A 144,179-nucleotide genomic window follows, 5' to 3' on the forward strand; every position below is an offset into this window, starting at 1 on the left:
GATCAGTTCTGGACCAAATTTCTCAACCAATTCTCCTCCATGCCTAAGCCTGTAGATTCAGTAACCAACTGGCACAACTGGATTACCCTCTCTGAGTCCACCTACCACTCTCTCGCCCCACTTTCCACTAAAACCATCTCCTATTCCTGCAAGGCACCCTGGTATCTTCCATTTCACAGAGAACTGAAACAGAAATGTCGATCTCTGGAACGCATCTGGAAAAAATCTAAATCTCCTACAGATAAACAGACCTGGAGGGTCAACATTAAGCTCTACAATACTATACTCAAAAAAGCAAGGAAGAACTTCTACGGTGACAAGATCACCAGATCAAACAACCAGAATAGTACGCTGTACAACATCTGGCGCTCCTTAACATTTAAAAACGACTCCTCCATGCTCCCCTCCTCCCCGTCAGCCGATGTCCTAGCAAACTTCTTCAACAGTAAGGTCACCACCTTAAGAAGCTCCTTCCCGCCTGCAGTCTCCTTCAACTCTCTGGTGTCCGCCATTCCCAACCCTACCCCAAATGTCTCCTACCCTATCCCAGTAAACAGATCCTGGACTGCCTTTGAGCAAGTTTCCGAACTGCAGGTCCTTAAACTCTGCCTGAAACTGAAATCCTGCAAAGGTACCTTGGACCCATTTCCATCCTACCTATTTGAGAAAATTCCCGCACAGGCCATCTCATCTCTTACCAAACTTATAAACTCTGCCCTATCATCGGGCCTTTTCTCCCCAGAAATGGGACATATTGCGTTGACCCCCCTACTGAAAAAAGCTGACCTGGATCCCTCCACACCATCCAACTATCGCCCAATAGCAAATATTCCTCTCCTAACCAAATTGCTAGAGTCTATCATATCCTCCCAACTCTCATCCTACCTGGAAAGATTCTCTATTCTCCTACCCTATCAATACGGCTTCAGACCCAACTTCAGCACTGAATCCCTTTTGGCCTCACTAATCTCTAAGGTTCAACAACTTCATTCTCATAATAAATGTGCTGTTCTCCTTCAATTCGACCTTTCTGCAGCCTTCGATGTTGTCCATCATGACATTCTAATCTTCCAACTTTCCGAGATAGGCATTAGCTCTACAGTCCTTGATTGGTTCTCGAACTTCTTACGTTCCCGTTCTTACACCGTCACCAAGAATGGCACCTCATCCTCCCCATGGAAACCGACATGTGGAGTCCCGCAAGGTTCCCCCCTATCTCCTATTCTTTTCAACATTTATATGTCTTCCCTGAAACTCCTCCATCTATCCCCCCTAGAAACACTTTACACTTATGCCGATGACATCCTGGTCCTCCTCGAGACCAACTCGAACCTCACTAATCTCGCAGCGAACATCTCCTCATGCATAATGAACCTCCAATCTTGGGCCCTCACTGTTCAAATGAAACTGAATGAGTCCAAAATGAAACTACTTTAGCTCGGCCCTAAATTAGACCAACTACCCACCTCCATCCCATTGTCCTCAGGCTCCTCACTACAGTTGGAGTTCTGTAGCAAAGTTTTGGGCATCACCATTGATTCTTCACTATCCTCCAACGACTACCTCAACTCCTTGATAAAAAAATGCTTTTTCAGCCTTCATATGCTGAGGAAAGTAAGGTCCTGCTTCCATCAAAAACACTTCGTCCTCGTCCAATCTACCATCCTTTCCAGATTGGACTATTGCAATTCTATCTACTTAAGCCTAACAAAGAAAAGCCTCCATAGACTCCAAATACCGCTGCTAAGCTTATCTTCTCAAAAGTAAATTTGACCATGTCTCACCACTCCTGTCCAAGCTCCACTGGCTTCCTGTAATCTCCAGGGTCCACTTTAAATGTGCCTGCTTAACCTTCAAGATCCTACACGGCATCCTCCCTCCTTTTATTCCATTATCCTGGAATTCCTCAAATCCAAATTCCACTAGATCCGCCCAAAAACTAAAATTATCCTTCCCCTCTTTAAAAGGCATATCCCATGTTGGTAAACTAGGGTCTTCCCTCCCCTTCAGAATCACGGAGCTCTGGAATAATCTTACCTCCCCACTTCATAACTTGAGCTTCCTTCAACTATTCCGTAAGCATCTGAAAACTTGGCTATTCTCTAAAATGTAACTTTTCTTTCATTCTCTGGTACACTAAGCCCTCTAACCTCTCTTCATACTTATTTCTATAATTCCATTGGAGTTCCATTCTTTCCCAATTCCTGTAAACTGTGCCGAGCTCCACGTTGTGGAGAAGATGCGGTATATAAACCCAAGGTTTAGTTTAGAGATTATGGGATGTGGCAGAGAGACTTGAACAGCTGACTAGCAGTTGGTGCCTGAATGACCGACAGTGCTGCCAATGTATCCGAGGACTGGAGGTGCCATGTGCAGGGTGGGGTGAGAGGAATGGCAAGGCCAGCATAGGGCCTTCCTCTCTGCTGGTCCTGCTTCCTATTTCTGTAAACCACCATCCCGCATAGACTCTTAAGATCTTGTATCCTATTTCTGTAAAGGCAGGACCCGCTACACTCTAGAGCAGACATGGACAAACTATAGCCCACAGGCCATATCCGGTCCTTTTAGTTTTTTAATCTGGCCTGCCGACCATCTGAACCCCACCAACTATGAGCCCTACATACCTCCCTCCAGAGCAGCGTTGGGCTGGCAGCACTCTAAACGGGCTGCTTCGCAGCCTTCTCTCGTCGGGGAATTCCCTTTGCTGCATCACTGTTGATGTAATCAGTAACGCAGCACACGGAAGGCCCCGAGAGGCTGCGAAGCAGCCTGTTTAGTGTACTACCAGCCTGATACTGCTCTGGAGGAAGGTATGTAGGGATCGCGGTCGGTGGGGTTCGGATGGGAAGGAAGGATGGAGGGTCAGCGGGGGTTCAGCTGCGCACGAGGGATGGGAGGGAGAGAAGCTGGGCAAGGGTTCTGCTGCACAGGGGGATGGGAGGTATAGAAAGATGCTCTTGGTCCACCCACTGTGGGCTTTCAGGCTAGGCGGTCCAAGATGGCGGCGTGAGCTGGTGAGTCTCTGTCTTTTTCCTCTAAACATGCCACGCACTAAAAGAAAAGGACAGGTCCGGTCCGTTCCCCCACTGGCTGGAACCTGAATGCCACTAAGACAGACCTTGCTGGATTTCACCCCAAGGACTCCTCTTCAATTTGGAGGGCGAGGCTCGTTGGAATTGGTGTCCTGGGACTTGGGCGCTTCTCCTGAGCCGGAAGTCTCTCTCTCGCCTCCTGACCCAGTAGCACCTCCGTGGCCAGCAGCTAACCCGCCCATGTTAGAGGGAGCGCCCGATGCCGAAGTGGCTGTGGGAATGACCTCTTCTGAGGGGAGCAGGACGGAAGAAGAAGTAGCCGTGGGGAATACAAAACAAGTAAGGGAAGAAGTTAGCCTTTTGACTTTCTTGACTCCCCTGGAGGTGACCTTGCTCGACGTCTGGAAAGCGATCCAGAGAATGGATGGAACAGTGCGGAGAACAGCGGATGAAATGGTTTCTTTGGTGAAAAAGGTAGACTCTTTGACTAAAACAGTAGGAGACTTAAAAAATGAAAATGAATTCAAAATTTGACTTGTAAATGAAGAAATTACGGCTTTAAAAAATGTAAATGCTGGGTTAATAAAAGACAAATTATTGGTGCATAGGAAGATAGAACAATTGGAGAATTATAATAGACGCTTAAACCTGAGATTATTGAACTTTCCAAAAACGCCTGGAATTTAATCTGTTGAATTATTTAAGACTTATTTGGTACAAATCCTGGGATTCGCCCCTGATCTCATTCCTCCTTTGAATAAAATTTATTACATACCTACAGCTATAAAGAATCAAGGGAGCGAAATACCAGGAGTAAATCGGAGTTTTACCCCAATGACCTGATGTGGGGAACAAATCAGAGATTTAGGAATCTTCTGTAACAAAAATTGAGAAAAGAGCTCCCTCACTCACTTCATTTGTATTCCAACCAGATCTTAATGCGGAATTGAAGCTTTATTTTCTGAAAACTCCGGCTCCGTTTATGGGACAACGAATTTGGATTTATCCTGATGAGAGGAGAAAGCAGACAAGAAGCGAAAGATCCCTGTAAAGGGCTCATAAAATCTACCTTTTTTGTTCCAGAACATCTCAGGAACGTTCTAGACTTGAAGAAGATTGTCAGGGAATATTATGAGTTAATTATGGAAGCCACTCACTGCCTATTTGATTTTGGGGTCTAAGAAGAAGATGTCTCTTTATGAAATGACATTATTATTGTATACTTTTCTTCATGTTTCCTAAAATGAAATAAAAACTTAAAGAATAAAAAAAAAGAACCCATGAGTCAAAAGGTTTGAAGATTGCTGCCAGCAGCAGGGGGAAGAAGTTTGGACACTGAAGCTGACCCTTTATGCTCCGGATCGGTGAGTGATTTTTTGGACAGCCGAAGATCAAGTGAGGATGTTGGGGCTGGTGGAGATCCCGAAGGATGAGGGAGATGGACGTGGCCGCAGGGGCTGCTGACGACATGGCGCTCTACGGAGGAGGCGGAGGCGGAGGCCTATTGGAGCATGAGAACGAGGCTTGAGACGCACAGTAGTCACTCGCAAGCGCGTGCCCGCCCCCTGGTAGCGGAAGTGTGGAGGGACGCGCTCTGGGCGGCTCCGCTCTGCCGTCGCCATTCCTGACTCCTGAGAGAGGCGCTGCGAGGTGAGAAAGGGGGGGGGGGGGGGCTGCCGGGGAGGCTCTTAGCGAGACCCCCTCCCGGGGGCCCGCGTAGCCTCGGAATAGCCGCTGCACAGGTGAGGTGGGCTGACAGGCGAAGCTCCTCGTGCAGCCGCTACAATGGCGCATGTGCCTGAGGGCGGGGCTACTTGCAGCGGAGAAATGCCCGGGAGCAGCTCGGCAATGTGGCCGCCATTGCGGAAGTAGCTCTGGAGAAGGCGATGAAATGGCCATTTAGGCTCCTTGGAAACGTCTCTGGCGATGGGAGCGATTCGCAGCTGAAACCGACTGTGTGGAGATAACGCAAAGTGAGGCCTATAAGAGGGGGAAATGCTGGATTTTCAAAATGGGGAAGGAATGGGAGCAAAGCTGAGAATATTACAGGCCGGACTCAATTCCCACTAGATGATGACGAGATATAGCAAAAGCTTATCAAGTCTAATGACAAGCAGACGGGTCAAGGTGTGAGAAATAGATCTCTGGGCTGGCCACTGTCAGCTTTTGCATGCAGACTATAGAGAACTTGCTTACAGGTTAGAAATTTGCAACTATCATCATGGCTCTAAAAAAGAGGTTTGATGTGTGGGGAAATAGTCTACCTTCTCTTGGATAAGAAAGTTCTGCTAGTGAGGAATAGGGTCAGGGGTTTCAATGTTGACCCTGCTGTAGATAAAAGAATTCTCTGGCTGTTCTAGATCTCTCAACATTGGCCCCTTTTTCTTTCTAGAACACCAGTTTATAGCAATGGCTTGAATGTTTTTGCTAATTGGTGGTTTGCTCTTAGAGGTTTGGAATAAGAAACTTCCTTCAGTTAAACATTTGCTCTGTTTAACTGACCCCCCGATTTTGTTTAATATTAATCTGGCCTCACTGGCTACTTTTTAATCCAGCAGTTTAATATTCAACTGTGAGAGTGTTTGCATTGATACTTTCAGGCAGTTGGGAATCCTTAATGCTTGTTTCACAACTCTTAGGATTTGACTTGCAGTTCATACACTTTAAGATCAAGACCTTTAAAACGTTGAATTAGTAAATCTAAGTCTTATTAATTACATACCATGTGTCGATGGTATTGCGCTCCTTGAGTAGGAAGTGGTGAAATTGGGTGAGCAGCTGGATTTGGACCATTTTGCTCTGGTGGTTCACTTTAGTGTCTTTGTATTCCCACACATTAGGAGGGTCTTTCCTTTTTGATTAGGGGATCTGGTCACTGTGGGTCATGTGATGACCTTATGACTACAGTACTGTTTTTATTTGAAGGACTTCTGCTGACATGTTCAGAAAGATGGCTGCTTCAACAAAATACACTGAGAAGCTCCATTGACTGCCACTTCAAGACAGGTAGAATTTAAGATGTTGCTGTTGATCTATAAGTCTTTGGACTGAACGGGTTTTACATGTTGAGAGAAACTTCTTCAGGTGTGTAATCATTCCTGTGGGGTTAGGAAATTTTTGAACGCTTCTCTCACAGAGCATACACCGCTATCCACTTCGGAGGGACACATTGTGGTGCTACTGTGTCATTCCTGTTTTACTGTTACAGCCATTTGTGATGACAAGAGACTGCCATCTGTCGGATATCGATTGTACCCCTGAGGCAGGCTTCTAAGCCAAAACACAGATCATGTCTGATCCATAACACACAGTGAATATATCAATGGTTCCCAACCCTGTCCTGGAGGAACACCAGGCCAATTGGGTTTTCAAGCTAGCCCTAATGAATATGCATGAAGCAAATTTGCATGCCTATCACTTCCATCATATGCAAATCTCTCTCATGCATATTCATTAGGGCTAGCCTGAAAACCCGATTGGCCTGGTGTTCCTCCAGGACAGAGTTGGGAATCACTGAATATATGACAGACTGTTTTATTGTTTTTAAATAAATATTGCTCCATTTTACTTATCCTGGATCGATGTGTACATTTCCTAACCCCACTTGATCTGGATTGTGTTCTCGTGGGGCTCATTTCCTTTTTTTCTGGATTACAATCATTTTTCCTGCCAGGAGGGCTTCTTTGCTCAGTCTTGCTGATGTAAGGATAGTCTCTACAGAAGCACAACATTTAGAATTTTTGCTCAAATTATGGAATGTTGTTTCACAGGAGATTAGATCAGGTTCTAAGTACAGTATCTACATTTTTGGAAAATTCTTAAAGCATGGCAGTTTACTTGTGCTTTCATTTTTGTTTTGTTGGGCGACTTCTAACTTTTACATATTTATATTAATATGTGTTGCCTTGGGCTTTCTATTGATAGAATTAAGTGTACAACAAAATACTTATTTTAAAACTTAATATACCGTTCTACTATATGTGAAATCTGCCATTGCACTTCACAAAATGAGGAAGAAAAGAACAGCATTTCAGTAAAGGGAAACAGGGCAAGGTCAAGTGGAGCAGGAGGAAGATGAGTTCTCTTCTATATCTGCATCCCTTCTCGGACTCATCTTTCCCAGCCCCACTTCTTTTTCTGATATTTCTCCTGTTTTATTTTCTGATGTTCGTAATTGTTTTGTTAACTGCTTTGGTAGATTTCATGTAAGCCTCTATTTTAAATGCTAAAAAAAATCATAAACATATTTTGTTTTAAATTTCATCAACTACTTACTGTATTTGGATTGTGGGATTTTGTGTTTGCGCGCGCATGTGTTATGGAGTTCAAGTATTGATGGCCAGTACAGATGCTACTGGTATCTGGTAATTATAATTACTTCTACTGGTATTTATAATAATTATGAGATGAGACTATACTGGCATCCCACCAAGATGTCTCTATGGCAGGGGTGCACAACTCTGGCCCTCGAGGGCTGAATCCAATCGGGTTTTCAGGATTTCCCCAGTGAATTTGCATGAGATCTATTTGCCTGCACTGCTTCCATTGTATGCATATTGATCTCATGCATATTCATTTGGGGAAACCTGGCCTGGTGAGGGCTGAAGTTATGCACCCCTGCTCTATGGACATATTCTGAGATGGGCTAAAATTCTGCCAATAACCAGAAAGGAGATAATCACCTCTGCACAGCTAAACACAAGATCCAATGGAAGAGAGCACGCTCATTAGCATGGTGTTTTCAACACTGTATCTTCACAGATTTTGGTTTGTTATTTACCTGTCTGGGACTCCTGATGCAGGCTATGTAGCCGAAACATGGTCCGTGTCGAGTCCATGTTTTACCACATATTCTGTTACATGTTTTTGTGATTGGCAAGACTACTGCATACATGGATTTTATGTTTGGTTGCTAATAAAGTATGTTTGAAGACCAGGCGTGCTCTGCTCTCTTCCTCTAAAATTCTGCCAACCACCTGGTGCCAAAGCAATGTGAAGACTTAGGGAGAGTCTTCAGAATAAGCAAGATCCTTCCCCAGTATCGGTGCAGTCCTGGCTGGAGAGAGCTTACAACTCTTATGGCACATGTTGTACCAAAATTGGGTCTATTGCACTTGGTGCAATCAGTCCCGAGGTCTGCATCACTGTTCCTTTCAGCATCATCAGCTTTGGTACAGTTAGCACAGTTGTCATCAGTATCAAAGGAGCCTCTATTCTTGGACCTAGTGAGTCATCCACCTTCAATAAATCAACAGATGTCTGCCTGCTGCTCATCACTGATCAGATGTGATATTGGAATATATTGAAAAAAAATTATTTGTGATGTGCCCGGTGTCTGTCTCAAGCCTTTCTGATACTGGAGAAGTTCCAAAAAATAGTTTCTGTTATTGCAGTCTTCTCTGCACCCAGTTGACATTGAGAGATTCAAATGATTGATGGCTGGCAATTGGATATTACATAAGAACATAAGCGTTGATGTACTGGGGCAGTCCGAAGGTCCATCAAGCCCAGTATCTTGTTTCCAACAGTGGCCATTCCTGGTTACCAGTTTTTGACCAGTATGTCTTTCATAATTAGATTTTAAGCTCTTTCAAGCAGAGGTCATCTCTTGTGTATTTAATTTACAGCACTGCGTGCATCTGGTAGTGCTATAGAAATAATAAATAGTAGTACCGTAGTTGCAAGTACTCGGCAAGTTCCCAAAAGTGTAAAATGGATGTTCTTCATTGTCCCTCCAGACCAGCATAGCACTGATGGGTTATAACGCACCTATACCAGCAGGTGGAGACTGAGACACAAACTTTTGGCTGTAGTGTAAGTGGGCTGTGCAGTTCCAAGTACGATCAGTCTGCTCTGTCTCCAGCAAGTGGAGGTGGTAAGCCTGTGCAGTCTTCCCTTGGTGTAGGGCTGTTGGATTTTGTTTTGAGACCTTTTGATCCCCGTCTGTAGTTCCGAATTGAGCTTGGGGGGCACTTTTGGGGGTCTGTCTGACCTCAGGGGTGCCACATTCAATGGGTAGAGGCCCTCCCTCCATTTCTCCCACCTCCCCAAATGTTTACTGTAGAGGTGCCTCAGCTGTAAGCCTTGTCACCAAATACAGGCAAGGCATATAGCTTTGAGAGCCAGTGGGGTCTGTTCAAGGTAAATTAAGTTGTATTGAATTAAAAGAAAATGTCCTGAGGCAGTGCCGGTCTGAAGGGAAGCCTTCAATTAAATTTTATTGCTAACTGGCACACTTTTTCCCTGTAGTGTTTTTCGCATTGAGCACTTTTGAGCTGAAAAAGTGCTCACTGTGCTCCAGGCGCATGGTTGCTTTCTGCTTTGGGGGGGGGGGGTCATGACTCCTCCGGAGGCCTCTCCACCGCCCGCCTTGCCCAGTGACTCCTTGTGGGTCCTTCCCCTTGTGCCCGGTTGTGGGAGTTTTACCAGGGATGGGCCGACATCATAACGGATCAGTGGGTCCTAAGTGATTTGAGACAGCTATGTTCTGCAGTTATCCCAGCCCTTGCCAGATCATTTCCTCTCTTCTCCTTGTCAGGCGAAAGAAGCGGATTTTTCATAAGATGGTGCAAAGGTTGCTCGACCTAAAAGTGATGGTTCCAGTCCCACCTTGGCCATTTTGCACCTGCAGGTATTCCATTTATTTTGTGGTGCCCAAGAAAGAGGTGTCTTTTCAGCCCATTTGGATCTGAAAGGGGTCAACAGGGTGCTCCGAATTCTGTCTTTTCGTATGGAGACCCTGAGATACGTAATTCTTGCCATTCAGCTAGGGGAATTTCTGACTTCTCTCGATATGACAGAGGCCTACCTGTATGTTCCAATTTTGGCCTACCATCAGCGCGTTTCCTTCGCTTTGTGATTTTGGGAAAACACTATCAGTTTTGTGTGCTTCTGTTTGGTCTGGCTACAGCTCTGCAGATTTTCACCAAGATTATGGTGATGGTGACGGTGGCCTTACGCAAGGAAGGCAGTCTGGTTCATCCCTGTCATGAGTAGTTGATTCGAGCAAAGAACTTTCACAAGAGCTCTCGGGTTATGACTCTGGGTGGTCAGTTTGACCAAAAGCTGGTTGACTCCTTCTCAGCATCTGGAGTTACCTCGGAGTTCTCTTCAACACCAGCTTGAGGAGAGTTTTCCTTCCAGAGATGTGAGTGCACAAGTTGCAGTCACAGATTTGCTTTCTGATAGATTGTCGGTGTCCTCAGGCACAGGATTTTCTATAGGGCTTGGGGTCGATGGCAGCCTCCCTGGACATGGTTTGGTGGGCTTGGGCTCACATGCGTCCACTACAGTATGCTCTTCTTCAGTGGTGGTCACCTCAGCCACGCAATCTAGACTCTCCCATTCCTCTTAGAGGGTTAGTTTGTTGCAACCTCTGCTGGTGGCTATGCTCTTCCAACCTGGTGCAGGGAGTGAATGTGGATCAGCCTCAGTGGACAGTGCTTCTCACGGACGCCGGTCTCCTCGGTTGAGGAGCTCAATGTCTCGGTAGCTCGGCTCTGGGCAGCTGGTCTCCAGAGGAGGCGTCCTGGTCAATCGGTGTTCTGGAGCCATCTGGTTGGCGTTGCTAGCATTCCAGACATTGCTGAAGGGTAAATCGGTTTGGGTTCTCTTGGACAATGCCACGGTGGTGGCGAACATCAATCGTCATGCGGTAACCAAGAGTCGTCTGATGGCGCTGGAGGCTTCTCTGCTCATGGCTTTGGCATGACCTTTCATTTTCTGGACATCTCGGCTTCCCACTTAGTGGGAGTGGAGAATGTCCAGATGGACTTCCTCAGTCATGACATGCTGGATCCAACAAGTGGTGTCTTGGTCCCGTGGCCTTCAAGTTGATTTGTGCAGGTCTGGGGGGTCGGCTGGTCATGGACCTGATGGCCACGAGTGTCAACATCGAGCACAATGATTCTTCAGTCGGTGCAGAGATTACCAAGCTGAGGGGCTGGATGTCCTGGTGCAACCTTGGCCAATGGACGGCCTCCTGTCTGTTTTTTCCCCTGTGGCCAATGGTGGGCAGAGTCCTTCACAATGCTCAGCACACCGGTCGTGTGATCTGATTGCTTCGGATTGGCCCAGCCCTTAGTATGGACATCTGGTTCATCTTATGTCAGATCCTCTTCCGCTGCCCTTCTTGCCCAACCTTCTGACTCAAGGTCCCATTCCAATATTTGATCTGGATTCCCTTTTGTCTTAAGGCTTGGCTCTTGAAAGGGAGCTCTAAGTAAGAAAGGTTATTCAGATAAGGTGATCTCCACCCTCTTGGGTTCTCTGAGATTTTCTACCTCTTGGGCTTAAGTGTGAGTTTGGTCTCTTTGAGGAGTGGTGTTCCACGCGTGGGTAGTTCATCTTCGTGCTTCATTGCCTCACATCTTGGAGTTTTTGCAGGATGGCCTGGCCCAAGCACCGAACCCTGCGGCACTCCACTTGTGACTCTTTTCTAGTCTGAGTGATGTCCATTTCCCCCACTCTCTGTTTCCTATCTGCCAACCAGTTTTTAATCCATGTGAGTATTTCACCCTCGATTCCATGGCTTGCAATTTTTCGAAGTAGTCGTTCATGCGGGACCTTGTCGAATGCCTTCTGAAAATCCAGATATACAATGTCGACCGGCTCGCCCTCAAAGAAGTGCAGAAGTTCGTCAAGCAAGATCTTCCTTTGCTGAAGCCATGCTGTCTGGTCCTCATCGGATTGTGTCCATCAAGGTGATCAATGATGCGGTCCTTTATCAGCGCCTGTACCATCTTTCCCGGTACCGACGTCAGACTCACCAGTCTTGTAGTATCCCGGATCTCCCCTCGAAACTTTCTTGAAGATCGGCGTAACATTTGCCATTTTCCAGTCTTCCAGAATCCTTCCCGAATTCATTGACAGATTGGTTATTAGTTAAAGCAATTCAGCTATAGCCCCTTTCAGTTCCTTGATTACCCTCGGATGGATGCCATCCGGTCCCAAGGATTTATAATTTTTAAGCCTATCAATCTGCCTGCATACCTCTTCTAGACTGACCGTCAACCCTGTCAGTTTCCCGTCTTCATTCCTGCGTATAACCTGTTGGCTTCTGGTATGTTGAGTATATCCTCTTCGGTAAATACAGACGCAAAAAATGTGTTCAGTTTGTCGGCGATGGCTTTATCCTCCTTTAGCACTCCCTTTACTCCATGGTCATCCAACGGCCCCACCGCTTCCTTTGTGGGTCGTTTTCCCTTAATATACTGAAAGAACGGCTTGATGTTTACCTCCTTGTCTATTTTTTCCTTGTAGTATCTTTTGACCCCTCTTACCGCCTAATGGCACCTGCTTTGATGTTTGTGCTTTTTCCAGTTTTTTTTCCTCTTGGATCCCTTGTTGATACACGGTGTATATATAGATTTTCGCGGTATATATAGATTTTGCACCTCGGTGACCGTGCCCTTAAAAAGGGACCATGCTTGCTCTAGCATTTTTACAGTGCTTATCCTCTTCTTAATATTTTTCTCCACCATGACTCATTCCTTCGAAATTTCCTTTTCAGAAGTTCAGCGCCGTGGCCGACGTTCTGGATCGCTGTTTTGCCCCTGTGTCCAGGTTGAAGCGGATCATATTGTGATCACTGCCTCCCAGCGTCCCTTCTACTTCTACAGCTTATGCCGGTCTTCGTAGTCCATTTAGAATTAAGTCCAGAATTGCATTTCTTCTCATATTTTCCTTGACAAGTTGTTCCAGGAAGCAATCGCCTTCAGCATCCATGAACTTGGTCTCCCTTCTGCAGCCGGAGGTTTTAGGTTCCAGTCTATCCCCAGATAATTGAAGTCACCCATGATAACTGCGTTGCCTTCCTTGCAGCTGCATTTAATCTCGTCTGTCATCTCTCCATCAATTTCATCAGACTGCCCTGGGGGTCGGTAGTAGATGCCGATCTTCGTTTCCCTTGCTTTTGTTCCCGGAATTTTGGCCCATAGAGACTCTATCTTATTTTTTGTTTCTGGTGTGTTCTCTCCGGTAGACTCAATTTCCTCTTTGATGTATAGGGCAATACCCCCACCTGTTTGACCTACTCTGTCTCTGCGGTATAGCTTGTATCCTGGTAGCACAGTGTCCCAGGCGTTTTTCTCGTACCACCATGGTTCCGTGACGCCAGTGATGTCAAGGTTATGTTTTTGTGCCATAGCTTCCAATTTCCCTCCCCCCCCCCACACACACATCTTATTTCTTAGGCTTCTTGTGTTCATGTACATACACTTTAGTTTGCGACCTGTTACCTTCTTGCAATTACTTCCCTCTTGTGTCCCATTCAATCCGTCAGAATTTCTGTCTTGCTTATGATCCGGTGAGTCTTTCCCGTTATCTTCCTGCACGGTATCCTCTGAGTATACCAGTTCCTGAACCATCGACTCTTGGTCGACTGTCAGCTTTCCCTTCTTCCTAGTTTAAAAACTTCTCAACATAAGAATTGCCTCTGCTGGGTCAGACCAGAGATCCATCGTGCCCAGCAGTACGCCCGCGCGGCGGCCCATCAGATCTAGGACCTGTGTAGTAGTTCTCTATCTGTACCCCTCTATCCCCTTTTCCTTCAGAAAATTGTCCAATCCCTTCTTGAAATCTAGTACTCTGTCCTATCACGCCCTCTGGGAGTGCGTTCCAGGTGTCCACCACCCGTTGGGTGAAGAAAAACTTCCTAGCTATTTCTTTCTTGATGTTGCTTGCAAGTAGCCTCATTCCGTCTCCACTGAGGTGGAGTCCATCCTTCCTGAATAGCTTGCTCTTTCCCCAGAATGTTGTCCAGTTGCGCATGAAATGGAATCCTTCTATTTCACACCAGCGCCTCATCCATGCGTTGATTGCTTGCAGCTCTGTCTGTCTCTTCTCGTTGGCCCTGGGTACCAGCAGGATCTCCGAGAATGCTACCCTCTGCGTTCTGGTCTTCAGCTTCCTTCCTAGCATCCGGAACTGGTCCTTTAGTACTTCCCTGCTGCAGTGCCTGTTGTTCACGTTGTTTGTCCCCACATGGATCATCACCGCCGTATCTTCCTCTTCCATGCTGTCGATGATCCTGTCGATGCGGCGCACTATGTCTTCTACCTTGGCTCCCGGTAGGCAGGTCACTAGCCGATCCTGTCTTCCTCCCGCTATGTGGCTGTTGACTAGTCTGATGATAGAATCTCCCACGACGATTGCTGTCCTCTGTATCTTCTCTTGTCTCTCTAGCTGCAGGTCCGTGTCCCTGGTGTATGACCATCTCTCCTTCCGTAGGTCCGTATCCTCTGTGCACTTCCATCTTCTCTCATCCTGGCGTTGACTTGCACCGGACTCGTCTTCATGTGGGATCCTTCCGCTATCTCTAGATCTCACTGCTGTGTCACCCATTTCTTACTTGTGGTTGTCCAGGTGGTTCTCACTCCCTGTAGGTCTATCTCGGCAGTTCCACTGTTGATGGTGATTTTCCACGGCCTCCCTGTATGCCTCCTGAATGAACTTCTCTAACTCCTGGATTTCTTCCTCAATGGTTTCCTCTGTCTTGACGCTCTCTGTTCTCCTCCACTGCTTAAAGTGCTTCCAGTTCCAGTATTCTGCCCTCCAGGAGTCTGACTTGTTTCTTCAGGCTCTCCTGTTCCTCACATCGAGTGCATACATAAGACCGTCTCCCAGAGGGACCTATGGCAGATGGTGCAGAAAACTGGGTAGCTCATCTTCCTGTTTCTGTCTCTGCTTCCATTGCTGTCCGCTTGCCAGTCTGCTGTGGTTTGTCCTTCTGCTCTTTGTGTGGTAACTTAGCCCTTCTTACGGCGCTCTCGCTAAGGCAAGCGCCTTTAACGCTCGCCAAACAGCAGAGTGCCGTTGGCTCTTCCCCTTCCTTCTGTTCTTACTCCCCCTCTTCTCTCTCTCGTATGCTGAAATAAGTGGTAATTTTGGAAAGTTGGTAATTCGAAGATTACTTCTTCTAATCATGTTTTCCAACATTTCCACCTTAAAGTTAAGGTTTCCACTATCTCTTACCCAGACCGAAGCCTGGGACTCCACTGTTTTTATTCTAATTTCATGTCCATCCACTTTAGTTTCCACGCTGGACTGACTCAACTCGAAGTACATCTTTACGGTAATGTGGCCTCCAGAATTGCACACAGTACTCCAGATGAGGTCTCACCATGGTTCTGTACAGTGGCATTATGACTTCAGGTTTACGGCTGACGAAGCTTCTATTGATACATCCCATCATCCGCCTTGCCTTGGATGAGGCCTTCTCTACTTGTTTGGCAGCCTTCATGTCTGCACTGATGATTACTCCCAAGTCCTGTTCTTCTGAGGTCGTAGCTAGTGTTTCTCCATTCAAGGTGTATGTTCTGCATGGATTTCTGCTGCCAAGATGCATCACCTTACACTTCTTTGCGTTGAAGCCCAGCTGCCATGTTGAGGACCAGTTTTCCAACTTGATCAGATCCTGCGCCATACCATCCGTGAGATTGCTTTCACCTACTATATTACACAGTTTGGCGTCGTCGGCAAACAGCGCTACTTTTCTCTGAAGCCCTCGGGTCAAGTCCCTTATGAATATGTTAAAAAGGGATGGTCCCAGGACTGAGCCCTGCGGCACTCCGCTAGTCATCTCCGATGTCTTAGAGAGGGTGCCATTGACCACCACCCTCTGAAGTCTTCCACTCAGCCAATCATTGACCCATGCCGTTAGTTTCTCACCTAACCCCATCGATTTCATCTTGTTTAATAGTCTACGGTGTGGGACACTGTCAAACGCTTTACTGAAATCCAAGTACACTATGTCCAGAGACTCTCCTGAGTTCAGCTTTCCTGTCACCCAGTCAAAGAAGCTGATAAGATTGGATTGGCATGACCTGCCCCTAGTAAATCCATGTTGACAGGGATCCCTCAAATTCCCCTCATCCAATATCGTTTCTAATTTCCCTTTAAGTAGAGTTTCCATGAGTTTACACACTATTGATGTGAGACTTACTGGTCTGTAATTCGCAGCCTCCGCTCTGCAACCCTTTTTGTGCAGAGGAACAACATTGGCAGTTTCCAGTCCAGGGGGACTCTCCCCGTACTTAGGGAGAGATTGAAGAGCATGGCCAACGGTTCCGCCAAAACATCGCATAGCTCTCTGAGCACTCTTGGGTGCAGATAGTCCGGTCCCATGGCTTTGTTCACCTTGAGTCTTGACAGTTCTTTGTAAACATCAGCTGGTGTGAACTCAAACCTCTGAAATGGGTCATCCATGCTTTGCTTTGCATCCAGCCGAGGCCTGTGCCCTGGTGCCTCGCAGGTAAAGACTGAACAGAAGTAATCATTCAGTAGTTTGGCTTTATCGGAGTCAGTTTCCACATAATTCCCGTCTGGCGTTCTAAGGCTTACTATCCCGTTTAGAAACATAGAAAAAAGCAGCAGAAAAGGGCTATAGCCCACCAAGTCTGCCCATTCCAAGTATCCCCTCCCTGAATTTACTCCCTTAAAGATCCCACGTGAGTATCCCATTTTCTCTTAAAATCCGTCACGCTGCTGGCCTTTATCACCTGGAGTCGCCATGAAACTTCCCTCCCCTGATTTTCAGCGGATGCCCTCTGGTGGTCGAGGGTCCCATGAGCCAGAAGATATCATCTTCTGACTCGATGCGTCCCGTGATGTACTTATATGTTTCAATCATATTTCCTGTCGCTAATGTATCTGAAGAAGGATTTGTCCCCTTTCTTGATGTAGTTTGGCCTCCCTGACTGCTGTTTTGACCGCTGCAGACTTTGTCCTGTATTCAATGTTTGCTTCTTTTTCCCCCATGCGTTTGTATGATAGAAATGCTCTTTTCTTCTCATTGATGAGGTATGATACCTCATCTGTGAACCATTGGGGTTTCCTTTTTCTTTGTTTGGTTACCGATTTTATGTAGCGGATAGTTGCCTCATGAAGGATCGATTTCAAGGTTGTCCACATAGCTTCCACATTATCAGTTACTTCTTGAACCTGCAGCGTCTGGTAGAAATTGACGAAATGGGTTGGGAACTGGCTTGGAGGTAAGCTTCAGAGGGTAGTGGTGAACGGCACCCCCTCAGAAAAGACGATGGTAATTAGTGGATTGCCGCAGGGCTCGGTCCTGGGCCCGATCCTATTCAACATCTTTATAAGAGACTTGCAGAAGGGCTGCGAGGTAAAATAACATTATTCGCCGATGACGCCAAACTAAGCAATGTAGTGGGCAAAAGCACAACAGACATGAATTCAATGTCCGACAACATGATGCACGACCTACTCCTACTGGAGCGCTGGACTAGGTCCTGGCAACTTAGCTTCAATGCCAAAAAATGCAAAGTCATGCACCTGGGCAGCCAAAATCCATGCAAGACTTACACCCTTAATGGCGAGATCCTAACAAGAACTGAAGCAGAACGAGACTTAGGGGTGATCGTCAGTGAGAACATGAAGACTGCCAATCAAGTGGAGCAAGCTTCATCCAAGGCAAGGCAAATTATAGGTTGCATACGCAGGAGTTTCGTCAGCCGTAAACCTGAAGTCATTATGCCATTGTATAGATCCATGGTGAGGCCCCACCTGGAATACTGTGTGCAATTCTGGAGGCCACATTACCGTAAGGATGTGCTGAGACTGGAGTCGGTCCAAAGAATGGCCACCCGGATGGTCTCGGGACTCAAGGATCTCCCGTACGAAGAATGGCCGGATAAGTTGCAGCTGTACTCACTCGAGGAACGCAGAGAGAGGGGTGACATGATCGAGACATTCAAGTATCTCACGGGCCGCATCGAGGTGGAAGAAGATATCTTCTTTTACAAGGGTCCCGCGGCAACAAGGGGGCATCCGTGGAAAATCAGGGGCGGGAAACTGCACGGGGACACCAGGAAATTCTTTTTCACTAAAAGGGTGGTTGATCGCTGGAATAGTCTTCCACTTCAGGTTATTGAGGCCAGCAGCGTGCCTGATTTTAAGGCCAAATGGGATAGACACGTGGGATCTATTCACAGAGAAAGGTAGGGGAGGGTCATTGGGGTGGGCAGACTAGATGGGCCGTGGCCTTTATCTGCCCTCTATTTCTATGTTTCTAATATAGGATGTCCGTGGCGGTACTTGGAGAGACCTCCCAGGAAAGAGACTTAGGAGTTCTGATTGACAAGTCGATGAAGCCGTCCGCGCAATGTGCGGCCAAGGCGAAAAGGGTGAACACAATGCTAGGAATGATTAAAGAAGGGGATCATAAACAGATCGGAGAAGGTTATCATGCCGCTGTACCTGGCCATGGTGCGCCCTTACCTGGAGTACTGCATCCAGCACTGGTTGCCGTACATGAAGAAGGACACGGTACTACTCGAAAGGGTCCAGAGAAGAGCGACTAAGATGGTTAAGGGGCAAAAGATTAGAGAAACTGGGCCTCTTCTCCCTCAAACAGAGGCGATTGAGAGGGGACATGATCGAAACATTCAAGGTACTGAAGGGAATAGACTTAGTAGATAAGAACAGGTTGTTCACCCTCTCCAAGGTAGGGAGAGCGAGAGGGCACTCTCTAAAATTGAAAGGGGATAGATTCCGTACGAACGTAAGGAAGTTCTTCTTCACCCAGAGAGTGGTAGAAAACTGGAACGCTATTCCAGAGTTTGTCATAGGGGAACACACCCTCCAGGGATTCAAGACAAAGTTAGGCAAGCTCCTGCTGAACCGGAACGTACGCAGGTAGGGCTAGTCTCAGTTAGTGTGCTGGTCTTTGATCAGAGGGCCGCTGCGTGAGCGGACTGCTGGGCATGATGGACTACTGGTCTGACCCAGCAGCAGCAATTCTTATGTTCTTATTCATGGAATGCAGATTGGTTCCCATTGCTTCTAGCCTGCCACGTTTGAGGATGACATTTTGGTGCATATTACGAAGCCCTGTCAATCTTGGGCTGCAATGACGGAGCCACGTTTATACCCTTCTCTACTGCTAACTCCAGACTCCATCCTTGTATCTTGCTTCACCATATGCTTGGAACAGACTGCCTGAGTCAGTACGTATAGCTCCGTCTCTGGCAATGTTCAAATCTAAGCTAAAAGCCCACTTTTTTAAAGCTGCTTTTAATTATCATCTCTTACCAATATCTGTTTTATTATTCCCTCTGTGAGAAATTCCCTAACCCATATGTGTCCTGCTTGTCTGTTTTTATTAGATTGTAAAGTCTATCAAGTAGGGGTTCTCATACATGTTTAATGTACAGCGCTACCTACATCTGGCAGTGCTATAGAAAAGCCATATTACATTATGTTACATTGCTGGTATTTGTATGGAACAGACACTTAAGCAGATGTCTGTTGATTAACTTTTTCATTCGGATGTTCACAAAGTTTCAGTAGCTGAGACTTGTGCACATGCAGCTGTTCTCCCGGTTAAAGCACAAGTTCTGTGGCCATCATATGACGTACGAGTTAGAGAATGACACGGGAACAAATTTTTCCCTGTCCCGCTTCCACAAGTTTTGTCGCTGTCCCTGCCCCATTCCTGTAAGCTCTGCCTTAACTGCAAAAGCCTCAGACACTTATGATTTAAAAATGTTTGAGGCTTGTGCAGATGATGCAGGAGCTTGCAGGAATGGGGCAGGGACAGGAAAAGAACTCGTGGGGATGTGATGGGAAAATTGAGTTCCTGCAGGGACAGGGAAAAATTTGGCCCTGTGTCATCCTCTAGTACGAGTAGTTTACTACATCAACAAGCAAAACTTTGGCATTACGGGTCTAATGCAAGTTTTTCTGTGTCTCATGCAATGGCCTCAGGGGGTACTCAAGACTTACACACATTGTTCCATCCTCATAGCCCTTCACAAAATAAAGGGCTACAGTGAGTTTTCATAGCCCTTTTCTGGCTGCGTCAAACCTTGTTTATTACGCTTCATCTGTTGACGGAAGAAGTGATTTGCCTAGTCAAACTTTTGGCTCTGGCTGTTTGGGATCAGGGTCAGATATTTCACATGAGCATATAGTCCCTAGCACTGATGGCATGGAGGTAGAGCAAAACTTGGCGGCTTTTCTCCAAAGCGGAGAAAGTGTTTGCAGGAGAAATAGAAGACAGCCTCACCACAGTTGAAGTGGACTTAGACCAGATATACTATCAGATCGACAAACTTAAAAGTGACAAATCCCCTGGACCGGATGGGATTCATCCGAAAGTCTTAAAGGAATTGAAGGTTGAAATCGGAGAGTTATTGCAAAAACTTGCAAACCTGACAATCAGAACTGGACAGATACCGGACGACTGGAGGATAGCGAACGTCACCCCAATTTTCAAAAAAGGATCGAGAGGGGAACCGGGCAACTATAGACCTGTGAGTCTTACGTCTGTCCCTGGCAAGATGGTTGAAGCACTGATCAAGGATAGCATAGTCCGGCACTTGGACGCACATGACTTGATGAAACCCAGTCAACATGGATTCAGGAAAGGGAAATCATGTTTGACGAATTTACTCCAATTTTTTGAGACCGTGAACGAGCAAATTGATAGTGGGAAGCCGGTGGACATAATTTACTTGGACTTCCAGAAAGCGTTCGACAAAGTTCCACACGAAAGACTTCTCAGGAAACTACAAAGCCATGGCATAGAGGGGGATATACAAAGGTGGATAGGCAAATGGCTGGAAAACCGAAAGCAGAGAGTGGGCATAAATGGGAAGTTCTCCGACTGGGAGAAAGTGACTAGTGGTGTACCCCAGGGCTCGGTACTTGGGCCGATCCTTTTTAATATTTATATCAATGACCTGGAGGAAGGAACATCCAGTGAGATCATCAAGTTTGCAGACGATACAAAACTATGCCGGGCGATCAGATCGCAGGATGATAGAGAGAAACTCCAGAGCGACTTGTGTCGGTTAGAAACATGGGCGGAGAAATGGCAGATGAAGTTCAATGTGGAGAAATGCAAGGTAATGCATTTAGGCAATAAAAATAAGGAATACGAGTATACAATGTCAGGTGCAACTCTGGGGAAGAGTGAACAAGAAAAGGACCTGGGTGTACTGATAGATAGGACCCTGAAGCCATCGGCACAATGCGCGGCAGCGGCAAAGAAGGCAAATAGAATGTTGGGCATGATAAAGAAAGGAATCTCGAGTAGATCGGAGAAAGTTATAATGCCGCTTTATAGGGCAATGGTCAGACCACACTTGGAATACTGCGTCCAACATTGGTCTCCCTACCTAAAGAAGGATATAAAACTGCTGGAGAGGGTGCAGAGACGAGCAACAAAACTGGTGAAGGGTATGGAGAAATTGGAATACGAGGACAGACTTATAACACTAGGATTGTTCTCCCTTGAGAAAAGGAGACTGCGTGGGGATATGATCGAGACCTTCAAAATACTGAAAGGAATCGACAAAATAGAGCAGAGAAGATTATTTACATTGTCCAATTTGACACGGACTAGAGGACATGTAATGAAGCTAAGGGGGGACAGGTTCAGGACTAATGTCAGGAAGTTCTGCTTCACTCAGAGAGTGGTTGACACCTGGAATGCCCTCCCAGAGGAGATTATGACGGAATCGACCGTCCTAGGCTTCAAGAGCAAACTAGATGCATATCTCCTTAAGAGAGGCATATAAGGATATGGTGGACTATAAATTAAGCCAGGTGTACACCTGGCAGGGCCTCCGCGTGTGCGGATTGCCGGACTTGATGGACCGAAGGTCTGATCCGGAGAAGGCAGTTCTTATGTAAAAAAAAAAAAAAAAAAAGAGATTACTGAAACCTGGTGGCACCCATGAAGCCATTTTTTCCTTCTTCCACGTAGGCTAATATATATCACCACATAATGTTTCCCCCAAAATTTTACACACAGGACAAGCAGGCTCTACACATGGACTGCAAAAGGTTATGAACTTGCTACTTAGAGGACAGCCTCATCATTGGTCATCTCAACTCTCATGACATTTGATTCCCAACAAAAAAACTGTTGTAGAAAAATTCAGTGGCAAACTTGTTAGCGAAATGCATTTTTTGTTGCTAAAGATTGCCAAGCAGCATTGATGACCATGTGGCATGCATTTATGGCTGCACGGTCATACTTTTTGAGGCACATTACTGGTTAACAAATGGTGCTTTGTGGACACGATTGTTCAACAAGGGCTGCACAATTAGTAGTTAACATCCTGCATGAGAGACATTTGCATAAAAAGGAGGTGGTAGACGTACAGATTAGAGAGTGACAAATTTGTCTCCGTCCCCGAAGGAACTCAGATTTCCCTGTCCCATCCCTGCCCCATTCCTGTAAGTTCTGACTTAACTGCACAAGCCTTGGACACTTATGATTTTGAAGTGTTTGAGGGTTGTGCAGATCTATGAGGACAGAGCTTGCAGGAATGGGACAGGGAAGAACTCATGGGGACGGGATGGAAAAATTGAGTTCCCGTGGGGATGGAGAAAAATTTGTCCCCATGTCGTTCTCTAGTACAACAAAAAGTTGTTTTCAACCATGTAAGCAACTTCATTGAAAAAACTAATACATTACATCCCAATCAGACTGGCTTTAGAGCCAATTACTCAACAGAATACTCAATGATAAGTCTTACAACCAACATTCAGTACTTCCTTGATCATCATCAAATCGGTTCTTTTGATTTCACTTGATCTATCGGCAGCATTTGATACCATTGATCATCATTTACTCCTTAAGAGACTATCTGCCATTGGCATTTCAGAACAAGTTTTAAATTGGTTCTACTCATATTTTCAGGACAGGTCATCTAAAGTAATTTTCAATGATATGTCATCAAGTAACTATACAAACTCATATGGAATTAATTCCCCAAGGTTCAATTCTGTCTCACCTTCTGTTCAATATTTTCCTAGCTCCACTTCTCACATTAAGCCAATCCATAGGTTTTTCCGTTTATGCTTACACAGATGACATCCAGCTTTTACATCCATTAAATACTGTTGACTCTAATGAGATAACAAACATAAATAATAAGTTAAAACAAATTAGTCAATGGTTAAAAGACAATATGTTCGCCTTGAATCCTTCTAAATCTTCAATAATGTTCTTGCCATGGAAAAAAGATATTACATTTACATCACTTTTGTTTTTGGCAATTTTCCATTACAACAAGTAACAATGACTAAAATATTGGGAATATTATTGGACCACGAGCTATCATACCATGAACAGATCAGTTCCGTAGTTAAAAATTGTTTTTATAAACTACGTCTCATCAGATCTTTAGCTAAAGTTTTAGAACCTAAAGCTCTTAATATCTTAATACACTCTTTGATAATCTGCAGGCTGGATTACTGCAATACATTATATCAAAGCATAACTCAGAAATAAATATGAAGGTTACAAATCATACAAAACACAGCAATAAAAATTATTACCAACTCCAAAAAATATGATCATGTCACACCACTTTTAAAAGAAGCACATTGGTTGCTGATCTCACACAGAATAACATTTAAAATTCAGAAAACTAATATTCCGATATTCTTATATCGATATTTAATACCATATTCCCCAGCTAGATCCTTTAGATCAGCAGATCAGTACATCATTGAAAATAATTGGCACTAGAAGAACTACAACTTTTTCTATCTTGGGACCCCAGCTTTGGAATAAACTTCCAATTTTTCTGTGCGCTGAAACCTCCTTAGAAAAATTTAAAAGCAAACTAAAAGGCTATATTTATAAAGACGCATATGAATCTTAGATCAGATAATCTTCTTTGATTTTTCCTATTAAGCCTTTTTTTTTTAAACATTTTTTCCAAACCAAGTTTCATTAAAAAAATTTTTAATACCCTTCCTGATGTTGCTCTTTTCCCAAATGTTTTTATTTTTGGTTTTTTTTTTTCTTTTAAAACAAATATAGTTTATCCTTATATTCCTTATGTGTCTTTATTAACTATGGATAGGTTTGTATGTTGTTGTTTTTTTGTCTCAAATGATTTTATTTCTTCCCCCAAAGTTTTAATATTGTTATACGCATTGAAAATACTTGATATTGCGTTTAAACTTGATTTCATGCATATTCATTAGGGATGTCCTGAAAAGCCACAAGCCCCTTAACAGGCAAGTCTGCTTTCTGAAACCATTTGCCTCTTGTCTGTTGGTACTGGCTAGAAACACGAGCAGATATTCATGGCAGGACAGGCTTGCTGCGTTCTGTATCACATGGTTTATTGTGCTTAATACATATCTCAACGCAAGAACACAACAGAGTGGTGATTTAGGATGCGTTCTGCTTCATGGGTATGTAGCATGTATTGACGCATCCTCCTTTTTTCTCTGCAGATACTGAGAGTAACGATGGCTGAACATGAACCAACTCCTGAGCAGCTTGCACAGATTGCAGCTGAGAATGAAGACGATGAACATTCCGTGAATTATAAGCCTCCGGCTCAGAAAAGCATCCAGGAGATCCAGAGCCTGGACCAGGATGACGAGAGTTTGCGCAAGTACAAGGAGGTGCTGCTGGGCCCCTTACCATCTGCTGTTGGTGAGTTCAAAATACACACTGGCCATTTCTTAAACCACAGACTCATTTTAGCCCTGATTTTAATGTTTCTGAGGTCTTTTAAATTTAGAAATGTGTTGCATATACTGCTCTGGAAGCTGAAAGCTACTATCCACAGAACACTGCTACTGCCTCTGCTGGAGACCAGACATTGCATATGTGCTGCTCAACCACAGAATGGCTATGCAGCAAATGCCGCTAAAGACCATTTGACCCATTTACTTTGCACATCCATATCAGCTGCCCAACAGAGCTTGTCCTAGGCTTTCTTGGAGTTCAGAGTCTGTCCCCAGTTCTTTAAGCCAGTGGTTCCTAGACTTACCATTTATGACCAGTGGAAACCTGGTACTTGTGCACTCTGAGTCTGGCCTATCTGTGTTGAGCAGTATCTTGGATTTATCAACAACCTAGAAACAGGAACGAAGTGTGAAGTTATAAAATTTGCGGATGACACTAAACTCTGTAGCAGGGTTAGAACTGTGGAAGAATGTGAGGACCTACAAAGGGACCTGAACAAATTGGAGGAGTGGGCGATTAAATGGCAAATGAACTTCAATGTAGGGAAATGCAAGGTCATGCATATAGGGAAAAAGAACCCAATGTTCAGCTACCAAATGGGGGGATTAGTACTAGAGGCAAGTAACCTTGAAAAGGACTTGGGTGTGCTGGTGGACACAACAATGAAGTCAACAGCACAATGCGCAGCAGCCTCAAAGAAAGCAAACAGAATGTTGGGTATAATTAAGAAGGGTATTACAACCAGAACGAAGGAAGTCATCATGCCGCTGTATCGCGCATCTGGAATACTGTGTCCAATATTGGTCGCCGTACCTAAAGAAGGACATGGAGATACTTGAGAGGGTTCAGAGAAGAGTGACAAAAATGATAAAAGGTATGGAAAACCTTTCATACGCAAACAGGCTAGAAAGGCTGGGGCTCTTCACCCTGGAGAAGCGGAGACTCAGAGGAGACATGATAGAGACTTACAAGATCATGAAGGGCATAGAGAAGGTGGAAAGGGACAGGTTCTTCAGCCTATTGGGAACTACAAGAACAAGGGGGCACTCAGAAAAATTGAAAGGGGAAGGTTTAGAACCAATGCTAAGAAATTTTTTTTCACTCAGAGGGTGGTAGACACCTGGAATGCGCTTCCGTAGATGTGATAGGTCAGAGTACATTAAGGGGATTCAAAGAGGGATTGGACAAGTTCCTGAAGGATACGGGGATTGAGGTATATAGATAGAGGTAGAGATAGGATTATGGAAGGGTATAGATAGAAGAATAATGGGGATTGAAAGGTTTTAGAAAAAGGATCACTTACAGGTCATGGACCTGATGGGCCGCCACGGGAGCGGACTGCTGGGCGCGATGGACCCCTGGTCTGACCCAGCGGAGGCAACTTCTTATGTTCTTATGTTATCTGCTTCCAGAGCCTGTGTATGCTGCCGTCCAAGCATTTCAGGTCTTTACAAGCAAGGCATGGCATGGCTGAGCAACCATAGCTGGCACAAGTGCTCTAATTCAAAACTGTTAAATTTTAGCTATGAGGAAAGGGAGTCATCTCTTTTCTGGGTCTGAGGCCTACTTTTCATATTGCCATCAGAGTGTCATCATAGATTCCTGCTTCTCCATTGTGGGCAAGGGTTTTCAATTTGGAGCTCGCCCTTTTCAGACATTCTTCAGTTCAAAGGACTGTTTATTTTGATTGTAAACAATTTTTATTGACATGAAAAACCCGCAGAAGTGAGAACAACAACAAATGCCTGCACAGAAGGAATAGAGGCATCCGCATAAGCAAATGCAACATGGCAAAAACATGGGTCAAGTATACCCACCCAAAAATCCCCAACCACCCCAAGTTCCCTCCACCCCCCAAACCCACCCCACCATCTCCCCCCTACCTCCCCTTTTTCCCCACAAGTGGAGAGGGATGCCAGGGCAGAAAGTAGACAGTCGCAAATCAAGTTCCCCCCAGGGTCTGGACTCTGATGACCCCAGGGCACCGAAACAAGTGAAGCACCCCCTCCAAAAACAGAACCCCCCCAATCCCCTCCCCCCCTTTTTCCTCAGAGCAGAGAAATGCCGAGGTCCAGAACTAGCCAGGAGAGAGCACCATCAAGCCAGGGTATTAAGAAGAAGGCCACGCCCCCTAGGAGACAAAGAACGCAAATAGGGGTCCCAAATCAGCAAAAAGCTCCTACGCCGTTTAAAGGAGCCCCCCCAGAGAACTAACGCATGAAGCTGAACTCTCCAATGCCAAAAAGATGGAGGAGTCGCTGAGGTCCAATACTGCATAATACATCGTCGAGCCAGGAGACACACCTTACGACACAGCCAACAAGCATCCTGAGGCAAAGATCCAAAAGCTCCCGGTAAATCCAGTACCACCTGAGCAACAGTGCCCGCCACAGATGTCCCCAACAGGGAGCTCAAATAGTTGACCACCTCAGCCCAAAAAGCCCGAATACACCAACAATCCCACAAGGCATGTGAAAACGTGTTCGGGTCTCGACCACATTTGAGACACAAAGGCGAGGTAACTCCACCAAATTTGAATAGCTGAGCTTGGGTAATATACCCTCTATACAATATACGAGCATAACATTCCCGCAACACGGCTCCCCGGATTAAACGCGGCAAGCCCACCAGATTCCGGGAGACATTCCAAGAAGCCAGATCCAGATGGAGTTCCGAGGCCCAGCCGTCCCGAACCCTCAGACAGTCTCTAGGGACCTCAAAGGGAAGCAGGGCCTTGTATAAGGCAGACACCGAAGTCTGAAAGGGCTCAACCTGGGCATAAAAGTCCTGAATACGAGCACCCAACGGGTGCTGAAGGGCCAGCCGGGGAAGCGTGAGAATATAGTGTTTGACTTGACAATAAGCGTAAGTGTCCCCCCAGCACCGCCCCAACCGATCCCGAAGATCTGCTAAAGAGCGCAGTTCTCCTGCGACGGACAAAAGATGTTCCACCAAAAAAATGCCCAACGTTTTCCAACGACGAAAGCTCGAATTATCCGTGCCAGGCACAAAATACGGATTGCCTGTCAGGGGCAACAAAGAAGACATCCGCGGATCCCCCCCCCCCAGGAGCCGAACTAAACCCTCCCACGCCCCATGCATAGAAGCCAAAAGGACAGTGCCCCGAACCTCCCGAGGCAAAGCCCCACAGGGCATATGAAATAAGGCAAGAAGAGAATACAGGGCATACAAAGCTGTCTCCAGAGAAGTGGGGGTATATTGAGAATCCCCGAACAACCAATCCTTAAGGTGCCGCAAAAGACAAGCTAAATTATACAAACCAAAATTCGGGATACCGAGACCCCCCTGCTGCCACCCCCCCACCAGAAGATCATAACGCAACCGAGGTTTCCTCCTATGCCAACAAAACCTGGACAAAACGCGATGTAAAGCCCTCAAGTTTTTCTTAAAGAGACGCAACGGGAGATTCCGGAGCACATAGAGCCACTGGGGAAATATGACCATGCGAATCACCACTATGCGACCCAACAAGGAAAAGGGGCAGGTCTCTCCAGCGATCCAACTGCTGCGACTTGCGATCCAAAAGCGCCCGGATATTAAGAGAATAAAGGCGACCAGGAGATGCCGGGAGCCGGATCCCAAGATAACAAAAGGAATCAGTCACCCAACGCAGCGGAAACGAAGCCCCCCAGTGACCCCTCAAGGCCGGCGAAGTGGACAAAGCCTCCGACTTACCCAAATTCAGGCGAAGACCCACAAAATCCCCGTATTACTGTATCGTTTCCAACAATGCCTCCAAAGAACTCTGTGGGTTCGTAAGATGAACAAAAAGATCATCCGTGAAAGCCGCTACCTTAAAACAAAGGGAACCGAGAGTAACCCCTGCACCTCAGGAGTCTGATGGATCGCACGCAACTGGGGGTCTAATGTGAGTATAAACAAAAGCGGGGACAAAGGACAACCTTGTCTCGTGCTGCGGGAAATCTCAAACGACGAAGACCGACAACCATTCACCATAAGAACTGCCGCCGGAGAAGCATATAAGGCCCTCAACGCCGAAACAAAATGGCCCGCAAACCCATACTTGGTCAGGGTGGCAAATAAAAAGTCCCAGCACACCCGGTCAAAGGCTTTTTCCGTGTCAAAACTGACCAAAAGCGAGGGCAGATGATTGCGTGTACAGATTTCCAAAGAAGCAAGAATGCGTCTCATATTCTTCTCAACCGAACTTCCCCGCACAAACCCAACCTGGGCCTCATGAAGGAGCTCAGGAAGAACACAAGCCAACCGATTAGCCAAACCCTTAGCCAAGATGTTCACCTCACAATTGAGCAAGGAAATGGGTCGATAGGATTCCACTCTAGCGGGGTCTCGCCCCGGCTTAGGCAGAACTATAATTTGGGTCAGATTGAGATAAGCCGGCATAGCCTCCACATCCACCATTACATTGAACATAGCCGTGAGCGGCGCGACAATTTCCAATCGCATCAACTTATAAAATTCCGCCCAAAAGCCGTCTGGGCCTACTGTCTTCAAAGTTGGGCATTGACGGATAACCAATCCACCTCCGCGTCCGACAACGGGGCATTCAGCATAGCCAAATGAGCCGGGTTCAGACCGGGTAAATCCAAAGAGTCCAAATACATCTCTCCCGGGAGACCCTGCGCAGAAGGCTCAGCATATAACGCAGCATAATATTTCCGAAAAGCCTGACAAATGGCCTCATCATCCGTAAGAGGCCTAGAGTCCGAAGATGTAAGGGCTACTATTTTCTGTCTACTCTCTCTGTGAGAAATCAAACGAGCTAAAAGACGACCACATTTGTTACCGTAAGCATAAAGACGATATTTATAATATGCCAAACTTTTAGACGACCGCTGGTGAAGCCGCTCATTCAAGGCGACCTGCACGTCTAACAAGGCCTGCCGGTTGACATCAGTGGGTTGACGGCCATACGCACGGCGGAGACAAATGCCGGGACAAACGGAAAATTTCCCGATCCCGATTCTTCCGAGCCTGGGAAACATAACTAATAATATGACCTCGGAGAACCGCCTTAGCGGCTTCCCAAAAATGGACTGAGTCCTCCCGGTGCTGGTCATTATGAAAGCAATAGTCTTTCCAACAAGCCACCAACGAATCATAGAATTTGGGATCCTAGCCAAGCCAAAGAGGATACATCCATTGACTGGTTTGCGAGGACTGCCCAGGGGGCACCCACTCCAACCACACCCAAGCATGATCTGAAATCGCATAGGGACCGATCTCCGCCCGCTCCACCTGGGAAAAAACAGCCCGAGAAAGAAGCAGGTAATCAATAGGGGACTGCGTAGAATGGGCCCAAGACATATGAGTAAAGTCTTTTTCAGTCGGGTGCAAAATCCTCCAACTCCAGGAACTGACAGAAGGAGGGGAGCCCCCCTTCCATCCTGAGCCCGACGATTAGAGACCGTGATAGACCGATCCAAAGATGGGTCCCAAACCGTATTAAAGTCCCCCCCCCCCCCCCAACAACAGCGGCTGACGCTGATGGGGTGAAAGAATCGCCTGTAAACACCTATAAAATTTACGATTGTAAGAGTTTGGAGCATAAACACTACCCAGAAGGACAATAGAACCCGCAATCTGGGCTCTACAAAAAATATAGCGGCCCTCAGAGTCAGCCGCCACAGTATCCAGGCGAGCTGCAATCCCTTTACGAACTAAAATAGCAACCCCACATTTCCTACCCGCACCAGCAGCCGCAACACAGTCGCTCACCCAACCCCTCTGGAGTTTAACATGCTCCGCCGCAGTAAGGTGCGTCTCCTGCAGCAAGGCAATATCTGCCTTAAGTCGTTGTAAAGCTTGAAGAATTTTAGTGCGCTTCACCGGGGATGTAACCCCTCCAACATTCCAAGTCACCACTCGAACCATGGAAAAAAAGAGAACAAAAACACCAAACAAAGGTGTAAAAAGTCCATGGTAATCCCAGAGCACCGTCCCAGCAAGAGGGTTCCGGAACACAGTGGTGCCCCAGCTAACCTACCACCTCCCAGCCACTCCGGATCATAAGAGAAATGGTAATGGTAAAGGTAATGGTGGCAGTTGCAACCTTCTTCCACAAGGAAGATTAATGATTCATGTTTATCTGGATGATTCGTTGATAAGAGCCAGGTTGGAGCAGAAAAGTCAGCTACAGCCAGAGTAATTGAGGTGTTAATGTAGGCTGAGTGGAGAATTAAAAAAAAAAAATTTATCCAAATTTTGCAAAAGAAACATTACATTCAGAATACAACAATCCAAACCATAAAATAGCAAAATACAAATAAAAAAGCCCCCCATCTCCTATCCCTCCCAATTCCCATTCCAGAGATCTCCCCCCAAACCTCTCGTCAGAAATCACAGAACTGGTAACCGCAAAAAGAAAGTGAAAAGAAAGAGAAAAAAGAAAAGAAAACCCTCAAACCCATGCTTCAGTCAGCCCTTTTGTCTCCATTCAGTGTATGCATGTAAACCGTTCTGAGCTCCCCTGGGAGAACGGTATAGAAAATTGAGTGAATATATATGTTATCATAAAGCTTCAGGGTATGGCGCTTATAGGCTGTTAATTTAGACATAGTTTTTAAATAATCCAATTTATTACAGAGAGAAACCAAATCAGGCAATGTAGTGCTCCTCTATCTAATAGCCAGGGTTATACGCGCTTCAGTAAATAATATAAGCAGCTCAAAGCCCTTATATCCTGGAAGAGGGACATTCAACAAAGGGCAATGCTTATGAAGAACACGCACTATTAATTGATCCACCATATGCCAAAATGACTTTACCAGTGGGCAAAGAGTGGAGAATTTTTTATGTTTAAAAGCAACTCCACCTGGTCCTTGGAGTATCTAAGCACTTGCTTCCACATAAGGATTTAGATTTTCCTTGCTTGTGCATTCTCCTAAGCTTCATGCACTAACAGGTCATTTGGGTCTTCATGCCACACAAAAGAGCAACTAAGTTGATATCACAAATTGTTACGTTATTGGTGGTCTTGTATCCTGCCAAATCCTCTGAGGTGGATTACGACAACATAAGAATAGCCTTACTGGATCAGACCAATGGTCCATCAAGCCTAGTAGCCAATCCAGGTCACTAGTACCTGGCCAAAACCCAAGGAGTAGCAATATTCCATGCTACCAGTTAATACATTGCAGACATAACAGTAATTATAACAACAAAAAACATCCTTACAACATCAATTCCTCAGCAACGGCAGCAGATGAATCCAGAGACAAGTGGGATAGCACACATCTACCAGCAGGTGGAGATAGAGAACTGATTAACAGGTGGTCCTATTGGTTGGTACTCTCCCTGTATCCTCAGTATTCTCTAACTCCCAGCAGGTGATGGTCGCTTTTCCACTAGCTCCTGAATTTTGGCTGAGATATTATTTCTTCTTCTGTTGAGATTATTCTCTTCAGGTAGATAGAGGTGTTTGGCTGAGTAGTGCCAACTTTGGGAGGTACACCTGGGCTCCCCCAGGACCCTACTGTAAGGATGGTTGCGGCCCCACAATGTTAGGTGGGGTTATGTTAGGCGCTTTTACAAACGTCAGGTCCCGAGTTCAATACCTTCACAGAAGATTCACCAGGAGTAGAATCAAATAAGAAACACAGCCAGAGGTGATGGCATAAAGAATATAATAATAATAATAACTTTATTCTTGTATACCGCATTACCATGGAAGTTCTATGCGATTAACAGAAGAAGAAGAGACTGTACAATTACAGCGAAGATACAATTTCGTTAAAGTTACATTAACATTTTAGACTATTCATTTTTCAATCAAATTTGATTTACTTTTACATTTATGGAGAGGTTAATTTTGCATGTAGGTAGTATATTCGGAGTAGTTATGTTTGCTATGAGTTAAATACAGCAAAGTTACAAATAGAAGTGTTACATACGGCGATAAAGAGTATGGGGAGGGTCGAGGTCAGAGGAGGGGGAGGAGGAGAGGGGAACGTTCAGAGGAATTTGTCAAAAAGGTAGGTTTTTGTTAATTTCCTGAAAGTTTGATAGGGGGGGGGGGAATTGGAGATGAGAGTGGAGAGGCATTTGTTCCATTTGCCCGCTTATTATTATTATAGAAATAGGCTTACAGAAAAGCAATATTCATAAGCATTACAATTAATGAGAGAGCAAAGCAGTTTCCCTGCTTTACAGAGTCCAGAAAGAAGCGTGAAGTTCCAGGGAGAGAGAGAGAAAAAATGGGGATGGGGGTGATGATTAGAGAATGACAAAATTCATCACCGTTCCCGTCCCCGCGGATAACCGCAGGAAACCATCTCCATGTCATTCTATAAGGAGAGAGAGAGAGAAGAATCAGAGTATGAATGGGCCCAGCCACTGACCCTCAAGCCTTGCATTGATGAATGCTGGCGTAGAAGGACTGAGGTTGAGACAGACACTAAAGAATGACATGAGATGGTTTCCTGCGGTTATCCACGGGGACGAGAACAGTGATGAATTTTGCCACCGTGTCATTCTCTAGTGATGATCTAAGCTTCAGGTTCCCGAGATAGAGAGAAGGGATAGAGAGATAGATAGAGAAAGAGATAGACCATGTGTGTTGCAGAGAGGAGGCATAGCTTGGAATCTTATTCTGAATATAGAAACTATTGTATTTCCCAGTATCTTTCTGTTTAGAATTTGTAAACTGTTTGAAACAATGGTTAGTTTAATTAATAAGGAGGGTGTGATACTTGCAGGCATGGTAGATGGGATTAGTCTCTGGCTTCTTTGTCCCATTCAAGCAGCCTATCTTCTTGATAAACAATCCAGTCTGGCTGGATGATTAATGTATGTGAATTCTGTGCAGAGTCAGATTGATATAATTTCCCCTAGGCCTTTGCTGACATTGGTTATGGCAACCAAAACTGCTGATTGCTAGCAGTGCTAGGGCTGACACCTACTCTACCCTCCTCTCCTTTGGGATTGAGGTTATTTCATGGTTCTTTATTTTTTTTCTTCTTTCCCTTTACAAAAAAAAAAAAAGTGGAAACCAGAGTGCTGGATGGTGCTTTTCTGTCTGTTCCAGTTTGCAACTACCAGCCTTAACAAAGGTGAACTGGGGTCAGAAAGTTTATTTTCTGGCTCTTTTTCTGCTTTCCTCGTTGGGTTGGCCGGTTTGGTTGCTTCAGTGTAGCTGAGAGGTTTTGTTTTGTTGGCTGCCGATTTCGCTTTGCTCGGCGGTTAATTTTAAGGGAAATGGCAGCAGAGGCAGTTAAAAGGTGTTCTCGCAGTGGGAAGCGGCGAACACCATTGGGCCTCTGTTCGGCGGGGTGTGCAGACGCCGTGGATGAAGCAATTCAGCTCGCGCCTGAGTGATCGGTTGTTTCCCGCTCGATTGAAGGCCGGCCTGCTTCTCCTGCACTTGCGTCTGCTTCTGTTCAGCTTCAGTTCACTTCGGTGGCTGGGCAGGCAGTCAGCTATTGTTCTTCTTCTGCTTCCGTTGCGGGGCAGGTTTCTGGACAGGAGCAGATTCTTTCGATGCAGGCTCCTGCAAATTCGATGGCCTTTTCCCCTGAATTTGTTATGTTGATGCATAAGGCATTTTTGATGCAGAGCTCTCTGTCTGCACAGCAACGGGCAGGTGATGTGGACCAGGTTCCTGTGCTTCATGCCACTAGACCTCCTCTGGAGTCTCAGGCAGCGAAAAGGCGCAGGGTAGCACCTATGGACGGGGGGACCCTCCGTCTGACTCCGCCTTATCTCTTGCTCTTCCAGACTCACTGGAGGACGGTGAGGTGGCGGATTTGGAGTTTGAGGATGCGCTTGCTAGGGAGATGGATGATCCTATGGCACTCCATCTTTTTCATAAGGAAGAATTGCCTTCTTTTATTTCCAAAGCACTTCAGGGCCTTAATATCTCTCAGCCTGATCCTCACGCGCAGGGGTCAGCTAATCCTCTTATGGCGGGCACGAGGAAACCGGCTAAAACATTTCCAGTTCATGAGGCGATGCAGTAGCTTATTTCAGCTCAATGGAACACGCTGGAGGCTGGTCTCTGTGTCGCTAAGGCTATGCGCCAGTTGTATCCGGTTTCACAAGACGAGTTGGACAAATTTAAGAACCCCGTGGTGGACGCTTACCAAAGCGGTTACCAAGAAGACTACCTTGCTGGTTGAGGGAGGTATAGCGTTCAAAGACATTCAGGATAGGAAGATCGAGTCTTCACTTAAGCTGTCCTTTGAAGTTGTGGTGGTTACCCTGCAAGCTGCAGTGTGTAGTTCATATGCGGCGCGGGCTTGTTTGCAGTGGGCTCAACGTATGGCAGATCAAATGATGGAGATGGGGGTTTCTGTTCCAACTGACTTCCCTGATTTGGAGATGGGTCTCGCCTATTTAGCGGATGCCCTCTGATATTATTCACGCTTCGGCAAAACAAATGTCTCTTTCTATTGTTTCTCGCACTGGGCAGCAGATGCGGCTTCCAAGCTTAGACTGGTGAGGCTTCCTTTCAAGGGTCGTTTGTTATTCGTAGATGATTTAGAAAAATTGGTTAAAGATTTTGGTGATAACAAAACGCAGAGGTTGCCGGAGGATAAACCTAGAGCCCCTTTGAAAGCTTTGTCTGCCAGATCTTGTTTCAGGGATGTTAAGAGATATTGGCCTGGAAAGCCATGTTTTCCGCCTTCTTACGGCTCTTCCTATAATTCTAGGCCTAGGTTTTCTCAAAAGAATTCCTTTCGTCCTACAAAACCCTAACCTGCTCAACCTGCCCGAACCCTGGTCTCACATAATTCACAATGACGGAATGTTGGCTCTCTCCGTCGTGTCCATAGGGAGTCGGCTGTCTTCCTTTCTGGCGGAGTGGGCCAAGATAACGTCCGATCAGTGGGTATTGGACATAATTCGAGAAGGTTACAAATTAGAATTTTCCTCTCCCTTCGCAGATTCTTTCTTGGTCTCCCCTTGTACAGGGGCGGCCAAACGGGAATCAGTACAGGTCACCCTTCAAGTTCTTTTGGAGATTGGGGCCGTGATTCCGGTTCCTCCGGAGGAAAGGGGACAGGGCAGATACTCCATTTATTTCATAGTGCCCAAAAAGGGGGGGTTCAATCAGACCGGTCTTAGATCTCAAGAAAGTCAATCGATTTCTGCGTGTCAGGCATTTCCGGATGGAAACAGTGAGGTCGGTCATTGCGGCTGTTCAGCCGGGGGAATTCCTTACGGTGCTCGACCTCAAGGAGGCTTATCTGCACATTCCTATCTGGCCACAACATCAGAAGTATCTTCACTTTGCAATCCTTGGCCAGCACTATCAGTTTCGAGCCTTGCTTTTCGGTCTAGCCACGGCTCCGCGTACGTTCTCGAAGGTCATGGTAGTAGTGACGGGAGGGAGAATTAGAAGTCCTTGAGCATGCCGCAGATGCATGCTCCAGGCAAGCGGAAGCCGGAAGATCTTCTAGGCACACGGGGGGGGGGGGGGGTTAAGTTTAAGTTGTTTGGGCGGGGGGGACGGTTCGCACGGGGGGGGTGCCGGATTGGAGCGAGGGGGGCCTTTGCGGGGGGGCGGGGGGCAATGCCGGTTATCGGGGGGGGGGGGTGCTCGCAAATCGAGTCAACACTTGGTTTGCGAGTCAAAAGTTTGCTGAGTTTTGCTCGTCTTGCAAAACACTCGCAAACGGGGTTACTCGCAAACCGAGGTTTGACTGTAGTTGGTAGTTGTTTATTGTTGCATTTACATTTTATTGTGGGAAAGAAGTTTTTTTTTCATGTTGGCCATTTTATGGTTCCGAATTCTTGGGCAAGGAGCACTACTGAGGATACAGGGAGAGTACCAACCAATAGGACCACCTGTTAATCAGTTCTCTATCTCCGCCTGCTGGTAGATGTGTGCTATCCCACTTGTCTCTGGATTCATCTGCTGCGTCTAGAGGAAAGAAAATTAACAGGTAAGAGCATAATTTTTCCTTAATGCATCAAGATAAGACAAAGTTAGACAAGGTTCTGCTGAACCGGAACGTATGCAGGTAGGGCTAGTCTCAGGGCACTGGTCTTTGACCAGAGGGCTGCCGTGTGAGGGGACTGCTGTGCTAGGCACGATGGACCACTGGTCTGACCCAGCAGTGGCAATTCTTATGTTCTTATGACAGTAATTGTAACATAGAAACACAGCATCCTTCGTGGTGGGGTTCAGGTAGGTTACAGCATCAATCATTACGATAGCAGTTATAGCAACAAACATTCATATGTAGTGCAAGAAAAGTTCAGTTGTGCTCCTAATTTAGGATTCTGGTTTCATGGATTTGGATTAGTGTTTCCTTAGCAACAGCAGCAGATGAATCCAGAGACCAATGGGGGATAGCACACATCTACCAGCAGGGTGGAGATAGAGAAACTGATTAACAAGTGGTCCTATTGGCTGACATGCCTCCTGTATCTTCATTTTCTCTATCTCCCAGCAGGTGATGGTCGCTATTCAACTAGCTCCTGAATTCTGGCTGTGACTGGAAATTATTTTCTGTTGAGGTGTCTCTTCAGTGAGACAGGGGTGTCCGGCTGAACGGTGCTGGCTTTAGGGGTTACACCTGGGGCCCCCCAGGTCCCTCCCTCCAATGATAGAGGGTCTGACTGTGTCTCGATTTTTCTTCTTTCCCTTCACTAAAAAAAAAAAAGACCACAGTGACTATTAAACAATTTTGCCCTCATAGTGCTGAGCAACTGGCATCTCCCAGCACTATCATAGTAACACAGTAGATGACGGCAGATAAAGACCCGAATGGTCTATCCAGTCTGCCCAACCTGATTCAATTTAAATTTTTTTTTTTTTTCTTCTTAGCTATTTCTGGGCAAGAATCCAAAGCTGTGCTTGGGTTCCTACTGCTGTTTTATTTGCACTTCTTTTCTGGTTTCTGGTTGTGGTGGAGCTGCAGGTTCGGTGTGAGTCTATGGAAGGAATATGTTTTTTTTCAAACGCTATCTTTTGTAGAGTTGTGGAAATGGTTTAGTGACTTACATTTGTATGAAGTTTATTCAGTAAAGGGCTTAGGGTGTATGGATAGAGCTCCATTGACGGAACTAGTGCCTTTCCACGTGTTGTAGACTTGCGCTTGTTTTCATACTCTGGCAGCAGTGCCACAGCAGTAGTGGGATTTGTCCCCGAGGTGGACTTTGCTTGGCAGTTCCCGCGGCCGGGTGGAGGTAAATATTTGGATGGCTCCAGGCGTGTTCTTCACATAGCCGGTTCCTGACTGATGTGCATAAGACGTGTGCTTATTTTCCTAAGTTGAGAATGAAGCAGCATTCCTTTATTTCTCTCCAATATTTATGTTAAGCATTTTCTACCATGACATGTGGGAAAAATATTTTAATGGTTGGCTCCGGGTAGGTTTTTTAATGTACTGTTGATAGAGCCAGCTCATTTCAGCATGAAACAGGCACGCGCTTGGGTCTCTGGCGCTAGCGGGAGCACCGCAAGTGTTCACAGAGTTTATTTTGCAGCTGACAGGTCATTATCCTGCGGCTTCCCTGTTTTCGGGGTTCTACGCGTCAGGAGTGTTTCAACAGCTTTTGCCACTGTTGCAGTGGTATACCTTGTGTGTGTGTTTCCCCACTCTCTCTGCTTGAAAAGACTTAACTACTTTAATTGCGATCTGTACTGTTGTGCCTCACAGTGCTTAAGAAAGAGATTTCTGCCCTGTGCTCAGCCGCCCAATCTCGTTTTTTTTGCCGTTATGGGTCAGCAGAGGGCAAATTCCTGCACAGTGATGTCAGCGGTATGAGAGTACTCTGTGTTTCATATGGGTATCTTTTTGTCTCTCTCGTTGCCCCTGAAGGCTGAGTCTATGTAGATTTAGAAGTTTCCTTATTCTTTGTGCCTCTGTGCAGCACTGTGTGTGTCTGGTAGCACTATAGAATTGATTCCTGAACTGTCTTTTCTATTTCTAGGTGTGCCAGGGACTGCAAGTTTCAAAGTTTCTCGCACAGATTTCTCAGGTCGCCATCTTCTCATGGCACCTGCTAGACAGTCCCTCAAACTGGCATGGAAAGAGCTGTGTGGCTCCTTCTAACCAGGGACAAGTTACCTATTCTCCCAACCCACAGAGTAGCAAATGCTATGTGGCTGTTGGAATCATCCCTGAAGCTCTCTTTAGGGATGTGAGCTTTATCTGATAACAATTAGGGTGCAGCTTTTAGATTACGTCTAGTACATATTCATTTTAAAGGCAGTAAGTTTTTGGCTAACATTACATGGAGTTAGTACTTTTTTTCAGAATTCCAACATACTCCATCTTGCATCCGCAAAGCTGGATTTTTTCTGGGAAAGTTTCCTTTCTTCTTCTTCCAGAATTTACAAGCTCTAGTCCAGCCGTTCCCAGACGTTCTGTCTAGCTCTTCATTCTGAAGGGGTCTTCACTTCCTCTCTTTATGCTTTCTCATGAGGGGGGAGACACTATGATGTCAGGTCAGGGGGCTTTGGGCATTTTTTCAGGATACTTGCAACTTTGAATACTCTTCCTATTTCAGATTCTTTCTTAGAGTGACCATGTATTGAGCTCCCTTTTAAGTGTTTACTGGTACTCGGGGCATAATAGTTTTAGTGTTCCAGAGCTAAGGGAAGTTATTCCATTTACTTCATAGTGCCTAAGATGGGGGAATTGGTCAGAAGGGGACTGGATCTCATTCTGGTAAATTCGTTTCTCAGAGTTAGACATCTCCAGAGAAAAACTGTGAGATATATTTACAATTTTCCTCATGGACACCAAATTTGCACTATCTTGGCTTGGCTCTCATTGAGCGCGCTATCAGTTTTGGCAGATGCATTTGGCCCTAGCCACGGCTCCATGAACATTTTAGAAATGAGGGCAGTAGTGGCATTTTGGCGCAAACAGGAGATTCAGGTATTTTTTTTTTCTTAGACGGCTGCTTGATTAAGATGTCTTCCAGTCAGGTCAATTTGTCAGACACAAACGGGTGGTTTCTTTATTTGAACTTCTTCTTTGGATGTGAATCATCAAATTTCCAAAGAGCTCTTTTCTCCTATACTAATTATTGGAATATCAGGGGATGTTGTTCACATAGGAGAGGAATATGTTTTTTCCCAGAGACTGGGGCAACAGGTTACAGTCTCAGGTTTGCCTTCTTCCATCACCAAGAGCAAGAGTATGGGATTCTATACAGGTTCTAGAATCTATGGTGGTGACTCCACTGGGAACTTAGGCTTGCTTTCACATGAGAACGCTACAGCAGTTGCTTTTGTTCCAGTGGTTCCTGGTATCTCAAGGCTCCAATTGTAGTATCTATTAGGCTCCTCAAGCATTGCTCAATATAATTTGGTGGCTCGGCGAGATTTATCTTTTCAAAGGCATGCCTCGGTCTTTGCTGGACTGGCTCAAAGTCGCCAAACATCCCAGGTTGTCGGGTTGGGGGGCTCAGTGCCTTCAATCCTCAGCGCAAGGAGTCAGTACTCGTTCATTCTTCTGGACTGAAGTATGGTCAGGCCACCGTTTCAGGAGTTTCAGACCATTCTTCCAGAATGACGAAAAAGGTCTTTTAGGACAGTGTTATGACAGTGGTATTTCTCTACAGCCAGGACAATATCTGATGTAGTCAGTTGGCGAGTAAAGTAACGGTTCTACTTCAATGGGTGGAATCTCTTCTTCCTCTTCTGTCAGTGCATCATTTTTACAGTACAGGAAAAAGGGTTTAGATAGACTTTCTCACCACAAAATCTGAGCATGAACCGTCTATTGTATGTTAAAATGTACAGCGCTGTGTACACTAGTGCTGCCCGATTCAGGAAAAAAAATTTCGATTTGATTCGATTCAGCCTATTGAATTGGTTTTTCGATTCGATTTTCCTGCCCAATTGAGTGTTTTTTTCAAACATCCTGGTGGGTTTATTTTATAGCCTCTTCACCCCTTTGCCTTCTCCTAACCACACTGGCGCTGTCGTGTAAACAAACAAAAAAGACTTTTCCTCTCTCTCTTAAATCCTAGCTCCACGTTTGCGGCTCTAACACCAGCTCTGGCAGGATACACGTTTTCAAATCTGGCATATTGTAATCAGAAAATGGAAAATAAAATTAAAGTTTTTCTACCTTTTGTTGTCTGGTCATTATTCAAATCTTGTTGGTCCCAGGCTCTGGTTGTCTTCTGATAACTTGCTTACCAGGGTCTCCTTTCTCCATTCTAACCATCCATCTGTCATCTCTGTCTTCCCCTTGTTTCCCTTCTCTCCCCCGGAGGTCTGGCATCTTTCTTTTTTTTTTTCGTCTCCATCTACAGATCCATCTTTTCTTAAATACCCTTTCATCCAGCATCTCTCCCTCCTTCCCCACCATCCCAGGGTTCACCATCTCTCCCTTTCTTTTCCCAGCTACCCTCCTATCCAGCATCTCTATCCCTCCCTCCACAACCATCCCTTGTGTTCAACTTCTCTCCCTTTCTGTTCCTTCCCTCCCTAAATCCCATTGTCCATCATCTGTCTCCCTCTCCTCTTATTTTAGACCCATTATTTCTTCCCCCCCAAAGTCCGGGAAATGCATGTCTTTTGGAACCCCCCCCTTCCCTCCGTCCCTCTGTGTACTTCTACACCAAGGCCCCCCCCGAAGGCCTGTCCTCCCTGAAGGCGTGCACCCCACCCCTGAAGGCCTATGCCACCATCCCTGGACTGTCCCCACTTTGAAGGCCTGCACCCCTAAAAGGCCTGTCCCCCCCCCCCCCACGAAGGACTGCGCCCCCCCCCCCCACCGGGAAGCCCTCCATGTTTCCCCTGGCCTCCCTGCACCGTTTACCTCATAGCTGCAGTTTGCAGCGAAGATCGTGGTTACAGCATCTTTGTAAACTTGCTTTGAGCTGTTTCCTCTGCTGCGGTCCAGCCCCTCCTCTGACGTCAGAGGCAGAATCGTAGCGGAGGAAACAGCTCAAAGCAAGTTACAAAGACGCTGTAACCGCAACATGGATATTCGTCCTACTTTGATATTACGACCTAGCTTTTGTGAAAAGTCATGGCTGACGTGTAAGAGTTATGCAAAGCAGGTTATTTCTTCTCTTCTCCAGGCGTATACAGATGTCTTCACCTGTGGCTTATGCTTCCTTTTGGAGGCTTTTCCTTTCTTGGGTACTTCTCAACATTGGCACCCTTCCAGAGTTATATGTTTTATATTCTTTCTTTTTTGGCACAAGCATATTGCCAAGGGCTTAGCGTTCAATTCTTCGGGCAACAGCTGCTGCCTTCTTGCACTTTGCAACCTCATTTGCCCTTTGTTAGGGTAATCTCCTATACCACCACAGGTATAGGAGATTACAAAGGCTAGGTATCTCGTCTTTTCACTTACTTTTCAGCTTCATGTAGTTCAGTTCCTAAAAGGAGTACAGTATATTCATACACCTCTTAAGAAGCCCTTTCCGGGGTACAGTCTTAAGGTACTTCTTTGCAGTTTACAGAATGCTTCGTTTCAACCTTGTCTTTTGAGACTCTAAAAGGCTGTGACGTTGAACATGGTGTTTCTTGTGGCCATGGCTTCAGCTCGGCGGTTTTCTGAGTTGCAGGTCTTGTACGGCTGGGATTCTTATTTCTGATTTACAAATTCTGGGGTGTCAGTTCGGATAGTACCACAATTTCTTTCTAAGGTGGTGTCATCCTTTCATTTATGCCGCTCTCACTTTTCCTTCCTTCTTCCTGGGAGGAGGAATGGGAGGCAAGCTTTTCTTTTCTGCGTTTTTTAAAAGTGCATAGCATTTTTTCGCAATCTGTAGGTTTCTAATGACTTTTAGTTGTTTAGATCACCTCTTTGTATTCTTCAAGGGATGCGACAAACGTATGGCAGCGTCCAAAGCCTCCATTACTCGAAGGGTCCAGGAGGACATTCTTTATGCTTACTTGATGGCAGGGAAACGGTTGGCAGAAGAACTTCATGACCATTCAGCCAGAGCAATGGCGGCTACTTGGACTCAGTCCAGAGGTTTTTTCCTTGGAGTAGTTTTGTCACGCGGCTACTTGGTCTTCCAAGAATACGTTTTCTCAGCATTACTGGTTGGATGTGGGGGCGCATGCAGAGGCTGTGTTTAGTGCTTCAGTTGTTGTGGAGGCGGGGTTTGCATAGTAGATGACGGCAGATAAAGACCCGAATGGTCCATCCAGTCTGCTCAACCTGATTCAATTTAAATTATTATTATTTTTTATTTTTTTTCTTCTTAGCTATTTCTGGGCAAGAAACCAAAGCTTTACCCGGTACTGTGCTTGGGTTCCAACTGCCGAAATCTCTGTTAAAACTTACTCCAGCCCATCTACACCCTCCCAGCCATTGAAGCCCTCCCCAGCCCATCCTCCACCAAACGGCCATACAGAGACACAGACCAGGCAAGTCTGCCCAGTACTGGCCTAGTTCAATATTTTATATTATTTTCTGATTCTAAATCTTCTGTGTTCATCCCACGCTTCTTTGAACTCAGTCAGTTTTACTCTCCACCACCTCTCTCGGGAGCGCATTCCAGGCATCCACTACCCTCTCCGTAAAGTAGAATTTCCTAACATTGCCCCTGAATCTACCACCCCTCAACCTCAAATTATGTCCTCTGGTTTTACCATTTTCCTTTCTCTGGAAAAGATTTTGTTCTACGTTAATACCCTTCAAGTATTTGAACGTCTGAACCGTATCTCCCCTGTCTCTCCTTTCCTCTAGGATATACATATTCAGGGCTTCCAGTCTCTCCTCATACGTCTTCTGGCGCAAGTCTCCTATCATTTTCGTCGCCCTCCTCTGGACCGCCTCAAGTCTTCTTACGTCTTTCGCCAGATACGGTCTCCAAAACTGAACACAATACTCCAAGTGGGGCCTTACCAATGATCTGTACAGGGGCATCAACACCTTCTTCCTTCTACTGACTACGCCTCTCTTTATACAGCCCAGCATCCATCCTTTTTGCAGCCACTGCCTTGTCACACTGTTTTTTCGCCTTTAGCTCTTCGGACACTATAACCCCAAGGTCCTTCTCCCTGTCCGTGCATATCAGCTTCTCTCCTCCCAGCATATACGGTTCCTTCCTATTATTAATCCCCAAATGCATTACTCTGCATTTCTTTGCATTGAATTTTAGTTGCCAGGCATTAGACCATTCCTCTAACTTTTGCAGATCCTTTTTCATATTTTCCACTCCCTCTTCGGTGTCTACTCTGTTACAAATCTTGGTATCATCTGCAAAAAGGCACACTTTTCCTTCTAACCCTTCAGCAATGTCACTCACAAACATATTGAACAGGATTGGCCCCAGCACCGAACCCTTTGGGACTCCACTAGTCACCTTTCCTTCCTTCGAGCGACTTCCATTAACCACCACCCTCTGGCGTCTGTCCGACAGCCAGTTTCTGACCCAGTTCACCACTTTGGGTCCTAACTTCAGCCCTTCAAGTTTGTTCAAACAGCCTCCTATGAGGAACTGTATCAAAGGCTTTGCTGAAATCCAAGTAAATTACATCTAGCATATGTCCTCGATCCAGCTCTCTGGTCACCCAATCAAAAAATTCAATCAGGTTCGTTTGGCACGATTTACCTTTTGTAAAGCCATGTTGCCTCGGATCCTATAACCCATTAGATTCAAGGAAATACACTATCCTTTCTTTCAGCAACACTTCCATTATTTTTCCAACAACTGAAGTGAGGCTCACCGGCCTGTAGTTTCCTGCTTCATCCCTGTGACCACTTTTATGAATAGGGACCACATCCGCTCTCCTCCAATCCCCAGGAATCACTCCTGTCTCCAGAGATTTGTTGAACAAGTCTTTAATAGGACTCGCCAGAACCTCTCTGAGCTCCCTTAGTATCCTGGGATGGATCCCGTCTGGTCCCATCGCTTTGTCCACCTTCAGTTTTTCAAGTTGCTCATAAACACCCTCCTCCGTGAACGGCGCAGAATCTACTCCATTTTCTCGTGTAACTTTGCCAGACAATCTCGGTCCTTCTCCAGGATTTTCTTCTGTGAACACAGAACAGAAGTATTTGTTTAGCACATTTGCTTTCTCCTCATCACTCTCCACATATTTGTTCCCAGCATCTTTTAGCCTAGCAATTCCATTTTTTATCTTCCTCCTTTCACTAATACAGTGGTGCCTCGCATAACGGTCGCCTCGCACAGCGAACGCTGCGCACAACGAACGTTATGTCTTGATTCGTACAACGGACTTCGTTTCACACAACGAAGTCGCCCGAGCTGCATCCTTCCGGGGTTCCTGCGGGGTTGGATCGCAGCGGGGTTGGTCGAGCCGCGAGGGGTAGTCTCCTTCTCCTTACCTGCCCTGTCGCAGCACACAGCCGAACGGAAATCTTCCCGATGTCAGCGCTGACGTCGGAGGGAGGGCCTTAAGCAAAGCCCTCCCTTCCTCCGACGTCAGCGCTGACATCAGGAAGACTTCCGGTCGGCTGTGTGCGGCTGCGGCAGAGCAGGTAGGAAGAAGGCAATGGCGAACGAAAGAGGGGGGAGGGGGCGGTCCGCCCCGAAGAATGTGCACAGCTGGTCAGGTCCCCCGATCGACCGACAACAGGCCCGGCCGACAAACCTCCCTGCCCTGTAGCCGCGAATCTAAATTACCTCTTACAGCAGCTTCAATAATCCAGCTGCTGTAAGAAGGTAATTTAGATTCGCGGCTACAGGACAGGGAGATTTGTCCGACCGGGCCTGTTCTGTTGTCGGTCGGGGTGCAAAAGCGCCACAAAGGTGGAGGCAGGGAGGGGGGAAAGGTGGAGGGGAGAAGAAAAGACGCTTAAGGGGGGGAGAAGGCCGCTGAAAGCACATGTTGGAGCAGGGGATGAGAGGGAGGGAGAGAAGGGGAAATATTGGACAAGGGCAGAAGGGATGCTAAATCATAGGGTGACAGGCAGAGAGAACAACAGGAAAAAGAGTGGAAGGCAATCTTGAACCCTGAGGGTGAGGGCAGAGAGAGGTGGTGAGATGATTGATCATGGGGAGAGGGACAAAAGGGAATAGAGATGGGATAGGAAGATAGTGGAAGTAAAAGGACAGGGAGATGTATGTTTTTAGATGTATCTAAATAAAAATAATAACAAAAAAATTTATCTTTTTTATGTCATCTTAGCATATTTTATGCTGCAGAACGAATTATTTTTTTTTACATGTATTCCTATGGGAAAACGCGTTTCACATAACAAACTTGCTCCTGGAACCAATTAAGTTCGTTGTGTGAGGCACCACTGTATATCTGAAAAAATTTTTATCTCCCTTTTTTACATTTTTAGCCATTTGTTCTTCCGCCTGTGCCTTCGCCAAACGTATCTCTCTCTTGGCTCTTTCAGTTTCACCCTGTAGTCCTTTCTGCTCTCCTCTTCTTGGGTTTTTTTATATTTCATGAACGCCAACTCTTTCGCCTTTATTTTCTCAGCCACTAGGTTGGAGAACCATATCGGCTTCCTTTTTCTCTTGTTTTTATTGATTTTCTTCACATAAAGGTCTGTAGCCATTTTTATCGCTCCTTTCAGCTTAGACCACTGTCTTTCCACTTCTCTTATGTCCTCCCATCCTAACAGCTCTTTCTTCGGGTACTTTCCCATTGCATTAAAGTCCGTACATTTGAAATCTAGGACTTTAAGTATCGTGCGGCCGCTCTCCACTTTAGCCGTTATATCAAACCAAACCGTTTGATGATCGCTATTTCCCAGGTGAGCACCCACTCGAACATTAGAGATACTCTCCATTTGTGAGGACCAGATCCAATATCGCTTTTTCCCTTGTGGGTTCAGTCACCATTTGTCTGAGCAGAGCCTCTTGAAAGGCATCCACTATCTCCCTACTTCTTTCCGATTCCGCAGACGGAACATTCCAGTCAGCATCCGGCAGGTTGAAATCTCCCAACAGCAAAACCTCCTCTTTCCTTCCAAACTTTTGGATATCCACAATCAGATCCTTATCAATTTGCTGCGATTGAGTTGGAGGTCTGTAGACTGCACCCACGTAGATAAAATTTACATCTTCTCTTTTCAGAGCAATCCATATCGCTTCTTCCTCTCCCCAGGTCCTTTGCATTTCGGTCGCTTGGATATTGATCTTTACATAGAGAGCTACTCCTCCAGCTTTATGACCATCGCTGTCCTTCCTAAAAAGATTATATCCCGGTATGTTTGCATCCCATCCATGTGATTCACTGAACCATGTCTCTGTGATAGCAAGAATATCTAGATCTGCCTCTAACATCAGGGCTTGCAGATCATGAACTTTGTTGCTTAGACTATATTGAACAGCAGCGGTCCCAGCACTGACCCCTGTGGTACACCACTCGTGACCCCTTTCCAGTCACTGTAGTGTCCCTTTACTCCTACCCTCTGCTTCCTGTCCGCCAGCCAATTTTTGATCCATCTGTGCACATCCCCTTCCACCCCGTGGCTCCACAGCTTCTTTAGTAGGCGCTCATGGGGTACCTTGTCGAAGGCTTTTTGGAAATCTAGATATACGATGTCTATGGGGTCACCCTTGTCCAGTTGTTCGCTTATCCCCTCAAAGAAATGCAGTAGGTTTGTTTGGCATGATCTTCTTTTACAGAAACCATGCTGGCTTGTTCTCATCAGATTATTTTTTTCTATATGCTCATTGATACTTTCCTTGATCAATGATTCTGCCATCTTCCCTGTAACTGAGGTTAAGCTCACCGGTCTGTAGTTTCCTGGGTCGCCTCTCGTTCCTTTTTTGAAGATAGGTGTAACATTTGCTATCCTCCAGTCCTCTGGGATTACCCCTGTTCTCAAGGATAGATTACAAATCTGCCGCAGTAACTCTGCTTTTTCGTCTCTGAGCTCTTTCAGTATTCTCGGATGGATTCTGTCTGGGCCCGGAGATTTGTCAGTTTTTAATCTATCTGCTTGAGTACGTCTTCGAGGCTTACCTCCATGTATGATAATTTTCCCTCTTGATTCCCCTTGAAGATTTTTTCCAGTTCCGGCACATTGGATGTGTCTTCTCTTGTAAAGACTGACGAGAAGAACATGTTTAGTCTGTCAGCCTCCTCTTTTTCCTCCTTCACCACTCCCTTCCTGTCTCCCTCATCCAGAGGTCCCTCGCCAGCTGTTTTCCTTTCACATATCGGTAGAATGGTTTAAAATTTTGTTTTTCCTTGGCTAGTCTCTCTTCGTATTCAGGACACCCAGTGTGGCAGGTTCAGCAGGAGAGACTTTTTGGCACCAGAAGCGTTGACCTCGATGGCTACTTAGGCTTTGGAAATCACTGGGAGTGTGGTAGCATTGAGGAGATCTCCACCTTTCTTGACAGGCGCTGTTAGTATGCACCAAGACCGGTCAGCATCGGACCCGACATCAAGGATGTATACTGGTTCGATGTCATCCTCGTCAGCACTGAAGGACTGCGATGCTGAGCACTGGGGGAAGCCCAAGAAGCACAAGCATCAGTCCTCTTTAATGCACAGTGCTAGGAGTGGTGGGGTATTGACATTGTAGGTACCTGAGAAGTGACAGCATCACGAGGGCAGTTCCTCCTCTTTGGTTGAGGTGCATCGGTCTCTGGGCAGTCAGGTTTCCACTTCAAATTCAACACTGACTACTTCTCAGGCTATTTATTTTATTTTAAAAATGTATATATCACAGTATAAGTTCTTGACAGGTTCACAAGAGCAGTCTCCAGGAGACAGTCATTTATAAAGGTTTTAATGTGCCTCTTTCAGTACCTTGGACATAAGTGGCTAATGCTGCATATTGACCCTTGTATAGCCCTGGTTTGCAATGAGCATGAAGTATAAATTGAGCTTGCTGCTCTTAGGAGCCATATTAACACAGATTCTGTTTTAAATTTCTTTTTTGTAGATCTCAGCTGTCCAAATGTGGTAGTGACCAAACTTACATTGGTTTGTGACAGTGCACCACTGCCCCTGGAACTTGACCTGACAGGTAACATGGAGAAACCAGGGCTGCGCTGTTTTGGGTTTGGATTCTGGCTGAGTGGAGCTGGAGCTTTAGGACCACTTTGGTGGAAGATGACATAAGTAGCCTAGTATGACATCAAGATGGTCTCCTGTTATTCTGTGATGTGAAAATGTAATACTGGTACAGAGAAGTAGGAGCAAGGCTGGGAAATTTCCCAGGTGCTCAGAGCCCAAAATGAACCAGTTCCGTGAGGAAGAGAAGCAAATGCAACCAATGAACTGTAGAAAAGCCCCATAGCTACTGTGGAGCCCATCTCAGGAGCTGACTTGTGGGTTGGTACTATGGAAGACAATGCTAGTCCCTCCTCCCCCCCCCCAAAATGAACATTTCTACATTATGAGAGTGAATGTAATGTAATGTAATTTATTTCTTATATACCGCTACATCCGTTAGGTTCTAAGCGGTTTGAAGAAAATATACATTAAGATTATAAATGAGAAGTAAGAAGGTACTTAAATAATTCCCTTACTGTCCCGAAGGCTCACAATCTAACTAAAGTACCTGGAAATTAATAAAGAAGAGAAAATAAAGATGGTTGAAAAAAGAAAAATTCTATGTGAACTTATAGGATGGAATTTAAACTGACAGTGAAGAACTGTATGAAAAATACATAAGGAATGCAGTTAGAGAGGGTAGGTTACAATCTATTTATGGTATTTGTTTAATTGGAAGGTGTTAAGGTGGGTAATTTGGGAAGAGCCCGCGTCTACAGCCTTGCATTGGTCCTAGGCTGCTGCTTTCTGATTTCTCCTTCTTAGTAGAGTCTTTTTCCTTGTTCCCAGCTTTCTGTTTGTTTCCTCTCTTTAAATTTTCTAATGCTATTGTATTCCCCCTCCACCTCTCTCTCCCTCTTGTCTTATCTGTCATGCAGCATTACCACCCATCCCTTCTACCCCTCTCCTTCCAATTCCCATCCTCTAGAAAGCAGGAGGGAAAACAGGACTTGAGGTCGCTTGTAATTCTGAGAGACTAAGCTGGGGAGAAGCTGTGTTCATGCAATTGCTGACTGCTCTGCCCCTAAAACTTGGCGTGCTGCTTCTCAACTGGTTGGTGTCTCAGATCCATAGGATTACCATCTCCTGCAGCACTAAATAGATAGAAACAAGAAGAGGGGACATATGAGACGCATTCAAATGCCTCAAAAGCTTTTTTGTTTTGTGGAAGCAAGTTCTAGAAGTCACAAGTTGAAGGTCAAAAGGTATTTATAGACATAACCTTAAAGAGTGTTTTTAGCTAAGAGTGTGAAGGTGAGACCTGGGCACACTGGTCTGTGTAGTCTATATGTTTTCCTTCACCACAATCTCCAAATAACGTATCCTGCTTTTTGGTTTTATGCTTACCTGCTATTTGTCTGAACTGGTTTGGTTATACCTAGGGACCACCCAGTGCTTCTTCAGGCAACCTTCTTGGGGGTCTTATTTTGTCAGTGTGGGGAGAAGTCCTTCCATCTCCTAATTGCTATTGACGGTCTTTGGATGAAACATTTGTGTTCAGTCAACACAGGGGATAGAGGGCTCGGTAGATTCATAGGTTATCTTTCTGCATTTCTAGATGGGATTAGGGTCCTGGGACATGGTTTTGACATTCTTTCTCCATAGGAGACCTGGAGAGTTTGAAGAAACGGCCATTTGTGCTGAAAGAAGGTGCGCAGTACAGGATACAAATCAGCTTCAAGGTGAGCAAGAGACTGCTGTGCTTGACATCTTGTATCTTTTTGTTACTGACCATCTTAAACTTGCCTAGCACAGATATTGTAAATGAACGTTGTATGGCTGCTCAAATGAAAATCACCAGCAGTAAAACCTATGCAGAGGATAGGTTGCAACCATTAAGCACTTTTTTCTAACATTTTCATTACAGAGCATAAAATAACACCAGGCAAATAGAGAGAGAGAGAGATTGTAAAGTGAGATGGCCAGATAGTGTGATTGAGTGGTTAGGTAGCATCAAACTGGAGGGATCTCAATGCTTAAATCTTTATTTAGTTGTGTAAACAAACTTTCACAGTCCGAATCCAGCAAAGGAGATGCTTTGAATAGGCTGGAGTGAGCTTCAGCAGCAACACCAGTAGTTGGAACCTAAGGACAGTACCAGGGTAGACTTCTAAGGTCTACGACTCAGAAATAACAAAGGAAAAGGACATCTCTGTTGAAACAATTCTTTATTAGAAAAGTTTACAAACAGCAAACACCCCGCTAGCTAATACAACAACCAAATCCCTAAAAGAACAATACAAGCAGAATGACACCGCTACCCCCACCCCTCTTGTATCTCGCAATAACAAAACCATCAGATCGAATATAATGTATCAAGTCAGTGGACTTGGACTCTTTTATAGCCCACTGACAATAAAACCATTTATCCAAGGACAAGCAGGCAGCATATTCTCTACATGTGGGTGACGTCATCTACAGAGCCCCAAGCAGATAGTCTCGCAAGAAAACTTGCTTGAAGATCTTCAAACTTGCGAGTACACCGCGCATGCGCCATCCCGCCCGAGTCAGGGTGCGCGTCTCCTCAGCGTGGCCTCAGTTAAGAACATAAGAAGTTGCCTTATGGGTCAGACCAGAGGTCCATCGCGCCCAGCAGTCCGCTCCCGCGGCGGCCCATCAGGTCCATGACCTGTAAGGTGATCCTTTTTCTAAAACCCTTCAAACCCCTTTATCCTTCTATCTATACCCTTTCATAATTCTATCTCTAACTCTATCTGTATTCCTCAATCCCCGTATCTTTCAGGAATTTATCCAATCCTTCTTTGAAACCCCATAATGTACTCTGTCCTATCACAACCTCCAGAAGTGCATTCCAGGTGCCCACCACCCTCTGAGTGAAAAAGAATTTCCTAGCATTGGTTCTAAATCTGTCCCCTTTCAATTTCTCCGAGTGCCCTCTTGTTCTTGTGGTTCCCAATAGGATGAAGAATCTATCCCTCTCCACCTTCTCTATGCCCTTCATGATCTTGTAAGTCTCTATCATGTCTCCTCTGAGTCTCCGCTTCTCCAGGGAGAAGAGCCCCAGCCTTTCTAACCTGTCTGCGTATGAAAGGTTTTCCATACCTTTTATCATTTTTGTCGCTCTTCTCTGAATCCTCTCAAGTATCGCCATGTCCTTCTTAAGGTACGGTTTCAAGTTTATTAGATGACTTGATTAACCGCTTAAACAAATTTCTAAGCGGTGTACACTTCAAATTTACATATGTTAGGGAACAAAACAGTCCATACAATTAATAAATAAAATTATTATGATAAAAATTAACATTACTAAACAATAGGTAAGGAGGGATGAAATACAATTCGTAAAGAAAAGAAGAGACATCAAGGGAAAATACAAGAGGGAAATAAGACATACAGGGGGAATAAAATAAACCAAAATAATAAGATAAAAGATTAACTTGCGAATGCATCTTTAAAAAGAAAAGTTTTCAACTCATTTTTAAATTTCGCGAACTCCTTCTCCTCCCGTAAAAACATAGGGAGGGCGTTCCAAGTTTGCGGTGCTGTACAAGAAAAAATAAATTGTCTCCTTGTATTAATAATTTTTAGTGAGGGAATGGATAAAAGATTTTGTTCGCTAGATCGTAATATTCTCTTTGCAGAATAAGGGATAAGTAATCTAAATAGAAATGCTGGGGTCTTATTATATAAAGTTTTAAAAATAACTGTACATAATTTATGAGTAATTCTATATATGACTGGAAGCCAATGAGCCTTTTTGAGGAGTGGTGTTACATGATCAAACTTTTTGGATTTAGTTATCAATTTAATTGATGCATTTTGAATAATTTGTAATCGTTTTATCTCTTGTAAAGCAATTCCTTTAAAAAGGGAATTGCAATAGTCGATTTTAGACATCACCAGAGAATGAATCAGTATATTAAGTGCTTTAGGACAGAGAAACTTAGAAATGGAACAAATTTTATGCAGTCTGTAAAAGGTAGTTTTCACAATACTACTGATATGATCATGATAATTAAGTTTATTATCAAAGATTACTCCTAAAATTTTTATATTTTTAACTAATTGAAGGGGAACATTTAGAATTGTAATAGGAGTAACAAGAGAAAAACTATCCTTCCAGGGAAAAAGCATAACATTTGTTTTTTTGATATTGAGAGCCAGTCTGTTTTTGTCCAGCCAATGATGAACTTGATCTAGTTTCTCATTTATTGCTGAAATTTCATTTATGTTGTTATCATTTAATGTGTGCAATAATTGTATATCATCGGCATAGGCAAAAACATGAAATCCAATGGATTGGCATAATGTCAACAGCGGAGCCAAAAAAATATTAAAAAGCAAAGGTGAAAGAATAGATCCTTGTGGAACCCCATGTGAAATATGTGAAGGTAAAGATGAAGATTCATTGAAGATAACTGTGGATGTGCGATCACTAAAGTAAGATGTAAACCAAGCTAGGACCTCATCTGTAACCCCTATTGAATGAAGTCTAGCAAGGAGTAATTGGTGATCGATCGTATCAAATGCTGCTGAAAGATCTAGTGAGGTTAACAGCACCGATTGATGATGATCTAAGAAGTATTGAATAGATGTTGTCATACCGATAAGAGAATGTTCCGTACTATGGTGCTGTCTAAAACCTGTTTGATTTGGATGTAACACATTGGTTTGTTCTACGAACTCTGAAATTTGGTTAAAAACAATTTTTTCAGTTAACTTTGCCAAAAATGGAATGTTAGAAATTGGTCTATAATTAGACAGGTCAGTTTGACTAATATTTTTCTCTTTTATAAGTGGTTTGATATATGATTTTTTCCAGTCTAAGGGCACTGTGTGTTGATTTAAACTTTCTGTAACTAATACGTGAATCAAAGGTCCAAATATGTCAAAATATTGTTTGAGAATTAGTGGTGGTATTTGATCAACTTTCGAACCTTTCATATTCAGAGTTTTTAGAGTAACTTCAATCTCCTTTATGCTTGGTATTTTGAATTTGGAACATTTTGAGGATAATAAATCTTGATTAATCTGATCTAAGTCAGTTGGAAGGAGTGGGTTTTTAAATGATTTATTAATGTTGGTAATTTTTTTCGATAAAATAATCAGCAATTTCTTGGGCTGAGGGAATTATGTTAATTGAGTCACATTGTTTTTTTTTGTTTGAAGATATATTGTTAAGGATGTTATAGAGAATAGAAGGGTTTTTGGCCTTAAATATTTTCTCGGAATAATATTTCATTTTAGTTTGATTTATTTTTGCTTTATAAAGTTACGGTGACCAATATTGGACACAGTATTCCAGATGCGGGCGCACCATCGCACGGTACAGCGGCATGATGACTTCCTTCGTTCTGGTTGTAATACCCTTCTTAATAATACCCAACATTCTGTTTGCTTTCTTTGAGGCTGCTGCACATTGTGCCATTGATTTCATTGTTGTATCCACCAGCACACCCAAGTCTTTTCAAGGTTACTTTCCCCTAGTATTAATCCCCCCATTTTGTAGCTGAACATCGGGTTCTTTTTCCCTAAATGCATGACCTTGCATTTCTCTACATTGAAGTTCATCTGCCAGTTCTTCGTTTTCTGCGGATCCAGAAGCCCTGTTCCTCTGCTCTGCGCGATCGGAGTGCCTCTTGCACCGCGGCTTGCTTCTTTTTTGTTTTGAATCGAGTGAGTCACTGTGCGGTGAGTTTCCTAACTAAAAAATTTTTATAATTCTCTTTCTTCTTTTCATTTGTTGTTGACCCGGGTCCGGCTAGGCCAACTGACCTCGCACAATTGCAATGGTGGTTTGGACTTATGTCCTGGCCTGTTACTGGATTTAAAAAGTGCACTCAATGCGGTCGGGTTATCTCTATTACTGACCCCCACCGTTGGTGCATTGAGTGCCTCGGGGCCGATCACCGGGTTGAGTCCTGCCCGCGCTGTGTTACCCTTCAACCGCGGGGCTTTGTCGAAGGCAGGCGAAGATCCTCGCACTTTTTGGGGCCATGGATCCCTCAGGCAGTGCAGCCTCGATCTCGGCTCCAGCCTCGACTTCGTTGAAGTCTCCCTCCTCCGCTAGGACTTCGGGGGATGCCCCGTCGAGACCTGTGGCTTCGGGTAAGTCTCCTTTTCCATCCTCAGGTTCCCTAGCGAAGAAGCCTTCCTCGGGACCTCAAGGGGTGTTGTGCTCCATGCCCCCTCGATACCTCCCACCAAGCGTGCCTCCACACAACGGGAATACTCTTCTTCAAGGTTGCCCTCGGAGCGCACTGCTGCACCCGTATGACCTGCTCCCATGGTCTCGGTGCCGATGTTCGAGGACATGCTGAAGGCCATCCTGAAGACTCAGCTTTCCTCTGCTTGAGCCAGCTTGTCCCTGCCTCAACCCTGCTCTCGGCAGGCCAGCCTGAGTGTCTGCCCACGGTCTCTCGGGATCGGTCTCGTTGGATGTCTTCTAGTGATTCTTCCCCCCTGCTTCAAGGCTTGGGTCTCTGACCCGTGGGCCTTGTTTGAAGCACCCGACAAAGTCAGATTCGTCCTCGAGGCTTCTGCCCTCGAAGCGGCCGAGGGACTCACCTCGGCGGGGTAGATCTCCTACCCAGCGGTTCTCGAGGCCCTTCAAGGCCTCGGTGCGGTCGAGACGCCCCTCTCATTCTCAAGGGTGACCCTCCATTTCTGTCTCTCCGGGACACAGCAAAGCCGTTGGGGAGGTTGGTCTCTTCTCTGGTTCCTCGCACCCCAGGCTCTTCCCCCCGGTAGGATGCAGCACCAATGCTCTTCGACCTCCCCGAGGCCTCAGAGCAGTTCTTTATCATTGTCCTTTTCTCAGGACTCTGATTTGCCAGCTATGTATTCTAGGGAAGTGTCCCCTTCCTTTTCGGCGGCTCGACACTCTGGGACTTCCTCGCCACACGAGGTCCTTTCTTCTACTGGGACCTTTGTGAGGTTTGTCTCTGACATGGGTAAGGCTCTTCAGCTGGCTCCAGTCTGAATCCTGGTACACCCAGGAATATTTGGATGAGTTGGAGCTCCCTCATCCCCCTAGGGAGTCTTTGCGTCCTCCTCTGAATCAGGTTCTGAAACAGACATTCTTTTGGAATCTGGAGACCCCTTATGCCATTCCTGCCATCCCTTCCAAACTGGAATCTCGCTACCGCACGGTTCTGTGTAAGGACTTTGAAAAGGTGCAGCTTTCCCATCAGTCCTTGGTGGTAGAATCCTCACTGAAAAAATCTAACCCCTCAAGGGTCTACGTTGCCGTCTCCCAGGCAGGGAGGGGCAGACGATGGACAAGTTTGGTCGCGGGCTCTACCAGAACTCAATGATGGCGAACCGTGTCCTTAATTATAACTTTACTTTCACCTCCTATCTCAAGCACTTCCTGAAGGTCCAGCAGTATTTCCTTGCTAACTTGCCCACGCGTCGTCAGGTGGAGTTCCATCACCTTCTGGAGACATTGTCTTTATATGCTCCAGGCCGCGTACAACGCCTTTGAGCTGTCGTCTCGGGTCACGGCTTTTGTGGTGGCAATGCGTCGCTTGGCCTAGCTGCGCATCGTGGACATGGACCCCAATTTACAGGACCGCTTGGCAAATATCCCTTGTGTGGGGAATGAACTCTTTGATGACTCAATCGAGGTGGCTACGAAACGCCTTTCGGAGCACAAGCGGTCCTTTGCCTCTCTGGTGCAGCCTAAGGCGCGAGTCCTCCCTGCTAAGCAGTATAAGCTTCCTCCGTGTCACTATCCGCAGAAGTCCACCCTGGCTCTCTCCTCTCTGCCTCCTTGGCGGCCTCAGCAGCAGCAGTGCCCCTCTAAACCTCCGGCGCCTATGACGGCGAAGCTGACACCGTCTTTTTGACAGTTCCAGTCAGAGCAAGTCCGTGCCCTTCGTCCATAAGCCTTCCCCCCCTGCCCATCGGGAGTCGGCTCAGTCATTTTTATCATCAGTGGGAGTTAATAACAACCGACTCCTTGGTTCTCACCATAATTCGGAGGGGATACTCTCTTCACTTTCGACATGTGCCTCCAGACCAGCCCCTAAGAGAGTTTCCTTCCGACAGGTCACAACTTCCCCTTCTGCTTCAGGAGGCTCAGGTTCTCCTCCGTCTCCGGGCTGTAAAGAGGTCCCTGTGTGTCAGCACAACTCGGTGTTTTATTCCCGGTTTTTTTCTGGCTCCCAAAAAGACCGGGGACTTGCGTCCCATCCTAGACCTGAGGGCTTTCAACAAATGTCTGGTCAAAGAAAAGTTTTGCATGCTCTCTCTGCCGACTTTGTACACCCTGATGGATGAGGGAGACTGGTTATGCTCCCTGGATCTCAAGGAGTCCCACACACACATCCCGATTTATCCGGCCTCTCGCCAGTTCTTGAAATTTCTGGTGGGGAATCTCCATCTGCAGTATCGTGTTCTCCCCTTCGGATTCGCTTCTTCACCGAGGGTGTTCACAAAGTGTCTTGTAGTGGTTGCCGCAGCCCTGCGGATGCAGGGTTTTCAGGTATTCTCTTACCTCAACGACTGGCTCATAAAGGCACCGTCTCGACCGGAGGTTATTTCAGCGACCCGACAAACTATTCTGTTGCTTCAATGACTGGGGTTCGAGATCAACTTCCCCAAATCCCAGTTGTGTCCATCCCAATCTCTCCAGTTTATTGGTGCAATGTTGGACACGCTTTGTCTCCGCTCGTTTCTGCCTCGACCTGGGTGAGAGGCTCTCGTCTGCCTTTGCCAGACGGTGTCTCTTCGTCCGACCATCTTGGCAAGAAGCATGATGATTCTGCTGGGGCACATGGCCTCCACCGTTCATGTGATGCCTTTTACCAGATTTCACTTTCGCATTCCTCAATGGGCCCTGGCCTTGCAGTGGCATCAGGATCACGATCCGGACTCTTGCCGGATTGCAGTGACTCCCTTAATTGAAACAATCTCTCAGCTGGTGGATGCTCTCTTCCAATCTTTCCAGAGGTTTTCTGTTTCACGCACCTCCGCAGAAGATCCTGACGACGAACTCATCCACCTATGCTTGGGGGGCTCACCTGGATGGCCTCGACTCAAGGGCTGTGGTCCAGCAAGGAGAGGTGCTGTCACATCAATCTGTTGAAGGGTCAAGCCATTTTCAACGCTCTCAAGGCTTTTCTTCATCTGCTTCATGACCACGTGGTTCTTGTTCGGATGGACAACCAAGTGGCCAAGTATTATGTCAACAAACAGGGGGGTACGGGTTCCCTGTCTCTTTGCCAAGAAGCTCTGAGGTTTTGGGAATGGGTGATCAGTCACAACATCTTTCTCAGAGCGGTCTACATTCAGGGCCAGCAAAACTGCTTGGCCGACAAGCTAAGTCACCTTTTACAACCTCACGAATGGTCCCTCCATTCATCGTCTCTGCGTCAGGTATTTGCTCAGTGTGGGACTCTGCAAGTGGATCTATTTATATCCCCCCTCAACCACAAATTGCCTGGGATTTGTTTTAGATTCCACTCTTTCTATGACAAACCAAATTAATAGCATATGTAAAAAATGTTTTTTTAGTTTATGGATGCTAAGGAAAGTTCGCTGTCTTTTCCATCAACATCATTTTACTATATTGGTTCAGGCTATAATATTGGCTTATCTGGACTATGCCAATTCCCTTTACATTGGTTTAAGTAAATGTAACTTGAAGAGATTACAATTTATTCAGAGCATGGCTGCCAAAATAATCTATGGTAAAAATAAATATGATCATGTTACTCCACTGTTGATGGCATTGCACTGGCTTCCGATATATTAGAGCAGGGGTGTTCAATGTCGGTCCTCGAGGGCCGCAGTCCAGTCGGGTTTTCAGGATTTCCCAAATGAATATGCATTGAAAGCAGTGCATGCAAATAGATCTCATGCATATTCATTGAAGAAATCCTGAAAACCCGACTGGACTGCAGCCCTCGAGACCGACATTGGACACCCCTGCATTAGAGGGTTCAGTTTAAGTGTGTGAATGTGATTTTTAAGAGTTTATTTTAGATTTTTTTCTCCATTATTTCCTCTTTCTTTTAATTCCTATCGTCGTCAGCCTACAAGGAATATACATAAATTTAAATTAATATTCCCCTCCATTAAAGGGATTCAAACTTTAGGTAGGCAGTTACTATAGTGAAAATCTGGAATGATCTTCCTCCAGTTATTAGAACTCTTTCTTTGCTGACTTGCTTTAGAAAAACCTTGAAAATGTATCTGTTTACAAAATATCTTACTGATAACTGATAGAACTCCTTAGTCGACAACTGTATGTTGACATTCACTGATTCTCTTCTATTATTGTTTATCAATGTTCTAAGATTACATTTTGTTAACCAGTTCGAGTCCCTCTGGGAATGACCTGGTATATAAGACTAAAGATTAGATTAGATTCATAAAACTCTTTGGGACAATACACTCTGGTGACAATAGGGCTTCTGCCTCTTCTCATCTAACTCTCCTCCTGGTAAGGACACTTGAAGCAGTAGCAACATGGATGAAAAATCACAAACTGAAACTGAACCCAGACAAGACAAAATTCATTCTCCTCAAAAATAATAAAACCTCAACCATAACAAACCTAGTAATAGAGACTTACAAGATCATGAAGGGCATAGAGAAAGTGGAGAGAGACAGATTCTTCAAACTTTCAGAAACTACAAGAACGAGAGGGCATTCGGAAAAATTAAGAGGGGACAGATTCAGAAACAATGCTAGGAAGTTCTTCTTCACCCAAAGGGTGGTGGATGCCTGGAATGCGCTTCCAGGGGGTGTAATAGGACAGGGTACGGTATCGGGGGTTCAAGAAGGGATTGGATGAATTCCTGAAGAAAAAAGGAATAGAAGGGTATAGATAGAGATCATTATACAGGTCCTGGGCCGCCGCGTGAGAGGACTGCTGGGCAGGATGGACTCCTGGTCTGACCTAGCAGAGGCACTGCTTATGTTCTTAAACACAATCACATATCCCTTACAACCCACTCTAAAACTTCTAGGAATGACGATAGACAGAGGCTGTACTATACAACCACAATTCAACAAAACAATACAAAAATCATTCGCGGTCATGAGAAACTTGAGGGAAGTTTGAAAATTCTTCGACAGAATGCAATTCCAGCTCTTGGTCCAGTCCCTACTCCTAGGTCTTCTAGACTACTCCAACATATTTTATTTCCCTTCCCCGCAACCATGATAAAACAACTACAAACAGTTCAAAACACAGCGCTAAGACTTATCTATTCACTGAGGAAGCACGACCACATTACGGCGGCATACCTCGACTCACACTGGCTCCCGTGCTCCCAATGCAAGCAAGAATACAATTCAAATTCTACTGCCTACTATTTAAATCCACAAATGGAGACGCCCAGCCTACCTTAACAACCGCCTAATCCAAGCTACCTTAACCAGACATATGAGAACCCACAAACCGTTCACGCATCTCCCAATCAGAGATGTCAAATGAAAAAAACTATGTGATGGCCTTCTAGCCACACAAGCAGCAAAACTGGACCACCAACTCTCCAATTTACTCATAACGACCCCAGACTACAAATTGTTCAGAAAAGAAATAAAAACCATGGTATTCAAGAAATCCTTGAAGACAAAACTAACACTGCAAGACTCTTCCCAGTTCTCTGAAACAACTCGCTCTTCTCTTCAATTCTCTGGAAATGGCCAGATAACTTCTTTTGTAATCCGCCTTAATCCGCAAGGTATTGGCGGAATAGAAATCACTAATGTAATGTAATTCCCTCTTATGTTTCTAGAGTTGGATTTCCTTTGACTTGTACATCGCCTTGAACCTTTTCAGGTATAGAGCAACTCATAAATACTAGATTAGATTAGATTCTGAATCTGTTCATCTTCCGTTAGCAACTTACCACTTTGTTTAATTTTCAATCTATGTGCCAATAATTTGTCAGCCTCAAAAACTTTGTTTCAAGCACTGCAGTCTAAAGTGGATTTCCTCATTCCACATTGCCCCTAATTTTTGCCTTCCTTTAGTTTAGCTAGCTCCTTCAGAAAATCAACAGCATCTTACTTTAATACTATCCACATTTCGATTCGATTTTCCTGTACAATTGAGTGTTTTTTTTTTCCAAACATCCTGGTGAGTTTATTTTATATCCTCTTTGCCCTCTCCTACCCACACTGGTGCTGTGGTGTAAACAAAAAAGACTTTTCCTCTCTTTGTTAAATCCTAGCTCAGCTCTGGCAGGATACAAATTATCAAATCTGACACATTAGAATCACAAAACAGAAAATAGTTTTGTTTTTTTTTCTTTTGTTGTCTGGTCATTTTTCAATCATGTTGGTCCCAGGCTCTGCAACAAATGTCTTCTGATAACTTGCTTGCCAGGGTCTCTTGCCCAGATCCACCATCTCTCCTTTTCTCAACTACCCTGTCATCCAGCATCTCTCTCTCCTTCCCCATCAGCTCTCCCTTTCTCTTTCTAACTACCCTCCTATCCAGTATCTCTATCCCCCCCATACCATTTCTTGTGTCCAACTTCTCTTCCTTTCTGTTCCTTCCCTCCCTAAATCCCATGGTCCTCCATATCTCTCCCTCTCCTGTTTTTAGATCCTTATTTCTCCTATCCTTCCCCCATCTCCCCTCTCCATGATCTCCCCCAAGTCCATCTCCCCCCTTCACCATCCATCTTCCCCCCTCCACCTTCTCCCATCTATCTTTTCCCCATCTCTCCTCCAGTCCACCAACTCTCCATCTCCCCTCTCCCTCCATCTACCTTTTTTATTTTTTTATGGTACACAAAATATTTATTGTGGTGTAGCACAATTATTAAAGATTTTAGCAAGAAAAGAAAAAGGCTTTACACTATCTAAGGCACATAAATGTGAGATCCATCAGAGTGGCTGGGACAAGAACATTTCCTCGTTATATTCTGAGGATCATGAACACTTGACTCCAGATTACAAAAAAGCAAAGGGAAAAACAAAATTAGTACAAAGCAGTGAAAGTCAGTCTCAAGACTGTACTTCAGCGATGGCCATTACAATTCTTTGAAGCAATGTGGTCAACTACCTACCTCCTAACTTTTTAAATACCACAGATGTGTGAACAATTTTGCACACGCAACAGAGTATCTTCCTTCATAGACTACACAGGAAGATGGAGCAATTTATTTGCAAATAGTAATGCAAAAGGCATAATAAGAATTTGTTTTTGCTCAGGACAAGGACTCTTATGTGTTTGCATTTTTGTTATCAAAATGTTGAATTTTTTGGAACTAAAATCAGGATTTTTCCAGATGTATATAAAAAATTCAGTACTGCAGGGAAGTTTCTTGCTTTAAAACAAGATGTTGTGGCTCTGAGCTAAGCTTTTTTTTAGTTTCCTTGCAAATGCGCAATACAATTGTATTTTATGAAGCTGTTAAACTGCCGCCACCCCGCTGGAACTTCCCATTTCCCCCAACCTGTGACATCCCCTGTCCAGATCCCCCTACATCAGTAGACCTCCCCAAACCTGTAAGACCCCCTGACATTCCTAAGCCCCCACCTCCACACCCCTACACCTTTCCCAAAGAGAGTCCAGCAGGAGGGATGCATCTGGGAGAAGGTCTGCCGGTGGCGGTAGTGATCCACTCCTGCCACCACTCCTTGCGTCTTCTTTCCACTGCGGCCCACCCTCAGTGAAAACTTCCTGTTTCCGCTTGGGCGGCTGAATGGAGAGAAGACACCTGGAGTAGCGGCAGGGTAGTGAATTGCATTTGCTACCGCCGCTTTTACCTGGCCAGGGAGGAGAGGAGAAATACTTGCAGCCGGGAAGGAGAGCCTTGCTGCCACCGATCTGCACCAGAGACCCATTCGGGATTTCCTTCTGCCACTGGAGACTTTGCTTCGATGTAACTTCCGGTTTTGCAAAACCGGAAGTTACACCAGAAGCAAGGACTCCTGTGGCAGAGGGAAAACCCGAACAGGTCTCTAATAAGGGGGCTGACGAATCGGTAAGTCCGATTTTCTTTAAAAAAAAAAAAAAAACCCCCCGATTCGAATCGATTCACCCAAAGTGAATCGGAGAATCGATTCAAATCGGGCAACACTACTATCCACCCATCGGCCCTTATTATAAACTCACAGTATAACTTGCTGAACATGATGCATAACAACATAAAGGTGCCCCACCCCTCAGAGTAATTCTCTAGCTAACATGGATCCTCAGTGCCTTCCTTCCCACCCACCCCCTGAAATATTATACCTACAGCCTCCATGGCTTCATGCGCCGTCGTCAGGCCCTCAAGCATACACAATCTTATCTTCTCAGCCACAACAATCATTCTTCCGTTCTTATACCTCCACTTTGTTTCAAACACTACAAGCAGTCTTCACATTTCATGCCTTATGCTTCCCATCTGCATATCCGCAATACCCTCAGGACAAATAGGGGTTAAGGAATGATAGATAGCATTTGACATACTGACTCAGGCAGTCTGTTCCAGGCATATGGTGCAGTAAGATAGAAAGGCCGGAGTCTGGAGTTGGCAGCAGAGAGAGAAACACCTCCCATTCATAAGCACTAAGTCCAGTACGGTTCCATTATCCCAGGACAAGCAGGCAGGTATTCTCACTAGTGGGTGATGTCATCCGACAGAGCCCCGATGCGGACGTCTCACAAGCATACTTGCTTGTAGAAACTTTAGAAGTTTCGAGTCGCCCACACTACGCATGCGCGAGTGCCTTCCCGCCCGATGCACCGGGCGTGTCTCCTCAGTTCTTACTTTTCCGCGGAGCCGAGAAGTCCGTCTTCGATTCTGCGCGAAGTAACTTCACTTGTGCCTTCTAAGTCCGCGGTTTTGGGTTCTTTTCACTCATAATCGTTGATTTTTGTCGTGTTTTCTTGTTTTTCAAAAAAAAAAATTAAATTTTTTTTCCTTCCGAAATCGTGCCGGCCTTGCTCCACACTTACAGCACGTGCGTTCAAGCGTCGCTGTGTCTTGTGGGAGTCGCTTTTCAGCATGGAGGCTTCGTCGGAGCTGACCTCATCGAAGAGCGCCAAACCTTCGACTTCCGCCTCGACTCTTCCGTCTTCCACCTCTGCAGCCTCGAGTCTCCTCAAGCCTGCTTCGTTTGTGCCGGCTTCGACTCCGCCGCCTGCTGCAGTGCCTTTCTCTGCCTCCTCAGGTCAGGTAGCTCAGCAGCCCATTCCCCCTGTGGTGCTCAAGGTGCCCAAGGCCTCTAAGTCCAAGCACCTGGGCGCCAGGGATCCCGATATCCGTGCAGGAGGCCCCATTGCGGATGCGGATCCCTCCTTGCTGGCTTTGTTCCAGACCTTGCTGGAGAAGCAGTTCATCGAGCTCTTTACCACTATGGGGCCGAAGCTTCTCTCCCAAATCCAGCCTGGGCACGCGGGGGCCACCTCCGGTGCCTCCACATCGTACACTCTCGCTGCAGGGAGCCGAGTCTCTGCGAGTGTCTGGTCTGGCATCGATGCATGCATCGCAAGGAGCAGAGTCTTTGCCCATGCCTCCATTAGAACCAATTTCACTCGATGCAAAGAGCAGAGTCTTTGCGAGTGCCTCCGTTGGAACCGTTTCCCTCGATGCCGAGCCTCGAGGCTTGGCGGGTGCCTTGCGGTGCTTCTACCCAACCACCTCTGCTTCGATCCACCGCCTCCAGCCCCATCCACTCGCTGGACGCCTCGCTCGCCTCGATGGTCGAGGCCTACTTCCAGGCACAGTTCTGGCCATCGATCGAGGCATTCCTTGAGGCATGCCTCGCCTCGTCGGAAGCAACCTTTCCTCGACTATTCGCCTCCGGAGGCTTCACCTCCTCCTATGCCGGAGCTTGAGGACACCCTGGGATCTTTTTCTCCCTGCCGATCCCTGGCCTCGTTGGATCCGGAAGCTTCGTCGTCCTCGAGTTCTTCTCGAGGCCCTGCTGTGGCTGACCAGCTGTCTTTCTCCTCTTTCCTCCGACAGATGGCTGTGGATCTGGACATTACCCTGGATACGGGGTCCAAATTTTCCAAGGAATATCTGGAGACGATGCATCTCCCTCAACCACCTGCTGAGTCCCTCCGGCTTCCTCTGCATAAGCTGCTGGACCAGATCTTCATGCGCTGTTTTGAGACACCTTACTCCGTCCCAGCTGTTCCGGGGAAATTGGATGCCAGGTACTGCACAGTCCACCATAAGGGATTCTATGAGGCCCAGCTCTCTCATCAGTCTCTTCTGGTGGAATCTTCATTGAAGCGGTCTCACCCCTCCCAGGTCTATGCCATGTTCCACCTGGCCAGGAGGGCAAGACCATGGACAGATTTGGCAGGCGCATCTACCAGAACTCGATGATGGCCTCTCGAGTCCTGAATTACAGTTTTCATTTTGCCACCTATTTCGAGTTTTTCCTCTCAGTTCTGCAAAAGTTTCTGCCCTATTTGGACTCGCAAGCTCGCTTCGAGTACCAGGAGATTCTGGCTTTGTTGTCTCAGCTACGGCTCCAGATGATGCAGTCTTCTTACGACACTTTTGAGCTTTCGGCGAGGGCTGTTGCTTGTTTGGTGGCCATGTGACGCCTGGCGTGGCTTAAGACCATCGATATGGACCCGAATCTTCAGGACAGGCTAGCTAACGTCCCGTGTGCTGGAGCCGACCTCTTCGATGAGTCCATCGAGGCGGCGATCAAGAAGCTGTCGGATCATGAGAAGTCTTTTCAGTCAATCCTCCATCCGAAGCCCAAGCCTGCTCCTCCTCGTCCATCACGCCCGCCTTTACTCTACCAGCGGCGTTACCCACCAAAACAGGCACCTACCATCCGTTAGCCTGTTAAGCGACAGCACATGCCGAAGCAGCAGCAAAAACCTTCAACTTATGCTGTCCCCAAGGCTCCTCAGCCTTTTTGACTGTCTCGTAGAGAGCATAACTACCACCGTTCTGCCCTCCCCTGTTTTTCCCATCGGAGGTCGTCTCCATCATTTTTACTATCAATAGACGACTATCACCACCGACCTCTGGGTCCTTTCCATCGTAAGGGAGGGATACTCTCTTCAGTTCCATCAAGTTCCTCCGGAATATCCTCCAAGAGAGTATCCTTCCAACTTAACCCAGACCGCCCTTTTTCTTCAGGAAGCTCAGGCTTTGGGCTGTCGAGCCGGTCCCTTTGGACCAACGGAACAAGGGTTTTTACTCCCGGTACTTCCTTGTTCTGAAGAAGACGGGCGATCTGCGTCCTATTTTGGACCTCAGGTTGCTCAACAAGTTTCTGGTCAAAGAGAAGTTTTGCATGTTAACTTTGGCTTCTCTCTATCCCCTCCTTGAGCAGAACGACTGGTTATGCTCTCTGGATCTCAAGGAGGCCTACACTCATATTCCCATCCATCCGGCCTCCCGACAATACCTCAGATTTCGGGTGGGACATCTTCATCTTCAATATCGAGTGCTTCCCTTCGGCCTGGCATCGTCTCCCAGAGTCTTCACCAAGTGCCTGGTTGTAGTGGCCACAGCACTCAGGAATCATGGTCTTCAGGTGTTTCCCTACCTCGACGACTGGCTCATCAAGGATTCTACATCTCAGGGAGTCGTCCAGGCGACCCAGAGGACGATCTGGTTCCTGCAGAGTCTGGGGTTCGAGATCAACTTTCCAAAATCTCATCTGCAACCTTCCCAGACTCTTCCCTTCATAGGAACTGTTCTGGATACCATTCGACTCGGGGCATTCCTGCCTCCACAGCGTCTGGATGCTCTTCTTCGCCTTTGTCATTCAGTGTCCTCTCGCCCGTCCATCTCGGCAAGACACATGATGGTTCTTCTGGGTCACATGGCCTCTACAGTACAAGTGACTCCTTTTGCCAGACTTCACCTCAGAATTTCTCAGTGGACCCCGGTATCTCAATGGACGCAGGTATCAGACCCTCTGACTCGCCACATCCAGGTCACTCCTGCTCTGACAATCTCTTCGCTGGTGGATGCTCTCTTCCAATCTCTCCAGAGGTTTGCTGTTTCACATGCCTCCCCATCAGAAGGTTCTCACGACCGACTCCTCAACCTATGCTTGGGGGGCTCATCTGGATGGTCTGCACACTCAAGGCTATTGGACCAATGCGGACCGCCTGTGTCACATCAATCTGCTGAAACTCAAAGCGATTTTCAATGCTTTTCAGCATTTCCTTCACGACATGGTGGTTCTCATTCGCACGGACAACCAGGTCGCCATGTATTATGTCAACAAACAGGGAGGCACGGGATCGGCCTCCCTCTGTCAGGAAGCTCTGAAAGTCTGGGATTGGGCGATTCACCACAACACCTTCCTCAAAGCTGTCTACATTCAGGGAGCGGACAGTGCCTTGGCGGACAACTTGAGTCGTCTTCTACAGCCTCACGAATGGACTCTCCATTCCACGCCCCTTCATCACATCTTCTCTCTGTGGGGAACACCTCAGATAGACCTCTTTGCAGCCCCCCACAACTTCAAATTGCCTCAGTTCTGCTCCAGGATCTACACTCCTCACCGCCTCGAGGCAGATGCTTTTCTTCTGGACTGGAGGAATCTCTTTCTGTATGCCTTTCCTCCGTTTCCTCTCATTCAAAAGACTCTGGTCAAGCTCAGGTCCGACCGGACCACCATGATTCAGATTGCTCCTCGGTGGCCCAGACAACCCTGGTACTCCCTTCTACTTCAGCTGAGCAGCAGGGAGCCCTTCCTTCTTCCAGTGTTTCCATCTCTGCTTACGCAGCATCAGGGATCTCTGCTTCATCCCAACCTGCAGTCGCTACACCTGACAGCTTGGTTCCTCTCAACGTAACCTCCCTTCAGTTTTCCCAAGCCGTGAGGGATGTTTTGGAAGCTTCTCGGAAGCCTGCTACCAGACAATGCTATTCCCAAAAATGGATTAGATTTTCTGCATGGTGCTTTTCTCATCATAAGGAGCATCAACATGCCTCCTTATCCTCTGTGTTGGACTATCTTTTGCACTTACCTCATTCTGGCCTCAAGTCTGCATCGGTCCGAGTCCATTTGAGTGCGATTGCTGCTTTCCATCAGCCTCTTCAAGGGAAACCTCTCTCTGCTCATCCTGTGGTTTCCAGATTCATGAAAGAACTTTTTCATGTCAACCCTCCCCTCAAACCGCCTCCAGTGGTTTGTGATCTCAATGTTGTTCTTTCTCAGCTTATGAAGCCTCCATTTGAACCTCTTAACAAGGCTCCTCTGAAGTATCTCACATGGAATGTGGTGTTTCTTATTGGACTCACTTCTGCTCGTCGAGTCATTGAGCTTCAAGCTTTGGTTGCGGATCCCCCTTTTACAGTGTTTCATCATGAAAAGGTGGTCCTTCGCACCCATCCCAAATTCCTTCCCAAAGTGGTCTCGGAATTTCATCTGAATCAATCCATTGTTCTTTCAGTGTTTTTTCCAAAGCCTCATTCTCACCCTGGAGAATCAGCTCTTCATACTCTGGACTGTAAGCGTGCTTTGGCTTTCTACCTGGAACGCACCTAGCCACACAGAACTGCTCCTCAACTTTTCATCTCTTTTGATCCGAACAAGTTGGGACGCCCTATCTCTAAGCGCACCATCTCCAACTGGATGTCGGCTTGTATCTCTTTCTGCTATGCCCAGGCTGGATTACCCCTTCACAGTAAAGTCACAGCCCATAAGGTCAGAGCAATGGCAGCCTCTGTAGCCTTCCTCAGATCGACACCGATTGAGGAGATTTGTAAGGCTGCTACTTGGTCCTCGGTTCATACCTTCATTTCTCATTATTGTCTGGATACTTTTTTTCCAGACGGGATGGACAGTTTGGCCAAACAGTATTATAAAATTTATTCTCCTAAGTTGCCAACTCTCCCACCATCCCATTGTGGTTAGCTTGGAGGTCACCCACTAGTGAGAATACCTGCCTGCTTGTCCTGGGATAAAGCAATGTTACTTACCGTAACAGTTGTTATCCCAGGACAAGCAGGCAGCATATTCTTGACTGATGGGTGACGGCACCGACGGAGCCCCGGTACGGACAATTTTAGAGTGATTGCACTCTAAGAACTTAGAAAGTTCTAGCTAGGCCGCACCGCGCGTGCGCGAGTGCCTTCCCGCCCGACAAAGGCGCGTGGTCCCCAGTTTCTTAGTTTCCGCGGAGCTAAGAAGACGCGTGTTTCCAACGGCTGTTGGACTCTCTTTTTTCGCCTTCCCGCTCGCGTATTTTTTCTCTTGAATTTCTTCATGTTTTATTATTTTCTTTTTTTTTTTTTTTTTTTTTAAAAGTATTTTTTTTTTACTTTTTTTCGGTCGGTCCCGGCAGGACCTGTTGGCACCATCAAAGCCTCGGGCTTCGATTTTGCTACGGCCGTTTTTCCCTTCATGCCCCCTTCACTGGGTTTTAAAAAGTGTCAGCGGTGTGCACGCCCTATCTCTTTATCCGACCCGCACAAGTGGTGCCTTCAGTGTTTGGGCCCGGACCATAGGGCAGAAACGTGCACCCGCTGTAGTTCTCTTCAAAAGAGAACTTTGAAGAACTGACAAATTCAACAGCGGATTCTTTTCGGTGCCACTATGGAAGTCCCACCGGCATCGACTCCGGTAACTTCCTCTAAATCGACACCGGTGGTTTGGACACCGCAAGATTTATCGTCTGTGTCACACCCTGTAGGTAAGCCGGATAAGAAGCCATCCCCTACTGTTCTTGGGCCGCCAGTCGAACAAGCAGTGAGCCAAGTCCTGCAGACTGCGCGCCGGCCCCGCAAACGCTCCGCTCCCATAGAAGTCACTGCCTCTTCATCGGCATCAACTTCGCCTGAGCGTCGAGCTGCACCGCAGGTACCGAGCAAGAAAAAAGTGGTACCGGTGCCATCGGGACCGTCTCTGGATGAGCATATAGAATCCATCCTTCAGGTCCAGCTTAAGGAGCAATTACAACACCTGCTCCCGGCTCTGGTAACTCCGAACCTTCCGGTGTCGGTTCCCACTGAGCCTGCGGTACCGATCGTCGACCAGCCTATGTTGTCAGCATCGACATTATCGGCACCGCTTAAGTCTGCCTCTTCCATCTCTATGCCTATTTTATCGGCCGAGCCAAAGTCTCTTCGACGTACGGCTCACTCGGCCTCTGATCCTGTACCGCTCTCTGACACCCGTCCCGCTTTACAGTCACCGGGTACGGTGTCGATGCGTTCAGGCAAATCGGTACGCAAAACCAGGCATACCGAATCCTCTACTCCTCTGTCTCAGGGCCGTCTTCCATCTGTACATGACCCTGATCTATGGGACGACTCCGATGATCCCCTCGGTACCGAGGAGGATTTTTCATCAGATGAGGCTGACCCATCGGTGCAGGATCCTGCTAGTAAGCCAGAGCACTCTTCCTTCACTAAATTTCTGAGGGAAATGTCAGACACCCTTTCTCTCCCCTTGGAGTCAGATTCTAAAAAGTCAAAAGCATTCCTGGAAGCTTTGGACTTTGACCAACCTCCCAAAGAGTTTTTAAAGATACCCCTTCATGATATATTAAGGGAAACTTTTTACAAAAATCTGGAAACTCCTCTCACTATTCCAGGAGCTCCAAGAAAATTGGAATCACTTTATAAAGTTATTCCTATTCCAGGGTTTGACAAACCTCAACTTCCACATGAGTCTTTGCTGGTTGAGTCAACCCTGAAAAAATCTGCAGGCTCTAGTGTGTATGCCTCTGTCCCTCCTGGCAGAGAGGGCAAGGTCATGGACAAATTTGGTAAACGACTTTACCAAAATGCTATGTTGGCCAACCGTTCAGGTAACTATGCGTTTCACTTCTCCTTTTACCTGAAACATCTTATCCAGCAGATGGCCACTTTTCAGAAATATATTCCTGACCGCAAGCTCTTTGCTTTTCAACAATGCACTGCCAGTCTCTTGCAGCTCAGGAAGTTTATGGTCCGTTCCATATATGACACTTTTGAACTGACATCCCGAGCTACTGCTATGTCTGTAGCGATGAGACGATTGGCATGGCTTCGCGTCTCAGACCTTGATGTGAACCACCAGGACCGTCTTGCCAATGCTCCCTGCCTGGGTGATGAGCTGTTTGGAGAATCTCTGGATACCACCACTCAGAAGCTTTCTGCTCATGAGACGAGGTGGGATACTTTATTGAAAAACAAAAAGAAACCCCCTCCTCCTCGTCCTTTTAGGCAACAGATGTCGTATCAGAGGCGTTTTTCTGCTCGGCCAATTCAGCCTCATCCTCCTCAGCCTCGGAGGCAAAGGCAACAGCAACAACAGGCTCGCCATAAAACCTGTTGCTCAGCCTAAACCGAATCAGCCCTTTTGACTCGCTTCTCCAGGGCATTGCCAGTCTTCCTCCCTCATGTCCTCTTCCACAGCCTATAGGAGGTCGACTAAACATTTTTCTGACTCGATGGGAAGTAATCACCACCGATCAGTGGGTGCTCTCTATCATCGCCCACGGCTACTCCCTCAATTTTCAGACTCCTCCACCGTTAGGCCTGCCAAAAGAGTCTGCTTCCAACAAGTCTCAGTCCCTCCTTCTCACTCAAGAGGTTCAATCCCTCCTTCTTCTCAATGCCATCGAAGAAGTTCCTCAAGATCAGCGAGGTCAGGGATTTTACTCCAGGTACTTTCTAGTTCCCAAAAAGACCGGAGACCTCAGACCTATCTTAGATCTCAGAGATCTCAACAAATGTTTGGTCAAGGAGAAGTTCAAAATGCTCTCTCTTGCCACCCTCTACCCTCTTCTCACTCAGGGCGACTGGCTATGCTCCCTCGATCTAAAAGAGGCTTACACACATATTCCTATCCATCTGATGACCAGGCAATATCTACTCTTTCTCATCAATCAAAATCATTATCAATACAAGGTGCTACCCTTCGGTCTGGCCTCCTCTCCCAGGGTATTCACCAAGTGTCTGATTGTGGTAGCAGCCTATCTCCGCTCTCACAATTTTCAAGTCTTCCCTTACTTGGACGACTGACTGATCAAGGCTCATTCTCCTCAGGTGGTTCTGCTTGCCACCAACCAGACCATTCACTTCCTTCAACTGTTGGGTTTCGAAATCAATCTACCCAAGTCACACCTCATTCCGACCCAGCGACTTCAATTCATTGGAGCCATTCTGGACACTGTTCTGATGAGGGCGTTTCTTCCACCCGACCGCCTTCAGACCATCCTTCATCTCTGTCGGCAGGTGTTTCAACAGTTGACCATCTCTGCCAATCTCATGATGGTGCTCTTGGGGCACATGGCTTCCACAGTACATGTCACCCCCTTCACACGTCTCCACCTGCGTACTCCTCAATGGACTCTAGCGACCCAGTGGTCACAAGCGACGGATCCTTGCTCACAACACATATCTGTGACCTCGTCTCTTCGACAGTTGCTTCTTTGGTGGTTGAGGAGGGAAATTCGATAGTGACGTAAGGAAGTATTTCTTCACAGAAAGGGTTGTAGATCACTGGAACAAGCTTCCAGAGCAGGTGATCAAGGCCACCAGCGTGCTTGACTTTAAGAATAAATGGGATGCCCTAGTGGGATCCTTACGAGGGTCGAGTTTAGGAAATAGGTCATTAGTACTCAGACTTAATGGGGTGGGTCAGTAGAGTGGGCAGACTTGATGGGCTATAGCCCTTTTCTGCCGTCATCTTTCTATGTTTCTATGACATCTTCAAATCTATCCAGAGGTCTACTGTTCCATCTACCTCCTCATCATTTTGTGATCACCACAGACGCATCCCCTTATGCCTGGGGAGCTCACTTGAACGAATTCCAAACTCAGGGGTTTTGGACTGCCCAGGAAATGAAACACTACATCAATTTCCTGGAACTACGAGCAATGTTTTATGCCCTCAAGGCATTTGAACATCTTCTCTTTCCTCAAGTACTACTCATTTGCACAGACAATCAAGTTGCAATGTACTACATCAACAAACAGGGAGGGACGGGCTCTCGCCTGTTGTGTCAGGAAGCCCAACGGATTTGGTCTTGGGCGACAGCTCGTCATTTATTCCTGAAGGCTGTCTACATTCAAGGGGAACAGAATTCCTTAGCAGACAATCTCAGCAGAATTCTACAACCTCACGAATGGACTCTCGACCCCTTGACTCTCCAGTCCATTTTCGCTCAATGGGGCACTCCTCAAGTGGACCTTTTTGCAGCTCCTCACAATTATCAGCTGCCCCTGTTTTGCTCCAGACTCTCCTCTCCTCACCGTCTAGCACCCGATGCATTTCTCCTGGATTGGACCAATCTCTTCCTATATGCATTTCCTCCTCTACCGCTCATGCTGCGGACATTATTCAAGCTCAAGAGGGAACAAGCCACCATGATTCTCATCGCTCCACGGTGGCCCAGGCAACATTGGTTCTCCCTTCTACTTCAACTCAGTTCCAGGGAACCCATACTTCTTCCACTGTTTCCTTCCTGCTTATTCAGCATCAGCAGACTCTACTGCATCCCAACTTACAGTCTCTGCACCTGACAGCTTGGTATCTCTCGGGCTGACTTCGGCTCACTCACTCCTTTCTCAGCCTGTCCGTTCTATCATTGATGCTTCCAGGAAACCGGCCACGCTTCAGTGTTATCAACAGAAGTGGTCTCGGTTTTCTTCCTGGTGCCTTTTACATCACCATAATCCCATGTCTCTAGCAGTGGGACTGGTGTTGGACTATCTTCTTTCCTTGTCTGCCTCTGGTCTCAAATCTACTTCCATCAGAGTTCATCTTAGTGCCATTGCTGCCTTTCATGAGCCAATTCATGGAAAACCCCTCTCGGCTCATCCTTTGGTTTCTAGGTTCATGAGGGGCCTTTTCAATGTGAAACCACCTCTCAAGCCCCCTCCTGTAGTCTGGGATCTCAATGTAGTTCTTTCTGCTTTAATGAAGCCTCCTTTTGAAACTTTGGCCACAGCGCATTTCAAATTTCTTACTTGGAAAGTGGTCTTCCTGATAGCTCTCACTTCTGCCAGGAGGGTCAGTGAGCTGCATGCACTAGTGGCCAATCCACCTTTCACTGTTTTTTACCATGATAAGGTGGTCCTCCGTACACATCCAAAGTTTCTCCCTAAGGTTGTGTCTGACTTTCATCTTAATCAGTCCATTGTCCTACCTGTATTTTTTCCAAAGCCTCATTCTCATCCAGGTGAACAGGCTTTGCATACCTTGGACTGTAAACGTGCTTTGCCTTACTATCTTGAACGCACTAAACCTCACAGATCATCTCCTCAACTGTTTTTGTCCTTTGATCCTAACAAGTTGGGTCATCCTGTATCTAAACGCACCCTATCCAATTGGCTTGCTGCTTGCGTTTCATTCTGTTATGCTCAGTCGGGCCTGACACTGGAAGGTTCTGTCACGGGCCACAAGGTTAGAGCTATGGCAGCGTCTGTAGCTTTCCTCCGTTCCACTTCCATTGAGAAAATCTGCAAGGCTGCTACTTGGTCCTCAGTTCATACTTTTACATCTCACTATTGTCTGGATGCATTCGCCAGACGGGATGGACACTTTGGCCAATCTGTTTTACAAAATTTGTTTTCCTAATGGCCAACCTTCCCTCCATCCCTCTTTTTGTTAGCTTGGAGGTCACCCATCAGTCAAGAATATGCTGCCTGCTTGTCCTGGGATAAAGCACAGTTAATTACCGTAACAGGTGTTATCCAGGGACAGCAGGCAGATATTCTTGCGTCCCTCCCACCTCCCCGGGTTGGCTTCTTAGCTGGCTTATACTAACTGGGGACAGCGCGCCTTCGTCGGGACGGAAGGCACTCGCGCACGCACGGTGCAGCCTAGCTAGAACTTTCTAAGTTCTTAGAGTGCAATCACTCTAAAATTGTCCGTACCGGGGCTCCGTCGGTGCCGTCACCCATCAGTCAAGAATATCTGCCTGCTGTCCCTGGATAACACCTGTTACGGTAAGTAACTGTGCTTTATCCAGGGACAGCAGGCAGCTATTCTCACGTCCCACCCACCTCCCTTGAGTTGGCTTCTCTGCTAGCTATCTGAACTGAGGAGACACGCCCGGTGCATCTGGCAGGAAGGCACTCGCGCATGCGCGATGTGGGTGACTCGAAACTTCTAAAGTTTCTACAAGCAAGTATGCTTGTGAGACGTCCGCATCGGGGCTCCGTCGGATGACGTCACCCACTAGTGAGAATAGCTGCCTGCTGTTCCTGGATAACAACTGTTACGGTAAGTAACATTGCTTTAGCAATTGCTGGAACAGTTCCCCCTGTGGAGAATCCAGGATCTCGAAGACCCTGCAGTAGAGTTCCCAGTTGACATCTGGAATGAGGCCCACAGTGCTGCTGGTTACCCTGCAAGTCCTTCAGTTCTGTTGCTTTAATATTACTGTTAACAAATAACAGCCTCATACAAGTCCTTGTAGTTCTTGCCTTTTTACCTTTTGTTCCTGTTTGTCTTTGTTTTAAAAGTCTTGAAAGTGATTGTTTGGTGATGCATTGTCAGCTTAAACTTGTATTTTAGCTAAAGTATGATTTATGTTTTATATTTTGTACACCGCCTAGAAGGTTGATTGGCAGTATAAGAAATTTTAAATAAACTTGAAACTTTGACCTGCTGAAGGAACACGTAGTATTTCCCAATTTTTTTTTTTTTTTTTTTTTTCTTCTTTTGCTGATCTGGCTCTTTTACAAATTCTTGCTTCTTCATGTGTGTGCCATGCCAGATAAGTGTGTATGTGGCTATGACCTGTCCACTAGTGCTGCTCGATTCAGGGATTTTTTTGTTTCAAACATCCTGGCAGGTTTATTTTGTAATCTTTCCACCCCCCACCCCCCTTTGCCTTCTCCAATCCCAAGCTGATGCTGTGGTGTAAACAAAACAAAAAAAGACTTTTTCTCTCTCTGTTAGGTCTCAACTCTGATAGGATACACATTTCAAATCTGACATTTATTTTTAAAATTTATATACTGTTTAAGCCTAAACGGTTTACATATCTTTACATACATAATGCAATAAAACAATGAAATCAAACAAACATAACACAAAATAGAAAATACTATTATTTTTTTTTCTACCTTCCACTGCTATATCCAGCATTTGTTTCTTTCCCACTGTCTACCATCTCTCTCTCTCCCTGCCTTGTGCCCTGGGTCAAACCTCTCTATTCCCCTCCATGCAGCATCTCTCTCTTCCTGCCCTCCATAATCATGTGCAACATTTCTTTCTGTGCCCATACACTATCTCTCCCTGCCCTCCACCCTACATCCAACATTGCTCCCTCTCTCTTCTCCATGCATATCTCCCTCCCCTCCACCATATGAAGGATTTCTCCCTCACCCCTTTCTAACTCTCCTGTTTTATTTCTCCCTTCCTCTACTCCCCCTATGTGCAGCATCTTTCCTTCCCTCCCACCCATCCTCTTGTGCAGCAGCTTTCTATACCTCCTTCCCATCTCCTGTGCAGCAGCACCCCACCAACACCCCCAAACCATGAGACATATATAACTCTGAAGTCTCCTAAAGCAGTGGCAGTGCTCTGAACGGTCAGCTTCGCGGCCTGCCCCACTAGGGCTTCCCTCCGACATGCCACCGATGATATCATCAGTGATGCGGCAGAGGAAAGGCCACAAAGTAGACCATTCAGAGCACCACCGCTGCTGCTTTAGAAGGCTTCGGAGGTATGGCAGGTCTCACCGGGATGGGGGGGGGGTCGGTGAGTCCGATTTTTCTTGGACAACAAATCGGTGAATCGGCAAATCTGGCAGCACTAGTGTGTACTGAATGATGATGGTGGCTGTGGCTCGTCATATTCCAAGACAAGTGTTTTAATGTTTAACCTTTGTGTATTTGTGTGTGTTCTGCAGGTGAACAGAGAGATCGTTTCTGGTTTGAAGTATTGTCAGCACACTTGCAGGAAAGGGGTAACACGTAAGTGGGCTCGATTGACTTCTGCTTGACTATACAGGATGAGGTGAACTGTTTGCTGGTTGGTCACTTGGAGGTGGCCCTGAACTACCTTTCTTTATTTTGTCTCTTTTTCTTCTAAACAGCCTGCTAATGAAAAAAAATTGGTCAGGGCAGATTACAAAGTGAAACATCAGACAATTCTGAGAATAGACCAAGCAAACGTACTAAATGCTTACTTCCTATTTACTCTGTTCAGTTGACAAGTCGTCATACATGGTTGGCAGCTATGGGCCCCGGGCGGAAGAATATGATTTCCTGACCACTCCAGAGGAGGCACCCAAAGGTTTCCTGGCCTGTGGCAACTACTGCATCAAGTCAGAATTCATAGATGATGACAAAACGAAGCACCTGGCCTGGGAATGGAACCTAAAGATTTGCAAGGACTGGAAGTATTAGCTGTATGATGACTTAATAGAAATAATGAGTGCAAGAGAGATTTAGCTACACCATGACCTCTGTAGAATTTCCCCACCACCACCAGTGCTGCTAAATGTTCTTCCCTTTTGGTTATTACTTCTTCATACCTTTTGGTCTCTTTCCTTCCACCATTTAAGAAGAGAGAAATATTCATTGTTAGGAAAAATTAAAGTGCTAGTGTTGGTTTGCTGTAGAAAGGTGACAAGGCTGTTTTCTGTCTGTCCTTGTGTTGTTCGTATGGAGAGGATCCTTACTCTCCTGAGATGCTGTAGACAGGCCTAGCAATTGGACTCTGACTATGCATGTGTCTGTCAGTTTATGACATAGACCAGGGACAGCATTATTGGGACGAGTCTAGCTGGGGAGGTTGCCAAAGAGTTTGCATTCCTTTAATGTCTTTTGAGCTCTTCAAAATCTTAGATCTTCCAAGGAATAATGAAAGATTTTGGAGTGTTACGTTTGCTTTGATGGCAACTTTTTCTCTCCTAACCCTGTTGCCTTAAGGATTTACTCTTTGTACAGAAGAGAACTGGGAATAAAACGGTAAAGCATTTTAAGAAGAATTCATGTAATGCGTTGGCACTCCTGTGATGGGCTTTTTATCCTGACTGACCTTGCTGACTTCTGCTAGTGGCAGCCTTTCGCTCCTTTATGCTTCATTCTACTGGTTTAAAAAAAACCCGCCAACTTAGGATTCTGTCCTTTTCCCACATAGCTAAGGCAGTGCTTTCGGAGGTATGCCCAGCAATCTCTATTACTCTGAATGTGCATATTCTTTGGGTTAAATTTGAAAACCTAACTGGATAGCTGTGACTTCAGGAAGGGTCAAGCACTGAACTAAGGGAATAGGACAAAATAACAGCTGCATGTAGAGAAGGTGGTCAGTCCATTGGATTATCTCGCAATGAATTCTTCAGGGAATGGGATGAGTCACTTAGTCATTGAGAGAAAGGGAAACACTTAGGATAAAAACTCTGAAGGGAAGGAAGATCTGTCCATCTGACAAGCACCATGATGTGGGGCTGGTTGCATGTGCTCAAAGACTGCCTGGGCTTTTCTGAGCTAATTGTCCATGGAAAACGATGGCTTGCTTAATCTAGTCAGGTCTTTCCTGAACTTCTACCAGGAATGTATTTGAGTGCAAAGTAGATTTGAAGTATTGCAAGAAATGATGTCTGTGCAAGGTTTGTGTACTTCAAGAAGCCCCAAATGCCTCAGAATTTACTATTGGAAAGTGTTAGGTTGTAGCTTTTGTGATCGATTTATATTTTTCATGAAATAACTAAAGCAGCTTCCAATCTTGTTTGATATTAAGAGATTCATCTTATGTCAGAAAACCTTTTGCTTGATGGTTGGTAATGAAAGCTGCTTTTGTTATCACTTTGCATTCTTCCAATGCCTCCATTCATTTTTCTGAGAAAGCTTATAAACTTGACACATTGTGATTAAGAAAAGTCTGTTCACAAAAGTGCACCAGGAATCATCTGCTACCTGTTTGTGGCCAATCTGGCTATATTTATAGTCTTTAGGTCTGACTTGGCTTTCCATATGTGGGGGAAGAGAGAGTTTTAGTGCCTTCTGCCGCCTTTTACTTTTAATTATCCCTAGGGCAGTGTTTCTCCAACTTGTATCAAACATAACCTGATTTTAACAACTGAAATTTCACATGACCTGTATGCTAAAGAAAACAAAATAGGCTCTCCCTTCCCCCACTCATCCAAAGCAGGAAGGCAGCAGTCAACGCAGTCAGTGTGTCGGCATGCACTTGAATCCCAATCTCTTTGCATGGGGTTCCAGCTCTAGCAGATCTATCCAGGAGGGGTTGGGCACATGTCATTTGCTCTTGATGCCTTGTAGAAAATGACATGGGGACAAATGTTTCTCCGTCCCCATGAGTTTTGTCGCTGTCCCTGCCCCATTCCTGTAAGCTCTGTTTTAACCGCACAAGGCTCGAACACTTAAGATTTTAAAGTGTTAGGCTTGTGCAGATGAGGACAGAGCATTCAGGAATGGGGCAGGGACAGGAAAAGAACTCTGGCACGGGAAAATGAGCTCCCATGGGGATGTCGTTCTCTAATACGCAGTAGTAATGGTCAACAAAAGCCATTGCCCTGGGGATTAGAGATCCCACCCCTAGGCAACAGAAAGCAGCCTCCAATAATGCTGACTCTGGTACTTGGTGAGGTCCTGTCTCTTGTATGTCTTCCCTGTTCTGGGTTATCAGCCGGCATTCTGATGCAGCTGATCGATATCAAAATGTCACTAGTTTGGAGCTGGGACCAAGTGTATGTGGCAGAGAGAGTTTCATATTTCTTTCCTTCCCACTTGCTTCTTGGTTTGTTTAATCCTTTTTCTGACCAGATTTAACAAATGCGTAAATGTCATTTGCTTTTACCTCAAGGAATAAAACTGACTATGTCCTGATACTGCAGTTTTCTCCTTTCTGTGTGATGCACTAAATGATAAACTCCTTCTTCAAACTGTACTGTATGCAATCCTGGAGTCTGCACCTTCAAAAAGATATAATTATCCCATTCACTAACTCTGTCTCAGAAGTCACCCCCAAAGCAACAGAAGTACTAAATCAGATGGAGCAATGGATGACTGAATTCAGACTAAAACTAAACTCAGAGAAAACAAAATTTTTCATAGCATCGCCACATCCACTGACACAAAAACACCATTGTGTATCAATAACCTTAGTTATCCCATTCAACCCACTATGAAGGTATTGGGAGTAACACTGGACCAGAGCCTGACCATGAAAGACCAGGTAGACTCCTTAATTAGAAAAATCTTTCTCACCCTCTGGAAGCTTTGGTCCATCAGAGCTTACTTCGATGTCTCATTATTTCGAATTCTGGTACAATCCCTTATACTGAGTCAACTTGATTATTGTAACATCGCCTACTTGGCACTCCCCCAGAAGAATATGCGGCGATTGCAACTGGTACAAAATGCAGCGGTCAGACTACTTTGTGCACTGAAGAAGTTTGACCTTTCTATCGACTTCTACACTGGCTGCCGATGGAGGCACGTGTGAAATTCAAGTTTGGTTGTTTTTGCTTCAAGGCATTTTATGGCTTAGCCCCTAATTATATAACAGACCCTTTCTCTTTCTCAACCAACAAACATAGGCGAAGCTCACACCCGAACTTTGTTTCCCCACTGGTCAGAGGCTGTAAATTTAAAAGTCATCACCAACATCTTTTCTCACAAGCAGCTCTGTGGGGTAAAGACCTAGAACAATTACTCGTGCCTATTACCTATAGGGAATTCAGAAAAAGTCTAAAAACACATCTGTTCCTGAAATACTTAGGAAACCAACCTATACAATCCTAGCCCTCAACAAATGATCTCTAGAACTGTCAGATCACCAAGTCTGTACTTTGTTGATTCCACTCTATCTGTAACATCTTTAATCATTGTAAACCGCATAGAACTTCACAGTCCTGCGGTATATAAAAAACCTGTTATTATTATTATTATAAACAGGATGGAATCCTTGGCCCCAGTAAGATACAAACCCAGTTTTACAACAGGACAAGAGCAAAGGGGCTTTTGGTTGGGGGATTTCATTATCTTGAAGGATGGCATTTCCAGGTTTTTACTTATGCCTTTTGTATTTTTATACTTTTGTCTTCAATAAAAATCTATTGATACAAAAAATGAAGAGAGAGGATTAATACACTTGGACAACTAACTCAGGGCTGAGAATCTAAAAGAGAAGTATGCCAACTCTGCTAGCAGGGACCTTTTCTCCAGTGCAAACTCTACATTATGAGGGGGCAGATGAAGACTGAGGACAAGATGGATCTAACAGATAAAAGGAGCTATTTACACCCTGCATAAGTGTTTGAGAAGAGGAAACTTTTAAAAGGGATACATTTTATACAGTTTTGAGAGAAAAATCAGGTATTCGTCAGGGAAGGGAGGAAGAATCATAGACTTGAATATATATACAGAAATCCCTATTTTTTGGCCCCCAAATCTCTGTTTATATTTGGAGGGTGGAGGGGATGCTGGCTGAAGGAGGCAGCCATTTTTGAACAGGGAAAATGTTGTTTCCTATTCAAAAATACATGAACAGCCATTTTCCAGCATGAACCATCCAGATTATGAACATCAACAAAACAGGGAGCAAGGACACCTGTCTGAAGCATTTGCACAAAAATGGCCACACTGATGTCCTTGCAGAGCAGAGAGGCAGCCTGGTGGTCAGTGCAATGGACTTTAATCCAGGGCACTCAGATTCATCTTCCACTTCAACTCTGTTTTTAAATGGTGAGCCCTCCAGAGACAGAAAGACCTAGTGAAGCTGAAGGTATCTTTAATATTTAAGTACCGCAAATATGTTTATTTACAATTTTTTATACCGTTTATACGTCAATTAAAACATACATAAGATAAAACCAAACCATATTGTAAAATTGCATGTAAAACAATTTCTTCTCTTCACTTGTCAACTAATAAATCACAAGAGTATATCTTTATAGTTCTTCAGGGCTCACAATTTAAAGGTTAAAAAAGAGATTTGAAGTGGGATTTGAACCTGGGTCCTCTGGTTGACCACTAGCCTACCCTTCATATCTTTCCAGGGTCATTATGAGGGAGGAGTCATGCCTTAATTCCTCTGGAGGTCAGCTACTCAAATCAGGGCCCTGGATGTAATTGAAACAGGTCTAAAGTAGGATGCCCTTCTTTTTTTTAACTTTCTGTTTGATTATCACGGTCTCAGAAATTTGGAGCTAGGTTCACTGAGGAAGCTGCCAGAAGTCAGCCATCAAAGTATAGAAAAACTAGCAACCCCACTTGTGCATGTGAATAGCCATCACTATGATAATCAAGTTATTTGTCTTGCCTTTACCCTAAATTGGGTCCAGAGGAGTGGCCCAGTGGTTAGGGCTGCAGCTTCAGCACCCAGAGGTTGTGGGTTCAAGCCCAGCACCACTTCTTGTGACTGAGCAAGTCACTCAACACTCCATTGCCCAGGTACATCAATCAGATTGTGAGCCCACAGGAATTAGTCACATCTTAACCCAGAAACTTCAAACATTACAAAACTATGCCATTCATCAGATACATGTTATGCCATTACTCAAGAAAAATGAATGGCTACCTATCGAGCAATATATTAAGTTTTAAGATTCTTTTTCTGACTTTCAAACATTTTGTTACAGGCTTCCAGATTACTTACATTGTAAACTGTGCTAAGCTCTATCTTTATAGAGAGGATGCAGTATATAAGCTTAAGGTTTAAAGTTTAGTTTAACTGTTCTTTATACCCTGCATTAGAGAATGACACGGGGACAAGTTTTTCCCCATGGAAACTCATTTGCTGTCCCGTCAAGTTCTTTCCCTGGCCCTACCATTCCGGCAAGGTCTGTGCTCATCTGCAAAAGCCTCAAACACTTTAATGCAGTTAAGACTGAGCTTACAGGAATGGGGCAAGGACAGGGACAAATTTGCCCCGTGTCATTCTCTACCCTGCATCGTACATTCTGGTCCTTAGTTGACCATAGGCTGGTTTTACCATCACTAAGAAATGCTCATCTGGAATCTACCAGACATTGCTCTTTCTTCTTCATATCCCCTTTCCTATGGAACTCTCCTTTGAATATTTGTAAAGAATCCTCCCTAAATAAGTTTTAAATGGCAGTTAATTCTTGGCTGTTTAGCCAAGCATTAACAGATTGAGTAAACCACGGGTTAGGGCAGCATAAATTGACTCGCCAAAATGTCCAATGCCAATTTTCGAAGCTGACTTTCTGGTTGTTTTGCTAGGCTTCTTAGCCACTGTGCATCCATAGTTCAAGGGAACATGTTGGAGGTGTATTATGGGCAGGCTTTGGCAGGGCCGGATTAAAGGGTAGGCCCAGTAGGCACATGCCTCGGGCCTGAAATTGTCAGGGGGGCCTGCTGAAAGGCAAACAGAAGACACCTTTCCAATATTTTTTTCTCCAACTGCAACGCCCCCCCCCCCCCCCCATTGATGGCAATGTGACCGGCAGATGTTGCAAATGGACTGGTAGTTGTTGCAAGGTCCCGCGATGACTGCATCTGCCGGCTGTGCTCAGGAAGAAGTAAGTGATGTCAGAGGGGGATGGACTGGCAGATGCAGTTATTGCGGGGCTTTGCAGCATCTCCCCGCGTCTGCCGGTCCACCCTCTCCGACGTCACTTCTTCCCGAGCAGAGCCAGCAGATACAGTCATTGCGGGGCCTTGCTGCTCCAAACTTTGGAGGGAGAAAGGAGCATAGAAGGGTGGTGGAGGGAGAGAAAGGGGGCAGATACTGATGAAATTGTTGTGCAGGGAAAGGAGAGAGAGACATAAGTGGGAAGGATACTGGATGGAATTGGGTTGAAGTGAAAGAAGGGGCAGATGCTGATGGAAGTGGGGGGAAGGGAGAGAGTGAAATGCCAGACCATGGGGTTTGGGAGAGAGAAGGAGAGGAATGAGATGCCAGACCATTGGAGGAGGGAAGGGAAGAAGATGGATGCCAGACCAATGGAGGTGAAGGGAGAGATGGAAGGGGGAGGCATACAGTTTGTGGAAGGGGCATAGAAGAAAAGATGCCATATAGAAGGGGTAGAGAGAGGGTAACATAATAACATACAAAGTAACAGATGACAGCAGATAAAGACCCAAATGGTCCATCCAGTCTGCCCAACCTGATTCAATTTAAATTTTTTTAAATTTTTATTCTTGGCTATTTCTGGGCAAGAATTCAAAGCTCAACCCGATACTGTTCTTGGGTTCCCACTGCTGAAATCTGTCAAAACCTACTCCAGCCCATCTAAGAACATAAGAAGCGCCATCTCTGGATCAGACCTTCGGTCCATCAAGTCCGGCGATCCGCACATGCGGAGGCCCTGCTAGGTATACACCTGGCTTATTTTATATCCAAAAAATCAAGAAAAGGATGCCCAAAATAAATCACAAAAAATTGCACCCTCCAAAATACAGGACAAAAAAGTCACCTTTCTTTACAAAAAGGGAGAAAAGACCTCAGTGTCTAATAGGGGCTCTTTAAGCTTCCCATATAGACAGGCTAGTTTTAAACAGAATTTAATCCTAGCAGACACATCCTTGGTCAGAAAAACTCCCAATTAGTAAGTGAACCTCTATTCTAATTTTCTAATAGTTTTATATATTTTCTTATAATTTTATATATTTTTTTAAACTTTTCTTCAAACAACAATTGTCAAAAATAGAAGTCACTTATCTGAGCACTTCGATATTCAGGTGTAGTCCTGGAGTAAAGCAAGCAGGAAAAACTGCTCTATGGAAAAAAGCTATTGGTCAAAACATTCTTCCAAAATATCCAACAGGGGCCCCTGTTTCGCAACAAAATGCTTCGTCAGGGATTTGAGCCACACTGAACCCGCCAGGACGGGATAAAAATCTAAATAAATAAAGAGGGTGGTGGGATATTGTTAGTGGTCATGTATGGTTTGGTGTTTGTTAGATCTTTTAATATTTGGAATAGTTTTTTGGTATCTTGGGTTTCTGTGCCTATAAGATTGGTGTAGTGGGTTTTCTCTTGTCTTTTAGTAGAAGTTTGTATTGTTTGTTAATTTTTTTCCAGGCAGTTTTTGTTTGATCTTGGTTTGTTTTTCTCCATTTTCTTTCTAATCGTCTGCAATGTCTTTTAAGTTGGAGCAGTTCGTTGTCGAACCATTGGTCTGATCTTCTGCTGGTTCTAGTTTTGGTTTGTAGTGGGGCTAGCTCATCAAGGATGTTGGTGGTTAGATTATTCCATTGAGAGATGAAGTCTTTGGGGTCGCCGTCCTGGATTGTTTCATCTATTTTTGTCCAGAATATGGATGGCTCGATGTGTTTGCATGAGGTGTATGTTATTTTTTTGGATTTAGGTGTGGTTTTGTTTTTGGTCCAGTTGATGTTGAAAGTGTATGTGTAGTGGTCTGACCAGAGGGAATGGGACCAGGTTCCATTAGGTGTTTGAATTATTGGGTTGGGTGGGTGATGGGACATGAAGGCTGCAATGTCGAGTTGATGTCCTTTTTCATGAGTGGTTTGTGGGTTTAGGATTTGGAAGGATAAGGCCTTGAGAAATGATAGACAGTTTTCTGCTGGTTTGGATGTTTGGTCTTCTAGGTGTAGGTTCAGGTCTCCTAGGATAAGGTTATATTCTGCTGTCAAAGAGTTTTGGTAAATGAAGTTTTCAAATTCAGCTCTTACTGTGTGTCAGCATAGCTATCGCTAGCAATCAGCATTTTCAGTTGGCATAACTAATGTCAGCAAAGGCCTATGGGAAATTATATCAATCTGACTTTGGCATGTGAATGCAGATGGTCCCTGAGTGTAGGTAGACTGTTTCATATAACCCAAAAAGACAGTTTTAAGTAGCCCTGATTGAATCATGATTAGCTAAAAGGTGTTAATGTGTTAATGTCTGATTAAGAGGGTGCTTAGCACAATGGGTCCAGGTGCACAGATAACTAAAGTTAATCAGAAACTATTGTCAGAGACAGACTGGAAATACATATATGACTACAGCAGTGTTCCCGCTAAGGTGCGTTGGCCTGCGCGCGCGCACAAAATATTACATCGCAGCGCAAAGTTTCTCTTCACAGCGCACACACGCGTCGCAAAGGTAAGGGGAGGTAAGGTAAGGGGACGCATTGGGGGGATTGCACTTCCCCACAATTGCCATGCTTCGGTTCCTCTTCTTCCTTCCTTCCTCCCCCCCCCCCCCCCCGCGGGACCCTGCGGCACCATCAACTCTTACTCCCTCTAATGTCGGCCCTGCAGCTCCAGACTTCCTCGCACCTTCTCCCCTCCCCCTTTGGATCGCTATTATTTTAAATGTTATAGCCACGGAGCTGTATCCATCAGTGGAGATGTCTAACCTCGGCCTGCCCCGGAACTCTTACTGCAACAGTGACTTCCTGTTCCTGCCTAGACGGGCGGCTGCTGCAGTAAGAGTTCCGGGGCAGGCCGAGGTTAGACATCTCCACTGATGGATACAGCTCCGCGGCTATAACATTTAAAATAATAGCGATCCAAAGGGGGAGGGGAGAAGGTGCGAGGAAGTCTGGAGCTGCAGGGCCGACATTAGAGGGAGTAAGAGTTGATGGTGCCGCAGGGTCCCGCGGGGGGGGGGGGGAGGAAGGAAGGAAGAAGAGGAACCGAAGCATGGCAATTGTGGGGAAGTGCAGAGCTGCAGGGAAGAGTGTTGCGGTACCCAGCTGGAGGGAGAAGGAAGATGAGGGAGGGAATTAAAGGAGATGCCAGGGCTTGGAGCATAGGAGGAAGGTATGCCAGTCTAAGGGAAAAGGAAGGGGGAGATGTGAGAGCATGGAGGGGGAACGAAAGATGGAAGAAAAGGAAAGGAGAGAGATGCCAGAGAATCAGGGAAGGGGAGATACCAGACTATGAGGAGAGGTGTGGGAGAGGGCAGGCGAGGAGAGAGATGCCAGACCAATGGGGTGAAAGGAGAGATGGAAGGGGGAGGCATACAGTTTCTGGAAGGGGCATAGAAGGAGAGAAGATGCCATATAGGGGAAGAGAGACGGCAGACAGTGAATGGAAGGAAGAGAGTTACAAGAAGATGAGGAAAGGAGAAACCACAGAAGACAAAGGTAGAAAAAAATTTCTATTTATTTATTGCTTTAGGAGACATGTGTCACTGTTTCTGTGAAGCATTGTATGCAGAGTCCAGCTTCTTGCTGGTTCAATTTAACCTTTGTCTATGTATTTTTATTTTATCCCCCCTTTTACAAAACTGTGAAGCGTTTTTAGCACCAGCCTTGGTGGTAGCAGCTCTGATGCTCAGAATTTTATGAGCATCAGAGCTGTTACCTCCGTAGCTAAAATCCACACTACAGTTTTGTAAAAGAGGGAGGGGTTAGTTTGTGATTACATATTCCTTACTAGGCGAAGGTGTTTTCTGTGTTCTGTGTGTTCGAAAGACATGGTTTTCTGTTAGGATTGACGGTGTAGGATTGATCTGTGCTGGTCTGGCTTGTTTAGTTTTACAATGGGTGTATTGATGTACTGCTCACTGCAATATGTAAGATGCTGCCTTTTCCTAGGTACTCATGTGTGACGTGTGGTTTGTTACTAAAAATCATGTTTTTCTTACAGATGGGGGGGGGTGCCAAAAAATGATGGGCCCCGGATGTTACATATGCTAGGTACGCCACTGTATGTAAAGATACCAGAAAGCTGGCGTAGCAAAAACTTCTAAGTTTTGAGTATTTAACCCTCCCACAATCTCACGGGCACTCGTTTCAAGTTTATTGAGATTTTGATTTAAACGCAATATCAAATATTTTCAATGCATATAACAAAAATAAATTTGGGGAAATAAATAAAACCATTTGAACCAGTGTTCCCGCTAAGCTGCGCTGGCGTGCGCTGGCGCACAAAATATTACATCGCAGCGCACACGTTTCTCGTCACAGCGCACGATCGGAAGAGGCGTACGGCAGATGGCAGGGCGGCGAGAGGAGAATCGGGCGAGTTGGCTCATAACTTGCTGGCGCCCGATATTTTTGGCTCACGGTGAAAAAAGTTTGCTCACAACACCCGCCCGCTTAGAGGGAACACTGGCTACAGCCTATTTTTCTCCTGTCTACGAAGGAGGGGGGAGATTTAACTTCTATTGAAGCTCAATAGATTCTGGTTTTTAGAATAAGTTTCCAAACTATAAAAGCCCCCTCGCAGCATCACCCCCCTCTCTTGGCTCTCTGGTCCTCTCTTGTTTCTCTTGAGCTCTCTCTTTCTCTGTCTATCCTTCTCTTTATCTATGGAACACGAAGCTTAGACCATCACCCAATCCCCCTTTTCTCTCTCTCTCTGCCTTTCCCTGGAACTTCATGCTTCCTTCTGGACTCTGTAAGGCAGGGAAACTGCTTTGCTCTCTACTTAATTGTAATGCTTCATTGTAATGCTTCAGAATATTGCTTTTCTGTAAGACTATTTCTATAATATATTCTTTATGCAATCACCTCTGGCTGTGCCTCTTTGATTCTACTTCCTGGTGAATCTTCAGTGAGGGAACTGAACCTGGGACTTGGCGTGTGTAAGGGCATCTCTCAAGTGACCCCACCAACCATATATTGTGGGGGCCACTAACAAACCTTACACTGTGGTCCAGTTTCCTGGTGTTATGTAGCAGAGCATGCAGTTTAGTGAGTTTTTTAGTGTGGTATTTATGAGATGATAGGTGAGGAAGTCCATTTGTGTGGTAGATGTTTTTTTCTAGTATGTTTAGGGTTAGGGAGTCCTTGATTTATTATTGCTAGTCCTCCTCATCTTTTTTTCTCTCTGCAGGTTACTGTTATTTTGTATCCCTGTGGGCATACCTCTGTTATTCTAGGGTCTGCGTCTGAGGTTAACCAGGTTTCCGTGAGGAAAAGGCAATCTAGGTTTTCAGTTTTTATCCAGTTTTTTATATGTTCTGTTTTAGGTCCTAGGGCTCTGATGTTTACGTAGGCACATTTTAGGGTAGTGATATCTGTTTGATGAATGCGAGTCGTTTCAGGGTAGATGAGCGTTTTAGGAGGAGGTTTGAGGTTTGGTCTTGGAAAGTGTTGGCCTTCTCCAGGTTAGGGTGCTGGTTTGGAAGTTTGAGTTTCTTGTTATGAGGGTTCTCCTGTTGTAGTGTCGGATATTGGTTGTAATGGAGCTTGTGGGTGTGGAGGATAAGTTATTTGCTACTACTTTCCAGCTGGTGATGAGGATTATCAGTAGGGTGGCTTTAGTGTGTGTTTGTGGGGTTAGCTTCATTTTGGTGTCAGGGGGTAGGGATCTGGATTGGTTCAGAGTGTCGTCTGTCCTGTTGGTTCGGAGCACAGGTAGTATTCTCTTCAATTCTTCCTGTTAGGGGCAAGGGAAGAGACAGGGACGAACGTATTCTGAAGACAAATGAGTGGCTACAACGATGGTGCTGGGAAATGAACTTCGGATTCCTGAATCACGGGGAGGCACTACAGGGACTCCAGGGATCAGACGGACTCCACCTGACCAACAGAGGTAAGAACGTCTTCGGACACCGAGTAGCCCGCCTGCTTCGAAGGGCTTTAAACTAGGTAAGTTGGGGGAGGGTACCCATTTATATACCGGAGCAGTAAGTAACAATCCTGATAAGGTGAACCAAAACTCCACTTCTAAGTCAGAGGTAAGTACCCTTGCTGCAAAAGATTCGCTAGGAGACACTCTAATTCAGATGGGTAACTCTCTAAAGGAGTTTAGACACAAAGAGTGGAGAGCTATGTATGTAAATGCACACAGCCTAGGGAATAAATTTCTAGAACTAGAAACAGAAATAGTAAATGCAGACCTAGACGTGGTAGCAATATCCGAAACATGGTTCACTGACTCTCATGGGTGGGATATAACTATACCAGGATATAACCTGCTTCGCCAAGATAGAGAGGGTAAGTTGGGAGGTGGGGTAGCACTTTACATCAAAGAGAACATCAAGACAACTAGGATCACAGATGTCAAGTACACTGGGGAATCCATCTGGGTAAACCTGGCCAGAGGCGGAGAAAAATGCCTATACCTCGGTGTGGTATACAGACCTCCAAGACAATCGGAGGACAAAGAAACAGAATTAATTGAAGACATTGAGAATATCACCTTACGGGGGGACGTTGTCCTGTTAGGGGACTTCAACATGCCTGATGTAGACTGGAACACATTCTCAGCAACAACTTGTAGTAGCAAGAGGATATTAACATCCATGAAGGGAGTACAGCTCAAACAAATGGTACTAGAGCCCACTAGGGCCCAGGCCATCCTGGACCTGATACTTACGAACGGGGAAAGCGTCACGGAAGTCTCGGTGGGAGAAACGCTGGCAACCAGTGACCATAACATGGTATGGTTCAACCTTAAAAAGGGCTTCCCTAGATCACAAACAAAAACGAAGGTACTCAATTTCCGGGGCACTGACTTCGCAAGCATGGGCGATTTCGTCCATCAGACGCTACAGGCTCAAGAAACAACTTACGAAGTGGAAGATATGTGGTCAACACTGAAAAGGACACTACACGAAGCAACTATCCGCTACATAAAATCGGTAAATAAACAACAAAGAAAGAAGAAACCCCGTTGGTTCACTGATGAGGTCTCACACCTAGTCAAGGACAAGAAAAGAGCATTTCTCTCATACAAACGCACCGGGGAGAAAGAAGCTAACATTGAATACAAAACAAGGTCTGCAGCAGTCAAAACAGCAGTCAGGGAGGCCAAACTTCGAGTGGAAGAATCTCTAGCAAAGAACATTAAGAAAGGGGACAAATCCTTCTTCAGGTATATTAGTGACAGGCAGAAGAACACAAAGGGGATAGTACGTCTTAGAACAGCAGATGGGGTTTATGTGGAAACAGATTCCGAAAAAGCCAAACTACTGAACGATTACTTCTGCTCAGTCTTTACCTGCGAGGCACCTGGACACGGGCCACAGCTGGAAGCAAAGCCAAGCAAGGAAGACCCATTTCAGAATTTTGGGTTCTCACCAGCTGATGTTTACAGCGAACTGTCAAGACTCAAGGTGAGCAAAGCCATGGGACCAGACAAATTGCACCCACGAGTACTCAGGGAGCTGTGCGATGTCCTGGCGGAACCATTAACCATGCTCTTCAATCTCTCCCTAAGTACAGGGAGAGTCCCCCTGGACTGGAAAACAGCTAACGTCGTTCCTCTGCACAAAAAGGGTTGCAGAGCGGAGGCTGCAAATTACAGACCAGTGAGTCTCACATCAATAGTGTGTAAACTCATGGAAACATTACTTAAATGTAAATTAGACACGATTTTGGATGAGGGGAATCTAAGGGATCCTAGTCAACATGGATTCACTAGGGGTAGGTCATGCCAATCCAATCTTATCGGCTTCTTTGATTGGGTAACAGGAAAGCTGGACTCGGGAGAGTCTCTGGACATAGTGTACTTAGATTTCAGTAAAGCTTTCGACAGCGTCCCACACCGTAGACTATTAAACAAGATGAAATCTATGGGGTTAGGTGAGACACTAATTGCATGGGTCAAAGATTGGCTGAGTGGAAGACGTCAGAGGGTGGTGGTCAACGGCACCCTCTCTGAGACATCGGAGGTGACCAGCGGAGTGCCACAAGGCTCGGTCCTGGGTCCACTCCTTTTTAACATATTCATAAGAGACTTGACCCAAGGGCTTCAGGGTAAAGTAACTCTATTCGCTGATGACGCCAAACTATGTAATATAGTAAGTGAAAGCAATCTGCAGGATAGTATGACGCAGGATCTGCTTACGTTGGAAAACTGGTCCTCGACATGGCAGCTGGGCTTCAACGCTAAGAAATGTAAGGTTATGCATCTCGGTAGCAGAAATCCATGCAAACCTTACACCTTAAATGGAGAAACACTAGCTAGGACTTCAGAAGAAAGAGACTTGGGAGTAATCATCAGTGCAGACATGAAGGCCGCCAAACAAGTAGAGAAGGCCTCATCCAAAGCAAGGCAACTTATGGGATGTATCAATAGAAGCTTCGTTAGCCGCAAATCTGAAGTTATAATGCCACTGTACAGAACCATGGTGAGACCTCATCTGGAGTACTGTGTGCAATTCTGGAGGCCACATTACCGTAAGGACGTGCTTAGAGTTGAGTCGGTTCAGCGGATGGCCACTAGGATGATCTCGGGGCTCAAGGGTCTCTCGTACGAAGAAAGACTAAACAAATTGCAGCTCTACACTCTAGAGGAGCGCAGGGAGAGGGGGGACATGATTGAGACATTTAAATACATCACGGGACGTGTCGAGGTGGAAGAAGACATCTTCTTTCTCAGGGGACCCTCGGTCACAAGGGGGCATCCATTCAAACTCAGAGGAGGGAAATTCGATGGTGACATAAGGAAGTATTTCTTCACAGAAAGGGTTGTAGATCACTGGAACAAGCTTCCAGAGCAGGTGATCAAGGCCATCAGCGTTATTGATTTTAAGAATAAATGGGATGCCCTAGTAGGATCCTTACGAGGGTCGAGTTAAGGAACTAGGTCATTAGTACTCAGACTTAATGAGGTGGGTCAGTAGAGTGGGCAGACTTGATGGGCTATAGCCCTTTTCTGCCGTCATCTTTCTATGTTTCTATGTTTCTATGTCCTGCTGGTTTCGTTGTGGGATCTGGACTGGTTCGGAGTGTCGTCTGTTCTGCTGGTTCAGAGTCTGTCCTGCTGGTTTCAGTGTGGGGGATAGATCCTGCTGTTGTGGTTTTTTTTTCAAATGTGAGAGCCGCAGGAGGCTTCAGGAGGCAGAGCTGGTCTCCCACGCGGCCCGATGTCCTCTTCCTGCAGCTGGAGGGCTGTTCCACGTTGGGGCAGCTCCCGGTATCAATGGAGCTGCCCTGAAGAGAGGCGAAGAAATTGAGCCGCAAGGGGCTTCGGGAGGCGGAGCTGGTCTCCTATGCTGCCTGATGTCTTCTTCCTGCAGCTGGAGGGCTGTTCCACATTGTGGCAGCTCCCGGTATCAATGGAGCTGCCCTGAAGAGAGGAGCCGAAGAGACTGTGAAGATGCAAGGAGCTTCGGGAGGCGGAGCTGGTCTCCCACGCGGCCCGAAGTCTCTTCCCTGCAGAGGGAGGGTTGGTCTGCGTTGGGGCAGCTCCCGGTATCAATGGAGCTGCCCTGAAGAGAGGAGGCGAAGAAATTGAGCCGCAGGGGGCTTCGGGAAGCGGAGCTGGTCTCCCACGTGGCCCAATGTCCTCTTCCTGCAGCTGGAGGGCTGTTCCACGTTGGGGCAGCTCCCGGTATCAATGGAGCTGCCCTGAAGAGAGGAGGTGAAGAAATTGAGCCGCAGGGGGCTTCGGGAAGCGGAGCTGGTCTCCCACGTGGCCCAATGTCCTCTTCCTGCAGCTGGAGGGCTGTTCCACGTTGGGGCAGCTCCCGGTATCAATGGAGCTGCACTAAAGAGAGGAGCATTTCTTTGCATTGAATTTTAGTTGCCAGGCATTAGACCATTCCTCTAACTTTTGCAGATCCTTTTTCATATTTTCTACTCCCTCTTCGGTGTCTACTCTGTTACAAATCTTGGTATCATCTGCAAAAAGGCACACTTTTCCTTCTAACCCTTCATCAATGTCACTCACAAACATATTGAACAGGATCAGCCCCAGCACCGAACCCTAAGGTACTCCACTACTTACCTTACTCTGAGCGACTTCTATTAACCACCACCTTCTGGCGTCTGTCCGACAACCAGTTTCTAACCCAGCTCATCACTTTGGGTCCTAACTTCAGCCCTTCAAATTTGTTCAACAGCCTCCTATGAGGAACCGTATCAAAGGCTTTGCTGAAATCTAAGTAAATTACATCTAGCATATGTCCTCGATCCAGCTCTCTGGTCACACAATCAAAAAATTCAATCAGGTTCGTTTGGCACGATTTACCTTTTGTAAAGCCATGTTGCCTTGGAGCCTGTAACCCATTAGATTCAAGGAAGTACACTATCCTTTCTTTCAGCAACACTTCCATTATTTTTCCAACAACTGAAGTGAGGCTCACCGGCCTGTAGTTTCCCGCTTCATCCCTGTGACCACATCTGCTCTCCTCCATTCCCCGGGAACCACTCCCATCTCCAGATAGTAGACAGTGGGTGAAAGGAAGAGAGTGACAAGATGAGGAAAGAAGAAACCAGAGAAGTAGAAAAAAAATTTCTATTTTTTTTCTTTAGGGGACATGCGTCACTGTTTCTGTGGTGTTGCATTGTATGTAGAGCATTTTTTAGCACCGGTAACAGCTTCAACGCTCAGAATTTTATGGGTGTATTGATGTACTGCTCCCTGCAGTATGTAAGATGCTGTTCTTTGTTAGGTACACTCGTGCGACATGTGGATTGTTACTAAAAATCATGTTTTTCATACAGATGGGGGGATGGGAGGGTCAAAAAATGATGGGCCTCAGGTGTCACATATAGTAACATAGTAGATGACGGCAGATAAAGACCCGAATGGTCCATCCAGTCTGCCCAACCCGATTCAATTTAAATTTTTTAATTTTTTCTTCTTAGCTTTACCCAGTACTGTGCTTGAGTTCCAACTGCCAAAATCTCTGTTAAGACTTACTCCAGCCCATCTACACCCTCCCAGCCATTGAAGCCCTCCCCAGCCCATCCTCCACCAAACGGCCATATACAGACACAGACCGTGCAAGTCTGCCCAGTACTGGCCTTAGTTCAATATTTAATCTTATTTTCTGATTCTAGATCCTTTGTGTTCATTCCACGCTTCTTTGAACTCAGTCACAGTTTTACTCTCCACCACCTCTCTCGGGAGCGCATTCCAGGCATCCACCACCCTCTCCGTAAAGTAGAATTTCCTAACATTGCCTTTGAATCTACCACCCCTCAACCTCAAATTATGTCCTCTGGTTTTACCATTTTCCTTTCTCTGAAAAAGATTTTGTTCTACATTAATACCCTTCAAGTATTTGAACGTCTGAATCATATCTCCCCTGTCTCTCCTTTCCTCTAGGGTATACATATTCAGGGCTTCCAGTCTCTCCTCATACGTCTTCTGGCGCAAGCCTCCTATCATTTTCGTCGCTCTCCTCTGGACCGCCTCAAGTCTTCTTACGTCCTTTGCCAGATACGTTCTCCAAAATTGAACACAATACTCCAAGTGGGGCCTTACCAATGACCTGTACAGGGGCATCAACACCTTTTTCCTTCTACTGACTACGCCTCTTTTTATACAGCCCAGCATCCTTCTGGCAGCAGCCACTGCCTTGTCACACTGTTTTTTCGCCTTTAGCTCTTCGGACACTATAACCCCAAGGTCCCTCTCCCCGTCCGTGCATATCAGCTTCTCTCCTCCCAGCATATACGATTCCTTCCTATTATTAATCTCCAAATGCATTACTCTGCATTTCTTTGCATTGAATTTTAGTTGCCAGGCATTAGACCATTCCTCTAACTTTTGCAGATCCTTTTTCATATTTTCTACTCCCTCTTCGGTGTCTACTCTGTTACAAATCTTGGTATCATCTGCAAAAAGGCACACTTTTCCTTCTAACCCTTCAGCAATGTCACTCACAAACATATTGAACAGGATTGGCCCCAGCACTGATCCCTGAGGGACTCCACTACTAGGTATGCCACTGTGTTGGGGTCTTGCTTTTTCTGTTGGAAAAAAAAGACACTTGTGTCATCAGTGTCTTCCTCTCTCTTGCCATGTGCTACTAATTAAAAATAATAAATAGTAATATCATTGAGTGGCAGCAGCAAGAAGAGGGCTGTGGCAGTGGCTGCCATGCAGGGCAGAAGGAGGAGGTGGGGAATGGCTGGATTTGTTCAGAGATGTTTGGGGCTTGCAAAGAACTAAAACTACACTGGCAGTGGTATGGTAATCTTTGTTGTTTGTTTGAATTTTAAAAATAAAAGAAAAAAATAAATACAGTGTAAATAAGAAAACAGGTGAATGAATAGGGGGGGCATGGTGGCCCTTGGAGAATTAATCCTGCCCTGGCCTTTGGGCATGCTTAGCAGTTGAACATTTTGCAGTGATAATTCATCAAGCCTTTCCCAAGATATCCAGGATGGAACTTTGATGTCTGGATAAGGTGACCATATGTCCCGTTTTCAACGGGACAGTCCCGTTATGGGACCTACCATCCCGTTGTCCCGACCCACTGCTTTGGGATGCTGAAATGTCCCATTTTCAGGGACAACGTCCAGAAGCTGTGCGCGGGGACAACGGACCGGTGATCGCTTCCCCTCCCGCTCTAAAGCCTGCCTCCCTCCTTCCCTCCCTACAGCGCTGAAATGGTCAGGGGGGGGCCTGCCAGGTCCGAAATCATCCTCCCTATTCTCAGGGCCAGCATTAGGGGATGGCAAGGGGGCCCTGCAATCCGGTAAGCTCACCCATCTTTAAAAAGGGATCAAGAGGTGACCCGGGAAACTACAGACCGGTGAGTCTGACCTCTGTTCCGGGGAAAATGGCGGAAGCACTGATAAAAGAAAGCATCGATGAACATTTTGAAAGAAACGAACTTCTGATAACCAGCCAACATGGTTTCTGCAAGGGGAGATCGTGCCTAACGAACTTATTGCACTTCTTCGAAAGAATTAACAAACGGATGGACAAAGGAGACCCCATAGACATCATATATCTAGATTTCCAAAAAGCCTTTGACAAGGTGCCCCATGAACGCCTACTCCGGAAACTGAAGAACCATGGGGTGGAAGGAGACGTACATAGATGGATCAGAAACTGGTTGGCGGGTAGGAGTGAAGGGCCACTACTCGGACTGGAGGAGGGTAACGAGTGGGGTCCCGCAGGGCTCGGTGCTCGGGACGCTGCTATTTAATATATTCATAAATGATCTAGAATCAGGGACGAAGTGTGAGATAATAAAATTTGCAGATGACACCAAACTATTTAATCGAGCTCGAACTAAAGAGGACTGCGAAGAATTGCAAAGGGACTTGAACAAACTAGGAGAATGGGCGACGAGATGGCAGATGAAGTTCAATGTTGAGAAATGTAAAGTATTACATGTGGGAAGCAGAAATCCGAGGAACAACTATACGATGGGAAGGATATTATTGAAGGAGAATACCCAAGAAAGGGACTTGGGGGTAATGGTGGACATGACAATGAAGCCAACGGCACAGTGCACAGCGGCCGCGAAGAGAGCAAATAGAATGCTAGGTATAATCAAGAAGGGTATTACTACCAGAAAGAAAGAAGTTATCCTGCCGTTGTATCGGGCGATGGTGCGTCCGCATCTGGAGTACTGCGTCCAATATTGGTCGCCGTACCTTAAGAAGGATATGGTGTTACTCGAGAGGGTTCAGAGGAGAGTGACACATCTGATAAAAGGGATGGAAAATCTTTCATACGCTGAGAGATTGGAGAAACTGGGACTCTTTTCCCTGGAGAAGAGGAGATTTAGAGGGGATATGATAGAGACTTACAAGATCTTGAAGGGCATAGAGAGAGTAGAGAAGGACAGATTCTTTAAACTTTTGAAAAATAAAAGAACAAGAGGGCATTCGGAGAAGTTGAAAGGGGACAGATTCAAAACAAATGCTAGGAAGTTCTTCTTTACTCAACGTGTGGTAGACACCTGGAATGCACTTCCAGAGGACGTAATAGGGCAGAGTATGGTATTGGGGTTCAAGAAAGGATTGGACATTTTCCTACTAGAAAAGGGGATAGAAGGGTATAGATAGAAGAGTACTGTGCAGGTCCTGGACCTGTTGGGCCGCCGCGTGAGCGGACTGCTGGGCGCGATGGACCTCGGGTCTGACCCAGCGGAGGCAATGCTTATGTTCTTATGTTCTTATCAGCCCTACCTTCGGCTGCACCAGTAATGCTAAACTGCACAGTAAAACCAAAGAGAGAAGCCGCGGGACTTTCCCACTTGCCTGCATCACTCGAAGTTCTGACGCTCTTGATCCTGCCCCCCTCTGAACTGACTTCCTGTTTTTGAGGGGCAGGATCGAGAGCGGCAGAACTTCGAGCGATGCAGGCAAGTGGGAAAGTCCCGCGGCTTCTCTCTTTGGTTTTACTGTGCAGTTTAGCATTACCGGCGCAGCCGAAGGCAGGACTGATGGCAGCTAAGAATCACCTTCAGTCGCAGCAGCACTGGAACACTCGCCTCTAAATTAAGCTAAGAGCTGATTCCCTGTGCGTAAAAAGGGGAAGTACTTGAATGAGATAATAATAATAATAATTTTATTTCTTATATACCGCTTAACCCTAAGTTCGAAGCGGTTTACAGTGAAGTCGTGTCTAGAGAGAGTACAGTGTTAACAGAAGGATACAGGATAATACAAAGTGAGCAGGTACTGGGTGATACAATAAGGTATGAAATATTAACACGATAAACAGTTACAGTATGTTTACAATGAAGTACAGGGTACTGGGGTGTTTACAAAGGGTACAAGATAGTAGCAAGAGGACAGTTACAGGATGTTTACAGTAAGATACAGGAAAGTACAAGGTGAGTGGGTACTGGGGTGGTTACAGTACGGTACAAGATATTAACAAGAGTACAGGTACAGAATGTTTACAATCAGATACAGGATGTTATACTAAGTTATAGGGTGATACAATATGAACAGTTACTAGGGATCAGTGCTGTTTACAGCTAGATATATGATGAGCGTAAGAGAGGTACAGCATTAGACGTTAGGGGAGGGGGAAACGGAAGGGGAGGGTTTTCGAGGTGGTTTATAATTGGTAGGGGGAGAGTTTAGGTGGTGTTGAAGAGGCGGGTCTTCAGAGATTTTCTGAAGTCCGCGTATGATGTGGCTTCGAGTATTGGTTTTGCTAGCCATGTGTTCAGTTGGGCTGCCTGGAAAGAAAGCATTCTGTTTAGGTACTTCTTGTAGTGACATGATTTCAGGGATGGGTAAGTAAAGAGGTTTGTTCTGCGGGAGGTCTTTTTTGGGCAGTAGGTGAGGAATTGGGAAGCTAGGTAGGTTGGTAGCATCCCGAAGATCGCTTTGAAGCTGATGCAGGCAAACTTGAAAATAATTCTGGATTCTACTGGTAACCAGTGGAGTTTTTGGAGGTATGGAGAGATGTGTTCCCATTTCTTGAGTCCAAAGATGAGACGGACGGCAGTGTTTTGGATTAATCTTAGCTTTTGGAGGGACTTTTTGTATGTTCCCAAAAATATTATGTTGCAGTAGTCCAGAGTACTCAAGATGGAGGCTTGTACTAGTAGACGAAAGGATGATTCATCGAAGAATTTTTTGATGGTGCGAAGTTTCCATAGGGTAGAGATACATTTTTTGAACATTAGATCAGTGTGTTTTTCTAGTGTTAGGTGTCTGTCAAGGGTAACCCCTAGTATTTTAATAGATTGATCAATTTCGTAATCTTTGCCATTCATGTGGATCTTGTTATCTTTTATCTGCTCGTTGGGAGAGGCTAGGAAAAATTTGGTTTTTTCTGTGTTCAGTTTGAGTTTGTAGGCCTTCATCCAGAGTTCCGTTTGGTTTAGGATATTGGATAGGTAAGTGATGAAACTCGGAGAAATATCGAATAATGGAAGTATGACGGTGATATCGTCAGCATAAATGTGGAAGGTGAGATTTAAGCTCTGTAATAGGTGTCCCAATGAGATGAGGTAGATATTGAAAAGGGTCGGTGAGAGCGGGGAGCCTTGGGGGAGTCCACAGTTGTTCCAGCTGAAGGAGAGGTTATCATCTTTGAGTACTTGATAAGACCTGAGCTCGAGAAATCCCCGGAACCAGGTAAGGGTGTTTCCTGAGATGCCTATTGACTCTAAACAGTGCAGCATGATGAAGTGGTCAACTAGGTCAAAGGCGCTGTGTAGATCCAGTTGGAGGATCAAAGCGTTGGAGCCTTGACTGAGAAGGGAGTGTAGGGAGTTTAGTAGGGAGGCCATTATAGTTTCGGTGCTGAAGCCAGGTCTGAAACCGGATTGGTTGGTATGTAGTAGGTTGAATTTGTCTAAGTATTTGTTTAGGTCAGCATTTACCAGGCCTTCCATTAATTTGGCAGCCAGAGGGATATTTGCGACGGGTCTGTAGTTGGCGATGTTATTGGTTGTTTCTTTTTTGTTCTTTTTTATAGGGTTAATAATAATTTGGCCTAGGTCTTCTACAGACCTTCCCGATGGATAATTGTAGATTGATCCAGCTTAGAAGGTCGGTTTTGAAGCTAATAGGGGCAGATTTCATCACGTTGGGGGGGCAGGGGTCTAATTTGCAGTAAGATTTTGTATATTTATTGTAGTACTTGATGAACGATAGCCAGTCTGTTTCCTTGAAGTTGGACCAGCTCATGTCGGCTTTAGAGGAGGAGTCAGGGTCCTGGAGTATGGTGTAGTTCCAGTGGGAGTCTTGTGAGTTTGGGAGGGCAAGTCTTGAATTAGATATTTTTGAGTTGAAGAAATCAGCCAGGTCGTGTGCTGTGACCGTGGAATCTTCTACTGGGTTTGTGTAGGGGTGGGTGTCAGACAGGTCGTTGACAAGTTTGAATAATTTGCTACTGTTTAAGGGGGTGTTGCCTATAATGTTGGCGTAGAAGGTTTTTTTCTTTTTGGCGATGGTGTTTTTGTAGTTGGCTAGCATTTGGCGCCAGGCGTCTCTGGATTCTGGTGTTCCTAACTTTGTCGATTTCCTTTCTAGTCTTCTTAATTCTCTCTTTATCCCAAGGAGTTCTGAGTCAAACCAGCCTGATAGGTTTCTAGGTCTGAACCTTCTTTTCTTCAGTGGGGCCATTTCGTTTAGGATTTGGGTGCTGGTGGAGATCCAGGAGTTCATGAAGAGGTTGGGATCCTCGTCGTGGTTGTGGATAATGTCATAGTGTGGGAAGATGGTGGGTTGGCTGGCTCAGGAAAGGGGAGAAAGCTGCTAAATCAGATAAGGAAGAAAAAAAGGAACAGGAACATGCTGGACATGAAGGTTGTAGGGTGAAGGAAAAAAAACAGACATGACGAGTAGGAAGGCAGGTGGGAGATGCTGGACACAAAAGGAGAAAAAAGGAAAAGAGAGAGGAACGAGAGATGCCAAGTCCATGGGAGGGAGGGAAAGGAGATAACAGACCATGGAGGGGGAGGGAGAGATGCTAGGGCATGGGGAGGGGAAGGAAGGAGATAGAGACGTCAGACCATGGGGTGAAGTGAGAAGGAAGGAAGGAAAGGAGAAGGGAGAGATTCCAGATCATAGGGAGACAGAAAAATGGAGAGGGGGGGAAGCTGAAATGAATCATGTACAAAGGAGACAGTTTATGGAAGGAGCATAGAAAGAGGGAAGATACCATATGGAAGAGAGAGAGGGCAGGCACTAGATGGAAAGGGCAGAGAGGGCAGAGAATGGAAGGGGCGAGACAAAGGGTGAAGAGTAGATGGAAGGAGTAGAGAGAGGGGGACAGACACTGAATGGAAGTGTGGGGAGGGGGGCAGACTGAATGGGAGAGGGGGAGCAGACACTGGAAGGAAGTGGGAAGGAGAAAGAAAAAAAGGGCACATGCTGGATTGAGGGAAGAGGATAGAGTTAGATACTGGAAGGGGTGAGGGAAAGAGGTGGCAAGCTATAGGTAGACACAATGAAAGAGGGAAATTGAGGTCTGAATAGTAAGAAAGAATTTAGACATAGGCAGAAAATAAATTGAGAAGGAAGAACAGGAGGAAGGGAGCGGAGAGAGAGAGATGCCTGAGCAGGGGGGAAGGGGAGGAGACAGATACCAGACCTGGGAGGAGGAAAAGAGGAAGGAGACAGATACCAGATCTGAGAGGAGAGAGATAAGCTAAAATCTGCTGGGAGGAAGGTGAGAAAGAGGCAGAGAAAGGGGGGTGGTTGTAAGCAGATTAGAAAGACTAGAGGGAGAAAAGCCTGGACCACAGGGGAAAGACAGGAAGCAGATGCAGGACGATGGGAAGTTCAGACAGAGGGGGAGAGACCCTAGGGAAGAACAGGGAGATTTAAGATCATAACAGGAGGGAGAGAGAGGGAGACCTGGAACAACGGTACAAATGAGAACTGACACTGGATCTGGAGAGGGTAAGAGGGAAAAGAGAGAGAGAGAGACCTGGACCCAAAGGGGATGGGGCTGGATTGTGAAAGAAATGCTGGATGCGAATGAAAGAAAGATTGGATGCACAGTCAGAAGGAAGTGCAACCATTGACTCCTGAAATCACCAGACAACAAAAGTAGGAAAAATTATTTTAAATTTAGTGATCAAAATGTGTCCATTTTGAGAATTTATATCTGCTGTCTATATTTTGCACTATATATCTATTTTTTTATAGTTACTGAGGTGACATTGCATATTTTAAAGTCATCTGCCTTGACATCTTTGAAAAAAATGTGAAACTCATAAATGATAATTAACTTTTTCTCTGGGTAGTGTGCTTTGTGGTTTTTAAAAATTTTATGTTTCCCATTATGAATGAATAAGCTATTGTGTGTACATGAAAAATGAATGGCAGAAATTGGGGGCGGGGCTAGGGCGGGTCCCGTTTTGGCTGGAGCTAGACCAAGAGCTTGAGTGGGCCTAGGGAGGTGTGTGGTTGGGGTACTCAGTTGAGAGTTAGCTGCTGTATGCAATCGGCTGGCGCCAGGGCCTCTGCACATGCGCGGACTGACGATGTGAATAACGCAGTTTCCCAGTCTGACGTTTGGAGCGTTTGTTGCGAAGAGATTCCAAATCTCAGGGCCTTAAGGTGACGTGTCCTGGTAGGGTCCAAGGCCAGCGCGTATTGCCCAAGGGCCCCAGAGCCCGCCTCCTGTCGGGCGGAAGTCGCTCGGCTTCGCTTCCGCTTCCGGGGAGGTATGTCAGGAGACGGCCACTCAGAATGCAACACGAACCGTTCCGCGCAGCTATAAAGCGCATGCGCAAGCGCCCCGCTTCTCTTTTGCTTCTAGGTTAGGCCCTAGTGCCACGTTAAGAGCGCGCGCCGCAGCCACTCGGAGCGAATCGGCGTCCCGCGCGCACGGAAGTCCCGATTGCCAGCGCCATGTCCCCCCTGCTGCTCCTGTGCCTGGTTCTGGCCACCGGCGCCCACGACTTCGCCGAGGAGCAGGACGTGCTAGTCCTGAACAAAAGCAACTTCGACGAGGCCCTGGAGACCTTCAAGTACCTCCTGTTGGAGTTCTGTGAGTAGGCGCGCGCTGCGGAGGGGGAGGGGCTGCCGTGGGTGCGTTGGAAAAGAATCCCAATCCATGAGCTGCCGATGGCATGAGAGGAGGTGGGACACCCAGGGCTCTGGAGAGAGGAACAGGGTCAGAGACTGAGGGGGGGGGGCATAAGGGAAGGCTCATGGAGGAGGACTTGATAAATTCCAGAGGAGGCTGAAGTCTACCAAAGTTTTTGCAATGAATTCGATTATGCTTCAGCAGAAAATAACTTTTTTAAATGGTTTAAAGCCCATTCTGGAGCCACCAATTAGATAAAGTTCGGGGATTTTGCTTATTGGAGCAAATTTCTTGGTATTATAGCTATAACTTATGTTTTCACACTCTGCAATGATACATTGACAGACATTTTAGGCAAAATGAACCTTCAATATCTGCACTTTATTGTGGAAAATAACCAAAATTTAACGTACTTCGCTAATAGTGTTACTTTTGTTTAGAGAATGACAGGGGGACAAATTTGTCCCGTCCCTGCAAGTTTTGTTGCTGTCCCTGCCCAATTCCTATAAGCTCTGCCTTAACCACACAAGCTTCAAACACTTATGATTTTAAAGTGTTTGAGGCTTGTGCACATGAGGACAGAGTTTGCAGGAATGGGGCAGGGACAGGAAAATGAGTTCCTGTGGGAACAGAGAAAAATTTGTCCATGTGTCATTCTCTACTTTGGTGTAGTCATCTACCAATTTCGTTTCAAACAGTCGAGCATTCAATGTCATCTTGAAATAGTCAAGATAAAGCCTGCGATGCTGTTTTACTCCTTGCAACAAGGCCTCATGCACTGGGTCTGTGGTGATTTCAGCAGCAAAGTCAGTTATCAGTTTAACATCTCACTCAGTTGTGTCATTAACCACCTTCATTGTGTTGACAAACTGTTCAGGAGTATGGAAGTTTGGGAATTAAGACCATCTGTCCACTGGCTTTGCCTACTATTCATTAATATTAGTACAGGAAATGAGATTCAGATCCAACCAACTCTCCCAGTGATGTGCTTCAATTTACCTGTTTGAAGATTGGATTGCCACAACAAAACTATTCAGGCACTGGTATGTTCAACAACTTTGAAGTAATGTCCAGTTTTGACATTGTCGGAGATTAAAGTTTGTTTGCTGAAAAGTGCGAAGTCTTCTGTCGGGTACCATCGTTGGTTACATAACTTCAACACAATGTCAACAACTTCATGATCAACTGATATGTAGTCATGTAAAATTATCAACCAATTTTAAGGAAAACAGATTTTGGTGGTGCTTATATTAATTGGATTTGAGTGACCCCAGGATGGGTCTAAAAATAGTACAAAATATTTGGTGATGAAAACATACAGATTCCTGGGAAAAATTTCAATTAGTAAAGTTTCTCCAACCGTAGGTTTTTCTGAACAATCCTACTCTGTGACACAGGACAGCAACTAATGCAGAGTTTTCAGGGAAAAGAGCAAGCAGATGGAGAAGAGGAGTCATGCATGCAAACTTGTTGGACAAGAGAAAACAGACCAATCCACAGATGAGAAAGCCAGCGGAGGAGACTAAGAAAGCACAGCCTATGATGTTTCAACAGATGAATTTATTGAATTGATGAGTCGATTCAATAAATTAAGTTTTTGAAACATAGGCTGGGCTTTTTTGTCTCTCCCATTGTTGCTTTGCTGGCAAACTTGTTGAAGACAGAAGACATTCCATAACATAACTTTATTCTTCTATACCGCCACAATCAGATGTTTTTCTAGGCGGTTTACACTGAAGAGAGCTGGACAATCAGCGAAATACAAATAGCGAAAGTACAACATAATTCTTAAGAATAGTCAGAGTAAAATTATTGTAATTAATAAAATTTCTATTTAGGAAAGTTTGATACTAATTTCCTAAATAGAAATTTTATTAATTACAATAATTTTACTCTGACTATTCTTAAGAATTATGTTGTACTTTCGCTATTTGTATTTCGCTGATTGTCCAGCTCTCTTCAGGTAATTACATCAATGGAGCAAGGCTGACCTATGGCACATTTCAGAAAAAAATTAAGACTTATTGTTTGATACTCATCAAACAATACAGTCTTAATTTTTTTCTGAAATGCGCCATAGGTCAGCATTGCTCCATTGATATAATTACCTAACCAGGACTGCTGTTTACTTGCTTGAAACATAAGTCCTATCCAAAAAGTAACCTTGGATAGGCAAATAAATTACAATTTCTGGTTATCCTTGTAGGGCTGTATAGCACAAAATGAGTCAAAAGATAGGTAGGGGCTAATCCCCAAACCAGCTTGATGCAAATGCATGAGAACTTAAATATTACTCGTGCCTCCATTGGCAGCCAATGCAGCAGTCTATAGTAGGGACTAACATGATCGCTTTTCTTTAGCCCAAATATCAAAGGACAGCCGTGTTCTGTACTATTCTCAATTTTCTCAGTTTTTTTTAGGTACACCCAAATAAATGATATTGCAGTAGTCCAATATAGATAGAACCAGTGACTGCACCAGCAATCTAAAAGATAGAGGCATATGAGGAAGGAGAGGAACAGAAATAAGATTAGAAGGTGTGGTATGACTTGCCCAAGTAGGCTGAGAGTTGATTTGGAGGGCCATATGATAGTTGTAAGGAAGGGAGGAGTAAACCGAAGGACACTACTAGTTGGTGGGTTCTATGATGAAGTGAGAAGAAAGGCTGGAGGACTTTAAGGACAGTGGGAGGTGAAAGGGGGGGTAAGATATTGCTGCAAACACCTTTCAACGCTATAGAAATGATAAATAGTAGTACAGTAGACTGTTAACCAGAACTCAAGCAATCGGCAAAAAAAAATACTGTAATACTTTGAAAATAGAATCAGTTTCTGGGGGAAGTTTAAGCGTAAATTTGGCACAGCACACCTGAGTATGCCCACACTTTGCCTACCATATGTCCAGTAGTATGTCTGGAATTGTTTATGGTATGGCATAGTATTAGGCCTATTTTTAATAGTAATTCTCAAACAACCAGAAACTACATTTATCCAGCATCTACCAATCCCCATGAGTGCTAGTTAAATGAGTCTACCGTAGTAGATTGGAAGGCATAATTTCATAAACTTTCCTCATGTTGCAGTCCATCCTCTGTATTGTGCAGTCTTCTATCCTTTCTCTTCATCTCACCACAAAACTTTCTCTTATTCTCACCATGTACAATTATTTGATTTATCTACTCCTTTTGTGGGATGGGATGGGCCATATTAACCTCAGATTGTCAGTACTGGACAGATTCTCTCCCTTGCCTAATTATAATATATATTTGACTTGGAAAAAACAGATTGACTTTTCTATGGGACCCTACCTAGGCCAGCAACTTTCAGTGGAAAGCTGTTCTCTTCCTGCTCTTGCCAGCCCAAGAATTCCCACCACCCATATCTGAAAAAAATTAGCTTGAGCTGCACAGTAATGATCCTTGGAGTATGCTTGTGGTCTGCCCCCCCCTCCCCCTCACAAGCGCAATGCAATTCCTCCTGTCAAACAAAGTTGACTCACTCCCTGTCTATTGAACCAACATCTCCCACACTGTATTGGCCAGAGTAGTGAAAGTCTCCTCTTTTCAGCCTTTCTTGTTAGAGAGCAAATGTCACTTGAACATATCAAAAAGTGAGAGGAAGGAAGGCATGTACAAAACCAGAAATTTACCTTGTCCCCGCCTCCCTTCTGCTTTTAACCAATTCACCCTGCTGTTTGGGATTGGACCTATTACTTAACAGCCTTAAAGTACCAGCACATCATTTTTAAAGAAACTAAAACATCTTATGAATAACTACAGGGCATTAATGCAGGGTTATGCATATGGGAAAGCTCTGTTTACTGACTTAAGCAATAAATACAGTGTTAGACACCACTGGGATTAAAATAAAAGTAATTGCTATCTAACCTAAGTTGTGTTTTCTCCCCTTGGACCAAATTAACCATAATGAGTTATCAATGAGACCCATTTCAAATACAGGGACAGTGGTTTAGTTAACTGGAGGACTAGACTGTAAATATGATATAAATAAGCTGGTGTCATTGTAGACAATACAATGAAACCTTTAACCCAATGTGCGGCGATGGCCAAAAAAGCAAACAAGATGCTAGGAATTATTTAAAAAGGGATGGTTAACAAGACTAAAGATATTATTATGCCTCTATCGCTCCATGGTGTGATCTCACCTGGAGTATTGTGTTCACTTCTGGTCTCCTTATCTCAAGAAAGATATAGTGGTACAAGAAAAGGTTCAAAGAAGAGCGACCAAGATGATAAAGGGGACGGAATTCCTCATATGAGGAAAGACTAAAAAGGTTGGAAAAAAGCTTGGAAAAATGACGGCTGAGAGGAGATATGATTGAAGTCTATAAAATCCTGAGTGGAGTAGAACGGGTACAAGTGGATTGATTTTTTGTTCCGTCAAAAATTAGACTAGGGGACACTCGATGAAGGGTGGCCTTAAAAGCTTTTTATTTAAAGATGCATATGACTGTTAATTTATCTATGGAACTTTTCTAGCTCATTTTCAATATAAAAATTCATTTCCTATACAAAATTTATTTTTTCCCTTTCCCTATGTTATTATCCTTAATTGTTCGCTCTTTCTTTTAAATTGTATTTCTCCCCAAGTTTCAAGTTTAATTACATTTGATGGATCGCTTATTACAATATCTAAGCGATGTACAAATTAAAAACCAACAGATTTTGGTAATACATTTAATATGGTGGGACAAGACACTAGACAGAGGATTTGGACAGACATGAATGAGTAGGTAAGAGGGGAAAAAGTTACAATTATAATATTTGTTGAAATTACATAAAACGGGAAGCACATTAGGTAAAAATGGAATGGATATAGAAAAAATTTAGTTGATTATTATAAGAATGCAAGTGCCTCATGAGTCGGCAGCTGACAGCGGGGAAGCCTGGGCTTCCCCCGCCGCCCACGGAGGGATTTCCTCAGCCGCCAACGGTAAGGGTAAAAAGGATTCCCTTACCGCTGAAGCGGCTGGGGATTCCCTTACAGCTTATGCCAGCTTGCCTGCTTTAACAGCTGGGTCAGTTCAGGCTTCCCAGCCGCTATAGGCTATGGAGGGTTCATTTTGGGCGGATCATCACTGTTTTGGGCGGGAAGCCCCTCCATCTTGTCTTGAGCCTCAGGTGACCTTCCCCCCCTGTATTGGAAGAACATGGGCAGTTTTCAGCCAGGTCCCCTCCTGTGGCAGGGAGTCCCATGGGGCCGCCGGGGGGGTTTCCCCCCCAATTTAATTTTTGATTTATGTAGAGCATATTTTCAGCGCGCACTTCTTCCTTGTTCAAGTGTCCATGGGTGGCCTGGGACAAAGACTTGTGGTCTGAGGACCTGGACCCTTGGGGAGACCTCCAGGATCCTCGCTGGTAGCGGGGCCTCGGCTTTTCCATCTGCTGGCAAGTTGGAGTCCGTGGTACGCCTTTTTCAGAGAGACGAGCTCCTGGATTTGATTCAGCAGATCTCCTCTGTTGCATTTGAGGAGGCACCTCCTGAGACCCCACATGTGGTGAACCCTCTTAGGGGGATCCGCTGTGCGTCCCACTCTTTTCTTATGCATCAGAATATTTGGGATATTATCTTGGCGCAGTGGAATACACCAGAGGCACTGTTTCGGTTTGCGCACTCCATGGCTCGTTTATATACCATCCCGGAGGGGGATAGGTCTACCGTGAAGTCGCCAGTAGTGGATGCGGTGGTCTCATCTATTGCTAAGCGGCATATGGTGTCCGTAGAGGGCGGTTCTGCCTTATGGGACTCTGAGGAGTGTAAGTTGGAGTCCATCCTTAAGCAGAATTTTGATGTCTCTGCCTTGGGTTGCCAGGCAACTATTTGTGGGGGGCTCGTGGCTCGGGCTGTGTTTTGGTGGGCCGAGCATGTTTTTGACTGACTCTGACTGGTCTTTGGTGGATTAGAAGGTGGCAAAGATTGAGATGGCAATCTTTCCTCTCGGATGTCCTCTATGATTTGGTGCGGACGTCCGCTAAGTCTATGGCTTTTGGGGTGGCCGCATGTCGTACCTTGTGACTTCGAGCGTGGTCACAAAATTTCCCTTCGGGGTTCTTTTTTGTTTGGAGATTATTTGGATAAGTTGGTTCAGACTTTGATGGACTCTAAAGTGTCCCGCCTGCCTGAAGACCGTACCCACCTGGCGATTAGAGGTAACACTACTCGGGTGCGACTGCGGGATTTCTGCAGATACCACACTGGCTGTGAGGCTGCTATCTTCCTGTCTTCTGGGTTTTCCTGGGGTCGTTTCTTTCAGCGCATGCAGTCCTTTCGGGGTGCCCGTCGGGGGGGGGGGGTGGAAATCCCTCCGCTGGTCCCCCGCAGCTCGTCCTACCCAGTGACACCTTGCTGGCACCCCCTCTGGTTCTGGTGGGTCCCCGGCTGCGCGAGTTTTCTCAACAGTGAGCAAAGATCACGTCTGATCGGTGAGTCCTGGAGGTGATTTGGGACGGTTATGCTCTTGAGTTTGCCCACTTTCTGCCAAATCATTTTCTAGCTTCTCCTTGTCATGCAGAGTGGAAGAAGTAGGCTTTTCGCCAGACCCTTCAGAGATTACTAGATCTTAAAGCAGTAGTTCCAGTACCCCTCAAGTATTGCACCGGCAGGTACTCTGTTTACTTTATGGTGCCCAAGAAAGAGGGGGTGAAGTTTTAGCCCATCTTAGATTTGAAAGGGCTCTCAAAGTTTTTTGCATGGAGACTCTGCAGTCTGTGATCCTGGCGGTTCAGCCGGGGGAGTATCTCACCTCTTGACCTGATGGAGGCCTACTTGCATGTTCCAATCTGGGCCTCCCATCATTGCTTCTTTTGCTTTGCGATCTTGAGTTGGCACTATCAGTTCTTTGGTCTGGCCTTGGCTCTGTGGACATTCACCAAGGTTATGGTGGTAGTGGCGGCAGCATTGCACAAGGAGGGCATTCTAGTGCATCCCTACCTGGACGACTGGTTGAATTATGCAGTCGTTCCAGAATATTACCCGGGTCACGGCTCAGGTGGTGGAGTTCTGCAGTTGCTAGGATGGGTTGTCAACCTTGCCAAGAGCCGGTTGGCCCCCTCGCAACGCCTGGAGTATTTTGGGGTTGTGTTCGATACCTCCTTGGGGAAGGTCTTCCTCTCAGAGACCCAGGTAAGCAAATTACAGTCCCAGATTCACCTGCTTATGGCGTCCCGTTGTCAGGAGGATTTCCTCCAAGTCTTGGGGGTCGATGGCGGCTTCCCTAGATGTGGTGAGGTGGGCTCGGGCCCACATGCATCCTCTTCAGTGTGCTGTGCTTTGGAGGTGGTCACCCCAGCGGCACAGTCTGGATCACCCTGTTCCTCTGAGGGGTTTGGCTCGTTGCAGTCTTCATGGGTGGCTCCAGTCCTCCCATCTAGTACAAGGGGTGAGTCTGGATCAGCCCCAGTAGATGGTGCTTCTCACGGATGCCAGTCTTCTCAGTTGGGGAGCTCAGTGTCTAGGTCACTCAGCTCAGGGCACCTGGTCCTCGGAGGAGGCATCCTGAGCCATCCATCTGGCGCTGTTAGCCTTCCATTCCTTCTTGATGGGAAAGTCAGTCCGGGACAATGCCATGGCAGTGGTCAATCGTCAAGGGGGCACCAAGAGCACTCTGGTAGCGGAGGAGGCGGCTCTGCTCATGGTCTGGGCAGAGTCTCGTCTTCTGGATATCTTGGCCTCCCGCATAGCAGGAGTAGAGAATATTCAAGCGGACTTCCTCAGAAAGTGGTGTCTTAAGTTATGTGGCCTTTCGGTTGATAGTGCAAGCTTGGGGTCAGCCCCTCATGGACCTGATGGCCACAAGTGTCGATGCCAAAACACCCCGCTTCAATCATCGCAGAGACGGTCAGGCCGAGGGTTTCGATGCTCTGGTTCAACCATGGCCAACGAAGGGTCTGTTGTACGTATTCCCTACGTGGCCATTAGTGGGCAGAGTTCTTCTAAACATTGTTCATCATCTGGGCCTTGTGATTCTGGTGGCCCCCAGATTGGCCCAGGTGCCCGTGATATGCAAACCTGGTGCAGCATCTGGTGGCGGATCCTCTGCCTCTCTCGCCCAACCTTCTGACTCAGGGTCCCATTCCAATGTTCGATCTGGTTCCCTTTTGTTTTATGGCTTGGCTCTTGAAAGGGATTGCCTAGGTAAGAAGGGGTATTCAGATAAGGTAATCTCCACCCTGTTGGGGTTCCAGAGGCTGTCCACTTCTCGGGCTTATGTGCCATATTGGCGTATATTTGAGAAGTGGTGTTGTATTGCCACGTATTTATCAAACGAGGATATGTAGCAGTCACTCCAACAAAGCTTCAGAGTAATATGATTCTTTATTGCATACACATTAGATAATACCAAATAATGCAGATAAACATCAGAGCATATACAAAATAGAAGCAGAAAATATCTTTATACACCAAATAGAATACTACACCATGCCTGCCAGGACCCTCTCCAATACTGATCGGGGAATCTAGGGCAATCAAGGGGAAAGTGCAGACACAGCTCCCATGGCTGCAGCAAAATCCATTTTGGTACTGTCCCAGTGTTTCTTATATAACTTTTTCCCACACTACCTTTGCCCTGTCTCTGCAAAAAACACGTGTCCCTCTTATCTTCCAGCTGGGCGGTTAAGCGCTGTTTGACCTTTATTCCTGATGCTTAAGTTGTTACACACAGGTGGTCTCTTATCACAGTACACACACCAAGATGCTGAAGAAAGTTGTCTCAGGGTAAACAAGGTTGAGAACAGCAGTCCAGCAGTTGGATGCGCCCGGCTTATGGGTTTAGCCAGGTCGAGGGCAGACTGGAAACAGCACCCTCAGTATGCTCTTAGTAACAAAGTTTACATTGGTCAGGATGATAACAAATAAGCAGACTTGAGGAGACATGTCACATAGTATGCTGAGTTCCAGTTACCCCCTGGCCATAGGCATAACAGGTATGCTGCGGGTGGAGTGGTCTTTTTTCGCGCGTCCCTGCCTCACATCTTAGAGTTTTTGCAAGATGACCTGGACAGGGGCCTGGCTTGTTCTTCTCTCCGGGTTTAGCTAGCTAGCAGCTTTGTCAGCCTTTCATTGGTTGTTGCGAGGTCAGCGTCTGACTGCCATTCCTAATGTCGTTCGTTTTTTGTGGGTGGCCAAATTGCTTAAGCCTCCCGTGCAATCGTCTGTTCCATCTTGGGATCTTAATCTGGTCTTGTCTGTGCAGGTGCGCCCACTTTTTGAGCCTTTGGGTGCCTGTTCGTTGAAGGACCTTACCCTTAAAGCGGTCTTCTTGGTGGCTATTGCTAGGTGTGTTTCTGAGCTTCAGGTTTTCTCTTGTAGGTCTCCCTTCCTGGAGTTTTCTAGGGAGTGGATCGTGTTGCGTCCTGTTTCTTCCTTTCTGCCAAAGGTAGTTTCTCCTTTTCATGTCAATCAAGCAGTGGTCCTCCCGGTATTGGGTAGTCGGGAGGGATCTTCAGAGCAGAAACAGTTGTGCAAGTTGGATGTTGGTTGCACTCTTATGTGCAGAGGACCCAGGAGATCAGGAAATCAGATTATCTTTTTGTCCTTCTAGTGAGGGGGATGGCACTTCCAAGGCTACCATTGCACGCTGGATCAATGAAACTATTGCTTCCGCATACCTTCTTCGGAAGAAGCTTGTTCTGGATTTTCTCAAGGCTCATTCCACTCGGGGTCAGGCAGCTTCCTGGGCTGAATCTTCGCTGGTGTCTCCAGTGGATATTTGTAGGGCTGCGGTTTGGTCTTCCTTGCATTCCTTTGTCAGGCAGTACGATGTGGACATTCAGGTGCGTCGGGACACAGTGTTCGGTGAGTGTGTTCTGGTGTCGGCCCTTCAGGGGTCCCACCCATGATGGGTTCTTCTTTGGTACATCCTATCTGTAAGATCTATAGCTATTCAGAGAGTAGCACGGGACCAGGCAGCCTGCAAAAAGCTCACGCCTGCCTTGTTCTGCTGCTGGAAGAGATCAGGAGGCAGAGCGAGGGAAGGGCATAGGAGTGCTGGACTGCCGGGATTAAAGAAAGGTACAGGGGAGGAATTTACAGTAATTTTGCATCAGCTTCCTGCTTTCTTAAAATAGCCAGCAACGAATCTGCTTTTCCATCCCAAGAAAACTGTGTGGCTGTGAAAAGGTCTTTAGCTTTGGTTGAGAGGAGTGGGGGGAGTGCAGGCAAAGCCTTAAGTGAACGTTCAAATTCATATAGAAGACTGCAGCACTGAACAGGAGGAATTTGACAGGCCAACATGGTGCTAGGGATGATGGCTCGTTGTGTCTCTAATGTATGGACTAGTCCTTCCATGGTCTGGTATGGGTTTAAACAATGTCACCATTGCTCTATAAGCCCCATTTACAGAGATAGGATTGTCTGTCTAGATTGGGGCTATTATATTACATTAGTGATTTTTATTCCGCCATTACCTTGCGGTTTAAGGCGGATTACAGAAGAGGATTTCTGGACGTCCAGAGGTGCTAGAGTAGAGTGGGTTGCTTCAAAGGATTGAAATGTTTCATACGGTGTTAGTCTTCATGGATTTCTTGACTAGCAGGGTTTTTACTTCTTTTCTGAAAGTTTTGTAGTCTGGGGTCGTGATTAGTAGATTAGAGAGTTGGTGGTCTAGTTTCGCTGCCTGTGTGGCTAGAAGGCCATCATACAGTTTTTTTCTGTTTGATGTCTCTGATTGGACGGTATGTGAATGGTGTCTGGTTTCTCCTGTGTCTGGTTGTGGTAGTTTGGATTAGGCAGTTGTTCAAGTAGGCCAGGCTGGGCTGTCACCATTTATCGATTTAAATAATAGACAATAGAATTTAAATAGCATTCTTGCTTGAATTGGGAGTAGAGAGCTGCACAGGGACGACGGGAATCCCGTGGGTTCCCCCTTCGGGTCGCGAGGATCCCGTGGGGACGCCTCCGAGGGTCGCGGGGTTCCTACGGGGTTGGATGCGAGGCTCGTCTTCTCCCTACCTGCCCTGCCGCAGCACACAGCCGATCGGAACGGAAGTCGTCCACGATGTCAGCGCTGACGTCGGAGGGAGGGCTTAAGCAAAGCCCTCCCTCCCTCCGATGTCAGCGCTGACATCGGGAAGACTTCCGTTCCGATCGGATGTGTGCTGCGATCGGCAGTGGCATACCAAGGTGGGGCGGGGAGGGCGGTCCGCCACGGGTGCAGCCATAGGGGAGGGTGCACAGCCGGCCAGGTTCCGTTACCTTTGTGGCACTTCCTCCGACCGACCTACAACAGGCCCGGTCCGACAAACCTCCCTGCCCTGTAGCCGCAAATCTAAATTACTTTCTTAAAGCAGCTTCAATACTCCAGCTGCTGTAAGAAGGTAATTTAGATTCGCGGCTACAGGGCAGGGAAGTTTGTTGGACCGGGCCTGTTCTGTTGTCAGTCGGGCAGGGAAGCGCCACAAAGGTAAGAGGGAGAAAGGGAGGAAAGGTGGAGTGGAGAGGAAAAGAGCTTAAGGTAAAACTGAGGGTGGAGAAGGACGCTGAAAGGACATGGGGAAGATGGGGGGGAGAGAAAGACGCTGAAAGGACATGGGGAAGATGGGGGGGAGAGAAAGACGCTGAAAGGACATGGGGAAGATGGGGGGAGAGAAGGACGCTGAAAGGACATGGGGAAGACAGGGGGTAGAAGGACGCTGAAAGCACATGGTGAAGACAAAGGGGGGGAGAAGGACGCTGAAAGGACAGGGGGAGAAGGACGCTGAAAGGACAGGGGGAGAAGGACGCTGAAAGGACAGGGGGAGAAGGACGCTGAAAGGACAGGGGGAAGATGGGGAGGAGAAGGATGCTGCCAGGACATGGGGAAGAGAGAGTGGGAAGAAGACGCTGGCAGGGAAGAAGACAGAGATGCCAGACTATGGGGGGAGCGGAGGGAAGAAGATGGGTACCAGACCAATTTGGAAGGGGGGACAAAGGGAGAGGCACAGTAACAGACCAAATGGAAGAAGCAGAGAGAAGAGAGAGAGTGGATGGAAGGAATTAATTGAGAAACCAGAAACCAGGCAACAAAGGTAGGAGAAAAATTCTATTTTTTTTTTTTTTTGCTTTAGAATAAAGTAGTATATTAGTTGTGTTGATAAAAATTTATAAACATTAGAGGCTCTGGTAGAAACTTGTTTACAAAGTATGTATTCTTCCCAATTAATATTTCCAAATTAATAAAGTCTTTTTGCTTATTTGTAAATGGGTTTCTACCAGAGCCTTTAATTAAGTAGCATAATTAAATGAAATAACTATTTCTGTAGTTTATAGGGACGGGTGGGGACAGAGGGGATTCCTCGCGGGGACGGGTGGGGACGGAGGGATTCCTCGCGGGGACGCCGGGTGGGATTCCTCACAGGGACGGGTGGGACATTGGCGGGGACGGGTGGGATTTCTGTCCCCACACAACTCTCTAATTGGGAGCAAGTGTGAATCGAAGTATTCCTCCTCGGTGATGTGGTAGTGTTTTTTTAGTGAATAGATTAGTCTCAGGGCTGTGTTTTGTACTGTTTGTAGTTTTATCATTGTTGCTGGGCAGGGGAGATAGAGGATGTTGCAATAATCAAGGAGACCTAGGGCTAGGGACTGGACCATGAGCTGGAATTGTTTTCTGTCGAATTTTCGAACTTGCCTTAGGTTTCTCATGACCGCAAATGATTTCTGTATTGTTTTGTTGATTTGTGTTTGCATGGTGATCTGTCTATCGTTATTCCCAGAAGTTTTAGAGTGGGTTGAATGGGGTATGTGATTGAGTGTATTGCTAGGTTTGTTATGGTTGGGGCTTTATTTTTTTCAAGAAGTATGAATTTTGTTTTTTCTGGGTTCAGTTTTAGCTTGTGGTCTTTCATCCATGTTGCCACTGTTTCTAGAGTTCTGTGTAGTGTCTGTCATGGTGGGCATTGGCTGATCAAAAGGAAGGAGAATGGTGATATCTGCATAGCTATAAGAGGTTAAGCCTATTTTGTCTAGGCAGGTGCCGAGGGATGCAATGTAGAGATTGAAGTGTGTTGGGGATAATGTCGATCTTGGGGTATGCCACAGGGGTTGGACCATTGTTCTGATTTTTCTTTGGTTGTCTTTACTCTGTAGGTCCTGGATTGTAGGAATCCTTGAAACCATGTGTGTACTTTGCCTGCGATTCCTGTTGTATCTAGTATTTGTAGCAGGATGTCGTGGTCTACCAGGTCAAATGCTGCGGTGAGATCAAGTTGTATAATCAGCATTTTTTTGCCTGTGCTGAGGTGTTGTCTAGCTGTGTCCAGAAGGGAGCCTAGTCCAGAAGGGAGCCTAGTAGTGTCTCAGTGCTGAAGTTGGTTCTGAATCCAGACTGTATAGGATGGAGCAAATTGTGGTTTTCTAGGTAGTTGGTGAGGCGTTTAGCTACAAGGCCTTCCATTAGCTTGATGTATAGTGGAATTGAGGCTATGGGTCTGTAGTTGGAAGGTTGATCTGTTGCTCCTTTTGGGTCTTAAGATCGGGGTGACTATTTCGGAGCAGTCTTGTGGGAAAAGGCCATCTGTGGTCCCAGGATGGCCTGGGATCTAGTGGGCTCTAATACCAATTGTTTGAGCCGTACTCCCTTCATGGACATTAATATCCTCCTGCTATCATAAGTAGTCGCTGAGAGTGTGTGCCAATCTACATCAGGCATGTTAAAGTCTCCCAACAGAACAATGTCTCCCCGTAAGGTGATATTCTCAATGTCTTCAATTAATTCAATGTCCTTGTGCTCCGATTGTCTTGGAGATCTGTACACCACACCAAGATACAGGCATTTTTCTCCGCCTCTGGCCAGGTTTACCCAGATGGATTCCCCAGTATACTTGATATCCGTGATTCTGGTTGTCTTGATGTTTTCTTTGATGTAAAGTGCTACCCCTCCTCCTAACTTACCCTCTCTGTCTTGGCGAAGCAGGTTGTATCCTGGTATAGTTATATCCCACCCATGAGAGTCTGTGAACCATGTTTCTGAAATTGCTACTACGTCTAGGTCTGCATTAACTATTTCTGTTTCCAGTTCTAGAAATTTATTCCCTAGGCTGTGTGCGTTAACATACATAGCTCTCCACTCTTTTTGTTTACTAAGCTCATGCAGAGAGCCACCCATTTGAGTTAAAGTGTCTCCTAGCAATTCTTTTGCAGTAAGGGTACTTACCTTAGACTTAGAAGCGGAGTTTTGATTCGCCACATCAGGATTGTTACTTACTGCTCTGGCGAAAAAGTGGGTACCCACCCCCGACTTACCTAGTTTAAAGCCTTTCGAAGTAGTTGGGCTAGTCGGTGTCCGAAGACGTTCTTACCTCTGTTGGTCAAGTGGAGTACGTCTGGTCCCTGTAGTCCCTGTAGTGTCTCTCCGTGATTCAGGAATCCGAAGTTCATCTCCCGGCACCATCGTTGTAGCCACTCATTTGTCTTCAGGATACGTTCGTCCCTGTCCCTTCCTCTGCCCCTAACAGGAAGAATTGAAGAGAATACTACCTGTGCTCCTGTCTGCTTCAGCCTCTTTCCCAGAGCTCCGAAGTCTCTGGCTATGTCCTCCAGGGTGTTCTTGGCAGTGTCATTCGTTCCGACGTGGATGAGCAGAACGAATGACACTGGTACTTACGAACGGGGAAAGCGTCTCAGAGATCTCGGTGGGAGAACCGCTAGCCACCAGTGACCATAACATGGTATGGTTCAACCTTAGGAAAGGCTTTCCTAGATCACAAACAAAAACAAGGGTACTCAATTTCCGGGGCACTGACTTCACAAGCATGGGAGACTTTGTCCATCAGACGCTTCAGGTTCAAGAAGTAACGGATAATGTGGAGGTTATGTGGTCAACCTTGAAATCGACCCTTCATGAGGCAACTATCCGCTACATAAAATCAGTAACTAAACAACAAAGAAAAAAGAAACCCCAATGGTTCACTGATGAGGTCTCGTACCTCGTCAAGGATAAGAAAAGAGCGTTTCTCTTGTACAAACGCACGGGGGAAAAAGAAGCAAACATTGAATACAGGACAAAGTCTGCAGCGGTCAAAACAGCAGTCAGGGAGGCCAAACTTCGAATGGAAGAAACTCTAGCGAAGAACATTAAAAAAGGGGACAAATCCTTCTTCAGGTACATTAGCGACAGGAAAAAGAACGCAGACGGGATAGTACGCCTTAGAACGCCAGACGGGAATTATGTGGAAACAGATTCTGAAAAAGCCAAACTACTGAACAATTACTTCTGTTCAGTCTTTACCTGCGAGGCGCCAGGGCACGGGCCACGGCTGGAAGCAAAGGAAAGCAAGGAAGACCCATTTCTGAATTTTGAGTTCACACCAGCTGATGTTTACAGAGAACTTTCAAAACTCAAGGTGAACAAAGCCATGGGACCGGACAATTTGCACCCAAGAGTGCTCAGAGAGATGTGCGATGTTCTGGCGGAACCGTTAGCCATGCTCTTCAATCTCTCCCTAAGTACGGGGAGAGTCCCCCTGGACTGGAAAACAGCTAACGTCGTTCCTCTGCACAAAAAGGGTTGCAGAGCAGAGGCTGCGAATTACAGACCAGTGAGTCTCACATCAATAGTGTGTAAACTCATGGAAACTCTGCTTAAAGGTAAATTAGACACGATAATGGATGAAGGGAATCTAAGGGATCCCTGTCAACATGGATTCACCAGAGGCAGGTCATGCCAATCCAATCTTATAAGCTTCTTCGATTGGGTGACAGGAAAGCTAGACTCGGGATAGTCTCTGGACATAGTGTACTTGGATTTCAGTAAAGCTTTCGACAGTGTCCCACACCGTAGACTATTAAACAAGATGAAATCGATGGGTTTGGGTGAGAAACTATCTGCATGGGTCAGTGATTGGCTGAGTGGAAGACTTCAGAGGGTGGTGGTCAACGGCACCCTCTCTGAGACATCGGAGGTGACTAGTGGAGTGCCGCAGGGCTCAGTCCTGGGACCATCCCTTTTCAACATATTCATAGGGGACTTGACCCGGGGACTTCAGGGTAAAGTAGCACTGTTCGCCGACGATGCCAAACTGTGTAACATAGTAAGTGAAAGCAACCTCCAGGATAGTATGACACAAGATCTGATCACGTTAGAAAACTGGTCCTCGACATGGCAGCTAGGCTTCAACGCTAAAAAATGTAAGGTCATGCATCTCGGCAGAGGAAATCCATGCAGAACATACTCCTTGAATGGAGAAACGCTAGCTAGGACTTCAGAGGAACGGGACTTGGGGGTAATCATCAGTGCAGACATGAAGGCTGCCAAACAAGTAGAGAAGGCCTCATCAAAGGCAAGGCAAATGATGGGATGTATCAATAGAAGCTTCGTCAGCCGTAAACCTGAAGTCATAATGCCACTCTACAGAACCATGGTGAGACCCCATCTGGAATACTGTGTGCAATTCTGGAGGCCACATTACCGGAAAGATGTGCTTCGAGCTGAGTCGGTCCAGAGGATGGCCACTAGGATGGTCTCGGGGCTCAAGGGTCTCTCATACGAAGAAAGACTGGGCAAACTGCAGCTCTATACCCTAGAGGAGCGCAGGGAAAGGGGTGACATGATTGAGACATTTAAGTACGTCACGGGTCGTGTCGAGGTGGAAAACGATATATTCTTTCACAAGGGGGCACCCGCTCAAACTCAGAGGAGGGAAATTTAGTGGTGACACCAGGAAGTATTTCTTCACAGAAAGGGTGGTAGATCACTGGAACAGACTTCCGGTGCTGGTGATCAAGGCCACCAGCGTGCTCAACTTTAAGAATAAATAGGACATCCATGTGGGATCCCTACGAGGGTCGAGTTAAGGAACTAGGTCATTAGCATTCAGACTTAATGGGGTGGGTCAATAGAGTGGGCAGACTTGATGGGCTGTGGCCCTTTTCTGCCGTCATCTTTCTATGTTTTCTATGTATCCATTGCATGAGGAGAGTGTGGAATAGAGAGCTGAACGGGGACGACGGGAATCCTGCGGGACCCACGGGGATCCTGCGGGTTCCCCCTTCGGGTCGTGGGGATCCCGTGGGGACGCCCCCTAGGGTCGTGGGGATACCATGTGGACGCCTCCTAGGGTCGCAGGGATCCTGCGGGGTTCGATGCACTTGAGCCGCGAGGCTCGTCTTCTTTTCCCTACCTGCCCTGCTGCAGCACACAGCCGACCAGAAGTCTTCCACGATGTCAGTGCTGACATCGGAGGGAGGGCTTAAGCAAAGCCCTCCCTCCCTCCGACGTCAGCGCTGACATCATGAAGGCTTCCGGTCGGTTGTTTGCTGCGGCAGGGCAGGTAGGGAAAAGAAGACCAACTGAGCTTTCCAAAAAAAAAAAACAGGCTTTGGACTATGAAGACTCTAAAGTGCTGTTGTTTAACAATTACTCCGTGCAAGTGGCTGCAAACATATCACCGTTCTGCACAATCTTCACAACCGAGGCCTCCAATTCGCACTGGTGTTCCTGGCGAAGCTGCATGTGTGGCAGGATGGCAGAGCGATTACCCTTGCCAAGGTGAAGGAAGCCAGGGCAGTTATGGAGTGGCTTCCTGCCCAATTTACTGCTTTTGCAAGACCCTGTGCGGCCTGATGGACGACTTCTGTGTTTCCTATGGGGAATGGCGTAGATTTTGCTGGGGACGTCTCACTGGGCACAGGGTTTTGGCCCTAGGGTTTGATCTTTGGCATTAAACACTACAAAAAGGATCTTGAAGATAGGAAGTGAGGTAAGTTGAACAACTCAGAGTATACAATCCTCACTCAACAGGATGAACCATTCAAAAAAAGAAGAACAGACCAACTTGTGACGTTCTTCATCTTTCTTTATTCAAAAATTTTTCTTTCTTTTTTCATATTATTCTTACTCCAATGCTCAAATGCCCGACGGGACCCGTTTTGCCAAACAGGCTTTATCAAGGGTTCCAGCAAGGAGCACTTAATTTAGCTTCCTCTTGCTCCACTTCAGAAAACAACTCAAAACCCACCTATTCCCCGAACAGAACCCTTAATACCCCTCTCCTACCTCCCTCACCCCATCCACCATTGATCTGAACTCCATTCTCTCCTTCTTATTGTACATTCCTAACCTGTTAACTTAAAAGACCTGTACATTCCTTTCCTGATAATTTCAACGACTTCATTGTTTGTAACTTTGATTAATTGATGTGAACCTTTCTTAGGTGTCAAGCACAAGGTCTACAATATCTTTTTCACCTGTTTTCGGAGGAGGGGAGCCTGGTCACATTTGCCGAGCTGCAACGAACTTTTGACCTACAGGCTAATGATCTCTTGGCCTATTACCAGATCTGTCACTATGTTCAGTCCCTCCCAGTGGCTGCCCTTACTGAAGTCTGCAGGGAGGCGCTTTCGGAACTCTTCACCCTTTCAGCCCAACAGAGGATTCCTCTACGATTTCATTTTGTGGGGATCTGGGATTGTCAACCAAGTACGAATCTGGATATATTAGCGACAGCGTGGGCTGAGGACTCGCATTGCCAGTTGACTGCTCAACAAGTTACAACGGGTCCTGAAGAACATTCAGAAGGTGTCACCCAATATTAATCACTGGGAAATACAATTGAAAATTGTTCTTAGACTTTACATTCCACCGGAACGTGCAGCCCGGATGGGGATTACTGCGTCGCATTCTTGCCCGAAATGCAATCAGGCTCACGCATCTTTTAGTCACATGTTTTGGGCCTGCCCCGCAATCCAACAGTTTTGGAGACATCTTGGCCTATATACCACATCGCTTTGGGGAAGGCGATGGCTTCCGCAACCGAGGGCGTTATTTGGATTTTATAATATAGCCTCGCTCAAACCCAGGGGAATGTCAGCATTTATCTCCAGAGCCCTTTTGATGGGAAAAAAAGCCATCTTCACCAACTGGCTCTCCCGTGATCCCCGTCATATGCACAATGGAGATCCCTAATGATAGTGCACGCAACACTGGAGAAACGCATGGTGGGAGACTTGACTCTTGGCCCGGGTCGCAAATTTTGTCAGGTGTGGGAGCACTTCTGGCAGGACCTCACACCGCGTGCTCGCAGTAGACTTTTGAATCTTTAAGATTTTATTCCCACTCTCAGCTGTTGGACTGGCCATGGATTCTTGGGGAGGGGGGATTGGGAGGGGAACTGATTATATTGTTGAAAATGTTATTTCCTGAATGGTACTACTGTTTGTATTTGCTTCTTACTGCTGGAATAATAAAAATAATTTAAACATAATTGATGTGAACCGCCTAGAACTCCCTGGTATGGCGGTATACAAAATAAAGTTATTATTATTATTATTCCAGCGATCAACCACCCTTTCAGTGAAGAAATATTTTCTGGTGTCGCCATGAAATTTCCCTCCCCTGATTTTCAACGGATGCCCTCTTGTTGGCGTGGGTCCTTTAAGAAAGAAGAGATCATCTTCCACCTCGATACAGTCCGTGACATATTTGAACGTCTCTATCATGTCTCCCCTCTCTCTGCGTTCCTCGAGTGAGTATAGCTGCAACTTACCCAGCCGTTCCTCATACGGAAGATCCTTGAGTCCTGAGACCATCCTGGTGGCCATTCACTGAACCGACTCAACTCTCAGCACGTCTTTTTGATAATGTGGCCTCCAGAATTGTACACAATATTCCAGATGGGGTCTCACCATGGATCTGTACTACGGCATTATGACCTCAGGCTTAAGACTGACGAAGCTTCTACGGATACAACCCATGATTTGTCTGGCCTTGGATGAAGCTTTCTCCACTTGATTGGCAGTCTTCATGTCTTCGCTAATGATCACCCTCAAGTCATATTCTGCTACAGTCCTTGCCAGGATCTCACCATTAGGGTGTAAGTCCTGCATGGATTTTTGCCGCCAAGGTGCATGACCTTGCATTTTTTGCCATTGAAACTTAGTTGCCAAGTCTTTGACCAATGCTCCAGCAGGAGTAGGTCCTGCGTCATACTGTCGGGCATTGAGCTTTTGTCGGGCACTGTGCTTTTGTCTATTGTGCTTTTGCCTACTATGTTACATAGTTTGGCGTCGATCGCTGAATAATTTAATTTTACCTCGAAGCCCTTTAGCCAAGTCTCTTACGAAGATGTTAAATAGGATCGGGCCCAAGACTGAGCCTTGCGGTACTCCGCTGATCACCTCCGTCGTATTTGATGATATAATAAGTAACGTTAAAGTATAAAATGATTGTATTTTGTGTTATACTTATTGTAAGTTTTAAAAATGAATAAAGATAATAAAGATTAAAAAAAAAAAGTATGAAGTTTCAAGTTTAATTTTCATTTGATGAATCGCTTATAACAATATCTAAGCGATGTACAATTTAAAAACCATTAGAATGTGGTAATACATTTAATTTACGAAAGTTAGACAATAGACAGACAAATTGGACAAACGGGAAAGAGTGGGAAGGAGGGGGAAAGTTACAATTTCGTTATTTGTTAGAATTTTACATCAAAAGGAAAGCACATTGGGTAATAATGGGGCAAGATAAAATTAAAAAAAAAAAAAGAAAAGAAAAGACAAAAAGAATGAAGGGCATTGGTTGAGGCCGCAAGCTGCATGGCTGTATTTTTTATAGAGTTTCAGGTCAGATCATTGTACCGTGGAGAAGTGGCACCAGGTTCTATCTCCTGCAGCTGATTCTTTTTCTGTGTGTGATCCCTTCTAGGTGGGTTGGGGGTTCCTGCGAAGTTTGTCCTGTAATTTTGTTTAAAGTATTTAGCTATAGGATTAATTGGGATTCAAGTGGAATGATTTATTATCCCAGGACAAGCAGGCATGATATTCTCGCATGTGGGTGACGTCATCTACGGAGCCCCGATGCGGAAGCATTTTCAAGCAAACTTGATTGAAGATTTAAGTTTGCTCTGCTGCTCCACGCTTGCGTGCCTTCCTGCTCCACTAGGGGGTGCATCCCCTCGTGGTCTCCAGTTCAAAATTTTCCGCTGAGCCTAGAAGTCGTGTTTTTTCTGGCTCTGCCCCAACTGCCTTCTAGCACCGCGATTTTTCTTGTTTTTCATCGTTTAAGTCGCTGTGCGCGAAATTTTTTCTTCTTCAACTTGATTCCTGCTTCGTTTGACCGACCCGGAGGCTTCCGGGTCCCCGTGGCCGCGTGGCTACTCGAGCCGCGGCCACTTTCGATTCTATGTCCCGGCCTTTGACCGGCTTTAAAAAGTGCACCCGGTGCGAGCGGCTTCTTTCCATCACAGACCCGCATCGCCGGTGCATCCTCTGCCTGGGGGCCGCTCATCCAACCGACTCCTGTCCCCAGTGCGCTACTTTCCAGAACCGGGCCCTCCGTCGAAGGAAAGCCCGCATGGCGGATCTTTTCGCCCCAGACCAACCTTCTACCTCGGCCTCGAGGTCGGCCCCGGCCTTGACCTCGGCCCCGAATACCTCGGCATCGCCTCGAGACTTGACTCCGAAGTCCTCGGGACAACAGAAAGCCTCGGCTCCGGGTAAGTCCCCTCTTCCCTCTTCAGGTTCTGTACCAGCGAAGAAACCAACCTCGGGGACACCGGCGACGCATGGCGGAAGTCCCATGCTTACAGCCCCGACGAAGCCCTCCAAGCCTTCGGGCCGTGCCTCCACCACACGGGAATACTCTGATACGAGGTCGCCCCCGGTGGAGTGCACCGAGGCAGGGGACATGCCTTCGATGCTGTCCGTGCCCGTCTTCCAGGACTTACTCCGAGCAATGATCTCGTCGGAGCTGTCTGCTGCAATGGCCCATCTACAACCGGCCTCGACCTCGACCCCGCATGTGCCAGACCAGCCTGAGCCTCGCGCCGAACCACCTCGGGGAAAAGTGCGCAAACTTCGCCGCATCTCATCCTCCTCGGACTCCTCGCCGAGGCACCCGAGGCGCTCTCCCTCCACAGACCGCCACAGGGCAAAACGGCGGGCTAAACCAACAGAAACCTCGAACCGCCGTACCTCTAAGAAGGCCCGGGGTTCCCCCACTCTACGAGGCCGTTCACCTACACCTCATACGGGACCGCTGAAGGTGGCAGAGTTATCACTCTCCAACCCACGCATCCTCCGAACTCCCCCTCGGACCGGGGCTCCGATCCGAGGTTTCGGGCTTTCACCAAGGGAGTCCGGATCGAGGTCACCGATTCGACATCGATCGGTACCCCGAACCCCGGCATCGTCTCCGAGGGGCTCCTCGAGACGTCGGAGATCCACGACCCCAGAACACTTTCACAGTACTTCCCCGGTCTCGGAGCTTGGATCGGAGCAGGAACCTCGCTACTCTAGGGAAGCCTCCCCATCCTTCTCCACCCGACGGAGGTCTCGTTCACCGACCCCCCACGGGGCCTCGGGAACATCCCGACCATCCTTCTCACGCTTTGTCCAGGACACGGGCCACGCTTTGAATTTAGACCTCCAGTCCGACTCCAGATACTATAAAGAGTACCTAGCGGAACTGGATATGCCATCACTACCCAGAGAGTCCCTTCGCTTACCGCCTAACCCGATACTCCAACAGGCTCTCTTCAGGAACCTGGAGACCCCCTATATGGTCACAGCCGTGCCCTCCAAAATGGAGGCCAAGTACCGTACAGTACCCTTTCCGGGATTTGAACAACCACAGCTCTCCCACCAGTCGCTGTTAGTAGAATCCTCCTTAAAAAAGGCTCACCCCTCCCGGGTCTCAGCGGCAGTCCCCCCAGGCCGAGAAGGCCGAACCCTAGACAAGTTCAGCAGGAGACTATATCAAAATGCGATGATGGCCTCTAGGGTGCAAAGCTACACTTTCACCTTCACATCCTACCTCAAACATCTCATTGGACTACTGAGAGCCTTTGAGACTGACCTACCGGCCTCCCGCCAAGGAGTCTTTAACCTACTTTTGGAATCCCTCTCCAACCTACGCCTCCATCTATTCCATGCGGCCTACAATGGCTTCGAACTCTCCTCCAGAGAGGCAGCTTTTGCTATCGCCATGCGCCGACTAGCTTGGCTACGCCTGGTCGACATGGACCCCAACTTACAGGACCGGTTGGCTAACCTCCCCTGCGTGGGAAAAGAACTGTTCGATGACACTATCGAGGCGGCTACAAAACGCCTCTCCGAACACGAACGCTCGTTTGCCTCCCTCGTCCGACAAAAGCCCAAACCGCCCGCGTCCAGGCCGTATAGGGCCCCTCCGCGCCGCTACCCACAAAAATCCACTCCTGCCTTCTCGCGGCCTCCACCCAGGCATCCGCAAGCCCACCACCGGGCCATGCCCAAGTCCCAACCTCCTGCGACTACCAAACCATCCCCGTCCTTTTGACGGGATACGCGGAAGGGGGCGGGCCCCCTCCGCCATAGTCCCAGGCCTCCTTCCCATCGGGGGTCGCCTCAAAGCCTTTTACCCTCGCTGGGAACAAGTCACGTCGGACGCATGGGTCCTTGGCGTGATCTCATCAGGATACTCTCTCAACTTTCGGACCATTCCTCCGGAAAAACCCCCAAGGAATTGCCCTCCCAACCGGACGCAGCTACCCCTACTCCTCTCCGAAGCTCGAGACCTGCTTCGCCTGAGAGCAGTGGAGGAGGTTCCCCCCGACCAACGGGGGAAGGGCTTCTACTCCCGTTACTTCCTGGTACCGAAAAAAACGGGAGGCTTACGCCCAATACTAGACTTGAGACGCCTCAACAAATTTCTGATACGAGAAAAATTTCAGATGCTCTCCCTACCGACCCTCTACCCCCTGATTGACGAGGGCGACTGGCTCTGCTCCCTCGATCTGAAGGAGGCGTACACACATGTCCCAGTGCACCCCGCTCACCGCAAGTTCTTGCGTTTTCAGGTAGGGGACTGGCACCTACAATACCGTGTCCTTCCCTTCGGCCTAGCATCGTCACCTCGGGTCTTCACCAAGTGCCTCGTGGTGGTCGCAGCAACCCTACGCTCCCAGGGCCTCCAGGTATTCCCCTACCTGGACGACTGGCTGATCAAAGCCCCGTCCAGGGAAGCGGTTATCTCAGCGACCCAACAGACTATTACCTACCTACAAAGTCTGGGGTTCGAAATAAACTTCCCAAAATCTCAACTACGCTCCTCGCAGTCCCTACAGTTCATCGGGGCCACGCTGGACACTGTTCGCCTCCGTTCCTTCCTCCCCCCTCCGCGTCTAGAGGCGTTAGTAAGCCTCAGTCGAAGGTTTTCCCTGGGCTCGGCAGATGATGACTCTTCTGGGCCACATGGCCTCCACCGTCCATGTCACACCCTTCGCCCGCCTCCATCTGAGAATTCCTCAATGGACCCTGGCCTCTCAATGGCGTCAAGACCGGGACCCGATCGACCGCCCCGTGACAGTGACGCCTTCTTTGCAATGATCGCTCCGCTGGTGGGCCGACTCTTCAAATCTTTCCAAAGGTTTGCTCTTCCTCACCCCACCCCACAGCAAGATACTCACCACGGACTCGTCGGAGTACGCTTGGGGGGCCCATCTGGACGGCCTACGCACTCAAGGGATGTGGGTCAGCAGAAGACCGTCGCTGCCACATCAACGTGCTAGAGCTTCGGGCCATCTATCTCGCAGCTGTAGCTTTTCAACATCTGCTCCACGACCGAGTGGTTCTCATCCGAACCGACAACCAGGTAGCAATGTACTACGTAAACAAACAAGGGGGAACAGGGTCTTGGTCCCTTTGCCGGGAAGCCCTGCGCCTCTGGAAATGGGCAATCTCCAACAACACCTTCTTTCGAGCGGTGTACATACAAGGAGAACAAAACTGTCTGGCGGACAGACTCAGCCGCCTCCTCCAGCCACACGAGTGGTCACTGCACTCTCAGATCCTACAACAGGTGTTCGAAAAGAGGGGGACGCCTCAAATAGATCTATTCGCATCCCTCCACAACCACAAGCTGCCTCTCTTCTGCTCCCGGATGTACTCCCCGGACCGGCTCGAGGCCGACGCCTTCCTCCTCGACTGGGAGGGAAGGTTCCTATACGCGTTCCCGCCGTTTCCTCTGATACTGCGGACGCTTGTCCACCTGAAAACAGTGCAAACCACCCTGATCCTGATTGCTCCTCGCTGGCCACGCCAGCCTTGGTTTTCCCTTCTACTTCAACTCAGTGTCAGAGATCCACTGCCTCTGCCTCTGTTTCCCTCTCTACTATCACAGGGTCAGGGTTCGCTGTTACATCCCAATCTTCAATCTCTTCATCTGAATGCTTGGTTTCTCTCCCCCTGACTGCTCTCCCCGTGTCTCAATCAGTCAAGGAGATATTGGAGGCCTCTAGAAAGACCTCAACGAGAACCTGCTACTCCCAAAAGTGGACCAGATTCTCAACCTGGTGCTCCTCCCACAGCCAGGACCCGGTGTCCGTCCCCGTCCCTCTGGTCCTTGACTATTTACTTCAATTATCTCATTCCGGCCTAAAGACCAACTCCATTCGAGTACACCTCAGTGCGATTGCGGCCTTTCATCAGCCCCTGGAAAGGAAAGCCCTCTCGTTCCATCCCTTAGTCTCTCGCTTCATGAAGGGTCTTCTGAATGTCCACCCTCCTCTCAAACCCCCTCCGGTGGTTTGGGACCTCAACGTGGTTTTGGCTCAACTAATGAAACCTCCATTTGAGCCCCTAGACAAATGCCATCCAAAATTCCTAACTTGGAAGGTAATTTTCCTGCTTGCGCTCACTTCCGCTTGGCGGGTTAGTGAGTTACAGGCTCTGGTAGCGGACCCACCCTTCCACGATATTCCATCACGACAAGGTGGTACTCCGCACCCATCCAAAGTTCTTGCCTAAAGTAGTGTCTGATTTTCACCTCAATCAGTCCATTGTCTTACCTGTGTTTTTTCCCAAGCCCCACTCTCACCCCGGAGAGGTGGCGCTCCATACTCTTGACTGTAAGAGAGCGTTGGCCTTTTACCTCCAACGTACTCAGTCACACCGGAAAGTCCCACAATTGTTTTTGTCCTTCGACTCAAACCGGTTAGGTCACCCAGTCTCCAAGCGCACCTTGTCCAACTGGTTGGCCGACTGCATCTCCTGCTACGCTCAGGCTGGTCTCACGCTGCATGGTCGAATAACAGGACACAAGGTCCGAGCGATGGCAGCCTCCGTAGCGTTCCTCAGGTCCACACCTATTGAGGAAATCTGCAAGGTTGCCACGTGGTCTTCGGTTCATACCTTCACCTCCCACTACTGTCTGGACTCTCTGTCCAGGAGCGATGGCCGGTTCGGCCAATCGGTTTTACGAAATCTATTTGCTTAAATTGCCAACTTCCCTCCATCCCTCTTCAGTAAGCTTGGAGGTCACCCACATGTGAGAATATCATGCCTGCTTGTCCTGGGATAAAGCACAGTTACTTACCGTAACAGGTGTTATCCAGGGACAGCAGGCATATATTCTCACAACCCGCCCACCTCCCCGAGGTTGGCTTCTTGGCTAATTAAGTGAACTGGAGACCACGAGGGGATGCACCCCCTAGTGGAGCAGGAAGGCACGCATGCGTGGAGCAGCAGAGCAAACTTAAATCTTCAATCAAGTTTGCTTGAAAATGCTTCCGCATCGGGGCTCCGTAGATGACGTCACCCCACATGTGAGAATATCATGCCTGCTGTCCCTGGATACGGTAAGTAACTGTGCTTTGTGTGAAATGCCTGTGTGGGCTAGCCTATATAGGACACACATCTTGCCCATTCAAAACACGTATGATTGAGCACTGGCATTCTATTACCAGTAAGAAAGTGGAAGCCCCTATAGTGTAACACTGTATGCAATACCAGCACAGTTTTGATGAATTAGGCTGAGGAAAGGAGATAGAAAACTGAAATTAAGGATTGAGCAACAATGGATATTTAGAGCAAATACAGTTGAATCTTGTGGTCTGAATAGGATGATTGAATGGCAATCCTTCTACTAAATAGTAATGTTTAAAATGAGGCTTTTCTGTTCTTGAATAAAGTAGTGCTAAGACTTTAATAGTCAGTGCAGTAAACAGACACCAGCTAAGTAGTTCAATTTGGGTCTGCCTCTGGTGCATTGAAGCTTACGTTCCTGCTTAATTTTGACATCCTTTTGTTTGGAAGGAACTCAGTTTTAGTCTCCTGACGCAGCGGACTTTGCCTGCTGAACAAATGGCCCTTGAGATTCTTTCAATAGATGAGTTTTTGCAGTTGCAGATGAGCGTGGGAATTCTACAACGGACTGAGAGATGTGATCATGTTTTTTTCTGTGGACTGGAAGAGGGGCTGTTAGCGCCTTCTTGGAGGGGGGGTTGCTTTGTGCTGGTTTGATGGGAGGCTCGCTTTGTTTGAGTTTGACTCCTGTGATAAAAGAAGCCAGGGGAGATGCTGCTTCATTTGAAAGTAAGTTCGACCTCATGTCTTGTACTCTGTATAAACGTCTGTATTGCCCTCAGCTCATACAGATAAGTGTGTTGTTTTGGGGGCTTTTTTTGGGAGGGGGGTGGGGCGGTTCCTCTTTCTATTTTTGAGACCTCCTTCTTCTGCCAGCCCTGTTGTGCTGTTTGTGATATTATGCTAGTTTGTTTGGAGCACTCAGTGACTTTTTTTTTCAAAGTGCTCTTTTTCTGGCGTAATCCCTGCGGAGAACCACAAGGCTCCCCACTATCCCCCTCCCTTTTCAACATCTACTTGGCCCCTCTGGCACGGACACTAGCCGACTTAAACCTTAAATCATTCATATACGCTGATGACATCACCATTATTATCCCCCTAACTTCATTCACTCAACAGACGGAACAACTCACCTCTTCTATCCTCACCAAGTTAGAACTATGGACCTCACAATTTAAATTAAAATTGAACACCGAAAAAACCAAATTCTTCCTGGCAAGCCCTACTCATAAAATAACAAACACTTCCCTAAAACTGAACGGCCTAGATTATCCTATCAACCCCACCATAAAAATACTTGGAGTCATCCTAGATAGATGCTTGACCTTCGAAGACCATACTAATGCCCAGGTCAAAAAATGCTTCTGCTCCCTCTGGAAACTTTGCACCATCAAACGCCACTTCGACCACCTCTCCTTCCGTTTACTGGTCCAATCATTAATCTTAAGCATACTGGACTACTATAATATCATATACCTGGGAGCCTATAAAAACACCATCAAATGTTTAAGAATAAAATGCTGCTGTCCGCCTCATTTTCGGCCTCAAAAAATATGACCACGTTAGCCCTTACTACACTAAACGCCACTGGCTGCCGGTGGAGGCAAGAATCATCTTTAAATTCGCTTGCCTCTGCTTCAAAACCTTAGCAGGCTCTTCACCAATTTACCTATCTGAGCACCTTGAAATTGCTGGCCCCTCTCGTACTCGAAATACCTACCTGTTTTCCTTTCCCTCCCTGAAGGGCTGCCTTTACAAAAAATTCCTTGACCGATCCCTAGCATTCCAAGCAGGCAAATGGAACAAATGCCTCTCTACTCTCATCTCCAATCCCCCCCCCCCCCCTATTAAACATTCAGGAAATTAATCAAAACCTACCTTTTTGACAAATTCCTCTGATCTACCCTTCCTCCTCCTTTGACCTCGACTCACCCCCAGACTCTTTACCTCCGTATGTAACACTGCCATTTGTAACACCGCTGTATGTAACTTATAGCAAATGTAACTACTCCGAATATATAACCTAAGCTGCAAAAAAATAACTTCACCGTAAAGTTAACGTCTAAAATGTAAATGTAACATGACTGAAAATGTATAGTCTATTATGTAAATGTAACATTAACGAAATTGTAACTTCGCTGTAAATGTACAGTCTCTTCATCTGTTAACCGCATAGAACTTCCATGGTAATGCGGTATACAAGAATAAAGTTGTTATTATTATTATTATTCTGGCATATACAGCCAATTATATGATTCTGTGCTCTAGTATAGCATAGTTCGTTTACACAGCTAAGGCTGCCATCTATGCTGGTTGAGTCTGAGGCTGCTTTGAGTAATTTTTCAGGGTATAGGTGGCTCCTGCAGCAGAGACAGGTACTGGTATTGTAATGTTTTCCCGCTGTGAATTGATATCATATATAACTACCCATAGATGATTGGCATTTTGGTGAACATCAACTTCCCTGATCACTATATTAGCATTTAATCATGAAGAGGGTAACCTATATGGAGTGGTGGATGCACCTCTGAGCTGCTTTATTGGGCATCTTAACTGTTATGTCATCTCTAGTATGTCTTGGCCCCTCTTTTGAGAAGTAATTAGCCTTTGTACTCTAGGGTGCTTTGTATGGCGCATCGAGCCAGTAAACCAAACTTACTGATATTAGGCTTGAAAGTTTTTGTTCTGGATCTAGAGCAATGGGCCCGCCAGATACTATTTTGAGGCTCTTGGTTTTATAAAGAATGATTCTTTATGGAAAATATGTCCTTAAGTGTCTGGCGGTCATGTCCAGCAGTTGTGTTCTGGAACATTGCCCGCCTTACTGCTGTAACCTCACGCAAGCACTTTAATAATAATAATAACAATTTATATACCAAAGGACCATGAAGTTCTATGCGGTTTACAATGATTAAAAGATGCTACAGATTGAGTAGAATTAACAGAGTTAAGAGCTCTAAAGATCAGTTATTGTGGACTAAGATTGTACAGGTCAGTTGCCTAAATACTTGAGGAACAGATATGTTTTTAGGTGTTTCCTAAATTCCCCATAAGTAGTAGGTATCTGTACATGATTGTCCTCTTCACTCCACCTCACAATCGCATACAGATGCAGGAAAGCGCTTGCGTGAGGTTACAGCAGTGAGGCGGGCAACGTTCCAGAACATAAGGTAACCATTGGAGGCAGTGCAACTTGTGCATGTATCCGGTGCTGGAGGAGGTGAGAGCTGAAGGCGGTTGCGGATGCGACTGCTGGACACTTAAGGTACAAGTTTTCCATAAATAATCATTCTTTATAATACTGAGGGCCTCAAAATAGTTGTTCCAAAATTCTCTTGCAGTTGATACTTTGATAGTTTTTCATTTTCTGCATGTTGTACTACTTTCAGCTGTGTATAGCTGAAATTATCAGAATCTGTTAAGGAAACATTTATAAACTATAATCTTTTCTTAATTGCTTCTGATAACCAAATCTTAATTGCTTCTGATAACCAAATCTCCAACCTATTGATAACTACCCCAGACTACAAGATGTTCAGAAAGGAAATAAAAACTATACTCTTCAAGAAATCCCTTAATAAAGCTTAATACCATGAATACTCCTTCTTACCTTCCCTTCCCCAATCCCTGATCCTTCTTATCCCTCTCTTGGAAGCGATCTCTGATCTAACTTTGTAACCCTTCTTCCATAACTCTTTTTGTAATCCGCTTTGAACCGAAAGGTAATGGTGGAATAGAAATCTGTAATGTAATAATCCACATTTTGGATTTGTAGGTACTAACCTCATGCATAGTTGTCATTTCTTTAATAAGACATTAACTATTTTTTCCGTGACCCTCCAAGTACCTACAAATCCAAAATGTGGCCCTGCAAAGGGTTTGAGTTTGAGACCGCTGATCTAGAGTAAATATAACTTTAGATCCAGGTCAAAGATAGATAATATAAAATAAATTTACTGATTCAACCCAAAACAAAAAAAACAGAATTCTTCATTATTCAAACAGTGGATGCTTCATTGCACCAAGCACAAGAAGGATAGGGTGATGATGAGAGCATCAGTTCAAGGCTGGGATGGCAAGTAACTTGAGGGGGAGCACTTACCAATTCTTGGACCTTGGAGCAATTTTAGCAGGTGGTAGCAAAGGTGCTGGTACCAGATATAAAGCAGGGTTTTTTCCCCAGATGTGCTACATTTAAGGAGACATTTTGTAATTAGATTTGTTTTGCAATAATTCATTTACCAGTTTTTCTTTAGGTAGCCAAATGATCCCTTTTAGTCCTTCCAGTGCTATATATGCTACTCTATTCTTCTCCAGATGCTCCTTGGTGTGGCCACTGCAAAGCTCTTGCCCCAGAATATGCAAAAGCTGCTGGTATATTGAAGATGGAGCAGTCTGAAATCAGATTGGCCAAGGTTGATGCCACAGAAGAGTCAGAGTTGGCAGAACAGTTTAGTGTTCGTGGTTATCCAACAATTAAATTCATCAAGAATGGAGACATCAAATTCCCAAAAGAGTATTCAGGTAAGGTATAAATATCCTTTAAAACAGATTCACTTTCTGGTCTTTTCTTTTTCAGTGTGTTCAGTTTTAACCTCTTAACAAGTTAATTATTATTAGGATTTTATATACCACCTATCAAGGTTATCTAAGCGGTTTTACAATCAGGTACTCAAGCATTTTCCCTATCTGTCCCGGTGGGCTCAATCTATCTAACATACCTGGGACTATGGAGAATTAAGTGACTTGCCCAGGGTCACAAGGAGCAGCCAGCCATTAAAGCAAGCATTGTCAAGTAATAGACTAGGGTTCCTTCTGGAACATAATACATCTGTGAGCAAGGACTGAGTGATATTTTCATACTCTGCACACACTTTCCTTATGGATTCACCCCATTAAAGTGTGGTTAACTTTATTCTTGCTATTCTTTTGATTTACCTTGTTTGAATCACACTTTCATAAGGATATGAGAAGCATCCCTTTAAAAAAAAGTTTATTAATAGCAAAACACTGGCCTGGGGGGTGGTGGGGGGGTGGGCTTAACATAAGAACATAAGCAGTGCCTCCGCTGGGTCAGACCAGAGGTCCATCGTGCCCAGCAGTCCGCACACGCGGTGGCCCAACAGGTCCAGGACCTGAACTGTAATCCTCTATCTATACTCCTCTATCCCCTTTTCCAGCAGGAAATTGTCCAATCCTTTCTTGAAACCCAGTACCGTACTCTGCCCTATTACGTCCTCTGGAAGCGCATTCCAGGTGTCCACCACACGTTGGGTAAAGAAGAACTTCCTAGCATTCGTTTTGAATCTGTCCCCTTTCAACTTTTCCGAATGCCCTCTTGTTCTTTTATTTTTCGAAAGTTTGAAGAATTTGTCCCTCTCTACTCTCTCTATGCCCTTCATGATCTTGTAAGTCTCTATCATATCCCCTCTAAGTCTCCTCTTCTCCAGGGAAAAGAGACCCAGCTTCTCCAATCTCTCAGCCTATGAAAGGTTTTCCATCCCTTTTATCAGATGTGTCGCTCTCCTCTGAACCCTCTCGAGTAACACCATATCCTTCTTAAGGTACGGCGACCAATATTGGACGCAGTACACCAGATGCGGACGCACCATCACCCGATACAACTGCAGGATAACTTATTTCGTTCTGGTTGTAATACCCTTCTTGATTATGCCTAGCATTCTATTTGCCTTCTTAGCGGCCGCTGCGCACTGTGCCGTTGGCTTCATTGTCATGTCCACCATTACCCCCAAGTCCCTTTCTTGGGTACTCTCCTTCAATAATATCCCTCCCATCGTATAGCTGCACCTCGGGTTTCTACTTCCCACATGTAATACTTTACACATCTCAACGTTGAACTTCGTCGCCCATTCCCCTAGTTTGTTCAAGTCCCTGCAAAGGGACTTAACGAGATTGGAAGACTGGGCAAGAAAATGGCAAATGAGTTTTAACACTGAGAAATTCAAAGTCATGCATGTAGGGAAAAAGAACCCTATGTTCAACTATAAAATGGGGGGATCGTTGCTGGGGGTGAGCAAACTTGAAAGAGACCTGGGGGTGATGGTGGACACAACATTGAAAGCGTCAGCACAGTGTGCGACAGCCTCAAAGAAAGCGAACAGAATGTTGGGTATCATCAAAAAGGGTATCACGACCAGGACAAAGGAAGTCATTTTGCCGCTATATCGGGCGATGGTGCGCCCACATCTGGAGTACTGTGTCCAGTACTGGTTGCCGTACCTCAAAAAGGACATGGCGGTACTTGAGGGAGTCCAGAGAAGAGCGACAAAGCTGATAAAAGGTATGGAAAACTTATCATACGCTGACAGATTGAAAATGCTGGGGCTATTCTCCCTGGAAAAGCGGAGACTTAGAGGAGACATGATAGAAACCTTCAAAATCATGAAGGGCATAGAGAAGGTAGATAGGGACAAATTCTTCAGGCTGTGGGGAGCCACAAGTATAAGGGGGCACTTGGAGAAATTGAAAAAGGACTAGTTTAGAACAAATGCTAGGAAGTTCTTTTTCACTCAGAGTGTGGTGGACACATGGAACGCGTTCCCGGAGGCTGTGATAGGCCAGAGCACGCTACAGGGGTTCATGGAGGGTCTAGATAGGTTCCTAAAAGAAAAGGGGATTGAGGGGTACAGATAGAAGCAGAGGTAGATTATAGGATTAGTCAGAAACCACTTCACAGGTCATGGACTTGATGGGCCGCCACGGGAGCGGACCGCTGGGCGCGATGGACCTCTGGTCTGACCCAGTGGAGGCAACTTCTTATGTTCTCTTTGCAATTCTTCGCAGTCCTCTTTAGTCCGAGCTCCACTAAATAGTTTGATGTCGTCCGCAAATTTTATTATCTCGCACTTCTTCCCTGTTTCTAGATCATTTATGAATATATTAAACAAGCTTCGAATGCTTGCGCAGATGAGGACAGAGCTTGCAAGGATGGGGGAGGGGGATGGAGATCGATCCCATAGGGAGAGGGACAAATTTGTCCTCATGTTTATCTCTAACAGGAGAACCAGAGAAGGTCGAAGACTGTGCAATACAATGGTCTTGAATTGTCCTTTATTGTAAGACTAGTGTTTAAGCCCGTTACATTAACGGGGTCCTAGAATATATGACTGGCTGTCTGTCTTTATTTATGTCTCTCTCCCTGCTCCTGTCTCTTTCTTCCTTTCTTTCTGTCTCTCTCCCTCCTGCAATTTTTCCCTAGCCTCCTTTGTCTGTCTGTATTTTTTTCTGTCTCTCCCCTCCCCCCCCCACTTTCCTTTGCAGAAGCAGCAGTGATATTTCCCTTCCCCTCCAAATCCCTGTGTAGTAGTAGCAGCATTTCCCCCCACCACCACCCCATTCCCTTCTTTTCCCCCCCTCCCCCACTTTCCTTTGCAGAAGCAGCAGCGGTATTTCCCTTCCCCTCCAGGTCCCTGCTGAAGCAGTAGAAGCATTTTCCCCCACACCACACCCCATTCCCTTCTCTTACCGTGAGCTGCCCTGCTCCGTTTGGCCCCTCCCACTTCCTTTCCAGCGTGCTGGCCTGCTGTGGCTGAAGGTTTTTTTTCGGCGGCTCTTCTCGCGATCCCCGTGGTGGCAGTTCCTCCTGTTCAAAGCGGCCTGCTGAGGTTCGCGGCCGGCTGTAACGAACCTCGCAGGCCGCTCTCCAACTTGGTAGCATGTTCCCTCAGACGCGATTACGTCAGAGGGAACGTGCTACCATGTGGAGAGCGGCCTGCGAGGTTCGTTACAGCCGGCCGCGAACCTCAGCAGGCCGCTTTGAACAGGAGCGGTAACGTTTTTTGCGGGAAGGGGGGAGTCTAGTAAGTACACAGGGCCGGACGCAAGAGGAGCCGCCACCGCGAAAAACCCCAGCGAGACCGCGAGTCAATTTTGCAGCGCCGTAGTCAATTTTGTTTTGAATGTGTGAGCAAGCAGTGAGGTTTTTTTTCCTGCAGGAGTGTATGAGCGGTAGTGGTTGTTGCGGGAGAGGAGGGGGTAGTTGGAATTTGTCAGCTTCGCGTGGGGCCGTAGTAAGCGCGGGGCATGCTGCAGTCTTGGCGGCCACGGACATACGGATCACGGAAGCACGCCGATAAGACTGCGCATGCGTCGCCTACGGTTTTATTATATAGATAGCAATGGCCCAAGAACCGAGCCCTGCGGAACACAACTCGTGACCCTCCTCCAATCCGAGTAGTGGCCCTTTACTCCCACCCTCTGTTTCCTACCCGCCAACCAGTTTCTAATCCATCTATGTACGTCTCCTTCCACCCCATGGTTCTTCAGTTTCCGAAGTAGGCGTTCGTGGGGTACTTGGCCCTTATCTGCCGTCTATTTCTATGTTTACTTTGTCAAAGGCCTTTTGGAAGTCTAGATATATGATGTCTATGGGGTCACCTCTGTCCATCCGTTTGTTAATTCCTTCGAAGAAGTGCAATAAGTTAGTTAGGCACGATCTCCCCTTGCTGAAACCATGTTGGCTGGTTGTCAGAAGTTTTGTTTCTTTCAAAATGTTCATCGATGTTGTCTTTTATAAGTGCTTCCATCGTTTTCCCTGGAACCGAGGTCAGACTCACCGGTCTGTAGTTTCCCGGGTCACCTCTTGATCCCTTTTTAAAGACGGGCGTTACATTGGCTATCTGGGATCATGCCTGTTTTCAGGGATAGGTTGCAAATTTGCCGCAGTAGTTCCGCTATCTCCTCCTTTAGTTCCTTCAGAACCCTTGGATGGATTCCGTCCGGACCCGGGGATTTGTCAGTTTTTAGTTTTTCTAGCTGCCTGCGTACGTCTTCCAGGCTCACTTCCATGGATGTTAATTTTTCTGCTTGATCTCCCTTGAAGATTTGCTCAGGTTCCGGTATGTTGGATGTGTCTTCATTTGTAAATACAGACGAAAAGAACATGTTAAGTCTTTCTACTACTTCTTTCTCTTCCTTCACCACTCCCTTCCTGTCTCCATCGTCCAGCAGTCCCACCTCCTCCCTGGCTGGCTGCTTCCCTCTAACATATCTAAAGAACGGTTTGAAATTTCGAGCTTCCCTGGCTAGCCTCTCTTCATACTCTCTTTTGGCTTTTCGAACCACACGGTGACATTCTTTTTGATACTTCCTGTGCTCCTTCCAGTTGTCTTCAGTTTTGTCCTTTTTCCATTTCCTAAATGAATGTTTCTTATTGCCTATCGCTTCCTTCACTATTTTAGTTATCCACGCCGGGTCTTTTGTTCGACTCTTTTTGCACCCCTTTCTGAATCTGAGGATATACAGATTTTGTGCCTCGCTCAGTGTCCTTGAAAAAAGACCAGGCTTGTTCTACCATTTGCCATTTTCTGGAAGTGTTCCTAAGTTTCTTCCTTACCATTTTCCTCATTTCTTCGTAGTTTCCTTTCCTGAAGTTGAAAGTTGTCACTATGGTTCTATTTCCTTTCGGTATTCCTACTTCGACCTTGAACTTGATCATATTATGATCGCTGTTTCCCAACGGTCCTACTACTTCCACTTCCTTTGCAGGTCCCTTTAACCCATTTAAGATTAGATCCAGAGTGGCATTTCCTCTTGTCTGTTCTCTTACAAGCTGCTCCATGAAGCAATCTTGTATAGCCTCCAGGAATTCTGTCTCCCAAGCTCATTTTGAGCTTCCAAGACTCCAGTCTATCCCAGGATAGTTGAAGTCTCCCATAATAACCGTGTTGCCGCTTTTGCATTCACGCTTCATCTCGTCTTCCATTTCTTCATCGATATCTCTGGTTTGCCCGGGTGGACGATAGTATAGATCCATCTTTATTTCAGTCCCTTTCCTTCCCGGTATTTTAACCCATAGCGATTCCAGCTTGTTGGTCGTCTCTGCTTTGTCCATTTTTGTCAATTGTATGCTTTCTTTTATGTATAGGGCTATTCCACCTCCTTTCTGTCCTGACCTGTCCTGGCGATAGAGCTTGTACCCCGGCAGTGCTATATCCCATTTGTTTTCTTCATTCCACCATGTTTCAGAGACTCCAATGATGTCTATGTTTTCTGCATTGGCCATGGATTCCAACTCCCCCATTTTGTTTCTTAGGCTCCTTGCATTAGTATATATATATATGCAATTTAGATCCTGGTATTTTCTTGTCTTCATTTCCTTTCCCTGTGCTTCGGTCTTTAGTTTATTCTCTTGTGCTACAGTACTTCTAACCTCCTCTTCTGTGTTAGTCAACTCCTGTAATTTGACCATTGTTTCTTCCCAGCCTTTTTCCCCTTTAGTATCTTCATGGGATACCTTCTTCCGAATCGTCGACGCTTGGTCGACTGTCGGCTTTCCCCTTCTTCTTAGTTTAAAGCCTGTTCTATTCCTCTCCTGACATTGTTTGCTAGAAGTCTAGTTCCCGCCGCGCTCAGGTGCAGTCCATCTCTCCTGTAGAGCTTGCTCTTGCCCCAGATCGTTGTCCAGTTCCTCACGAAGTGGAATCCTTCTTCCTCACACCATTTCCTCATCCACGCATTTATTGGTTGTAGTTCCTCCTGTCTTTTCACATCTGCCCTCGGTACCGGTAGGATCTCTGAGAACGCTATCTTCTGAGTCCTCATCTTCAGTTTCCTTCCCAGAATCTTGAACTGTTCAATCAGCATGCTTCTTCTGTAGTCTCTCCTGCTGACATCATTCGTCCCGATGTGGATCAATACTGTGGTCTCTTCCGTCTCCGCTCCGTCCAGGATCTTTCCAATTTTGTCTACGATGTCCTTGGTTCTTGCTCCTGGGAGGCAGGTCACCAGTCGATCCTCTCTCCCTCCTGCTACGTGGCTGTCCACATGCCTCAGGATCGAGTCTCCCACTAGGATCGCTGACTTTCCCTTCTTCAATTTTCGCTTCGGTCTCAGATCAATGTCCTTGGAGTACTTCGCTGCTTCTTCTTCTATGTCTTCGATGAGCTTCGCTGTTTCTTCTTCTAGGCATCGATCAGCCATTTTCTCCCCCTCGTGTGGTGCTCCTCTGTGGGCGTCTTCTTTGAGGTCATCTGCTTCTTCTTCTCCTTTCCATGTTGGTGTTGGTGTGACTTCATCTTCCATCTGAAGTTCATTTTCTTCCTCCCTCCTCCTGTAGGCTTCCTCAATGAATTTCTCGAGTTCCCTGACTTCCTCCTCAATGTGTCTCTCGTTCATGAAGTCTTCAGTTGTCCTGACTAGGTCCTCTGTAGTGTAGAGTCCTTCTAGCTCCTGTATCTTGTCTTCTAGTCGCTTTACTTCCTTCTTCAAGCTTTTCAGCTCCTGACACCGACCGCATACATATGACTGTCTCCCAGAGGGGAGGTAGTCATACATATGACAGTCTGTGCAGAACACTGGAAAGCTCATCTTCTGGTTTCCCTCTACTTCCATTGTCGTTCCTACTTTAAGATAACAGTTAGCAGTTTACGTGTGACCTGCTGATGTTATGTATGGTAGTGCCTTCTGTGTATGCTTTGTCTCTCACTCTCTCTGCCTGCTGCTGGTGTCCTATCTCTTCCTCTGTTGCTGGTGTCCTCTCTGCCTTTTGCTTGTGTGTGCTGTCTTGGCTTTACCTTACCTGTGTGTGTGTGTTTCTTATGTGCCTGTCTCCCCTTTACCTTCTGTGCCTGCCGCTTCCTTACCTTGCTGGCTTTCCCTGGTGTCCTTGGTTGTGGTGACTTTGTCCCTTCTTGAGGCCCTTCACAAAGGCGCGCGCCGAACGGCTGAGTACCGTTAGCCCCTCCCCTTTTAAGGGGTAGCTACTCTGGATGACATCGGGGGTGGGCGGAGCTAACTCTCGCCGTTGCCCCAGTCGATCCTGCCTCCTCCGCTCCGCTTAGTTTTGGTTTTGCTGTTTAAAAATTTGAGCTTGTCTGTATTCGGTTGTATTTTCTGTATTCTTTTTCGTGCTGAGCTCAATAAAAATAATTTGACAATAATAGCAAAACACCAGTCATACAGCAAAATAAAATCATGTACAAAGGGCAGCTTAAAGATTTTTACAAAGCATAAACAAGTTTCTTTCACCCCCTAGAGCTCCAAAGCTGAATTGTTGGCAACTGTAAAAATCTAAAGGTGTAAAATATAAGACAAATATAATTACAAATTTAATAAGCAACTACATGGAGTAGGTGTTAACGAGTTCCAAAAGGGTTCCCAGACAGTTTGTAATTGTTTCCCACTAGAGGATTCCAGATAGTGATCATCTACATTTCCATAACTGCCCTCCACTGCTAAAGAGGGAGGGATGGCTTCCATCCATCTTAATAAAATGACTTTCTTCCCTATTAACAGTGCTTTCCATAATAAGAATCTCATGCCCTTCAGTACTGGTTCTAACTAAAGAACAACAGTTTGGGAGACATCATTCAACGTGCATTCCACAATATAGAAAGATGATCCAAGATCCTCTCCCCAAAACCCTGTTTCAACACAAGAAAAGAACATGTGACACAATGTGGCCTCAAACTACTGACATTTCGGACATTTAGAGTTTTGTCTTAAGGAAACTTGTTTAGCAGGTTTTGGGTATAACATATAGTCTTATGACCATCTTTTAGTTTAGTTCACAGAGGGTAACAGGCAATTTCATTTGGGATATGGTTTTTAAGGATGTTAAGAAACTCAACAGATAAAAGCCACTCCCAAGTCTTGTGACCATTGCTGACTAAGCTGGAAATACTCATATTCTGGAAGCATTTCCTACTGTGCATCTAAACACAGCTTCTTGTAACACCACCAACGAATCTAAGATCAGTGCTGTTCAGGGTAGAGTTAATATAATGCTGCAAATGCCAATATGCAAAAAGGTCTTGATGGGAGCCCAAATCTACTCAAAAAGATTTAATAGAACCATCTTCATTGAGTACCTGGTAGATATAATTGATCTTAGTTACCCAATGTTGAAACACTGCTGATGTCAAATCAGGTGTGAATTATAGGTTACCCTACATATACAAAAGAGGTGATATATTGGCGTGTATATATAGCAAGGAACATAGCCAATGACAGGCCTTCTGTATGGGAGAATAAATGGAGTAGTGGAGAACGCAGAAAACAGAAAGGTGTATGTAACAATTTAGTTTCCATTGAAGTGAATGAAAAATGTTCTCCCTATAGCAGTCATTAACCTACCATATTTAACAGGGTTTTTTTCCCAATTTAAATTTTCATTGGTACATACACTTAATATCACTTTAAACAAGCTTATAGTACATACAGTTCCAACCTATTTTCTGTAATAAAAATAAAACATAACTCCCCATTCCTCTACAAGCACATTTCTTAATAGTGCTACTTAAGAGAAGTAAGACATCCATTTTCCAATAATATAATGCTAGGAGAAGAGATGAAAATGAAATTATAAACCCAAGTGATAGCAAAGTTTATCCCAGGACAAGCAGGCAGGTATTCTCACTAATGGGTGACGTGATCCAACGGAGCCCCGATGCGGACGCTTCTTTGAAGAAAACTCGAAGTTTCGAGTCGCCCGCACCGCACATGCGCGAGTGCCTTCCTGCCCGATGCACCGGGCGTGTCTCCTCAGTTTTTACTTTTCCACGGAGCAGAAAAGTCCGTCTTCGACTCTCTGCGCAAAGTTCCTTCGCTTGTGCCATCTGAGTCCGCGGTTTTGATTTTAATTGATCGTAATCGCTGATTTTCATTGTGTTTTATTGTTTAAAAAAAAAATTTAAAAAAATTTCTTCGTAGTCTTCAACCGGACAGGCCACGTGGCCGCAGCCCTGTGGCTTCGATCTTGCGGCAGAGCATTTTCGGCCTATCACCGGTTTTAAAAAGTGTGACAAGTGCCAGCGTGCGATTTTGCTAACGGACCCTCATCAACACTGTGTTCGGTGTCTCGGGCCTGAACACATCCCAAAATCGTGCCGGCCTTGCTCCACACTCACCACACATGCTTTCAAGCGCCATTGCGTCCTGTGGGAATCGCTCTTCATGGAGTCCTCGATGGAGCCGTCGACCTCAAAGGGACCTCGACATCATCCGCAGCCCCACAGTCTTCCATCTCTGCGGCGCCGAGTCTCATCAAGCCCGCCTCGTTTATCCCGGTTCAGACTCCAGCGCCTGCTGCGATGCCTTCCTCAACCTCCTCATGTCAGGTTGCCCAGCAGCCCATTCCCCCAGTCGTGTTGAAAATGCCCAAGGCCTCGAAGTCCAAGCACTCATACGCTGCTCCGAGGGAACGCGAGGCCCACGCAGGTGGTCCCATTTCATATGCGGATCCATCCTTGCCGGCCTCGTTCCAGACCATGCTACAGAAGCACTTCATCGAGCTCTTTACCACGATGGGGCCTCAGCTTCTTTCCCAAATCCAGCCTGGGCACGCGGAGGCCTCCCATGAGGTCGAGCCGCCTCCAGTGCCTCAGTGGGGAACACATTCTCAACAGGGAGCAGAGTCTCTGCGAGTGTCTGGTCTGGCAACAATGCATGCATCGCAAGGAGCAGAGTCTTTGCCCATGCCACCTTTGGAGCCGATTCACTAGATGCAAGGAGCAGAGTTTTTGCGAGTGCCTCCGTTGGAGCCGATTCACTCGATGCAAGGAGCAGAGTCTTTGCGAGTGCCTCCGTTGGAACTGATCACCCCGATGGGGTTCGAGCACCTACGGCAGCAACCCCTGCTTCGATCGACTGCTTCCAGCTCTATCCACTACCTGGGGGCCTCAACGAAGCCTGCCTCACCCCGTCCATCGAGGCCAACCTCTCGACACTGATCGAGGCATTCCTCGAGACATTCATCCAGGTACGCCTTGCCTTGGCAGAAACAGGCATACCTGGACTATTCACCTCCACTGATGCCAGAACTCGACACCATGGGATCTTTCTCACCGTCTCAATCCCTGTCCCCAGCAGACCCAGAAGCCTCAACCTCAACGAGCCCATCACGGAGCCAGGCAACGGCAGACCAACTGTCCTTCTCGTTCCTCTGACAGGTGGCTGAGGACATGGACACACCATTGGACACGGGTTCCAAATTCTCAAAAGAATACCTGGAGACTATGCGCCTCCCTCAACCACCCGCTGAGTCCCTTAAGCTTCCATTGCACAAGCTTCTGGACCAGACCTTTGCTCGATGCCTCGAGACACCTTACTCCATCCCTGCTGTCCCGAGTAAATGGACACCAGGTACCGCATGGTCCATCACAAAGGGTTCGACAGCTCTCAACTCTCTCACCAGTCCCTGTTAGTGGAGTCGGCATTGAAGCGATCCCACCCCTCCCAGGTCTACGCCGCCGTCCCGCCTGGCAGAGAAGGAAAAACAATGGACCAATTCGGCAGGAGGGTGTACCAGAACTCCATGATGGCCTCGAGAGTTCTGAACTACAACTTCCACTTCACAACATACTTGGAGTTCCTCCTATCGGTATTCCAGAAGTTTATGCCCTACGAGGGCACACTTCGAGTACCAGGAAGCGCTGGCCT

At 46.2% G+C, this 144,179-nt stretch overlaps 2 protein-coding genes across 6 annotated transcripts in view; both read left to right on the top strand.

Annotated features, from left to right (window-relative positions):
• The first annotated feature begins 4,533 nt into the window (after window positions 1–4,533).
• ARHGDIA (Rho GDP dissociation inhibitor alpha) lies at window positions 4,534–79,028 on the top strand. Of its 5 annotated transcripts, none has more exons than XM_033961250.1 (7): window positions 4,613–4,682; window positions 5,958–6,038; window positions 24,261–24,465; window positions 48,261–48,344; window positions 49,979–50,055; window positions 76,083–76,146; window positions 76,382–79,028. In XM_033961250.1, exons 3-7 carry the CDS (start codon window positions 24,276–24,278, stop codon window positions 76,579–76,581), a joined length of 615 nt encoding a protein of 204 aa, XP_033817141.1. In that variant the 5' UTR covers window positions 4,613–4,682; window positions 5,958–6,038; window positions 24,261–24,275; the 3' UTR covers window positions 76,582–79,028. The 5 variants fall into 5 exon arrangements, with proteins under 5 accessions (XP_033817138.1, XP_033817141.1, XP_033817142.1 ...); XM_033961249.1 differs by lacking the exon at window positions 4,613–4,682 and adding an exon at window positions 4,823–5,005; XM_033961247.1 differs by lacking the exon at window positions 5,958–6,038 and having other exon boundaries at window positions 4,534–4,682.
• A 22,897-nt stretch (window positions 79,029–101,925) lies between these two features.
• The window catches only part of P4HB (prolyl 4-hydroxylase subunit beta), a 73,997-nt gene continuing 31,743 nt past the window's right edge, over window positions 101,926–144,179 (top strand). Inside the window, exons 1-2 of the mRNA XM_033961071.1 lie at window positions 101,926–102,180; window positions 133,098–133,304. Of these exons, the coding sequence (XP_033816962.1) occupies window positions 102,042–102,180; window positions 133,098–133,304 (346 nt within the window). The 5' untranslated portion in view covers window positions 101,926–102,041. The remainder of the gene's footprint in view (window positions 102,181–133,097; window positions 133,305–144,179) is intronic.

This window comes from Geotrypetes seraphini, chromosome 10 (genome assembly GCF_902459505.1).
Source record: "Geotrypetes seraphini chromosome 10, aGeoSer1.1, whole genome shotgun sequence".
NCBI lineage: Eukaryota > Metazoa > Chordata > Amphibia > Gymnophiona > Dermophiidae > Geotrypetes > Geotrypetes seraphini.

Excerpts from the sequence above, each read along its gene's own strand:
- ARHGDIA (XM_033961247.1), top strand. The coding sequence starts at position 24,276 with ATGGCTGAACATGAACCAACTCCTGAGCAGCTTGCACAGATTGCAGCT. Across the intron at positions 48,345-49,978 it reads CCTGGAACTTGACCTGACAG|GAGACCTGGAGAGTTTGAAG; the intron begins GTAACATGGAGA and ends CTTTCTCCATAG. Across the intron at positions 76,147-76,381 it reads TTGCAGGAAAGGGGTAACAC|TTGACAAGTCGTCATACATG; the intron begins GTAAGTGGGCTC and ends TACTCTGTTCAG.